General features: G+C 41.0%; 3 protein-coding genes and 1 long non-coding RNA gene across 5 annotated transcripts; 1 reads left to right on the top strand and 3 right to left on the bottom strand.

Moving 5' to 3' along the window:
- Nucleotides 1-16,483: 16,483 nt before the first annotated feature.
- On the bottom strand, nucleotides 16,484-17,366 carry LOC132400383 (uncharacterized). The gene is made up of 2 exons (XR_009514237.1): nucleotides 17,136-17,366; nucleotides 16,484-16,813 (listed from the first exon to the last, which is right to left on the bottom strand). It is a non-coding gene; the product is annotated as an uncharacterized LOC132400383 (long non-coding RNA).
- Nucleotides 17,367-17,773: 407 nt separating this feature from the next.
- Nucleotides 17,774-42,913, bottom strand: LOC132400382 (peptidyl-prolyl cis-trans isomerase FKBP8-like). The gene is made up of 9 exons (XM_059981328.1): nucleotides 42,830-42,913; nucleotides 42,581-42,750; nucleotides 41,334-41,422; nucleotides 37,012-37,232; nucleotides 33,373-33,545; nucleotides 30,694-30,771; nucleotides 24,032-24,130; nucleotides 20,126-20,222; nucleotides 17,774-18,041 (listed from the first exon to the last, which is right to left on the bottom strand). Exons 1-8 carry the CDS (start codon nucleotides 42,882-42,884, stop codon nucleotides 20,154-20,156), a joined length of 954 nt encoding a protein of 317 aa, XP_059837311.1. The 5' UTR covers nucleotides 42,885-42,913; the 3' UTR covers nucleotides 17,774-18,041; nucleotides 20,126-20,153.
- Nucleotides 42,914-48,004: 5,091 nt separating this feature from the next.
- Nucleotides 48,005-70,768, bottom strand: ufd1l (ubiquitin recognition factor in ER associated degradation 1). Its single transcript, XM_059983189.1, has 12 exons — nucleotides 70,586-70,768; nucleotides 68,579-68,708; nucleotides 67,433-67,465; nucleotides 66,589-66,710; nucleotides 64,228-64,358; nucleotides 62,272-62,344; nucleotides 61,622-61,690; nucleotides 55,341-55,406; nucleotides 54,401-54,451; nucleotides 52,318-52,406; nucleotides 50,260-50,341; nucleotides 48,005-48,410 (listed from the first exon to the last, which is right to left on the bottom strand). Exons 1-12 carry the CDS (start codon nucleotides 70,586-70,588, stop codon nucleotides 48,336-48,338), a joined length of 924 nt encoding a protein of 307 aa, XP_059839172.1. The 5' UTR covers nucleotides 70,589-70,768; the 3' UTR covers nucleotides 48,005-48,335.
- Nucleotides 70,769-77,418: 6,650 nt separating this feature from the next.
- Nucleotides 77,419-141,576, top strand: cdc45 (CDC45 cell division cycle 45 homolog (S. cerevisiae)). Of its 2 annotated transcripts, XM_059981326.1 has the most exons (19): nucleotides 77,419-77,565; nucleotides 85,362-85,421; nucleotides 86,119-86,211; nucleotides 100,102-100,239; nucleotides 103,389-103,535; nucleotides 104,667-104,725; nucleotides 106,708-106,756; nucleotides 113,350-113,411; nucleotides 113,545-113,595; nucleotides 116,247-116,366; nucleotides 116,901-117,032; nucleotides 118,169-118,267; nucleotides 120,832-120,990; nucleotides 122,475-122,613; nucleotides 127,527-127,610; nucleotides 133,053-133,171; nucleotides 139,492-139,568; nucleotides 140,825-140,891; nucleotides 141,360-141,576. In XM_059981326.1, the coding sequence occupies exons 1-18, from the start codon at nucleotides 77,515-77,517 to the stop codon at nucleotides 140,887-140,889; spliced, it is 1,704 nt and encodes a 567-aa protein (XP_059837309.1). In that variant the 5' UTR covers nucleotides 77,419-77,514; the 3' UTR covers nucleotides 140,890-140,891; nucleotides 141,360-141,576. The 2 variants fall into 2 exon arrangements, with proteins under 2 accessions (XP_059837309.1, XP_059837310.1); XM_059981327.1 differs by lacking the exons at nucleotides 139,492-139,568; nucleotides 140,825-140,891; nucleotides 141,360-141,576 and adding an exon at nucleotides 133,850-133,920.
- The last annotated feature ends 1,243 nt before the right edge of the window (nucleotides 141,577-142,819 follow it).

Genomic DNA, 142,819 nt, shown 5'->3' with positions numbered 1-142,819 from the left:
AGGGCCTGAACAAATGAATGTACCTCCCTCAAACCATAATCAGTACAAATTTGTACCATGGTTACACAGAAACACACTCAGTGGTCACGCTATTAGGTTAATGCAAATATACAATCAATCATGTGGCAGCAATTCAATGCAGAAACACATGCAGGCATCATCAAGCAGTTTGGTTGTTGTTCAGACCAAATATCAGAATGGGGGAAGAAATGTGATCTAAGTGACTTTGACTGTGGATTGATAGTTGGTGCCAGATGGGGTGGTTTGAGTATCTCAGAAACTGCTGATCTCCAGGGATGTTCAGACAACAGTTTACAATTTACTGGAGTTTACAAAGAATGGTGTGTAAAAACAAAAAAAACATTGATTGAATGTCAGTTTTGCAGTTGAAAACACCTGTTGAGAGATGTCAGAGGAGAATGGCCACAGGAAGGCAACGGTAATTCAAATAACCATCCATTACAACGGTGGTGTACAGCAGAGCATCTCTAAACGCACAACACGTTGAACCTTGATGTCAATGGGTTACAGCAGAAGAAGACCATGAACATACAGTCAGTGGCCCCTTTATTCATATAGGAGTGCATATTGTCAGCTGAAGCCAGGAAAAGGCCAACTGCTTGAGACCAAAGGAAGTTTAAAACAAGAATTGGGAAATTGAAGGTTGATTGTCCTTGTAGGTTGCCAGATTAAGAGAGAATATTCATGTCATTAGCCAATGAGTATATTGTACATACAACATGAATGTTATAAATATTGTGTATGAGTAATACATAATACCAGGGAATACATCAGTTAAATTTGCCTGTAGTATGGCTGCAGACATGGAACAGATTATTGTAGATTTGATAATCAAAGAACGTAAACAATGTATATAGCAAATTCACAATATGGACAAATAATGGAAGCACTTCATACGTTCATAGAGTGATCACCACTATTTTAATGAGAGGAGATAGTGATCAAGCATGCTATATTGAACAGTAGTAACAACTCATTTATGTCATTGGTTATTTTCAACAATTGATATATGTTTATACTTATTTCAGTATTTGTTATGTTTATACCTTGATTTTACTATTAACTGCCTTCTTAAAAATATTGTCTTAGCCTCAATTACCTTCTGTGTGAGAGATTTCTAAATATTCACTACCCTTTGGCTTAGAACAACTCATTATATCAGTCTTGTTTCTTGACGGTGTGAACACTGATTCGAGACTCATCCACCCCCAAACCAAGGTGATCAATTCCCCCCTCCCCCCTCACATTCGGCCTGTTGAACCCTGTCAGAATTTTGTACCTTTCAGTTAGATCAGATCTAAACCTTCTACACTCTAGTGTGTACCCTACTTGATCAAACTTTCTCTGATAAATGGTCTTGCAATCCCAGGAATTAGTTTGGTGACAGCTTGTTGCACTGGCTCTATAGTAAGTATCTCCTTTCTGGACATAATAACCCATGTGGTTTTATAAGCCTATATAACCACAGTAAGATATCTAATGTATCATTATCCTTCCTGACTGGTGGCCTCACCTTGTGTTTTTGTTTTCAGTGACTGGTGTACCACCAGTTTCAACATTCTGCAATCTAACACTGATGCAACTTATTCACTGCCTTTCTGTTTTCCCTATCAGCTCATAACTTTTCACTTATCTAAATGATACTTCATCTTCCACATCTTTCCCCACTCATTCCACTTGCCTAAGCTGCCTCAAAGTCTCTCCTTGCAACTCCTTGCATCGTCCTGACAAGGCAGGGTCCCAGCCAACTTTGTGCTATTGGCTGGTTTAGAAATATATTCAGTTCCTTCATCCAGATCAGTGATACACATTGTAAATAGTTGCCCTCCCCCCAAGCTGTCCCTCAGTTGTTGCTATTTCCCAACCTGTGAAGCTTCTTTTATTTGTTCATTTATTTGTTTTGCATTTTCAGTCCAAGCTAGTATTCCCAAAAGGGAAGCCAGACCAGCTTTTGAATACTCTGCCCTCCGTCCGGCACCACCTCGAGCTGGACATTAATTTGTCCTCCTTTTTTGGGTCTGATTAAAAAACATGTATAAATTACCTCAGGTATACTTAAAACAGTGGGAACTGAAAGCTATAACAATGTATTTTTATCATGTGTAGTTGGTGTTGTCAACACTGCTGATAACACAGGGTAATAGTCATGTTAGCATGTCCGGAGGGTCAGTCTGCCCAAGGCCGCTGCAGCAGTGGAGAGTGGTTGACTTTTTTGTTCTTGTTTCAAGCCCCTAAAGAGTGCTGAAAAGAAAGACTATATTTAACCATGAATGGGCCAAAGAATTTGGATTTATTGCTAAAAGCAGAGAAGATAACTTTCATGTTTTTTGTACACTATGCCTTGTGATGTGGAGATTAAGGGAACGACACGCTACCACAGATAAACATAAAGTTAACACCCGTACTGCTGGTACGTCATCACTGTTATCATTTTTCTCCCCAGCTTGATCAACTCCAGATGACAAAACCTTGCTGCAGAACTGTGTAAAGTGTATGGTGCTGTGAAGCATCATCTGTCATACAGAAGTGTTGATTGTGGAATAAAAGTTGACAAAGAAATATACAGTGACTCATTGATAGTGAAAGGTGTACATGTGGGAAAACTAAAGCAAAAGCTTTGTGTGAAACTATTCTAGTACTGTACTCTGTACAAAAGTATGTGGAGTATATCAAAGAACATGGCTTGTCCTTTTCAGCAGCAATTAATGCTTCAAACAAATGTGCAAGAAAGTGTTTCCCATAACTTCTGAGATACTTTCATTTTGAGAAGGGAGTGCAACATGTGTTACTTGACTTTTACAGTGATAACAATGAATCATCAGAGGACAAATCAGCTACTGGTTAAACTAGAGATGTCAGGTCTAGATCTGAATAAGTCTGCATACACTGCTGACAATGCAAGTGTAAACTATGGAAAACACAACAGTGTTTATCAAAAACTGAAAATGGCTCGAAAGAACATTATTGCAGGAAATTGTCTGGCCCATATTTTGTGCAATGCAACAAGATTTGCTACAGGAAAACTGGAAACTGGTGATTGAAAATATTGTGCTCAAAGTGTACAGCCATTTCAGCATCTCAACTAAAAGAACAACACTGTTAAGGGAATCCTGTAAATTTGTGGATGTTGATAATTGTAATCTGTTACAGCATGTTGTGACTAGATGGCTCTCTCTTTTGCCATCTAATGACAGAATACAAGTGCTGGGAAGTCCTAAAGAGTCTAGGTGAGGAGGAGGGCACCAAGGTACTGTGGAAGTGCTTTGGAGATGAATGAAATGCCTATGAATCATCAGAGATCTATTTCTTCTTCCTCAGTCACACTCTTAAATTGTTCTCAGACACTATTGAAGCACTGGAAGCCAAGTCATTCAGCATAATTTCAGTATTTAAGCTAATGGCTGAACTGAAAAGCAAACTTGGGAGAAGGGTAAGGGACTTTTTTTTGGCTTTGCAGTGAATATCAAGCTTAGCCAGCCTACCCCTGATGTGTCTAAGAAATGTGGAGCAGCCTTCATTGTTTTCTATAAAAGAGTCATAAAGTACTTAAGTGACAGGTATGACTTCTCTGAAAACAGCTTTCATAACAAAGTGTCAAAATTGCCATACCTTTTGGAGAATTCTGTGATGCAGTCAAGGCCTGTAACCTTCAGATATTGATATGGATGAATTATATTAAGAGTATGGGATAGTGGAGGCAATTATCAATGCTCCTGAGGTGGTAGATAGCCATAGTGAAGAACGTTATCTCAAGCTGTTCGGTAAATCTGAGGTCTCTTTTACAAACCTGGTGAGTGCTTGTATCTTCTCTATTCCATGCAGCAATGCTCACACAGAGCGGGTTTTTTCAATGGTGACTTCAGCTTGGAGAAACTAGAAGCCGTCTGCAAGTGGACTCAGTCTAAGCAGAGCTCCAAGTATGTAACAACTTCTCAGAAGAGTGCCCAGCCATGTACAAAAAAACTCCTGGAGATGGCCAAGTAAAGGGCAGAAATACAAAAAATAGACATCCATACCTGGCAGTCCATGGTAGGCGGAAGTAGGCTACTTCCTTTAGTTAGTGAAGTAAGTTAACTTGGTTAGCATATCTGCTTCAGCAGGAATTAAAATGAATATTCATTTCTTTCAGTTCTTTATTTATACTGTATGAATGCATGTATGTAATATGCAGAATGATGAATCATTGAATAGGAAAATGGGCTGTGGCAGGAAAACCACTGATTAATGATGAAATAGCGGGATTTATATAGGCCAAAAAAGTATCATGTTAGAATTGTTATTTAATAACTGAAGTGACCATCTGTCTGCATGTTATTTTTACAAAACGGTTTAAATTTTATAGGAAAAAATAATTTGTTTTGAAACGCACTATATATGACCACGTATGCAATGTCCTCCCTTTTGGAAATTTGAAAATGGCCACCCTAATTCCCAATCTCGTGTGCTATCTTATTGTACAGTAAGCTCCCGTGGAACTTTATCAAATTAATTCACCACACCCACCGGATTTTCCCTGATCTATTTTGAAATTACATCTTTTTTCTTAAATCAACACAGTCTCCTTTTCGTAAGTGCACGGTGACTTTTTCCAATACCGTGGATATTTTCTACGTCTGCTTTACAGACTCTATTTCCCCTATGAACTCTGCGCCGCAAGGTGAACCCTATCCCGACCCGCCGCCCCTGCAGCCGGTCCGGTACGCGAATGCGAGCCGCTCTGGATAACCACGTCTCGGCGTCTCCGTTTCCGCAGCAACGTCGGGTGACGTCACAGAGCCTTTCCCGCTCAGCAGCGCACGCATAATGACGCCGTGCGGAGCGCGCCTCAGGTGGGAAGAGGCGGAAGTGCGCCTGCGTGGCGCTTCCTCCGCATAGGTAAACTGCTTAAAACGAAATGGAGTGGTTCTGGGTCGCGAGTGGTGAAAAGTTGGGAGTTACACTTACGGAGAGAATGCTTGTTAAGAATTGTACTTATATAAAGGTGTAAAATGAATGAGATGCAGAAAGTAAACTAAACGATGTTTTGTGGCTTTATTTAATAGATTTTTTGAAATTTAAAGTTTGAAGCCACGGTGAGCCTCTTTAATGGGAATAAGAGGCTGACAGCCACATGCATCAAATGCGTAGAATTTATGAGCAAGACACGTAAAGTATTTGAATACAATGTTGAATAACTCGATTTTTTCCCCCACAGACAGACCCTAAAGAAGTGTTTCTGGGTAGGATGCTCAAAAGTTAATTAAGCTCTATTGTGAAACTCGGAGAAACCGGCATCCTCGTGTTGTTGATAGAACCAGATTTGCTATTTTCAAGGTCGTTGGATGTTACTCGATTAATGTCCAAGCACGATGTTATTTCATTTTTCTTCACACTTTACTCTGTTGTGTAAATGTTCCCTTGAACTCGGTACATTTAATGGTACGAGCACTCCCCTCCCTAGCTCTGGTTACAAACCTATCGACTCTCTTCCCTGACTCTAGCCTCACTCCCCACTACAGTACAGTATTCAGGATTGCGGGGCTGCCTCCGGTCACGCATCGTACTCGTAGTCAAAGCTGATTGATGAATTATCCATCAGAATTTCCAAACAATTGCTTTTAATTTTTTTTATGTAAAAGGTTCTTTAAAAATAGTTTTTACTGTAAATAGTAGCACCATTGAGGTACAAACAGATCAAGATATGAAATTAACAGATCATACTTTTTGATACTTTTGGATTCTTCAGTCGCTTAAGAGCGCATGCAAGAAAATTAGATCGGGAGTAAGCCTTTTGACCACAAACTTGGCCCCTCATTCAATATAATCATAGCTGATTTACCCTGGCTTCAGCATCTGTTTTATGTCAGTTTGCCACAACTCCCCAATCTTCGATTAAAAATCTATCTCCCATTTATCTATGTCCAGTCACCTATCCTTAACAGCCTTCTGGGATAGGAATTTCCTCTGGAGTAATCCCTACCCACCTCATTTTTAAGTGAGTGTCCTTTGTAACTTGTCCCTTGCTATAAAGGCCAATATGCCAAGTGCCTTCCTCACCCCTTGCTACACCTGCCAACTAACCAGAAGGAACTGCATACACCAAAACACATTGGGTCCTCTGTATTTCTCATATTTGGTTTTCATTCCTCTTGCTGAAGTGGGTGACCTCGCGCTTTCCAGTTCCATTTCCACGCACTCAGGCCCTCTGTATTCCATTGCAGAATCCAGATTGCACTATTCCTTCCTGCTAATTTTCAAGCCATCTGCAAAACTGCACACCTTACGCTTCATTCCCTCTTCACATCAGTAATATAAACTGTAGTAATTGAGGGTCGAGAATTGATTCTTGGGCACAAAAGTAGTTAATTTCCCTGAAAAAGACTCACATATTCCAAATCTCTCTTCATGGGAATACTGGTCTTCAGTCCATGACAACTCATTTACCCAAATACTGTGGGCTCTGTGCCCTGCTTTCTACGTGGCCCCTTGTAAATCTAAATATGCCTTATCTACAGGTTTTGCTTAATTGACTCTGCTTGTTACATCTTTAAAGAACCTTAGCAAATCTGTCTAACATAATTTACCTTTTATAAAACCATATTGCCTCGGCTTAATTACGCTGGTTTTTAATACGACTGGCTATTTCTTCCTTGAGTATAGTCTCCAAATCTTGAGCTAACTTGCCTGTAGTTTATGGTGTTGTGTCTCCTTTAATGTGCTTTACAAATAAATTAACTAAATTCCAGGAATTCTGTCCTGAAACTAACCACAATTTCCTACGAGTTTCTTACATTTTTTTTTGTCTATTGACAGATTTCTGTTATTTGAATTGAGGTAGAATGAGGTTTCTGTACAATTTTATGTTAGTTGAACGTATTACAACGTTATGCAGGAAGAAACAAACTGACTCCATGTTAAGTTCAGTTTATTGACATTCAACTGTATGCATGTGTACCATCAAACGCAACACAGTCCTTTGATCCCAGGGCAGGCCGTCTTTGGCCTTCCTTACCTAGCTTATAGATTTTGATCGCACTCAGTGTAGAGAAGGTGTTGAAACATATAATCAAGAAATAACCGTGCAAATTTATCATTACAGAGAATGTGGCGCTATCAGTTAAAAAATGCAAGCATTGACAAGTGGTGTTTACTCGCTGTCATGGTGCAGCTGATGGTTGCAAAGCCTGATTCAGTGATACCATTCTCAGTGGTGTTCCTCTGATGATGTTTGATAAGGTATTGCAAGATTTACACTCCATATAGTGAAGGAATTTCCTATAGATATAAATTAAATACACTTACCAAAAATCTCCCAATCTCTGACCTGGCCTCCACAGCTGCCAGTGGCAATGAACTCCACAGTTTCACCACCCTCTGGCTAAAGAAATTCCTCCTCAACTCTGTTTTGAAGGGACATCCTTCTATTCTGAGGTTTGGTCCGAGACTCCCCCACTACAGGAAACATCCTCTCCACCTCCACTCTATCTGTGTCCTCTGGTCCGAGACTCCTCCACTACAGGAAACATCCTCTCCACATCCACTCTATCTGTGTCCTCTGGTCCGAGACGCCTCTACTACAGGAAACATCCTCTCCTCGTCCACTCTATCTGTGTCTCTGGTCCGAGATTCCACCACTACAGGAAACATTCTCTCCACATCCACTCTATCTGTGTCCTCTGGTCCAAGACTCCCCCACTACAGGAAACATTCTCTCCACATCCACTCTAGGCCTTTCAACATTCGATAAGATTCAATGAGACCCCTCCTCATCCTTCTAAATTCCAGCAAGTTCAGACCCAGAGCCGTCAGACACTCCTCATATGACAAGCCTTTCATTCCTGGAACCATTTTCATGAACCTCCTTTGAACCCTCTCCAATGTCAGCACATCCTTTCTTAGATAAGGGGTCCAAGCTGCTCCCAATACTCCAAGTGAGGCCTCACCAGTGCCTTATGAAGCCTCCGCATCACATCCTTGCTTTTATATTCCAGTCCTTTTGAAATGAATACTAACATTGCATTTGCCTTTCTCACCCCAACTTAATCTGCAAAGTTAAACTCAAGGGAATCCTGCAGGAAGACTTCCAAGTCCCTTTGCACCTCAGAATTTGGAATTTTCTCCCATTAGAAAATAGTCCACACTTTTACTCCTGCCAAATTGCATAACCATACTCTTCCTGATATTGCCAGTTCTTTGCCCTTTCTCCTAATCTGTCTAAGTCCTTCTGCAGCCTCCCTGCTTCCTCAAGACGACTTGGCCCTCCACCTATCTCCATATCGTCCGCAAACATGGCTACAAAGCCATCAATTCAATTATCCAAATCGTCGACATACACTGTAAAAAGAAGCAGTCCCAGAACCGACCCTTTCAGAGCAACATTAGTCACCAGCAGCCAGTCAGAAAATGCTCCCTTTATTCCCACTCTTCGCCTCCTGCCAATCAACCAATGCACTGCTACACACGCACACAATGCTGGAGGAACTCAGCAGGCCGGGCAATATCCAGGGAAAAGAGTACAGTCGACAGTTTGGGCTAAGACCCTTCATCAGCCAATGCTCTATCTACACTAGTATATTTCCTGTAATTCCATGGACTTGTATCTTGCTAAACAGTCTCGTGATACAACATAACACAACATCCACAAATTCTTCTTTGACTATCCTGCTTGTTAGATTCTTAAAGCATTCTTACATATTTGTCAGGCAACATTGGCCCTTAAGGAAACCATACTGACCATGGCTCGTCTTATCATAAAAACACAAAATGCTGGCAGAAATCAGCAGGCCAGATAGACCCCTTCGTCTCCTAATGAAGGGTTTCGGCCCGAAATGTTGTCACTACCTCCTCCCATAGATGCTGTCTGGCCTGCTGAGTTCTGCCAGCATTTTGTATTTTCATTTATTTCCAGCATCTTCAGATTCCATCGTGTTGCAAGTCTTATTTATTTATTTGTTTTATATTTGCATGATGTTTTTTGCATATTAGTTTTCCATTTATAATTATTTATAGTTTTTTCATACACTCCATTGTTTTTCTTTACCTCTTGTAAATGCCTGCAGGGAAATGAACCTCAAGATACTATATGGTGTTCTATATGTACTTTGAACAGTGCTGGGGGGTAAAATTGAGGAAGCGTGTTGAGATGCTGTGGCAGAAGGCTAACATGCTATTTCTGTTCAAAGACTTACGTAAGTATGTATGTATGTTGAGATTGTTTTTAAATCCAGACCCAGACATTGAGATTAGCATTTGGAGAACAATTTCAAATGTTATGCTATTGTGGTGTATTCAATCAGTTGCTCAGTTGTACAGGCATATTGTTTATAGAAAGGCACTGCATCATTGTAATATAAAATACTAACTGATAACGATCAAAGAAGCATTCAATGAATCTAATTCATATTTAAATTAAATCATGGGTTTAGTAGGAATTCCATTTAGAAATGGAATTCCGATCAAAGCAAACATATTTCCTAAAAACAATAATGTTGGCTGGATCTAATGAAAAACAGAGAAGCGATTACTGTTTTTAAACAGCAGCCCAATCTCTATTAAAAGACTTTCTGTTTGAATGCCACACAGTGAATATTGGATGCTTTGCTCAGTCAACTGGATAAATTTCAAGGAGTTTAAGGTGATGATTGAATTAATGGGACCTTGTTTCACAGAAAAAAAGAGTAAACATCAAGTAGTTACATTAGGAATGTCTACAGGGGCACAATTGAGAGCATCCTGACTGGCTGCATCACTGCCTGGCATGGGAACAGTACTTTCACCAATCGCAGGACTCTGCAGAGTCCCAGCACATCTGTAGATGTGATCTTCCCACTATTGAGGATACTTGCAGTGACAGGTGTGCAAAAGGGGTCTGAAGGATCATTGGAGACCCGAATCACCCCAACCACAAACTGTTCCAGCTGCTGCCATCTGGGAGACTGAACCGCAGCATAAAAACCAGGACCAACAGGCTCCGGGACAGCTTCTTCCACCAGGCCATCAGACTGATTAATTCATGCTGACACAACTGTATTTCTATGTTATAGTGACTATCCTGTTGTACATAATATTTATTATAAATTACTATAATTGCACATTTCGACGGAGATGTAGCGTAAAGATTTTTACTCATGCATATGAAGGATGTAAGTAATAAAGTCAATTCAATTGAATTCAAATTGGGAAGGGGAGGGCGTATTACATTGTAAGTGCTGCAGTGTTGAACTAGTCACAGGCTGCAGTTAACTTCTAAACTAGGAATTAACACTTTGTTAAATTGATCTTCTCTTTAGTACAAATATGAACTTTTATTCTGGCCATAGAGCCACTCACTCTCTCTCCCTATTCATGATATTCAGTGATAATCCTCTTAGCAGATTATCGACTGATGGGATGTTGGCGTGTCGGAAAGACAGGCATGATAGTGTGTTATCAGACAGACTGGAAATGGTATTCCTTTCTCCATTGTTTTAATCTGGATGTGAACCCATTTATCTCACACAGGTTAAAATTGAATTTAAAAAGTGGCCCAGAAGTAGAGCACACACATTTCATAGGCATTTATCTATTAATTGTATCAATAGTAATGGATGTTTTCTGAAACAGTCTGGATTGAATAATGCCTTTAAGGGAGAACAGCTCTATCTCCTAATTGGTGCATCTGTGACACATTTTGTATTTTACTTTATTTAGAGAGAGCACACGGTAATAGGTCCTTTGGGCCTAATGAGCCCACACCACACAATTACACCCAGGTGACCAATTAAGCCTAATCCATACACATTTAAAATATGTGAGAAAACTGGAGCACCTGATGGAATTGCACACGTCATGGAGTGGACGTACAGACTCTTTACATACATTCTGACAATCTAGGGGAACTAGATGATGTTAATAAGAAAAAGAAAGGTGAAATCCACAAATATATGCATTTTGTTCCCTGCAGATTGCTTTTGGGCATTATGTTTGTGGCAGAGAATAAGCTTCAATGACTAGCAGAGAAATTTGGTTCACCGATGGCAAATGCTTGTGAGGCTCTCTGTACTCACAAATGCAGTCTAATTTGTCATGAATCAGCAATGTAGAGAACAAGAAAGAGAACAGCAACTCTCATTCACATACACAGACATGTAGAGATGGTGATCAAATGACAACTTTCAGTCCCATTTTGTTTTTCCCAGTTTATTAACTTTTACAGACATAAGCTAAAATATTTCACCTGACCGACATTTCCTGTGTTAAAATGGTGTCAGCAATCCCATTATAAGCTATTTTAATGGTATATTTTTGTTTTGTGGCTGTCTGTGGGAAGACAAATCTCAGGGTTGTGTACTACTTACATACTTTGATAATAAATGTACTTTGAATCTTTAAAAATAATCATGTGTTGTTGCCAAAACAGCGTGAGGAGGTTCTCTCATGTAGTGCAACTCTCTATCAGGAGCTCTTGAAGATAGGAGATAGGATCTGACCTCAAGAAATGGACATTACAAGGTCACACCACAATGCAACTGGCTACTGGAGAGAGTTTGTGTGGAAGGCTACCACAGGAGTTGCATGGAGGAAGCAGACTGAGGAATGGCAGATTTTCCCAGGTACTTGGAAGAAGGCTTCTAAAGAGCTGTGTTTTACAGGAGGTAGCTCCTGATGTAAAGACCACTAATAGAGGGAAATTGCCCAGAACAACAGAGGGAATCTCTGTGAGTACCTCGGTATTTGGGAACGCTGCACTCTTTTTTTTTTGCTGTCAGTGTAGAAGTTATGCTCACCCAGAGTGCAACATTCTCCATGTGGCCAATACAGTTATTGAATTTTACAACGTTTCAGCTCATAGCAAAATGTTAAAGATCTGGGGCAAGGTTGCTGAGAGCTGTGATCACCTCTGAAGCAGTGGAGACACTTGTGTTTTTATTTACTGTTTAGGCAGGGTTGTTGGACAGCTCTTTGTCAAAGGCTGGGTTACTTTAACAATCAGAAGCCTCACCTATAGGCAGCATCTATTGAAAAGAAATATACATAGGTGCTTTGCTGTTCACTGCTGTATTGCAGAAGTCAAGTCTGGCTCTGCCAACAAAGTGGAAATCTATTTTTGATATAAAGGTAACAGCTGTATTCACAGCTGGAGGGGATAGTTGGTTCCTAAAAACATTCATAGGGGCACCTCTCTTTGCCATGAGTGCCAAATTTTCTGCTGTTTCAAACATGGCAACTTCAATTCACTTCATTTTTAAACCTGCGTTGGTCTGCTGTAGGCGAGCCCCTGCCTCACCAGTAACACAATTTATTCAGCCAAGCTTGTTTCTGTTCAGACATTGCAATTTTGTCATGCTCACTTTCATTCCTGACTGAAACTCGATTGCATTTCTGGCTGCTGTTTCTATTGATACAGCAATTTCAACTGCTCTTTTAAATATGACTTCAGTTAGCTGTTTTTGAATGTTTTCTTGTAAGATTCCACAAGCTAAACCATCTCAGTATATCATTAAGCCCATCACTGAACTGACAATACTCAGACAATTTTTTCAATTCAGCCATGCAAGTTGAAATGAACTCCCCTTCCTTTTGATTCCTCCTATGCAACCTGAAGTGTTCTGCAATAAACAATTATTTTGGTTCTAAATGTTCCTGCATTACTTTCACAACATCAGCAAAGCTGATTTCGACTGGTTTGGTTGGAGCAGTCAAGCTCCTAAGCAAACTGTATGCCATTAAACCCAATGCACTCAGCAAAGCTGGCACTTGCTTTTCATTGGCAATTTTATTCACTTTAAAATATTGCTCAATTAATTCAGTATACACCACTCTGTTATCTGGTGTGTAACCAAATAAGTCTATCTTTCTGATGTAGCCAGCCATTTCTGCCTTTTTAAGAAATGTATTATTATTACCGGGTACTCACTTTTTATGAACCCATGAATTTCATCCATTTTCTGCTTTCTTTTTAAACTCAACCGTCTCTCTCTCTCTCTCCCCCTTCTGAAGAGACACGCGCTGCATTTAAAAAAAAATAATGTTTCTTTTGCCTTTCCAGAGGGGGGAAAAATGGTCTGCACTTCAACAGGTAGGTAATTTTCTCAAGTTCATTTTAAAACTACCTTGTTGCCATGGTTTATGTTTTATTACCCCAGAAATTAATTGAAAGAAAAACACAGGAGCCCGGGGATAAAATGTCTACTTCATTTTACTTCACTGAGATGATGTGTGCCATTCACATACTTTTACATATAACCTGTAATTAATCATGTAAACAACAAAGAACATTTAAGCAATATGTTTACAATATTACACAAATATTACTGGAATACTAAATACACAACAACGGGGATTCCAGGCTTGGTCGTTGTGGTTGAGGGCAGTCAGGAAGTGAATTGTGCTGTGACTGCAGGCAGATGGATCAGGCTCGTGAAGTTAAACTGTTATAGAATACAGAACAGTACAAACAGGAACCGCCCCTTAATCCAGTAACTTCTGCCCCAGACATGAGGCAGAATTAAACTAATTCACTTCTACCTATACATGACCCCTATCCCTCCATTCTCCTCAGACCCATGTTGGTCTGACTGTATCTGTATTCTACCACCACTCCCACCAGCTGCCCATTCCAGGCACCTTTCTTGGTGGCAGTGGTAGTGGGGTGGGGGAGGGGGAAACGTGCCCTGCACAACTCTTTTAAACTTTCCCCTTCACACCTTGACTGTATGCCCTCTACTAACCAGAGAAAATGATCCTGTCTATCCCTCTCAATCTTATAAACTTCTATTTGGTCTCCCCTCAGCCTCTGGAACTCCACAGAAAACACCCCAGGTACATCCAACCTGTCCTTGTATTCACACCTTCTAATCCAGTCAGCGTCCTGTAAACGTCTTCTGTATTCTTTCCAAAACCTCCACATCCTTCCTGTAATGGGGCAACTATAATTTCTCATGGTAATCCAAGTGCTGCCTATTCAGAGTTCCTATGTTCTACGTTATCAAAAACCTGGTCTTCAATTCAAGAGAACCATTTGTAACTTGGACAAATGTGCTGAAAATTCAACTGGAAATTAATCTTGTGTGTCACACAACTATTGGACACATATGGGCAAGCACGATGCTGCAGTACGTGAGCTACTCTGATCAAAACAATCAATCTTTATTGACCATTATTAACTCAAATGAAGCATACAAAATTTGTCATTGGCATTCTAAAGTATTTTTGGCAGGTCAGCACCAGTATTTGGAGGTAACACAGACACATTTCCATGACTTTCTGTGAAAACATAAATTTCCAAAGTAGCTTATTTGTGTCCACCATTTCTGATCTGTCTGAAAATCCCATAATTACTACCAAATATGAAGTGAGATATTATAGATCTGGGAACAGTATTTGAGATGCTGATTATATTCCTCAGAGTGTTCTGTAGTTTATGGCAAAAATTAATTACACTTGTAAATAACCTGAATATGATTGATGCTCTAGTAATTCACCTCCGGTTATCAATATATTTAAATTGTTAGTTTTCTTAGAATAGCAATGTTACTGAGACTTCTATAAAATCATCAAGTTTATTAACAATACATGGCCTTTCATTCTTCCAGTATAAGACTGGGAGCAGTATCCTCTTCGAAACAGTCTGGAGATTCTCTCATTTCAGAGGCACTGATGGAATTGAAGAAACACTCATTATTTGCTCATTTAATCCTTGAACGATATTTCTTAATATTAGCTTTCTCGATGCATTTTGACAACTTAGACTGGTCATATTGCTCAAGGCTGAACATCCGCACAAGGCTCACAAGGCCTCTCACAATATGACTTGGTAACAACCTAGTCTTGTCAGTCGGCTTTTGCCACCCGATTATTGAAAATTACCTGGAGTCTCCCTTTCCCTTGCATATCTTCGGGAAGTCCAGAAGTTGAGGCCCAGATGCCTGAGTCTGTGAATCTTTGCGAGCCAGGTCCCAGTGTGTCCGCTGGAGGCTGAAGATGGCCTGTACAAGGGTTAGAAGACTGTATGTGCCTTGCTGGGAATGGGACTTGTTTCACTGTTGTTGCTTTGTATGTTCTGTTTTGTTCTTCTGGCAGGCACTGTGGGCATTCTATGTTTGTGCTGGAATGTGTGGCAACGCTTGTGGGCTGCCCCCAGCACATCCTAGGATATGCAGTTTGTTAACCCAAATGACACATTTCACTGTGTGTTTCAATGTAGATATGATAAATAAATCTGAATCTGCACAGGAATTGTTACTCTTCAAATGAAAACTACTTGCTTATTTTATTGCTTACCTCGTATCTGTTCTTCTGCTTTGTCAATTCTGTAGCCTCAGAAGTGGCTTTCTTGCGTTACATTTCACTCTCCTTATCACATTCTGAAATACGTACTGTTTGTACTACTCCCATCAGGGAGGAGGCCATGTAGCATCTAACCAGGAAGACCAGACTCCAAAACAGTGACTTTCCCCTAGCAGCAAGGCTGATCAATCCCTCCACCCACTAACCCATCCCTCCACCTACTAACCCATCCCTCCACCTACTAACCCATCCCTCCACCTACTAACCCATCCCTCCACCCACTAACCCATCCCTCCACCCACTAACCCATCCCTCCTACTAACCCATCCCTCCACCTACTAACCCATCCCTCCACCTACTAACCCATCCCTCCACCTACTAACCCATCCCTCCACCTACTAACCCATCCCTCCACCCACTAACCCATCCCTCCACCCACTAACCCATCCCTCCACCTACTAACCCATCCCTCCACCTACTAACCCATCCCTCCACCTACTAACCCTCCCTCCACCTACTAACCCTCCCTCCACCTACTAACCCATCCCTCCACCTACTAACCCATCCCTCCACCACTGCTTTATCAGTTCCTGTCAGCCACCTTAAGTACAGACACTCCTGTGCCTAGATTCACTTATGGACAAAATTAATCTATTTATATAAGAAACCTCATGTATTTATATTTATTGTGTTTTTATTTTTGTGTCATCTTAATTTTGTTTTTTGTGCTGCATCAAATGTGGAACAACAATTATTTCGTTCTCCTTTACACTTGTGTACAGGAAATAATGGTAAACAATCTTCAATCTTGAATATTCACTATTAGATGACTTAGTACAAGTCTTCTGTTTGTGTCCCTCTACTTTATTGAACTTGTCATTAACTGCTCCATTATGGACGTATTTGGAACACCACCATTTTTTACTGCTGGAGCTTGATGGACAATATATTCCTGATTATTTTCTGCATTAGGATTTTATAATAATGCAAGTTCTGTATCAGCAACAGAACTTATTTTAAAGAATAACATTATTCGCAATATACTTGGAATTATTCTATTCATTTTGTTGCAAATCTATTGTGGTTTAGCAATTACTGTGTAGACCAAAGTTACAATCACATCGGACAATAAACAGAACCAGATGGATCTAATGTATATTTATATTCAGTCTCTACTGGGCAAGTTAGAAATACTCAGCAAATCACATAGTATCTGTGGAATAAGAAGCACATTTAATGTTTTAGGTCATCAGATTGCTTTCATGATCATCTTTCACTACAAGAAAATACATCTAATTATCCCTTTTATCCTAAACCGTATCCCTGTCCTCCACAGGTGCTGCTTGACGCGCTGAGTTCCTCCAGCAGTTTGTTTTTAGCTCCAGATTCCAGCATCTGCTGTCCCTTATGTCTCCCTTTGATCTCAGTAAAATCTGATGGAAGGTCTTTAAGAAGAGCCAACTTGGTCACTTCTGCCGCACATGCTGCCTGACCTACTGAGTAGATCCAGCACGTTGTGTTTTTATTTCAGATTTCCAGCAACATCCTGGGACAGATATAAAACAAGTTTAACAATGACAACTTGTGTTGGGATGAAGTTTAGCTTCAAATTACAGCTGAGCCAACAAGCTACACAGTAGTCTTCCCCATCTGCCACACCTGTCTGGAATTTGTTGCTCAACTTTAACAGGCAGAGAATTATGAAGGTACAGAAAAAGAAAGCTCCTGTCAGTGGGCCAAAACTGAGAGAGTGTTACCTCTAGCAGGAAAAGGTCATTGCCCAATAAAGCAGTCTGTTATCTATTAATAGTTTTAACATTGGGATACTGAATGATCAAGAGAGATTTACTAAACAGAGTGGTACTTACAGTTTGAAAGTGGTAGAACAATAATGGAAGAAGTGAGTCATAGCTTTGGGAGTTTCCTCAAGAACAAGAGACCATAGGAACAGAATTCGGCCATTTGGCCCGTTGAGTCTGCTCCACTGTTCCATCATGGTATGGCATGTTGGGTACCTTCGGGGATGATGCACCATCAATAACTCTCGGAAATGGGAGGCGAACGATAGGCTTTTATTAGCGGCAAGAGATCCCCACACAACATCCTGGAGACTGAGGGAGGAGCAGTGCCTCCAATCGCCTTTATACAGGGGTCTGTGGGAGGAGCCACAGGAGCCGTTAGCAGAGGGGAGTGTCCAGACAGATATATGTAGTTCACCACAGGGGAGCTCTGCCTTAAAGCAATCCAAGGCACAGTGAGTATGAAAAGTGTCCCGGAAGAAGAGGAGTGTCACAGTGGTGCAGGAACAGGAGTGTTACAGTGGTGCAGCTAATAGAGCTGCTGCCTCACACTCTAGCTTTAAGATTAGCTTTAACTTATAACTGATCAAACACACTGTAACTCCATTACTTCCCCTTCCCCATTACAAAAAACACACCACTTATGCTTTTCATTGGAAACTTTATTCCTTTAATCCAGGTAAGGTGAAATTTAAAACGTCGTTAGATTCAAAGTATTGTAACGATTAATCAGTCTTCTATGATCCTTTTCATCATATTAAATGAAATATATTCTGCAGTTGAACATGAATTGCAATATCTGCAAGAAAGTTGGAGTGTATCCAACAAATTATGTTAAGAATTTTAACATCATTTTCCTTTTTTGTATACTAGAAGCAAAAGATACTAATTGGAACCCATAATGTGAATAAGAATTAGAATTCTGATGAGCAGCGGATGATGGACATGATAAGAGGTATTCTTCAGTGGTTGAACCTAGGTGAAAAAGAGAGAACATTTATTGTGTGTCAGTACATTCCAAACTACTTCTGACCGTGACAGGCAAATCAAGCCACATTGGAGGAAGAGGAAATTCATCTGCACTGGAACAAATTCAACTTGAACCCGAAGCCAAGACACTGTCAATTTATTTTTAAATGCATTGATGTTTGATATCAGTTGTGGTACATTAAGTCTGCAAAGATTACATATTCATTGTGTTCGGCTGTGATAAGCTTCGGTTGCAAGCTTTGTCAGTGTTAAATGGCAATACTGTTGAAATTGTTAATTATACTTTTAATCATGGTGCCAACATATATGAAGTTAGGAAGAAGATTGTAGTTCTGAAAAAGATTACTTGATTGGGGGAGCAATGCCTAATAGGAGGACAGCTTGGAGAAGGGTGCTGAGGTGCTGTAAACCCATCTCTGCCCATTCTGGGGCAAGGGGGAAGGTGGGATGATGAAATTACCGTTGGAGAGCAACTTAGTTTGCCAATCAACTTTTGCCACGGTGATTTTCTTCCAGTGCTTCATTTTATGGAGGCTACTGGCAGAATGCCTTTTCTATTAATATCATTCAGATTCAAATTTATTTATTACATTGAAACATGGAGCGACATTAACAACCATTAACATTTACACTGTGTTTGACAAGAAGGATGCACTGTGGGCAACTTGCAAGTGTTGCCACACATTCCAATGCCAACATAGCATGCCTAACACAGTCAGCAGAACATACAATATCAGGTTAGGTTGAAATAGAATCTCTCCGATCAGCCAAATATGGCACCATATGAAACTTCGGACATGCCAAAGAGTTGTATTTCCCTCATTGGTGCGCTGGATTCAGTGCTTGGTCAAGTCTTCAAACAACGTCCCCACAGAGAACCAGGTTGAAGAATATGTGTTAACCATTCCTGCAAAACTTATTCTATTGTTTTGTTGTCACTTTGTCTTTGTGACATTGAGTCATAGAAAAGGTCAGCACAGAAACAGGCCCAGCAGCTCATTTAGTCCTTGCCGAACCATTTAAACTGCCTAGTCCTACTGACCTGCACCCAGATCACAGCCCTCCTTACCCCTGCCATCCACGTACCTATCCTGATGTGTCTTAAACACTGAGATTAAGCACACATGCACCATTTGCACTGACAGCTCATTCCACACTCTCATGATCCTCTTTATCTTGTTATTTCATGTTCTCATTATTTATTGCTATTTATTTATATTTACATTTGCAGTTTGTTGTTTACAATTACTGTTTTATAGATTTGCTAAGTATGCGGTGACATGATGGTACTCTGATAATAAATTTTACTTTGAGCTTTTTTGAACTTTATCCAGTCAGCGTTTTGGGATGAGACCCTTCTTCAGGACTGACCTGAAGAGGGGTCTCAGCCCTAAACATCGACTGTTTATTCTTTTCCACAGATGCTGCCTGGCCTGCTGAATCCCTCCAGCATTTTGTGTGTGTTGCACACACTCCCAGAACTCACTTTGTAGAGCCTCGTCCTTCTTCCTACCTATGTGATTGCCACCTAAATGGACCGTGACCTCAGGCTGCTCCCCCTCCCACTGAAGAATGCTGTGGAGTCGATCTGAGGTTCCCTGATCCTGGCACCCAGGAGACAACATGCCATCCTGGAATCTTGTTCTTGAACCTCCTTTCTAACAATTCCCTGCCACCACACCTCACCTCTTCTCTACCCCTCCCACCCCCCCACCTTCTGAGTCATGGAGTCAGACTTGGTGGCCTGGACCTGACCGCTGTGATTTTCCTCTGCTAGGGCATATCCCAACCCCATATCCAAAGTGGTGTGCCTGTTTTTGAGAGGCTGGCCAAAAGGGTACTCTGCACTGGCTGTTTAACCCTTTTCCCTTTTCTGACTGTCACACAGTCTCCTGCGTCCTGCACCTTGGGTCTCGGGTGTAACTACCTCTCTATATGTCCTATCTATCACCCCCTCAGCCTCCTGAATGGTCCAGAGTTCATCCAGTTCCAGCACCAACTCCTTAACATGGAATGTTAGATCATCTCTGAGCACACCAACAGTTGAGATAGCAGTATAACAAACATACCTAACTCAGCCTCAGAGGTCAGCGTCTCTTAAGTCCTTTGGCATTCTTCTGGCATTTCTGAATGATTCTCTGCTGGTTTAACCTTGCTTTCATCAGCCTGTAGCAATAACCATAGTTACTACTTGCATCAGGACACTTAACCAAAATCACCATCAAAGGGGTAGGCTTTAAGGAGCATCTTAAAGATTAGCTTTACAGGGTGAAATGTGTTGTTTGTGATAAATCAGATCAGCAAGGATTGTGCTGAGCTGTGCACAAATGTTGTCACACTTCCAACGCCAATGTAGCACGCCCACAACTCAAAAACCTCACCGTACATCTCTGGGATATGCGAGAAACCCGGAGTAGCTGGAGGAATCCCACATGGTCGTGGGGAGAATGTACAAGTTCATGCAGAAAGCAGTGGGAATTGTATATATTTCACTAATGGCTCTGCAGTGAGAGGTAAAGAAGCACCAAGAAATAAACATCATGGAGCAGTTGTACCCTTTGTCCAGGGCATGTTGGTCTTTGCTTTTTAAAATGTGCATACGTAGTTAACAGCCTCAAACACTGATCCTATCATTTCATGAACAAACAGTAACAGAACACATCCACCATCAGTGAATGACACCAGGGAAGAGCACAGAAAAAATGTACTGAATCGAAAATCGGAAATATGTTGTGTTAACTGCAATAATATAGTGATTTTATTTCCACCAATGAGAAGAGAAAACAGACTTGCGTTACTTTAGAACTTTTTAATGCAGAAAAAAAATGTTGAGCAAACCAGAAGTAAGTGTTCCTTTTTGGGAAAAGAACTGTGTTAATTAGAGAATGATTGAGAAGGAAGAAACTGGAAAAAATTGTTTTCATTTTGTCCTGTTCCTTGTCCTTAACCCTAAAGTACTTTCTTTCTCCAACCTCATTTAGTTCCCGTTGAATACCCTTTAATCATTCTATCAGGCTGGGCTTTCCAGATGGAGACAGTGAACTACATTTTAACAAATCTCTTCTACCCTCTCATCACTCCAACCACCATCTTAAATCTGTCAAAGGCAAGAAAATCTGCAGGTACTGGAAATCACACACAAAATGCCGGAGGACAGGCAGCATCTATGGAAAAGAGTAAACAGTCCACGTTTTGGGCTGACACTCTTCATCAGGAAAGAGGCAGCAGCCAGAATAAGAAGGTGGCGGGAGGGGAATGAGTAGAAGCCAGCGTATTATTGGTGAGGCTCAGTAAGGGAGAAGGTAGGTGGGGAATGGGTGGATGTTGGAGGATATTGGTAAAAATGGATAAAGGGCTGAAGAAGAAGGAATCTAATAAGAAAGGACAGTTGACCATGGAAGAAAGGGAAGAAGGAAGGGAACCAGGAAACAGTGATGGGCAGGTGAGGAGAAGAGAAAGGGTGAGAGGGTAACCAGTATGAACAATGGAAAAAGAGAGAAGGAAGAGGGGGAGAAATTACCAGAAGTTAGATAGATTGCTGTTGATGCCATCAGGTTGGAGGGTAACCAGAGAGAATATAAGATGTTGCTCTTCCAACTTGAGTTTGGCTTCATCATGACAGTAGAGGAGGCCATGGACTGACATTTCAGAATGGGAATGGGATGTCTAAATAAAATGGATAGCTAAGAGATCCTACCTTTTGTGGCAGGCAGAGTGAAAGTGCTGGTCAAAGCAATCCCTCATTCTGCATGGATCTCACCAATGTAGAGCAGGCTGCACTGGGAACACTAGATACAAGAGACAACCCTTACAGATTTGCAAATGATGTATCTCCTCAACTGGAAGAACCTTTCCAGGGCCCTGAATGATGCTGAGGGAGGAGGTGTATGGGTAGGTGTCATGCTTATGGGATAAGTGGCAGGAGGGAGATTAGTGGGGAGAGGGGGGGATTGGACAAGGGAGTCACATACATATGGGAAGTGAAGAGGGTGGCGGGGAAGGGAAATATGTTCATTTTTATTGGTAGTTTCCTCTTTTAGATAGTGGAAACTACGAAGAATGATGTGCTGGCTACAGAGGCTCATGGTGTAATAGATACAGATTAGGACAACCCTACCTTGTTAAGATGGTGAGATGTTGGGGGTAGGGCAGATGTGGAGAGTGGTGGTGGTAGAAGGGAACTGGTTAAAAGGAGTGCGTGATGAGGAGTAGAGGGAAGCCTGAGAGGCCAAGGGTAGGTGAGGGATAGTGGTGGAAGAAGAGGATACAGACAGCCAACTCTTACTAAGATTAAATTTGTTACATGATACTCATTCCTCTTGAAATTTAATGTCAACATTGCCACCACAGGGCTCAACAATGCCGTGATAAACAATGTAATTGTTACAAATTCATGGGGTCCAAAAGAGGATAGTGAATCTTTCAAATTGTCTTCCCAAAACTCTGTGCAAGCAGAGACTATGCTTATTAAAGAAGAGTTGGACAAATACTAAATAAACAAGGCATTACTCAAGTAGGTGCAAATACACGAGGTTGCAATCAAATTATCCCAGTGTAACTACCTTAAGAAACTGGGTGGCACATCAATGCATCTAATTTGAAACATTTCTATAGTTACACAGAACAACACACACAAAATGCTGGTGGAACACAGCAGGCCAGGCAGCATCTATAAGGAGAAGCGCTGTCGACGTTTCGGGCCGAGACCCTTCGTCAGTATAGTTACATAGATCAGGATATGGAAGAGCCAACAGGCTTCGAGCAGATTTAGAATTACAATTGTGAAATGTTAATCAATCATATGTTTAAGAGACCTTTAGTGAAGAGAGATGATAAGTAATAATGGAATATCATATATATCAAAGATGATTTTTAGTTTCATCCAAAACCTTGAATTTAAACAAAGAAAATGTCAAATGTCTAAGACACGAGTTTAGTTAGATTTGATTGAGACAGAACATTACAGCTCAGTAAAGGCCCTTTGGCCCACAATGTTGTGCTGACCTTAACCTACACTGAGATCAATCTAACGCTTCTCTAACGGAGTTTGGTTAGAATTGATAGGGGGGATGTTCTTCACACTCAGAGAGTGTAAACTCAGTACACTCAGGGTGTGGAACACCCTGCCAGGGTTGGTGGAAGAGACAGATACATTAGGAGCACTTAACAAAAGTGGAGGGTTAGATTGATCTCAAGTTAAAAGGTCAGCACAAATAACATGGGCCCAACCTGATGGCATGAACATCCATATCTCTAACTGCTGGGAATTTATCCCCCCCTCTTTCTCCGTTCCTTGTACTGGTTACCCTCTCACCCTTGCTCTTCTCCTCTCCTGCCCATCACCTCTTTCTGATTCCCTTCCTTCCCTTTTTTCCATGGTCAACTGTCCTTTCCTATTAATCTCCTTCTTCAGCCCTTCGTCTATTTCACTAATACCCTCTCAGCGTCTTACTTCATCTCCCCTTCCCCACCCACCCACTCACCTTTACCCTCACCTAGTCCCACTTAGAATCTGCTGCCACCACCACCTTATTCTGTCTGCTGCCTCCTTTCATTCAGGTCCTGATGAAGAGTGTCAGTCCAAAACGTTGACTGTTTACTCTTTTCCATAGATGCTGCCTGGCCTGCTGAGTTCCTCCAGCATTTTATGTGTGTTACTTGGATCTTAAATTGGTCCGATATTTAGTTACGACTGTAAATACTGCTATTAAATACAAGGAAGTTGGATACTTTGCTATTTCAGACCAGCTGTTTGACCAGCCACATTATCTGACCAGTTATGTCGAGCTGCAATGTAACACTGTACCAGTTAACCCTATTTAAGTTGTCGTAGTTTATTGCAGGGTTTGGTTATTATGTGCTGTCGGTCCTAAACAGAATATCTAAAGTCAATTGAAAGTGTACTGTCTATGGATAACTTATTTCATTCATAAAATAGCAAAGAAAATTCCATCCGTGAGAGATCTCGGACCTACCAAGAACAGTGAACATTCATTCACCATTTTAGCGTTGCTGGTACCTTCAGATTTCGCTGCCCACTTGTCAAATACAAGTTTCATTGCCCTCTCAATTTCCTGCAGATGCAAACATTAATTGAAAAGGTTAGATTGCTTTGGTAATATGCAACCAGTGATGCTTTTTAGTTTCTAGTTTTCCATCTGAACGCTCCTGATCTGGAAACTCGTTCACTGGTGACTCATGCATTGTGATGTGTGGAACTAACTCAATCACTGATTCAATGGGCTCCTGAGGTTCTGATATATAATGGTGGTGGGCATGGCCGCCAGGCTATGGGTCCCCTGCACCATTACTTAATGAACCACTTATCCTAATTAAACTACAGTTTGGATACTAAGTACAGTTTATGGTCTCCACTTTACAGGAAAGATTTGATTCCACCAGAGTGAGCAGAGTGAGAATGATGCCAGGTCTCCCAAAATTTTAGCTTTTGGTGAAAATTGCATATGCTGGGTATGTTTTCTTAGGATCAAAGTAAGCTAAGGTAAGATTTAATTGAGCTGTGAAAGACAAAAAAATATCTGAGGGACCAAAATATCATGAACACTAGGGACATATTTTCCTTTCCTAGATGGGTCAAAAACCAAGTGACATCTATTTAAAGAATTTTATCAGGGTAGCTGGGAGTGAAATAAAGCTTTTCCAAATGTGAATAATAGGGGTCTGCAAACCATTGCCCGAAATCGTGATCGAGGCATGAACCCTATGATTATTAAACCTTACTTGGATAAGTACGAAGAACAAGTAGACAAGGTGAGGCTTTTATAGTCTATTTCTAAGATTATAAGAGTGTGCTTATTCAGAGGGGATAAGTTAGCAGGCTTGGACAAATTTTTACAGAGGTAAGGCTATCCCAGCACAATGATTATCATTTACTTACCAATAAGTATGAATATAGAGGTGGATTTTATATTTATTTCCCAGGTGCAAAACTGGAATTGTGAATCAACCCCCATTATAGAGATAAGGCTAATCCAGAAGATTATGATGCATGGGCTCCGAAGCGAACTGGCAGTTTGAATTCAGAACTGGCTTGCACATAAAAGATAGTGGTTAAAAGAATTTATTCAAGCTGGAGATCTGTTATTAGTGGTGTTCCACAGTGATCTGTGCTGGGACCTCTGCAGTTTGTAATGTATATAAGTAACCTGGATGAAAATGTAGATGGGTGGGTTAGTAAGTTTGTGGATGATATAAAATCAGTGGAGTTGTGGATAGTGTAGAAGACTGGCAAAGAATACAGCTCAATGTAGATCAGTTGCAGGTATGGGCCGAGAAATGGCAGATGGTGTTTAACCAAGATAAATGTGAGGTGTTGAATCTCGGTAGGGCAAATACAAGGAGAGAGTGCACTGTTAAGGGCAAGATCCTTAGCAGTGTTGCTGAGCAGAGAGATCTTGAGATCCAAGCTCACAGCTTTTTGAAAGTGGCTACACAGTTCGATACAGTGGTAAAGAAGGCTTGTGGAATGTTTGTTTTTATTAGATGAAGCACTGAGTTCAAAAATCAGGTGGTTATGTTGCAACCTTATAAAACTCTGGTTAAGCTACATCTGTTGTACAGTCTGGTCACCCCACTATAGGAAGGATGTTGAGGCTTTTGAGAGGGTGCAGAAGAAGTTTACCAGGATGCTGCTTGGTTTGGAGGGCATGTGCTATCACGGGAGGCTGGATAAACTTGGGTTGTTTTCTCTAGAGCACCTGAGGCTGAGGGGAGATCTGATAGAGGTTTACAAGATTATGAGAGGCACAGATAAAATGGACAGAGAGTATCTGTTTCGCAGAGTTGGAATGTCTATTACCAGAGGACAAGCATTGAAGGTGAGAGTGGGTAGAGTCAAGGGGATGTGAGGGATAAGTTTTTACTCAAGAGAGTGTTGGATGCCTGAAATGCGCTGCCTGGTGTGGTGGTAACAGCAGATACATTAGAGGCTTTTAAGAGATGTTGAGATAGGCACATGAATGCAAAGAAGATGGAGGGATATGGACATGGTGTCGACAGAAGGGATTAGTGTTAGGGTGTTTTTGATTTGTCTTTTAGCTGGTTCAGCACGACATTCATGGGCTGAAGGGCCTGTTCCTGTGCTGTACCATTCTATGCTCTGTGTTCTATAGAAACTTGACTTCACTGCCATAGTAATATCATAACACCAACCTTAGAACTGGTGCACAAATACATAGCATTTTAATTGTGAAGGGGAGGGTAATGTTAGTCCTGCTCTCTCTCTGATTCTGCTCTGCACGTAACTGTGATTCCAACCACAGCAACTGAGTTTACCACCTCTGGCTCCAGTGGAGTGTTGTGACCCTAATTCTGCCATGCTGAGGGCATCTGCTCTGCTGTGCTCTGCAGTTTGCTGTTCAATAACCAGAGTGTTACTGCCAGCATCTCCTGTGAACGCTGACACTGGCTCTGGCAGATATGCATGCTTTAGGGTCTATGGTCCTAATAGTAGCCCAGAATTCTGCTGGAACTGTTTACTGTGTAGAACTGAGAGACAAACCCCTACCTTCTAAGTAAGTTTAAACCTAATTTGATTTAACTTGCAAGTATGAGAAATGCCCATTCTAAGTGGTTGAAATTGATTTATTCGGTGCAAATAAGATAGCAAGTTATGCTTTTTGCTGCAGTACATGAATCTTTAAAAACCCAAACTATTGAAGGACTAGTTTACACTGGACCTGGATTTCTTTCTGATTTCTGTATCGCATACAGACATACTGTATGGGCATAGGCCCTTCAGCCCACTGCTCCATGCCCATCCAAAAGTCTCATTCAAAGTTACTTTATTATCAAAGTATATATACATCACCATCCACTATCTTCAGATTCATTTTCTTACAGGGATTTACAGGGAAACAAAAAAAAATACAACAGAAGCAATGAAAAACTATACATAAACAAAGACTGACACATAACCAATGAACAAAAGTCAAACTGTACAAATAAATATAGATACTACTGAAAACATGAGGTGTAGAGGCCCTGAAAATGAGTCCACAGTTGTGGAATCTGTTCAGAGTTGAGGTGAGTTAAGTTATCCATGTTGATTCAGAAGTCTGATGGTTGTAGGGTAATAGTCGTTCCCGAACCTAGTGGTGTGGAACCTAAGGCTCCTGCACCTCCTTCCCGATGGTTTAACAAGAAGGAGCATGGCCTGGATGGTGGGGGATGATGATGGATAATGGATGGATTTCAAAGTTTGGATGGGAGATACCCATCCATCTAGTCTCATTTGCCCATGTTTGCCCCATATCTTTATAAACCTTCTCTATACGCATGCTACTTGACTTTTAAAGCCCTCCTACAGGTTTTCAACTAAAGATTTACTTGCAATATTTCTGGGGAAAAAAAATCGCAGTTGAAAATGAACCTAATGGTGAGCAGAGGATAAAACTCTTTCAGAAGGTGTTAACTATAGCACAAAGCCCAAAATCCTTATTTCACCTCACTCCGCTGAATAATGACAAAACATAAAACAGCTAGCTTGTACTTACCCTATTCCCCTGAAACTGTGATTAACACATACAATGCTGGAGGAACTCAACAGGCCAGGCAGCATCACTGGGAAGGAATAAACAGTTGACGTTTTGGACAGAGGTTCTTCATTAGGAATGCAAAGCAAGAGGGATAAAGCTGGAGTAAGCGTGTGGGGCGAGGGGAAGGGGTCCAAGCTAGACGGTGTTAGCTGAAGCCAGGTGGATGGAAGAAGGGGATAATGTGATAAGTTGGGAGGAGAGAGGTGGAAAAGGGCTGAGGAAGAAGGAACCCGATAGAGGAGAGTGGACCATGGGAGAAAAGGGTAGGAGGTGGGGCACCAGGGGGAAGTGATTGGCAAGTGAGGAGAAAAGAAGAGGTAAAGCAGGGAGCCAGAATGAGGAATGGAAGAAGAGAGGAGGGGGAGGAGAAAATTACCAAAAGATAGAGAAATAGATGTTAATGCCACCAGGTTGGAGGCTACCCAAATGGAATTTGAGGAGTTATTCCTCCAACCTGAGAATGGCCTTGTCATGGCAGTAGAGGAGGTCATAAACCAACATATCAGAATGGGAGTGGAGAATTGGAATTAAAGAGTTGGCCACCAAGCATCATCTCTGGCACTCACTTACCCTTCTCCTCACCTGTGTATCACCTCCCTCCAGTGCCCCTTCTCTTTCTCCCATGGTCCACTGTCCTCTCCTCTCAGACTCCCTCTTCTTCAGCCTTTTCCACTTATTACCTCCCAGCTTATCACTCCATCCCCCATTCACCTGGCTTCAGCTATCATCTTCTAGCTTGTACTCCTTCTCTCCCCATCCCCCCCGCCACCTCCTTATTCTGGCTTCTTCCCCCTTCTTTTTCAGTCCTGTTGAAGGGTCTTTGCTAAAAACGTCAACTGTTTATTCTTCTCCGTAGATACTACCTGACCTGCTGAGCTCCTCCAGCATTTTGTGTGTGTTTGTGTGTTACTCTGGATTTCCAGCATCTGCACAATCTCCTGTGTTTATGATCCACTAAAACTGCCTTTTGAAGGGCCTACACTCAAAGTTTTTTGTCCTCACTGAGATCTGTAACTATCTGTAGGTTCTAATGCACATTTATTTGACAAAGGTCTCTGTTTCCTTGCCTCAAGATCATTTTAGGGTGTTGGGCACTGAACCCAGGCACAACTCACTGTTCCTCTGCATTAAAAATATCACTAAAACCCCTCCTTCATTAATTTTGCTTCAGCCAACAGGAGAATGCACTGCAAGTATAAGAACTTTCCTGCATTCCTGTCCTCCCCAGAACAGCACAAACTGCACCTCTGTAACATCACTGCTTACAAGGACTTCCTTGGAGAAGTTCTTGTAAGCAATCATTTCCTGTCAAGAATTCCTGGCCAAACCCTTGAAGGTTTCTGTGATCCCATTGCACAAAGAACCCACCTATTGCAGTTCTTCAAGCTGGTTTGGTCCCTCTGTATTCATCCTCTCCCATCATTACAGTATTCAGTCATTAATCAGTGATGTCCCTCAAAAGTCGAGCCTGTGTTCTGACATGCACCTATTAGACCTGAATGCTGAGATAGCAGCTGTAAGACCAAAGAAACGAGAGCCACTGTGATTACTCATAATAGATCAACAGAGCAACACATCCTGAAAGTCACATAGCATAGAACAACATGAATAAACCCAGTAACTGTGAACAGGGATAGACACAAAGCATTCTGCAGATGCTGTAAATCCAGAGCAAAACACATAAACTACTGGAGGAACTCAGCAGATTAGACATGATCTCGGGAGAGGAATAAATAAGTCAATTTTTTGGCCCAAAATTTTGACTCTCCATAGATGCTGCCTGGCCTGCTGAGTTCCTCCAGCATTTTGTGTGTGTTTATATGCAGTCTGTGATGCTTTTGGAAATGGTGTTACAGAAACAGATGTTTTCATATTAAAATAAACTAAAGCAGATTCAGGGTCACTGTCTATAGCTTCTTCCAGTCTCCCAGGACCAGTGATCATACTGGCAGTAGGTCTATTTCTCAAAGTTGCCCCAGGAATTAGTGAACAGCACCAGTGCCCTCTGGCAGAGCCAGATGCGTTATGGTCAGTTCTCCACACCTCACTGCAGTTCCCTCAGTCATTCGGTAATATCATGTGTTACAGTGAACTCCACTAGAGAATGTAATGAATGTCACAGATCACTTGTACTTTAATGGGATAAACCATGTGTAACACAATCTCCTTTTTCAAGCACTTTGAAGACAGCTTGTGTTTTCATGTTTTAAAAATTAGCCATAGCTGAGCTCTTGGCTGTTCTGACCATATCATCAAAATAAGTCAGCTGTAGGATTCTCTTGGCTGACAAGTGGATTGCTTTGTAGTATTGTTTGAATTTTTGAAAACTGGTCCCCGTTAATATCGGTTCTGTTTCTGCCTCTGGGAATAGAGAATTATACTTAAAGGTGAAAAGTCTGAGAGCCAAATGAATGGCAATGGGTCAGGATTTGAACTACAACAGAACCAGAATAACAGAGGCTTTAGAGAGTACATACACTTGGGTCATAAATACAGTAACCTGGAGGCACAAAATCAAAACACATGGTCTGAAATGCTTGGGACTTTAGTGGTGTTGGTCTGATAGATTTTCCAGACAATTTGAAATCATACCTAGTAAAACCCTACACACTTCTAATTCACTTTCTTTAGATGTTCTACAGTATTATAACACAGTTTCAATGAACCTGGTAAGTTAAAGGGATTGCAGGAAACATGGCACCAGTGTGTATAAAGGAAGAAGAACTAGGGTTGCATTGGGAGTACAAAATTTGAAGCCCCAGTAAATATAAAGGGAGCAGGACAACCAGAGCCCCAATCAGTTTCTCTAAAGTGAATGTGTATGTATTTTAGATAAGGAAACCAAACACACCTGCAGTAGTTTAGGTTCAGTCTCACTAATGACCAAAATAACTACAAGAAATTTGTATATTGAGGAGCAGAATGGAGAACAGACAGCAGTGACAAAGAACAGAGCAAAAGACATGTTGACCAGAGATAGCTTAATCAGGAGCAGCAAACTCACAGACAATTCAGCTACCACATGAGAAGTGTGCAGTGGCTGACTCACTCAATTTACGCATCACTGAGGTAAAAATTACCTGGTTTGCAGGCTCCACCTGCAAAGCTTTTCTGAGAAATTTGATTGAGAGAAAATACTGCTCTTGTAGCTCAAGTACCTGAAGTAGAATAGGATATTGAAATGCTGAATGTGCTAGTGCAAATACATCAACGTCAAAGTAAATTTATTATCAAAATATGTATATGTCACTGTGTACCACCTTGAGTCTTTTTCTTGCAGAAACAAAGAAATATAATGTAATTTATGAAGAACTATATGTATGTAAATAAAGACTGACAAACAACAAATGTGCAAAGGAAAACAAATCGTGTATACCTGTATGTCTGTATGTTACATTCAGTGCCAATAATACAAATTTACCCCCTGGGAAGTGTTCATGTTTTATTGTTTTACAACATTGAACCACAATGGATTTAATTTGATTTTTTTGATCAACAGAAAAAGACTCTTTTGTATCAAAGTGAAAACAGATCTCTACACAGTGATCTAAATTACAAAATTACAACACAAAATAATTGATTACTTAAGTATTCACCCCCTTTAATATGACACACCAGATCATCACTGGTGCAGCCAATTGCTTTCACGAGTGACATGATTAGTTAAATGGAGATCACCTGTGTGCAGTCAGGGCTGATTGGAGTAAAAATACACCTGTGTCTGGAAGCTCCAGCTGCTGGTGAGTCAGTATCCTGGCAAAAACTCCACCATGGACACAAACAAAACACTCTGAGCAACTTCACGAAAGGTTATTGAAAAGTATGTCAGAAGATGGATACAAGAACATTTCCAAGTCACTGAATATCCTTTGGAGTACAGTTGAGTGAATCATCAAGAAATGGAAATATGGCACAGCTGTAAATCTGCCTCGAGCAGGCTGCCCTCTAAAACTGAGTGATTGTGCAAGAAGGGTCCAGTGAGGGAGGTCACCAAGAGACCTGTGACAGCGCTGGAGGAGTTACAAGCTTCAGTGGCTGAGATGGGAGAGACTACACATACAACTATTGTTGCCCGGGTGCTTCACTAGTCATGGCTTTATGGGAGAGTGGCAAAGAGAAAGCCACTGTTGAAAAAAACACATAAAATCTCAGCTAGAGTTTGCCAAAAGGCATGTGGGATACTTTGAAGTCAGCTGGAAGAAGATTCTATGGTTTGATGAAACCAAAATTGATCTTTTAGGCCATCAGACTGAACGTTATGCTTGGCGTAAGCCAAACCGCACATCATCACAAACACACCATCCCTGCCGTGAAGCAAGGTGGTGGCTGCATCATGCTGTGGGGATGCTTCACTGCAGCAGGCCCTGGAAGGCTTGTGAAGGTAGAGGGTAAAATGAATGCAGCAAAATACAGGGAAATCCTGGAGGAAAACCTCATGCAGTCTGCAAGAGAATTGTGATTTGGGAAAAGATTTGTTTTCCTGCAAGACAATGACCCCAAGTCTAAAGTCAAAGCTACATAGGAATGGCTTAAAAACAACAGAGTTAATATCCTGGAGTGGCCAAGTCAGAGTCCAGACCTCAATCCAATTAGAGAATTTGTGGCTGGATTTGAAAAGGGCTGTTCAATCACAATCCCCACACAGTCTGACAGAGCTTGAGCAATTTTGTAAAGAAGAACAGCAAAAATTGCAGTGTCCAGATGTACAAAGCTGACAGAGACCTACCCACACAGACTCAAAGCTGTAATTGCTGATTACTAAATACTGATTTGAAGGGGGTGAATATTTACGCAATCAATTATTTTGTGTTTTATATTTGTAATTAATTTAGATCACTTTGTAGAGATCTGTTTTCACTTTGATACAAAAGAGTCTTTTTCTGTTGATCAGTGTCAATAAAGCCAAATTAAATCCACTGTGATTTAATGTTGTAAAACATGAAAACTTCCACTGGGAAAGGATGAATACTTTTTATAAAACATGAGTGGCAGGGTCCCTGAAACTGAGTGTGTAGGTTATGGAATCAGTTTAGAGTTGAGGTCAGTGAATTTATCCACACTGGTTCAGAAGCTTGATGGTTGTAGGATGATGAATGTCCCAGCACCTGGAGATACAGGACTTAATGCTCCGTACCTCTACCCCATGGCAGAAGCAAGAACGGTGTGGCCTGGGTGGTGTGGATCCTTGATAATGGATGCTGCTTTCTTGTGGCAGCCCTCCTTGTAAATGCATGTAAAGGCGGGCGGGCTTTGCCAGTAATGGAGTGGGCTGTATCCACCACTGTCTGTAGATGCAAAACAACATCTACAAAGAAAATGCTCATTAATAGAGGTGGGATCAGAAGTTATTGAACATTGAAACCCTTTCAAATGAACACCCCGAAATGCATGAGAAATTATTGCCAGCATCCCATGCCTGGACTTTACTGAGTCCCTAGCCTAGGACTACAGCATACCAGGTCACTGTGACTCAAATTTTTGGGAGATCAATGTATTTCCTGGACATAATGTGCAGAAGCTGCTTGACCCATTTCCAATGGTTTTCCAAGGGCCTTAAAGTTGCTTATAGAAGACCCCCATATACAGTACTATGTAGATAAATCCCTCTCCTACTCCACCCTCCACCCCCCCTCCCCCCCAACTCCATCAAAGGAATAACAAAACAAATACATGACTGCTCCTCTGACACTTGTCTGTGGTTGTAATTTGGCTCAAGAAAAACTAGCTGCCTGGCAATTTCACATTATGTCCTTGCATACCTTGCCCTTCCTGAACAAGGCTTTGCAATGCTGAGGCTGGTGCTGCAAGACGATATCACAGCAGGTAAAAGCCTCCTCCAGCTGTCCTGTGTTCAGGTGGCAGGCTGCAAGATTACTGTAGCATTTCACCTTTTCATCAAGAAGACTTTTCTTGTCTTCATGGTTGAGGATATCTGGAACACCAAGGTAGCATTAAATGTCTTATCCAGCACAGCAGTATGCAGCTGTCAGACTGCCCTGAAATCAACCACATGACATTAACCCAATCTCCACAATGCCAGCCAGTTTCAACGGGTAATGAAAAATAGTTACAAAGGTCCAGGCAGTTGCTGCAAGTTGCACAGCTTCAATGCTCTGTGCTCGATGTTGACCTCAGAGTTTGCATACTTTTCATGTGACTGTGTGGATTCTTCTGGGTGCTCTGGTTTTGCCCCACAACCCAAATATGAATTGGCAGGTTAACATTACCATCAAGTAAGTGAGCAGCAAAGAATAAAATGTGATTTCAAGGGCATGTAAGGGGAAACAAATAATTGAGAGAGGGAGTGGGGCTGACAGGATTGCTCTGATGGGCACTAGCATAGATCAGAAGAGGCAACTGTCCTCTTTTAAAATGAAACAAGCAAGTTAAATTCACTAAGATTTCTTGTGACTCATTGTGTCACTTTCAGAGGATTTGATGGACTGGGAACCAATTAGAACAAAGGCTTACAGTTATGAAGCACATTTAACATGAAGCTGTGCTGACAGGCATCATGAAAACTAATACCAGTAGAAGAAGAAGGAGAATAGGAAGGTTATAACCAAATTGGGTTGAAGAGTGGGAGGCACCCAAGTCAATGAGGTTCAAAGCAGTAACACAGAGAAAACAGAAGTTTATGCCATAACTTGCACTCAACGTTGAATTGATTGTGGACTTCAAGAGGTGGAATTCAAGGGATCACACACCAGTCTTTATGTAAGGAGTCAGTGGTGGAAAGGGTGAGCAGCTTAAAGTTCTCTAAAGATCTATCCTAGGCCCAATGTTTTGATGCAAGTACAAAGAAGACATGCCAACAGCTATATTTCATGAGGAGTTTGAGGTAATTAGGTATGTCACCAAAGATACTAGCAAATGTGCATAGATATTTTACTGCAGAGAGCATTCTAACAGGTCACATCACCTCTGGTATGGAAGGGCCACTGCACAGGATCGGAAAAAGCTGCAGAGGGTTGTAAACTCAGCCAGCTCCATCACGGGCACTTGCCTCCACAGCATCGAGGGCATCTTCAAAAGGTGATGCCTCAAAAAGGAGGCATTCACCATGAAGGACCTCCACCACCCAGTGTATGGCCTCTTCTCCTTACTGCCATCAGAGAGGAATACAGGAGTCTAAAGACACACACTTAATATTTTAGGAACAACTTCTTCCACTCCATCAGATTTCTGAATGGACAATGAACCTATGAACACTCCCTCCCTATTTATGCTCTGTTTGTGTTGCTTATATATCTCATTGTAATTTGTAGTATATTTTATGCGTTACGCTGTCCTGCTGCAGCTAAACGACATATTTCATGACACACCGTATTTCAGTGATAATAAACCTGATTCCGATTCTGAAGCTGAAGAATGGAAAGAGGCTGGGAAGACACTGGCACAACCAGGAGATATGGATGGAGGTGACTATAGAGATGAGGGGGAGGGATAAAAACTTTGGAGCTTCATTTGATAGCCAAGAGAGACCAGGGAGAATGGTGAGAGATGCCCAATTGGGCAGGAAAGAAGTGACTCACTAGGCTTTGAAGAAGTTAGAATTTGCTGAGGCAGAGGATGTGAGTTCAGGAGGGAGTGCAGTGGAGCAATTGATTTAGAAGGTGACACAGACAAACATTAACCTGACAGCAACAGAGGGGTGGCATTGCCAGTGTTACAGACAAAAATAAGGGACTGAGGATTATTTATTTATTTTAGTTAGAAATCCAGCCAATTACCCTGCTGATTGGTATGCCTTTGGCATGGCAGAGAAAACTGGAGCACCTGGAGGAAACCCGTGCGCACACAGGAAGAACATGCCAACTTTCTTAGACAGAACGCCAGAATTGAACTCCAAACTACAACACCCCAAGCTGTAGTAGTGTTATGTTGAATGTGACACTACCATGGCATTTTAATCAGTATCCACTTGTCCCTCAACCACCTCAAGAAATTTGTGCACTTGTACGGGCAGAGGCTCTAGGTAGGGCTGTGCGTTAGTGATTACTGTTGAAATGTATTCGCAATCTCATTATAAACATGGTATTGCCACTTATTGCTGTCATTATTGCAGTATAGAAATTTGTGCCAGTCGATTTTGTACACTGCAGGATCCCACAAATAGTGAGGTGTTATTGTGAGATAAAAAGAAAAAACATATAAAACAGATTTGACATCATATAGAAAGCACTGGGATTTCTTACATCAGTAGATCAGCACCTTGGACAGTGGAGACTGCTTCAGTCTACATGTTTCTGTTCGGTGACCTGCACCACAAAACATCTGACATTACAGCCATCAGACCAAAACTGCAAGGTGGATATATAAAAATGTCAAAGTCAATATAACTTTATTCTCACCATATAACACCATTAACTACCTTGAGAGTCATATTTTGCAGGCATTTACCAGAAAATTGGAAGAAGGGGAGATTTATATGATGGAAAATAAGTTCTTTCTTCCTTTATTGAGATATAATGTAGAATGGGACCTTCTGGCCCTTTGAGCCTAATCACATGACACTGAGAAGCTGTAGCACCTGGAGCTAAGGCGCATTGACACAGGATGCACAGTCATCCTTTAAGGACTGAAATATTTCTTGAGATGAGAGGGCTGCCCTATTACAAGTGACAAAAGAAATCGGCTTTGCATACATTATTTTGTTTGGTTGAAATGTCAAGGTCCTGGAAGGGTAGGGTATGAAAGGGCAGGTCTGAAATTATTACACTAGTGGTGGAATATAGAACGAGGGGACATATATAAAATAACAGGATGGTCATTTAAAACTGAGGTGCATAGGAACTACTTCTTATAGAAATAGTGAATCCCTGGCTATGGAGGCTCCTTCATTGGAGCATTTAAAGTGGAAATAGGTAAGTTTTTGAAATATCAGGGAATTGAATTCTGTGGGAACGAGCACAGAAGAGGAGATGAGGTGGGGACAGACAGCCCTGATCATAATGAATGGCATACAACTTGAAAGATTGGCCACCTCCTCCTGCTGTTTTCTTGTGTTCTGATGCACTTCATTTAGAGCGTGGTGACTCCATGTAACTCTCTGTCCAAGTGAGCCGTGAACGCTCAGTCGCTGGGTGTGTTCAGTATCAGGATCGATAAAGAAAGGAATCAAGATGTGAGATGATAAGGAGAAAATGTAGACTCAAAGACCAGGATTCGCTATGACTTTATAGAATAATAGAGCTGCCGTGACAGGCTTTGTCTATTCTTGCTTCTACTTCTGTGTCTTCTAATGAAGGTGATGCTTAGTTTGTATAAATTCCCAGGCTCAGGATGGCAATACTATTTCACTTAACATTAACAGCTGAAATATTTCCTTATAAACATTGAAGATAATGAATATTTCCAATCAAAAGTATCATTGTTCCAGGAAAATTATTCAATACCTTTGGTGTTTGTATCTATGATTGCCAAAGCACTGGTGTAGCAGAGGATTGCCATCTTATAGTTCTTCCTTTGGAAGTACTGGTTGCCTTCCTGCCGCTTCTCCCCAATCATTTGTAACTGCTCCGCTTTCGGTGTAACCTCCAGACAAGTTCTACTGACTGACAAGAGTTCGACCTCGAGGAGGACTCTGCTCCCTGGTTTCACTTCTGACGCTTCACTGCTGAACCATTAAACAAATGATTGGAAATTGTCATGGTCATTGAGTGAGTCATGCAGACCCATTGGACCGCAGAGCCAGTGCCAATCATTAGCCACTGACTCTGACTGATCCTATACATATCCCATATTTATTCTCCCCATAGAGTCTATTACTCACCTACACACTAGGAGCAACTAACTTACCAACCTGCACGTCTTTGGGATGTGGGACAGAGCTCACTGTTCTGTCACAGGGAGAACTTCGACAACTTCCAAAATCAGGACTGAATCCAGTTCTCTGGTGTTGCTCAGCAGTAGCTCTGCTAGCTACTGTGCCACCCTTTATCCCTGTAGAGGGACATAACTAACTGGTTCATCTAACCAAATCTTGCTTTATCCATGGATATGGTGCCCATAAATAGGTCGATATCACCAGCAAGCACTCATAAAGGGTCAGGATCACAAGAGAGTTGTGTAGTGAATATAGCCACTGTTCCCTCTCAGTGGAACAGGTGCATGGCCGTGCAATAACTGGAATCCTCCCATGCACATAGCTGGAATTTTGCTGCACAGCTGGAATTTTCTTAACATTTAAAGCGTCGCATGGTTTTCAAGCCATTTAAAAATTTCCTGCTCACAGCAATGGTTGCCCCATGCAGAATACAAAAAAAGAGGGAACATTGAATATAACATACAGAAGACGCTGAAGGAATTCAGTAGGTCAAGCAACATCTATGGAGAGGAATAAACAGTCAACATTTCAGGCCAAAAACCTTGATCAGATCTTGGCCCAAAATATCATCTGTTTATTCCTCTCCATTGATGCTGCCTGACCTGTTGAATCCCTCCAGCATTTTCTGTGTGTTGCTCTGGATTTCCAGCATCTGCAGAATCTCTTATGTTTTTTGTGGTGAATGTTTCTAGATCCTATGTACTGTGGCACGCAGCAAATTCATGGATAAGCATTCTTTGAAAGCAGCAGAATACAGACTTCCCAATGGGTGCCAATTGCATGGAGTGCAATTTAATAGCCTTTCTAAATTCTTCAGTGTTTGACTTCTAAAAGCAAAACAGATACAAAGTAATCAGTACACAGAGAATTCATCTTTAAAGACAAACACATCTGCCTCAGGTCAATAAAATTTAGTGAGGACATTATGAATACTCTCCAGTTTGGAGTTATCAGCTGGAGTCTGCAAACAGGAAGGGAAATGTTTTCACAAAGTACATACAGTTACTCTTTTTGAGGCGTGAATTATAACATCCCTGAAAAGTCAACAGAGAAGCATAAAAACTGTAAAATTGATTTTTGCTTCCAACTATTAACAGCAAAAAGTTGGCACAACCAGGAAAATAGATAAATTGTTTAAATAGTACACCTTTGAAACATACTTCCAGATCTATTTCCTTAATGGATGCAAACAGTTCTTTATATTTAAAAAAAGTCTAAGAATTTGAGCATCACTAGTAAGGTCATTATTTTTCTTATCGTTAGCACATGGAGTAAAATCAAAACAGCAGGATGCTCCCAACTGCCAGTTGTACATCGGTAACCAAGAAACTGAACAAAAGACCAGCTTTAATTACCTTGGTAGCTTTATATCACAAGATGCTAGAAGTAATTTAGAAATAAAAAGAAGAATTGCCACTGCCAAAACCAACTTACAAAAAATGAAACCCACTTTTATCAACAGACACATTTCTATGACAACAAGGCTTAGGCTATTAAAATGTTACATCTGGTCAATCTTGTATGCTTCTGAAACATGGACTATAACACCGGAACTCCAAAGAAACTGAGAAGCAACAGAAATATGGTTTCTTAGAAGAATGCTGAAAATATCATATAGAGGTAGGGTAACTAATGAGACAGTACTCCAATGTGCCCATACAAAAAGATCTTTAATGAGAACATTAAATGAGAGGAAACTTAAATTCCTGGGACATGTCATCAGAAAGGGAGAAATAGAATGCCTTACAAGGCCGTATGCCTGCGAAATGCAGAAGAGGAAGGCAAAGAAGAAAATATCTGGACACTGTGAAAGAACTAACAGATCTAAGTGTGTGAGGTATCATTGACGCTGCGAGGGATTGTTCGATGTGGAGAGCCATGACTGCCCAAGCGTGTAAGGCACAAGGCACATGAAGAAGAAGTACATGGAGAATATGGCGGTGAGCTGCCTTTTTGACTCACTGGCAACAGTTTGATAAAGGCAGGAGGGAAAACCATGCATAGATCAGACCATGTAAATACAGCAAATCTCATCCACTATTAACTATTGTGAACTTTTTGGATTTTTTCATAAGTCTAATAATTTTGCTTTAATTGAGGGAACATTTCAGTTTGATATTTTGTCAGCTTTAATTCATGGAGTGCTATAGTGAAATGGGAACATATGCTGTCTTAATTATCAATTTATTAGCATAACCACATTTCCACCATACTCAGCCAGAAATAATAGGAAGAAAGAGCAGATGTGAAGAGAATAAAACCACCAGAGGAAGCCAAAAGCAATCTAGAGGTATTAGAATTACAAATATTATGTCCAGGTTGATTAGATAAGTCCAGTAATTCACTTAATCAAAATTCTAAGCAATTTCTTTTTCACCTATGACATTTTTTGTGTGGTGAACTTTTGTACTATTACCCAAATGCTATTTGTAACAAATTCTTCATCTCATTCTGATCCCTGCCTTTGGCCTCTTATGTGGTTTCAACAAAGATCAGCATAAACAAATTGAGCATATCACTGCCTTCAGCACTCAATACTTCCAGATAATTAGCATTCATGCTATTTGCATTTCATATTCCAACAGTCACAGTCCTTTCCTTCAGGTAATTTTAGAAAATAGTTCTACTTCTTGTCTTTAACCCACATCATTAATTCATACTCCATTCTTTTTCACCTTCCACTATCATTATCCTTTAGCCACTTAATCACACCATGAGCCCCTCTCCATCCAATCACTGTTCTCTATTTCTGTTCCCTCCTCCCCATTCACCACTTCTTAAAATTAGTTTTCTTTTTAACCTTTCAGAACACTAATGAATGGTCATTGACCTGAAACATTAACTCTGCTTCTCTCTCCACAGATGTCACCTGTCCTCTTGCCTTCCACCTTCCTGAGGTTCAGCAAGCTTGGTTTTTGCTTAGATCTTATCCTTTCAAATGTTTACAAATGTGTACATATGTTTTCTGGAGTGAACTCTATGACTCTATCATATACTTTTAACAATACAAAAGGGACATTCAGCACATCGAGTTCATGCAGCTCCCATTAGTCCTGTCCCCTTTCATTGTTAGAATCAGATTTATTACACTGACTTAAGTGATGTGAAATTTATTGTGTTCCTGTAACCTATCACATTATTCACCATCATCAACTCTCCTTTTGTTATTATCGACAGCAAACAAAATAGGAGGAGAATACACCCAAGCAACAGCCCGCCTACTAAACCCACTGCCCCATTTAATCATGGCAAATTCTTCTACCGAACAACATTAAGACTAAGATTTTGCATCAAGAGGACACTTCAGAGGAATAAGAGAAAGTAGGAAGGCCTAAGTTGGACAAAGCACCTAAAACTAGGTAAAATGTGCTTTGAACGAACACAAGTAAGCAACAGCACATGTACGCTTAGGATCAAATTGAATATCTTCTTTGGCTAAGACATGAAATAGATCCTGTGCCTCTTCCAGTCAACCTCACCAGACAGGGCTTTCTAAATCAAAAACCAGAACAATCTGAAACCTGTATCTTACAAAGAGTTAAAAATGTCCTCTAATTCTGGGATTACAGATGTGCACCATCCTTAAACCCCCCCCCCCCCCAGAAAATGCAGCCTAAAGTGATGTGTATCTCCATCATTTTGTGTTTAATTGCAGATTTCCAGAGAGGAAATCTCTGGGTTAGAGCTTCAAAATCTCAACAGTGATCTACAGGAGATCTACTAATATTCAAACAAACTGTGGTCATAATTACATCGAAATCAATCCCAGATTTCAGGCCACATTGATATCTAATTTGGTGACTCCTTCTGAACCTATAACTTCATATTGATTCCCAGTTGCTGGTAGTTCTGTAAAAGCTGCACTTGATTAATTGGTAAAGGAAACATTACCTGGAGGCTCTTCCAGAACAGAAGGTGGAGTCAGTGAGAATCAGAGCTGTTTCGTGTATGCACATCAGGGGCACGCAGATCTCCAGGGCCTTAGACAGCAAAGAAGATTCTGAAAGTTACTGTGTCAGAGAAATCGTATAGTCCATGTGATAATAAAGAAGCTGGATGCAACAAAGGTTATGGGACAAGTAAAATCTCAGCTATAGTATAGTTCCAATATTAGCCATGCCTCTAACCATGCCAAAACAGCAAACTAATTATAATAAACAGTAATCATTTAGATCCTAATTTAAGACCTTGATGGGAGTTTATGCCTTTATCGAATTGTTGAATTATCCTCACAAATTTGCTGCACAAATTCAATGAGAGTAATTGAAAACATACACAATCTATTCACTGTTCACACCAGTGAATTGTTTATATAGAAAATACAATGCAATTCTGTCTAATTTGGTGCATATTTTTGCAGAGGAGAACTCCAAACATATTTTGCAGACAATTGTGGGTTGAAGTATTTGCAGTTCAATTTTTTCACAAATGGAAATCCTTCACAATTTGATAAGGAGCACGTTTAATTTATGGACATGGGAATTACAGACATGCATCTACATTTAAATAAATTATAGCTCTGCGTATGATTGCACAGAGGGGATACCATACCATGACAGTAGAAATGTCCATGAGATTTGTCACTGAATTGAAAACAGATGGGTATGAGTTGAAGAGAGCACAATTTGTACTGTGCTGCACATTCCAGCTGTGATCACAGGGATGAATAATAGTTGTGAGGTCTATATATTTGTTGGCTTGTTAATTCCACATTGGTTGAAATTACAGATTGGAATTTTAGCTTTAAATGCTTACGTTGCAACCTGCATATATGTACTCTATTGAGCTTTTGCTCAGATGCCTGACCCACTGTTTGCTTGTGTGTGGTATTGGTGTTGGTTCATCCAGACTGATCATGTCCTACATAAGTGCACAAGGGAAAACAGTGCAAAATTTAGTGTTGCAAATACCGGGAAAGTGCACCGCAGGCAGAGATGGAGAGGGAGATCAACACACTCGCCACTGTGATTTCCAACGGGGTGGCGTTGAAAGGGTAAACAAATCAGCCATGATCGAACGGTGGTGCAGATCCGACCGCCAAATCGCCCAATTCTGCTTGTCTTATGGTCTACGGTATCTGCAGTTGCTTAGGTCAAGTGGCGATTTGCTGTGTGTCAGCAGCGCATCTGCTCACCCACCTTAATGACATCCCTGCTGTTTATAGTGAATGACATCTTCTGTCGGCCCAGTATGACCTCTCCATTTTCCTGCATTATCTTCACCCAGATCTTCACATCCTCGCCAATTCCCGGCCTGTCGAGCTGCGCGTCGCCACATTTTAGAATCTTCTTTATTAGCAACCCATTCCCTGCAATGGTGAATTAATCACATTAGTTCTGATCGAACTTCTACCGGTTGTTAATGATTGCCTCGCACATTGCGCGCACCTAACACGTCAATCCACTCTTGTGAACTGTCTACTCCATCAGGCGGAGAATCCATGCCCAGCCAAGCTCTGGCGGCAACAGGGATTCGACCTCAGACGTTCTCACACTGTTGGCAATCGAAATTATTTGACCAGAAGATGTTGCCATTAAAAGGCCATCTGAGTCTGACCGGTCCGTTGCAACCGGTTACCTTTCCGTCCACTGCTTTGGCCTCGTCAACATCTGCACACTTGGATGACCACGTGCTGTTAGAACCCTTGCTGAACGCAGACTGTTGCATCACAGAATGTTTTCCTGTTACTGCGGATACATGCTTGATGCGAGGCTGTCCGTTGGAAGCCGCTGGGAATTAAATTTAGTTAAAGGGAAGGAATCTTCACAGGACCGATTGCCCTGGACTCTCGAACTGCACGGAGCACAAGAGTTGGACCAAGACGAAACTGCTCCTGATCTGGGCACGCCGCCGAGTAGTCTAACCACTGGGCTCACGGGACAGTTTGGACAAGCCCTTGTAAGGTGCTTCCCCTCCAGCTTATGGGAGAAGATAACCTCCCACTCTGAATGCACGTCGCAACCTTGGCTCAGCTGAAAGTCCAGCTGGACAGAGAACACTATAGCAGAGTACAGGCCCCTCGGCCCACGATGCTTTTAACCTGCGCCAGGATCAATCTAGCCCTACACGGCCTTCCTCGCTTCTGTCATCTATGTGCTTATCTGAAAGGTTCTAATACATTCTGCATGCACCACCACCCCAGCAGTGCGTTCCGCGCACCCACCGCTCTGTAAACACGATATTTGTCATCACCCCTCCGCCCCACATTTTCCTCCAATCACCTGAGCCATCTCCCCCCGGGAAGAAATATCTGGTTATCCACTCGATTTGTCTATTTTAACATCTTGTACACCTTTATCGTCACCTCTCATCCTCCTTCGCTCCAAAGAGAAAAGCTCCAGCTCGATCAACCTACCCTTATAAGACATCCGCTGTAAGACCCAAGTGTTCTCGTCCTGCTGAAACATGAAAAGAGCCCTCTTCTACTCGAGGTGTGGCATCTGGTGGGCAGAGGGGGTGTGTGTGTGGGGGGGGGGGGGGGGGGAAGAATGGCTGCTTCCTGGTTTAACCAACAACTTACGCCTAAAGTTCAACGATTTGCAAAACTCGTTTCGACTTTCTTGCGTCTGGACACACGTCCGTGGGCAGGAATTAAAATTTAACAAAACCATATACTTAAAACGTCGAATCAAAATACTGAAAACAATTCACTTTCTACTGTTAGCCGCAGCTGACCTGATGTACCGGCAAACTGTTGGATAGCTCACGTCGTGCCTTCACAAGAAAGGGAGCAGGGAGGAGCGAGGCTTTGATCGAGGGAAAGGATTCTCAGTTAGAACTTATTTGCATTTGGAAAGGCAGTGGTTGGTTAGGGGTAGCCAACAAGCTTAGCACGAGAGAAATAAAGTCTTATAAATGTGTTTTTTTTTTGGGGAGGTAAACAAGAGGATTAACCAGGGCAGAACATTGACGTTGTCTGCCTAGACTTGGAACAAGGCATTTAACAAGGTTCCACATGTAAACTGTCCAGAAGGTTAGAACACAGACTCCGGGGCGAGCTAGCCAAATGGACACAAAATTGACTTCAGAGGGTGGAAGTGCAAGATTGTTTTTCAGAGTGGAGGCCTATGACCTGTGGTGTGCAGCAGGGACTGTTGCTGGATCTACTGTTCTTTGTCATAGGTATTAATGATTTGGATGTGAATGTAGGTGACATAATTAATAAACCTGCAGGTGATACCAAGTTGGTGGTACAGTGGACCCTGAACGAAGTTTGTCAAATATTTCAAGAAGGTATACATCAACTGGGAAAGTAGCAAAGGGAATGGCCGATGGAATTTGGGAAATTAAACCACGGTAGGATATACAGAGTGAATGGCAGGACCCTGGGTAGTGCTGTTGAACAGTGAGACTTCGAGATACAATTGCATTGTTCCATTGAGATGGGAACAGTATAGACAGGATTGCGAGGGCAGAGTATAGCACTCTCGCCTTTATTGGCCAAGGCATAGAGTACAAGGGCCAGGACATTGTGTTTTACAAAATGTTGGCTGGGGTTCAGGAAAGATGCGATTAAGCTAATGAGGGTACAGAAAAGATTTCCAATGATGTTGCCTGGATCAGAGAGTTCGAGCTGGAAGGAGAGACTGGATAGATTGTGATCGTTTTCACTGGAGCAAATGGAGATGGGGATACAGTATTCAAAATCAGTTTCCTGTGGTTCATGTGTCGTGGCTTTCCCATGGTAGGAATGCTTATAGCGAGAGGACATAGGCTTAAAGGGAGTTTGGGCGGGGGGGGGGGAGGGGTGCGGTTGGTTGATCTCCAGAAAGAGCAGTTAGAAGGGGTGGTGAAGAGAGAGGGAGTAATAACAGAGGCAGGTGATGAGGTATTTAAATAAGTAAGGAACAGAGGGATGTGGAATTAATGCAGGCAACGTAATTAGTATGGGTGGACATCATGGTTGTAGTGGGCTGAAGGGCTAGCTTCTATACTATGAACTATGTATTCCTTTCATCCTAAGCTGCTCCAGTTCTTGGTTTGTTTGAGACGTACTCACAAAATTATTGGAAGAAAATGGAGTTAGGGTATTTATCAACTAGATACTCATAAGCTGACTTGCTGAGGTCTCTAATTTAACAGTTTTCTCCTCAAGGTTTCCTTGAAAGTACCTTTCTGAAATAATTCTTATTTATACAAAGCCATCAATCAGGAGCCTGATGGATTACTTTATAGAGTTACGAGCAGCAGAGATAGGATAGATGGTCTTTTTCTCAGTGCAGGGAAGAATGGAACTAGAACAGAGATTTATAGAGGGGAAAAAAATTTGAAAGGATTCAGAAGGGCAAGTTTTTCCACATGGAGGGTGTGGTTATCTGGAACGAGCTGCCGCAGAATATGGTAGTGGCAGTTACAATATTTCAAAGGTATTTGGATAGGAAAGGAGTAGAAGCATAGAGACCTCAGACAGGTAAAATGTGGACAAGATAGTCCAAAAGGGCCACTTCTCTGCTGTACAAATCTATGATTCATGTGCACTCAAATCCCTCTGGCCCCATTTTGCATGTCTGTCCAGGGAGATTAATTGAACCATCTACTGGAGTGTCTTTAACACTGAAGTATGCAATGATATTTCAGTAATCCCTCTGGAGAAACATTTGATGGTTGCATGTGTTTGGGGAGAGGACCTTTAGTGTCCAGTCAAAACAACTGAATGAAATAAACGATCTTCAGCTATTGTAAATTTGTGTTCGCCTGTCAATTGGCAAAACTACAGCTGGAAATTTTAAATCCATTTGAATGAGGTCAGTCTTTATGTATAGTTTTCATAAATTCTATTGCTCCTTTATTTTCCTATAAACCCTTGCAAGAAAATGATTCACAAGGTAGTATATGGTGACTTGTATGCATTTCAATAATAAATTTACTTTGACTTTGATAACATCAGCTTCTCCAATCTTTCCATAATACTTTCATCCATCTTCTCTGGTACCAATCTAAAAAATATTTTCCAGGCCTCAATGTTCAGTGCATCACAGCAAGTTCAAGTATTGCAGTGTCAGCTGATATTTGCGCACAATTTCTAAACACACTCGACTTAATGAAACACACCGCACCGTGATCTTATACATCAATTGTTTAAGCAACAGAAGATGGAGCAAATCCTGATGTGCATAGTGATTTGAAGTTGTTATACTTTTGGTTGCTTTGGTGCTATTTCCCTGTCCCATCCTCAACATTGCATCATGTTGAATCACAGGATTTAGTTGTGCTGGATTGAATGCAGTGCCCATCAATAACAATGGGTAGGGTAGGGTAGGGTAGGGTAGGGTAGGGAGTAACAAATCAAGGTCAGATTTAGCTCTGAGTATTGCCTCTACAGTTTGAAGCAATGTCCACACAAATATAGCAAAAGGAACCGGAGATGATGCAAGGTTTCAAAGAACTTCAGAAAGCCAAATCACTGTAAAGCTGATGCCCAGGCACTGTCCTTTGGCATTTTTAACAGAAATTCCAGAGAAATTAGTGAAGAGATAACAATCTTTATCCTCCCAATAACTCATACAGGCCAGCTGGTTTTCTTCTCCCTTGATTCATGTTTCCCATCCCCCTTACCATCCTCCCCCCAACAATCTGCGTATCATCCATCCCCTCCCTCATCTATCTTGTTCTAAAGAACCACCGTCCTACCCCATTTTGTGTTAGAACAGATCGGCAAACTTAACTTTGTCTCAGTCCTGATGGTGGATCCTGACCCAACCTCTTGCCTTGAATTCTTCCAGCATATTTTTTTGTTCCAAATTCCAGTGTCTTTAGTTTCCTTTCATTTTTTAAAAATCCATTAAATATTTATTCCCTAGAGCATCAATTGAATGAAGGTCAATAAGGCTCTGTGAAAACTCGAGTGAATTTTTTTTTTAAAAACAAATCAGATTAGGTGATAGAACAATGGGGAGAAGAGATGGGAAATTTGATGCTAATGCTACAGGTAAACTCTTTTTACCCAAATGGAAGGAATTAGTGCAAATTGAATGGACATTAAATTCAGAGAGGAAAAGGCATATGTACAAGAATGATCAGAATACAGCCCAAATGAAGCAGATTCTTAGGGTTGAGCATATTGAATTCCAAAATTTTTGCATTCATATGCACATTGAATGAGTACTCAAAAAATAAACATTTTAAATTCAACAAGAAAGCAAATAGCTCCTGGACATTTCATTTCTTGGAAGTATCCTCTTCCTCATGATAGCCCCATGGTATGATAAATGGAAATAGGAAATATGAACTGCACAGCCTCAATTCAGTAACACAAGTGTTAATTCTTCCATTACATCAGCTTAATAAAAGTGATCTTCCTAAGCTGTAATGTCTTTAATAATCAGAATTGAAAATTTCACCATCCTCGAAGCAACAACTTTACTTGGAGAACGTTACTGCCCTTCTGCACAAGATTTTGGCGTTAGTTTTGCATACTTGGCTTTTCCCCGAGATTGTTCTTATATTTTATCTTGATTAATGCTCAACTGGAGAGTTATAAACTGAGACTTCAGTAAATTAAGTGACTGCTAGCTAAATAGGACAACTTATTGCATGGAATCAGAAAACTAGCAATCCTGAAATGTCAGAAAACAGGTTTACTAAAGGAAGATTATATACATACAGAGCAAGGTGACATTTGTAAACACACCTAAAGATAATTCAGCAATGGCCTGCCGTGTAGAATTCCATTCTTAAACCAGTCACTTCAGTCAAAATCAACTGTCCATTAAAGCTAGACACACAAGAGTGAAAGCCAGTCTGTAAGAGAGATAGTGCAAAGGATTCCATTAGAGAACCATGAATGATTTTGTTAAAAATACGTAGTGAATCAGTCCTTTCCAGTTCCTGTGCATTCTTGCCACTTCCTCAAATGGAAAAGGCCATTCTCCTGCCGTTACAGTGCTCAGCAGCTTAAGGCTTCCTTCCTTTCTTGCGCAGAGACTGTCCTTCTCCAGAGAACGCAATGAACCTGCTAGTTCCAGAGTCCTGCACAAATACAAATGATTGTGAAAATTTAACACAATTCAGCCTTGCTTCACAGTCAAAGCTAAGCACTTCCCCAAAGAGAAATAGCGCACAAGATTGCCATGCTGGAGTGTGGCCCATGACTGCTTTAAAGTAATCCAAGTAATTACAGGAAGAATTAGCAATCAACAAGTCAACTGCTGTGATGAGTGAAGATATTGAGCAATGTTTTTGTTTAATAAACTCAGATAAAACTGTACAAGTTCTCAGACAACAGGATCTACAGAAAGCAGTGAACTCACACGTGTTAATTCTTCCATCAACTTAATAAAAGTGATCACTTTGTAAAGCTTTAATCTTCAAGTCTGAATTGAAAAATTTCATATATTCATGTACAATTTGCACAATTTTCATATGGATGAAATGGCAAAACAGTGCAGATTACAAACACATTGATATTACTGCAAATGCTGGAAATCTTAAACAAAATACAGCAAATGCTTTAAATATTGAAAAAGATCAGACAGTATCTGTGAAGATTGGAAAAGTAAACAGAGCTCGATTTCCAGTCTCTCTTACTCTCCACTAGAACTGCCCGGTCTTTTTAGAATTTCTTGTTTCATCGCATGAGGTTAATGCTGCTCGGTGAAAACCTAATCATATTTGTGTGTGAATCAAAGTGGTTGGCCTCAATCTGCAGATAACAAGCAGTAATCTGAATCCACAAGGATGGGTGGAAAGTTGAAATAAACATCAGACAGCTCATTATTATAATGGTCAACCTTGTCGCAACTTGTACACTTGGTGTGAAAGTAGGTGAGAAGTTTTACTCCTCAGGCCATGGGCCAGGTTGCCGTCCACCTCCATCTGCACCTACACTGGGTTTTTACGATCTCAAAAAATCCAGCAACTGAAGGGGGAGTTGAAAGGCCAGAGCCAAAAGTTAAATACCTTCACAGGACTGCTTGTGGAAGAAGGAATTTTGGCCACCAGAGCTACATTGAATATGTCCAATCCTTTTGCAATCAATCTTCCTATAACAAGATCCAATCCACATCACCTCCTACTCTGACTCAACCAACTCTCTCCCCCAATTAACTCTCCCTATGTGGAAAACCTGCCCTGCCCTCCATCTACCTGGCTGCACCAATGATCAGGGAATTAAAATGATCTTGCATTTAAGTTGGATCGGATTTAGGTTTCCTTGCCTGGCAAACATCTCAAAAATCAAACAACACACACAAAATGCTGGCGGAATGCAGCAGGCCAGGCAGCGTCTATAGGGAGAAGCGCTGTCGACCAAGTGTCCTGATGAAGGGTCTCGGCCCGAAACCCTGGCTCAGCCATATCTCGAGTTTCAAGGTTTTTACCCTCCCATTCCACTCCCCTAGTATCCAGCACATGGACTTCATAATATTGAACAACTAACTGAACTTTTAGATGTAGAATTCAGAACTACAGCCTTGTTAATGCATTTATTTTACACAAGGTCAGGGATGCCAAAGAACATAAAAGAACCACCTAATTCTGCAGCTAATAGAGGTACTCCATTTGCAGAATGAGTATCTGAGTTCACATTTCACAGCAGCACCATTCCTCTTCTTGATTTCAAATTTCACAGCGCATACAAGTGAAGCTGTTTGGCCAAGGTGAGCTAGCAAACCCAGTCCCACTGACACCTTGTGGCTCAGTTCAGTAGAAAGAATTCCAATAGAATACATGATCAATATCCTTTTAAAATTCGCATCAGATTTCCAGCAGGAGCACAAAGTGCACCTTCTATTAGCAAGAGCAGCTCCATTGTTAAACATTTAGATACAGAACCATTACAAACCAACACAACGATCATTTACATACAACATTCACTCACCTCTTCTACTTGTTTTGGCTGTGGCCGTGAATTCCGGATGAAAGTAATTTTTCCTATTTTGAACTCATAGTTTGGAATTCCTCTGTTTGATCAATGGCAAAAATAAAAGTTAGTCTGCAGTTACAGCTGACACAGTCCTGCAATTATGAATACAAAATCTTCAGCTTTTTAAAAAATATATTTGTACTGTAAATACTTGGACACAAAGTATAATTAGGCACTGTTATCTGTCAGAAAGTTGTCGACACCAACAAAGTGCAAGAACTGATCACCTGCCAAAAGATCATTAAACTGCGCTGTTAATCATTTCTCATTCACCTCCCAGTTGACTATATCCAACATTGTGCATTTTCATTTACACTAAAACAGGTAAATAAATTCAATGGGCAAATGGACTAATTCTGCTCCTATGTCTTGTAGCATTATGGTTAATTGAATTAACTATTACTTACATCCTTCATATACATGAGTAAAAATCTTTACATTACGTCTCTGTCTAAATGTGCAAGTTATAGTAATTTGCAATAATAAATAGTATGTACAACAGAACAGTCAATATAACAGAAATACAGTTGTATCAGCGTGAATTAAACAGTCTGATGGCCTGGTGAAAGAAGCTGTCCCGGAGCTGGTTGGTCCTGGCTTTTACGCTGTAGTACTGTTTCCTGAATGGTAGCAGCTGGAGCAGTTTGTGGTTGGGGTGACTCGGGTCCCCAATGATCCTTCGGGCCCTTTTTACACACCTGTCCTGAACAATGGGAAGTTCACATCTACAGATGCGCTGGGCTGTCCTGAGTCCTGCGATTGAGGGAAGTACAATTCCCATAAGAGGCAGTGATGCAGCCAGTCAGGATGCTTTTAGTCTTGCCTCTATAAAGTTCTTGGATTGGGAGGCCCATACCAAACGATGTCATGTCTTTTTCACCACACAGCCGGTATGTACACCCCACATGAGATCCTCGGTGATGTGTACACCGAGGAACTTAAAACTGTTCACCCTCTCAACCCCAGATCCATTGATGTCAATAGGAGTTAGCCTGTCTTCATTCCTCCTGTAGTAACCAGCGCCTTTGTTTTTGCAACATTGGCAACCTATCTATCATGCAGTCATTCCCTACATTGTATTAGTATAAATACGCTACAAAAATTTCATCAGCTTTCAGTGCAGTCATGAAAATATCACTTGGAATGCAAGTTCTGATATATAGTATATGTGCATTATCTTTTAGAATTTCAAAATTTCAATCACAACCCATGCACAGAGAAAAATCAACACACAGCAAAATGTAAAAGACAGAAAATCTTTGGCTCAAATTTCTCGATCTTAGTTATCCAAAAGTCAATGGCTGCATCAGTAATGGTTTGATAATAGGTTATCCACCCATCTCAAACACACTGGGTACACAAAGCAACAAGAACAGGAAGATCAGCATAATTGCCTTTATGTTGAAATGAGCCTTACTTTTTCTTCATTAATGAGGAAATATTTTTAATCTTTCTCCTCTTATCTGAGCCCCTCCAATTTTCATGGTCTTATGACGATAAATATCTAACAATTATACATAGTTTCAAAAAAAAAGATTGGTGATGCAATGTGAAAATAATTAAGTTTAGCATCCAATCAAAGCCGTGAATAAGCATCAGTACTACAATCACCATGCCATTTTTCCCCCCCAACAAATCAACTGGTAAAATTATATCTGACTTCTGGAGAAACTTCTGCCAAGCCCAATGTCTTATACAATGAATGAAATATCTATGGGCCATCTTTCCTTGTAAGATGCTTTGTCCCCTCTTAACCCCTTGATCATATCACTATCTCTGATCACTATTAGAAGTCCTAACAAAACATGCTTGCAGTGATAAAATAAATGGACACCAAAAAAAAAGATAGTTGAAAACTCAAGTTAGTGGAGTGGATCCTGTTAAACCAGAAGGACTCAAAAGATGGAGAATGACTACTTTGATACACTCATGAAAATACCAAGGACAGCCATCCATGACACAGACATCCAACAGTTGATCATGTCCAACCCCAGTTTGTTTTCAGACGTTCACCTTTTAATATCTTCAGGGTTGATTTGTGCTGGACTGGGATCAACTCCTTTCTTTTTTCCATCTAGTCGGTTGCCAGCACCAGTGAATGGCTGAGAAGACAAAACCAGGGCAATGTGTGACTGTATGAGCCTGCTAATTCTCATCAAATCTGTTGTCTGGTTTTAAAACTGGATCGAAGTGACATCAGACATGACCAGCAAGTTCAGGAGAAACAAGGGACGCTTTACCAGTTCAGCAATAAATGAACATTCTGCTATTCATTCTGAGGATTTTGATAATTTTATTTTAAGATTCAAGATTATTTCTTGTCATTCTTAAGTACATGAATGTAAAGGAGAACAAAATGATTGCTAATCCAGATCTGATGCAGCTTTAAAAAGTAAGCATAAAAACATAATAAATATAAAAGCAATCCGACTGCTGAGTGTGGCCGTATATTCACAGAGTGACGAGATGCAGGAGTATCCGTATACAAGGTGACTGACAGGAAATGATAGTGACAAGTGACTCTGGTCAAGAAGAACTGTTCTAGGCAGCAGCAGGGCAGATGAAAACAGTGGACAGCAACTGTGTCAGTGTAGGTATGAAATGTGAAGTGTAAGCTTAAAGTGGCAGTGCATGGGGGTGGGGGGGGGGGAATGAAGGGTGCTGAGAGGCCAATGTGGTTGTAATGCTAGGGGTAGGCAGGGGTTAATGGATGGAGGTATTAATCAGCCTGACAGCATGGGGGAGGTAACTGTTTTTGGGCCTAGCAGTCTTGGTATGGATACACATAGCTTCTTCATTGATGGGAGTGCAGTAAATGAATTTATCAGTCAGGTGAAGTTTATACAGTTGTAATCAAATCAGGAAACAACAACTGGGAGTTTTGGGATATGTACTGAGGAAAGAGAAGCTCGAACATCTTGCAGTGACATGAAAATGTGATGGAAGAAAAAGTCGCAGTCAACGTCACATTACATTCATGAGTTAGATCAACGGATGGCAGGCAGAAGTTTAAGAGCTTATGAGAACTTCTCAAATTAAAGAAAGATGGAAGACCACGAATGCCTACATCAAATGACATGGCACATAATGATGATATTCCAAAATTTGTTAGCCTTCCTACTCTCAGGATTGGGTACGGGGTCAGGAGAGGGGGCAAGAATTTGCACATTAATATAATTTGTCAAAAGTGTATCCATTTCTATGAAATTATTACTGGTAGAACTCAGCAGTCAAGCAGCATCAGTTTGGGGCAAGAGATGCTTCAGCAATTTGGGTTGAGTCTCTGCATCATGCATCAGTACGGGGGGGGGGGGGGGGTAGTGAGTGTAAAGGAAAGTTGGTACTGGGACAGTCAGGACAGGAGCTAGTGCATGTTAGGTGGATCCAGGTAAGGGGGTGGTGATGGGAAAGGTGAACATATACAGAAACGCTGGCTGGACTGATGGGAATGGGAAAGCAACAAGTGTGGACTGGGTTCTGTGAAACTGGAATTTCAGTGTTCACTCCATTGGGCTGCAGGCCACCCAAATGGAATACAAGATGCATTGAGTTTACACTTGGCCTATGACCATCGATCATCTCTTTTATACAATTTTTATAAAAAAAATCACTATTCCAACATTAATCCCACTTTGTTTTGTTCTCCCAACATTCTTGTCAACTCCGCTTCACCCAAAAGATTATATTGCTGATCTACACCAGGGAAATTAACCTACCAATCTGCAGGTCTTTGGGATGTGGGAGGAAACCAAAGCACCTGGAGGAGACCCTCACAGACAGCACCCAGTTCTCTGGCATTGTGAGGTAGTGGTTCTACTAGCTCTGTCACCCAAAGAAAGTTACACCCCATGCGACCTGCAGATCAAGCATCTCATGCTCCACCTGCTCTGCCAGCCAGAATGGTCTGTTCCTGCTCCAAATTCATATGTATGTAATGGCAAGAATAGAACAAGATCTGCATTTGATGCTCAAAACATATTGTATAGGCACTGCAAATAGAAAAGCACCAAGCTTAGCAGAGTTCTCTACAACAAAACTAGAATTCCCAGCTAATCCATTGCAGAACACAAAGTGTTTCATTTTCTACTGTACTTACCCGGAACCCCAAGTCAATTGGCACAAAGGCAGTGTGATCAGCTTCAAGATCCTAGAAACAGGATTATCCATATATTATCAGACAATGGAAATACAGTCAAAAACAAAACAGGCATGTTAAAGTTATGGTGCTATTTAATGATTATAATACAGGAGATGAATCAAAATCCAAATGTCTATTTTTTTTAAATCACATGACTTCCATCGCAGTAAGTAATCAAAAACCTAAGTGATCGATAAGGTTTGTTTATCTTTTTTTAAAAGGAATCTTGTTTCAGTTTTGAATTCCAGTTAGCTGGTTTTGAAAGATCACTTAACAAAATGAAAACAAGATAAAAACCAAACGAAAGCCTGGAGAATGGAGGCTGGAAGCCCGTCTGTGTGTGTGGGGAGGGAGGGAGGAAAGGGGATTGTTTTGTTGTTGTTGTTTTGTTGCTTGTTGTGTTCCACATTGTTCTGCTGAACATTGTTGGTACCGAATTGTGTGGCTACAATTGTGGGTTGCGCAAAGCACACAACCTAGGTTGCATTGGTTCTCCGTGCAACCAACACACTGCACCACATGTTCCGATGTACATGTGACAAGTAAGTCTAAATGCAAAAATCAGGTTGTAAAGGAAAAGATAACTTTATGTGGAGCTACACAATATGACACTCTGCTCTGCACTTTTTTTTTGAAAAAGTGCCATATTTTTTTTAAAAAAACATCAAGAAAACTGATGGGTCCCGAGACGTAATTATCTATCCACGAAGTAACACCTCCGACAAACAGAGAGAGATCAGCCTAGAGTTTTGTACTCAATTATTCACGTTTCTGACAGGAATAATATGGGTAAAAGTTACTTCAAAACCCTTTTCATATCTGACAGATATACAATTCTATATTGTCCGTAACATACTGCCTAAGAATTACAAACGTTTGTAGTTAATATATTCCCTACCGAGGTGTCTTCAGGCTGGTAATGCCTTTCAGGCTCTTTGTAACCCAATGGGGCATCAAAATCCACCTACACAAAGAGAAAATATAAACCATGAACTTAGACAATGTCGGACAAAGAGAACTATCAGATAAGCAGATGATCCAGATTCATGTTTAAAGTACACAACTGGAAATCTCTGACACTATTTGCTCATCACCCATAGCCGGAAGGACCTACAATTGTATAGTACATTTCCAGCCCATTGGCACTCTTTATGCCAGCATGGAACAGTTAAAGAGACCGGGTTGCCAGTTAGTACACAGTTTGCACACCTCAGGCATGGAGATAATTGACATTGTATGTCCTACAAAGGATTTTGAAGAGGCTAAAAAAAGTCAAGTATGATATCCACAGAAATCACATGTACAGTCATGATGCGAGAGCAGTCAGTCTTAATCATGTTTGGTCGCTTGTCACTCAGACTCACTACCAGGATTCATACAGGAATAATGGAGACTTGCATCTAAAGTCAATGCCTTTAAGAAACAAGTGGAAGATTATCATCTTCTGGAGCTTCTAATTCCTGAATGGTCAGAGTTCCAAATATCAGAAGTGTTTTCCTTAAGCCCTGTACCTAATAATGTGATCACCTAGTGTATGTTCATGGTCTTCTGCTGTGGTAGGCCATCCACTTCAAAGTTCAATGTGTTGGGCGTTCAGAGATGCTCTTTTGTTGTAATGCATGGTTATTTGAGTTAGACATCTTTCTGTCAGCTTGAACCAGTCCGGCCATTCTCATCTGATCTCTCTCATTAACAAAACATTCTTACCCACATCACTGCAGCTAATGCTTTTTTGTTGTGTTTCACAATTGTCTGCTGTTACCAATGTTCCACAACTCTGAGGGGCCAAAGGGTACAAAGTAGCCCCCTCCTTTTTGAGAATCGCAAGATCACTATTAATTCGGGTCTGGGACCCAGGAAATGAGAGAGAATCCTCAAGGTTTTGGAATGTGTCCTGGCCTCAGCAAGACAAAGCCACGGATAATGGCCATTGTCTCTTGGAGACGGAATTGTGTATTGAGTACTATCCTATTCATTGAAGCCCTCAGGGGATGACCAGAGTGGGCTGGTTGAGGGATTGCATCATCCCAACCTGATTGACATCTGAGACCCTGTGAGTAAGGATAAAAGCGGGTCTGGGGAACAACCCCTTTAGACACACCAGGAGAAATGTATGAGACCGGTGGGGACTTGTGTGTGTGTCCATCCTTGCCTGGATGACAAGTCCTCCACAGAACGGCCTCGCTAAAGGACGAATACGGATCAAGATCGGATCAAGGAAAGCCGGCAAGTTTCTTTTCTCAGAATCTCTCTCTCTCTCTCTTCCCAACAATTGCAAACCCAGCGGTCCCCAAAGGCTGAAGCCTGTGTGAACTGAAATGAACTTTATATTTCCATCGGACAATTCATTATCCCCTAGACAACGATAGAGCTTATTTCTTATTGATTATTATTATACCCGCACTTTTAGATTTAGTATTGACGACGTATATTATCTGTATGTTTGCATTGATATTATTTTTGTGTATTTTTACTAATAAATACTGTTAAAAATAGTACCATCAGACTTCAACGGATCTCTCTATCTTTGCTGGTAAGTGACCCAGTTACGGGGTTCGTAACATTGCAAACTATAGAGACTGCTGTGAACGAAAACCCCTGGAAATCTGAGATACTCAAACCACCCTGGATGTTACCAACAATCAAAGCTACATTTCTTCCCCATTCTGATGTTTGGTCTGAACAACAATAGTCCCTTGACCATATCCACGAGCTTCTATGCATTGAGTTGCTGCCACATGACTGGCTGGTTAGATATTTGCATTAATGAGATCTTGACTACAGGTGTACCTAATAAAGAGGCCACTGACTGTACTGTGAAGCTGGCCCTTGGCCCTTTGAATTTTGACTCCCTCCTCACTCGCTCTGAGCAAGTGAGAACGGCTGAAATATGAGAGAGATAAGTAACATATTTTGGTGGTGTCTATTATGACATCTCCACGTCTTTCAAAGGCAACAAAATTTTCAAAAATTACATCGAAAAAAGCTGCTAATTCACTTGCACATAAAAGCTAGCAGTGATGTGAAAAGTTCACGATAGTGCAAGGATAACGACAAGCTACAAAAAATAACTCCCTTCGGTTTCTTCAAATAGTGCCATTGATATCTTAAGTCTACTGTGAGAATGAACAGAATCTTGATTTACTAAGCTGGTAACGCAGCATTGAAAAAACTAAGAACAATTACATGCTCTATGGCTTACACACACACAAACTGTTGGAGGAACTCAGCAGGCTGGGCAGCATCTATAGAAAAAAGTACAGTCAACGTTTCAGGCTTATGTGCTTGTCGTTCTATCCTACAATTTAAAGTAGTACATAGAGCTCATAAATCTAAAGACAAGCTCTCTTGCTATATTGCAGATATATCTCCTTACTGTGACAGATGCAATATTGGAGGGGCTCCGTTAATCCATATGTTTAGGTTATGTTTGAGCCTTGAAAATATTGGAAAGATGTATTCCAAACTTTTTCTGTACTTTTTAAAGTTAGTTTTAAGCCCAATCCTTTAACTGCCTTTTTGGTATTGTTGAGGGAAGAACTATAATTTTGGAGCCTTCTCAATCAGTCTCAATCTATTTCTCTTATGGCTAGGAGGACGATCTTGCTTAAATGGAAGGAGACTGCCCCCCCACATGCTCAATGGTTATGTGATGTTATGTCATGTATAAATCTAGAGAAGATTCTTTGTTCGATTTCCAATTCTAACTAAGATTTTCATACATTGTGGGGACCCTTTCTGAGCTATTTAAAAAATCTTTTAACTGTTATTATAATATAGACCTGGCCTATTATTATAAAATACTACAGGTGTCCCGTTTTTCGAATGTTCACTTTACGTCAACTCGCTGTTACAACAGACCCACATTGGTTACCTGTTTTCACTAACAGAAGGTGTTTCCACTGTTATGAAAACAGTCAGCGCACCCTGAGCAGCCAAGCTCATCCCTCAGAACTGCATTCCAGCCAGCATTGCTTAAACACATGCCTGTGAGTATCTGTGCTTTATGTCAATTTACTTTGTGCATCCGTTAGCAAGATGAGTTCTAAGGTATCGGAAAAGCCTAAAAGAGCGCGCAAGGGTGTTACACTTAGCGTAAAACTAGACATAATAAAGCGTTTCGATCGTGGTGAACAAAGTAAGGATATAGTGAGTTTAGCTAAGGGTTTGTGGAAGTTGACGAAGATGATGTTGAAGAGGTTTTAGCATCCCATGACCAAGAACTGACAGATGAAGAGCTGATGAAGAGGAAAGGATAGCAATTGAAGCCAAACGCAGTAGCAAAAGTGAAGATGTCCAAGAACTCAACGGGAAGCGATTGCGTGAGATTTTCGCTGTGATTGACAACACTGCAATGATTGCAGAAAAGTATGACTTTAATTTTGAACAGGTACGTAGGTTTAGGGCAGATTTGCAGGATGGTTTGAGTGCTTACAAAGAACTGTATGATAGAACAATGGGCGAGGCTAAGCAGTCAAGCATACTGTCATTTTTCAAGCCTTGCACATCAGCCACAGCAGACGACGAAACTTGACCTGCAACATTGAGGTAGGCAGACATAGAAGAAGGTGACCTGCCTGCCCTGATGAAAACAGACGACGATGAGATGACACCCCAGTGTCCCACCATCCCAACCTCCGACAACTCAGCCTAACACGCCATCAACAGTGTCCTCACTGTCTTCCCAATTTGGTAAGTGAAACTACACTGGGCGTACATTATTTCTACTTTATATAGGCTGTCTATTTTTATCTGTTATTTGGTAGCTTCATAGCTTAAAGGTTACTGGAAAAAGTGCTTCTGCCAGGAGCGCTTGCACTGTGTGTTTTAGCCACGACTGCTGCCGAGAGTGCTTGCGTGAGATTTTCACTACAGTGGACAATGCTGCAATAATTGTGGAAAAGTATTCCTACATTAAATAGGCTGTGTATTTATCATATCATTTACTATACTATACACTATACTGCATTTACTTTTACTATATGTTACTGTTATTTTAGGGTTAATGTGTTATTTGCATGATTTGGTAGGTTATTTTTTTTGGGTCTGCGAACGCTCACAAATTTTTCCCATATAAATAAATGGTAATTGCTTCTTCACCTTACGACATTCCAGCTTACGAACCGTTTCACAGAAACACTCTACCTTCAAATAGCGGGGGAAACCTGTATATGGTAAAGTATTCTTTTCTTTTTTTTCCTGAGAGGGAACCATGTTGTCCACGGGAATGGTACCAGAGGATTGGAGGGAGGCAAATGTTGTCCCCTTGTTCAAAAAAGGTAGTAGGGATAGTCCAGGTAATTATAGACCAGTGAGCCTTACGTCTGTGGTGGGAAAGCTGTTGGAAAAGATTCTTAGAGATAGGATCTATGGGCATTTAGAGAATCATGGTCTGATCAGGGACAGTCAGCATGGCTTTGTGAAGGGCAGATCATGCCTAACAAGCCTGATAGAGTTCCTTGAGGAGGTGACCAGGCATATAGATGAGGGTAGTGCAATGGATGTGATCTACATGGATTTTAGTAAGTCATTTGACAAGGTTCCACACGGTAGGCTTATTCAGAAAGTCAGAAGGCATGGGATCCAGGGAAGTTTGGCCAGGTGGATTCAGAATTGGCTTGCCTGCAGAAGGCAGAAGGTTGTGGTGGAGGGAGTACATTCAGATTAGAGGGTTATGACTAGTGGTGTCCCACTGGGATCTGTTCTGGGACCTCTACTTCTTGTGATTTTTATTAACGACCCGGATGTGGGGGTAGAAGGGTGGGTTGGCAAGTTGCAGATGACACAAAGGTTGGTGGTGGTGTTGTAGATAGTGTAGAGGATTGTCAAAGGTGGCAGAGAGAGATTGACAGGATGCAGAAGTGGGCTGAGAAGTGGCAGATGGAGTTCAACCCGGAGAGGTGTGAGGTGGTACACTTTGGATGGACAAACTCCAAGGCAGAGTACAAAGTAATAGGCAGGATACTTGGTAGTGTGGAGGAGCAGAGAGATCTGGGAGTACATGTCCACAGATCCCTGAAAGTTGCCTCACAGATAGATAGGGTAGTTAAAAAAGCTTATGGGGTGTTAGCTTTCATAAGTCGAGGGATAGAGTTTAAGAGACGTGATGTAATGATGCAGCTCTATAAAACTCTGGTTAGGCCATACTTGGAGTACTGTGTCCAGTTCTGGTCACCTCACTATAGGAAGGATGTGGAAGCATTGGAAAGGGTACAGAGGAGATTTACCAGGATGCTGCCTGGTTTAGAGAGTATGGATTATGATCAGAGATTAAGGGCGCTAGGGCTTTGCTGTTTGGAGAGGAGACATGATAGAGGTGTAACACGATATTAAGAGGAATAGACAGAGTGGACAGCCAGCGCCTCTTCCCCAGGGCACCACTGCTCAGTACAAGAGGACATGGCTTTAAGGTAAGGGGAGGGAAGTTCAAAGGGGATATTAGAGGAAGGTTTTTCACTGAGAGAGTGGTTGGTGCGTGGAATGCATTGCCTGAGTCAGTGGTGGAGGCAGATACACTAGTGAAGTTTAAGAGACTACTAGACAAGTATATGGAGGAATTTAAGGTGGAGGGTTATATGGGAGGCAGGGTTTGAGGGTCGGCACAACATTGTGGGCCAAAGGGCCTGTAATGTGCTGTACTATTCTTTCTCCAACCAACTTTGTCTTGGTAGGGGTATAGTTTTTTTTAAATAATTATCCATACTAATGTATTTCATCATTATTTTATTTGATAGATCATCAATATGGGATACTGTGATCGTATCACTATGATTTATATATAGTGCATTTTGTGCTATCTTATTTTGATTTATAATAAGCATCCTTATGAATTCTGTATTTGTGCATATGAAATTCAATAAAAACATTGGGAAAAAAAACAAACTTTTCAGGCCGAAACCCTTTGGCAGGACTGCTGAGTTCCTCCAGCATTTTGTGTGTGTTACTCAGATTTCCCAGATCTGCAGATTTTCTCTTGTTTGCTCTATAGTTTATCTGGGATTTGAATTCTTGACCATCTAATGCAAGTTAACAATGCCATTGCACTAAGATTGCCACCTTGAATACTTCTGCAGGGCACCTGGTGAGACAACAGCATATTGATAGAACAGGCAAACACAGTCTCCTTACTGTGTGCTATTAAAATATATTCACAAAACTTCAAGACAGAATGAAACTTACGTTCATGTCGCACTCGATGATGGAAACAGCTTTGTCTGGTTTAGTTTCCATGACCCGGAGCTCATAGATCTGAAACACAGAAAATCTTCGAAAGAAACTTTTCCTTTGTGTACGGGCTGGCCAAAGCACAGCATCTCAGTTTCATGCAGTCTGATATAATACACTGAGTTTGTTTAATGGATGTATCTGAGTGACTTAATACATTACACACAGTGAGACACGTTGTTCAGGCCTATGGGGAAAAGACATTTTGAACTGGAACATCAACTTTCACTCTACAGTCAGTCGTCTTCCTAACTGTTCTGGATGAACGTTAGCGATATTACATATGTACACCAAAACCAAGGTATGATTGTGGCAGGAAATGTTCTCATAAGGTAACTCTAAAGTTTCCTCCAATATGCCCCAATCTATATGACTGTGTTAGAGTTCAAAGTAAAATTTAAATCTTTAAATGCCATCTATTTCTGCAGTCCAATTTTAAAAACTTTCAGATCAACTTGATCATCAGAAGTCCTTTCTCTGCATCCTCTATCAACAGTGCAGAGCCATGAACGAGGAGTAACTCTAACTTGAAGCTGTGTATCTGTCAGACAGCAGAAGTAACGGAGTTAATGAAAATCCCTGCCCATGGACCACGGACCACTCACCTTCTCATTGTAGTTGATGGCAATGACGTCACCAGTGGTCAAGCAGGCGAAGTTCCTCAGGGCATTTTCTAATCTGAGTTGAACATTAAGGAGGACACCAACTGCAGGAGCACAAAGCTGAACATTTATCACAAATACTTCCAGCACTGAACTCATGGACAGATTTGAGATAATGTAATGAAAATAGGTAATCTCAGGGTTAGCTCCAAGGAAGGATCTTCGACACAAAACATTAATTCCTGACCATTCAAACTAATTTTATTTAATCAGCAGCTTTGCCATCTTCAGAAGTTTTCTGATGACCCTGCCATAGTTGGATGCATCAGCAAGGGAGATGAGGCTGAGTACAGGGCTACGGTGGGAAACTTTGTCACATGGTGCGAGCAGAATCATCTGCAGCTTAATGTGAAAAAGACTAAGGAGCTGGTGGTGGACCTGAGGAGAGCTAAGGCACTGGTGACCCCTGTTTCCATCCAAGGGGTCAGTGTGGACATGGTGGAGGATTACAAATACCTGGGGATATGAATGGACAATAAACTGGCCTGGTCAAAGAACATCGAGGCTGTCTACAAGAAGGGTCAGAGCCGCCTCTATTTCCTGAGGAGACTGAGGTCATTTAACATATGCCAGACAATGGCAAAGATGTTCTACGAGGCTGTGGTGGCCAGTGCTATCATGTTTGCTGTTGTATGCTGGAGCAGCAGGCTGAGGGTAGCAGACACCAACAGAATCAACAAACTTATTCGTCAGGCCAGTGATGTTGTGGGGGTGGAACTGGACTCTCTGACGGTGGTGTCTGAAAAGAGGATGCCGTCCAAGTTGCATGTCATCTTGGACAATGTCTCCCATCCACTTCATTAAGTACTGGTTAGGCACAGGAGTACATTCAGCCAGAGACTCATTCCACCGAGATGTAACACTGAGCGTCATAGGAAGTCATTCCTGCCTGTGGCCATCAAACTTTACAACTCCTCCCTTGGAGTGTCAGACACCCTGAGCCAATAGGCTGGTCCTGGACTTATTTCCACTTGGCATGATTAACTTATTATTTAATTATTTGTGGTTTTATATTGCTATATTTCTACAGTATTCTTGGTTGGTGAGGCTGTAATGAAACCCAATTTCCCTCGGGATCAATAAAGTATGTCTGTCTGTCTGTCATGCCTTGGTAATCTGAGCTTTTCTCTAGATATGAGTCATGACCCCCAACACTCCCTCAGCAGTGCATTCTAAGTTCCAGCCACTCTTTTTCCTTGGATCCTCTCTAAACTATTGGTCCCTTACCATTTAAGCCCTTAGTTTTAATCATTTCTATTGAGTGGGGGGGTTGGACGAAGGAAGAGGATTCTCATTGTATACCTTAAATGCAGCTTGCAAATTTCAGGCCCCCCTTCAGCCTCCTCTGCGCAACAGAAAACTGTGTCGAGTCATACACCTCATAACAAAAATGCTCCACTTCTAGACAACATCCCATTGCATCTCCTTTTTCCCCCCTCTCCAGTACAAACACATCCTTCCTATAGAATGATGACCAGATAAGTATATCGTACTCTGGCTTATAACATTTCATAACGTTCATAGAAAGGAACTGGTTCTGTGCTGTACCTTCGGCCCATCTAGTCCATGCCGAACCATTTAAACTTCCTGCTCCCATCGACCTACACCCTGACCACAGCCCTACCATCCAAGTAACCCTTCAAATTTCTCAAATATTCACATGGAGTTTGCAGTGCTACAAACCAACAAAATATAATAATAAAACTGATTCTGATTCATCAAAGTCAACTTACGACATCAAGTCATACACTCCTTATTTATAAGTCACCTAATCTCCATGAAGTAGTAAAATTTTACTTAAAAATAACAATTCAGGCAAAATTCAGTTCTGGAAGATGCACCTTCAGTAATCAAATCACAATCATTGAGTAGAAACAGTTCTGGACTGCAGAAGGATACACAGCTTTGGGATTGGTGATATCCAGGAAATCTGGAGCCTGCGGTTGAAATTTGGAATAAGTGGCAACCATGAGGTTCACACTCTCTACCTGGACCAGGCCCCCTTCCTCCAGAAGCAGGTTCTGCATCATCTAGAGAGGGGGAAAATATGGGTTCAATCACCAGAACACACTGAACTCTTAGTGCAATATCTACCAACCCAACCAGTTAGACAGAGGCTTTACATACTTAGCATAACCAGTCAAGTTAACACAAATACTTGCTGCACCCAGAGTGTTAGAGAGATTTACGCAATGGTTTGGTCAACTTAAGATAGCAGTGGATATGCATAACAGTTCCATTTGAATTGGCTGTTTTTTCAATCTACCCATTTTCAACTCTATATCCTTGTCTTCATTCACATTCTAACCATATAATTAAACCAATTAACCTCAGTTTTTAAACATTTGGTTCACTTAACTTTGTCTTTTTAGTACAAGTTTGCACAAATTTTTCTGCAAAATATTCATTCCTGATTTAAATCCCAAATGATTCTACTCTGATTTTTAAACCTCACATTTCCTTTCATTTCTTTGAGTACTTCCCTAATTCACGATCTACCACCCACAAAGACAAAGGCAACAGGCACTCAATGCCACCATCATTTGCACAATTCCCAGAAAGTCACTTGGAATCTCAGTTTAAAAATACATCTTCCATCCTTTATTCTGGAATTTCCCAACAACGGACAAATCACCAGGACTTCAATAATTCAAGACTGCAGCTCCCGTTCAACAGCATTTAATCCAGCTTTTTCGGTGCCCACAAGAGCTTCTCAGTATTTTCCCAATTGTATTTTAAGTCAAGTCATTCTCGGTTTCCCATTCTCTAGCTCAGGGTTCGCAATCTTTTTTATGCCATGCACCCAGTAGTAATAAGCAAGCTGTCCATGGACCCCAGGTTGGAAACTCCTGCTCCAAGGAACGCAAGTCAATTTAACACCACTCAAGCTCTGGTTTAGCAAGAGTCACTTCATAATTGGTACACCACCCAACAATTCCCTTAGTGTTTTTTTAAAGATTAACTTTCTTTGTCACATGTACATGAAACACAGTTAAATGCACCATTTGCATCAACGAGCAACACTCAGGATTGAGTCTGCAAATATCTCCACTCTAATTCACTAATCCTAAGTGTACATCGTTGGCATGTGGGAGGAAACCAGATCACCCACAGGAAACCTACACGCTCATGGGGAGAAAATACAGACAGTGGCAGGAATTGAACCCCCATCAATGATTGCTGGCACTACTCTAACCACTACGCAACATGCTCCCCTTTTTAAACCATCCCCAGGCCAGAAAACCTCATATCTGAGACTACTCCTTCAATTCAAATGTCAGGCTTCACTATGAAGATCAGTCGAAGGTACAGAGCAGTGATTTTAAACTCTATCATTTCCAGGCATTTGCCAGAGTGGTAGGAACTAATTTTTGAAACATTACTTACCCTTTTAAAAGTAAAGTCTTCACTTTATGGAAAATATTTTATGGACCTTGCTAGTGGAAACGTTTGACAACTTTGCACAACAACAGTCACCAATAAGAAAAACAAACAGCTTATCTGGTCCAGTACCACGAGTTGAGGGAACATTGTTGACCTTACTACTAAAAGCAACTGCTTCTTGCCAGCAACACAGAATATTTAAAAGTATATGTTACTGAATTTTAATCTTTTATCCAAAGGACCAACATGGGTAGGAAAAATGAATTTTAAAATATTTTGTAAATTTATATATAAAGTTTAACAATGTACATTGCCTTAATTCAAATTATTTATTAACTCCTCTGGAGCTGCATACAATGCCCACACAGCTCACTTGAATGCTGTGGTGATACCGTGATTTGACGGTGATAAAGGGATGTCTTAGGTTGGTCGATATTCATACAAGTAAGAGGCATACAGGTCAGTTGTTACACTGAGAGTTTGATCCTGGAATTCGTTGTCCCACCGTCAGTTAGACCAGGGTCAACGCAGAGAATCGAGGTCCAGAAGTCATTGCCCGATGGCTGAAGCCTGTAGACTGGAGGCCCAGAAGCCTGCCCTGGAGATGGACTGCCCGTATGCATGGGTGAGAGGGCAGGTGGGAGAAAGGAAAGGAGCATGTGTTTTGTTGTATTTATTGTGTTCTGTGTTGTTCTGCCAAACGTGCTGTACTGGCACCAAATTGTGCAGAGACACTTGCAGGCTGCCCTAGCACATCCTCATGTGTGATGGCCGTTAATGTAAATGACGCACTTCACTGCGTGTTTCAATGTACACATTATAAATAAATCTGATTAATTCTCCCTGCAGTCATATTCCACAACAACACACACTCACCCAGTGAGGCAGGTAACAGATTCCTTCCTCAGCCACAAATTCCAAAACACCACAATGCGTAATTCGGTCAGTTTTCCTGTTGGTAAGTTTAAAGAGCATTGGGTATGTGATGTTCAGTCGACCTGCCATTAAAAATAAAATATTATTTCAGTCCAGCCATAAAAGGGAAAACAAGAGGAAGGTATATTTCAGGAATAGGGACGTGACCATAAAACCTATTGAGCACTGCTAATAAACCACAGGAACTGAAAATTATGAAGTCAAAGACAGGACTTCATACTTTGCTTGAAAAGCCTACAATGCTATAAAGGTTAGCATGAATTTTGCAGTTTCATGGACACTACATCCTTTGTGTTTCTTTCCCACTGCCACCAGGCCATCGAGGTTCTCTCCTGTCATTCATATTACCCCAAAACCCCTCACTATCCGGACTCAACACCCTCACCCCACTTTGTTCCATCTACCTGGGTTTCTGTTCCTTTTGTTCACTTTTCCTATCCCCTCCATCTCCTGGTTCCATCTGCCCATCATTCCTCCCTTATCTGGCTCCATCCATCAACTGCCAGCACCTGTCTCACTCCCCCTTGTGGCCAATCTCCTGTCTACACGTTGTTCTGATGCAGGGTCTCGACCGGAAATCTCGACCATCCCTTAATCTCCACAATTGATGCTTGATCTACTGAGTTCTCCCAACAGTTTTTTTGTTTCAAAAATACCACTTTATACTTTTAAATATGCAATATTAAGCATGCGGAAAGATGACATGTCACTAGCACTAAATGCTGGACAGAAAACTGTTTTGTTTAACAGTCGTACAAGGATGCACAGAGATTCAGGTACTTACTCAGTTGATCCAAGGCAGACGGCGGCATTATTACTGTACAAGTAGAAACAGCAAATACAATGTAAATTAGTATAATACAAAATATTGTGTGTCTTCACACTAAAATAGAGAAACTCAAACACTTTACCCATGTAAAAGTTTTGAAGTAGACACTTCTTACACAGCATGTGAGAGCACTGCAATCTGCAAAATAGGTCAGGAAACCCTTCAACTGTGCCAAGAAGTTGGCACTTTCCCATTCTGTTAATGTCCAACAGCTGTTGGCTGGTCCACTGACATCAGGAATGGAATATTCCACGGGCAGAGAAAACAAATTATTGTACCTGGCACCCAACAGCAGCGTATTTACCTTTCAATGTAAAGTATAATTCGCAGTGATGAGAAGAGTTTTATTATTAACAAGTTCATAAAGTTCTCATCATTCCCAATATCTATTTTGTTCTGGGATACCTCTACAGTACCTCTTCAGCTCTGAAATACTGTCCAATGGAATAAAGATTGTGGGAATTCAAAGACAAAGTGAAAGAACCATTGTCAACCCCGAGTCCCTTCTTCGTGAGCTGGAATGCAACATAAAGCAATCCAGAGCTTACAAAAATCTACCAATCACAATTTTAGCAGAAGCAGAGATGGATTTCCATATGACCAGGAGGCCATTCAGCCCATCGAGTCTACGACAGCTTGCAAAGCAATTCCTTTTCTCAACAATTTTTCCTGTAATTCTGAGCAAATCCCCCACCAAGATTCTATTACTGATGTACACAATACAGGCAATTTACATCAAGCAATTAACCTACATAACCTCTTATCATTCAGGCTGCCACAGGAAAACTTACAAACTGCAAAAGACAGCACTGGAGGTTAGGATTAAACACAAGAAGCAGTTTTACAAGCTGTGGGATTGTAATAGCCTCACACAGATGCTAAATGACAGTTTGGATGATGGCTGTGGAGCAGTTCAGCTGATTAATAGTTAAGATAGAACTTTCCAATATAGAAATACAAAACTTCGGAGAAAGTAATTCAATAAATTTAAAAAATCCAGATTGCCAAAATCAAAACTTTCTGAAAAAGTAGAATTTGCTTGCCTACCTGTTAACAAAACAACTAGACAATGGGAAAGTGGGTAAAATTCCAACCACTTACTTTTTCCTCCCTTCTCTACATCCGATCGATCACTGCCTGCAAACATCGAGACAGAGTAGCAGCGGTACTGCGTTGAGAACCGATTCCGAAATGCTTGCGGAATTGCTTGGTCGAACATATTAAAGGCAAACTACATTGAAAAGAAATGAGAATTACGAAGAATGTCTCAGAAAGGGTATAACTGCATCAGACTGAGAAAACAAAATCTTTAATGGGTTTGATTAAAAGTTGGAATAAGATACATCATACTTCCAAGATGTATTTTATCAGAGGGCTCTATTAGCATTCATATCATTCTTTTTTTCGAGTTACATTGAATGAACTCCAGGAAGGGAGCCTTCAGAACCCATTCCACTTCCTAAATCAGGAAATTCTAAGCTTCCTCGACATTACCAGGTGGCCTCATAAACTGACAGCAAGTCATACATTCAAGCTTTATCATTTCATTCTGTGTGCTCATTTGTAACTAACTTTCAGGGTGAAAATAGGGAGTCATTAGTACATTTCCTCAGGTGAGGGCAAAGTAAAATCTTAGCATGAGGTCAAAGAGTAAGGAGGCTTATCTATCCACACAGGGAAAAAGAAATACCAATTTCTCTTTCACAAAATCCTATATACACAGGGTCACCTAATAATGTTTAGTATCAGAGACTGACATATTCAAACAATTTCTAATCTTACATACTGCAGTATTCAAGAAGAAATGGCAATAGCAAAATACCATTGCCCAAACAAACATGGAGGGATGAGGAGCATTTTTTAATTATAATCATTGTTAGCACAGGCATAATAATTCCAGTTGTTACCATATTAAGTGATACAAACTTGTAGTATGTCAACAATTTGTGAACAAACTTAGTGACATTTCAGTTCACAATACCAGCATTCACCATATAAAGTAATATGATAAAGCATCCACAAAATTACATTCCTCCAACACACTACTCTTTACTCACACTTCACACACCAATTAAGATATGACACTTAGATCAATGTTTTTCTCCAAACTTTTCCAAATGATGCCCCTTAGCAAAATGGCCCCCATCATTAAACAAGAGCATTAGTAAAAGTTTACACCAGGTAACATAAGGTTAATCAGCCTTGAGTGAAATTCAAAAACTGAATGGCCATCCAGCCCCCTGTAATTGAGACACTAAATTAATCATTTTAAAAGTTACATATAACCAGATAAGCTGAAAGTACACTCCGATTCACAGAACCAACCTGTCACAGCATTTGTGGATTCTGAACCCAAAAGATTATAGGCCTAAAATTAAAATATAGGAGGGCAATAGAAGTGGCTTGTCAGTGCTAGAGATTTTAGAATGAGTCCACTGAAAAATACAATGCTATGCACCTGTTACGTTGCCGCCACAAGTGAATTTTTCATTGCACCTGTACATACATGGAGCTGTACGCAAGACAATAAACTCAACTTTGACGTTGATTACAGGTTAAAAACCTGAGATTCAGAAGACCAGACAGTAATGGAATGGGCTAAATATTCTTCCTAATGACCACGACAACCATATTAAGACCCATCTCACAATACCACTTGGAACACTGCTCAGTTGATAGATTTACTCATTTAACTCTACTTCCCTACCTACCTACTAGCCAGTGAACAGAGGCTTGGCAGCTCAGATACTATATTCACACTCACCACCATTAGAAGTGGCTCCGACACAAAATTACATCAATTGTAATAGAAATCAGCTAACTTCAAATAAAAACATCTTGGCAATCAGCTGGTCGTTTGAGGACACGAACTCTTCCCTCGACTAGCAATGGAGGTAGCTTGTAATTCTTTAACACAAAATCCCTGTCAGTTCCCGCACGCATTCCCAAATCCCAGACATTATAAGGAGGTTCAGTGGGGAATGTCTAAATGCCGTAGGGGGTCTCTCACGTTCAACAATGACTGTGCAATCTCTTCACATAACACCCCAACCTTCCCCTCCCCCATACAACACCGGGTCCCCACCGTGCTCACCCCGGCCACCTTACCATCCTTCCTTCTATGCAGCCTCTGACGAGACAATGTGTGGCTGACTTGGTTCCTCTGGTGATCTCCTGACCGACACCGATTCCTCCGCCGCGCTCCTACACAGGTAAGCACTGCCCGTACGCCGCCGCTGTCCACCGGAACCAGCGCTACAGCCGGGCATGCAGGGAGCCGGCTTCTATTCGCCGAGACCGACGCCGGGCCTGTCATTGGGTTCTTTGACACGACCAATCATCTGACAGATTCTAGAATACTCACTGTTCATTGCTCCACTGGAAGCCCTATTGACCAATCAATGCCACACAGTCAGTGTGTCGCTGCTTTTCATTGGGTAGTTCTGGTTAGCTTCGACCATTCACACTCGCGCTTACTTACGGAAGGGGAATGTTTAGCGAGCCGGGCTTCGGCATTTGGGAGCCGAAAGAGTGGAGAGGGTGAGGGAAAATGAGCATGAGCGAAGGCTGCTGGGGTTACCGCAATATCTTGCTCTTGCCGCATCCCAGAGCAATCCAATCCCGCCTTTCAGATTCAAAATTAAGATTTATTTATCACATGCACACCAAAACATACAGTGAAACGTGTCTTATGCGTTAACAACCGACAAACCTAGGGATGTGCTGGAGGCAGCCCTCAGAAACACATACCCATCAATTCCCCTTTCCTGCCAATCACCAATTGTGGGGCTAGTTTACAGAGGCACAAGAGGCTGCAGATACTGAAATCAGTAGCGAAAACCAAACTGCTCGAAGAACTCGGAGAGTTGAGCAGCATCTGTGGGGTGGAAGGAATGGTCGACATTCGGGTCGGTATTTAATTCTACCTGCCAAGAGTCTGCTCAACCTTTCATCTGATCTATATTCTATTGTAGCCTTAGATAGCTTAACTTGCTCTCCACAAAACCACCAACTCTCATGCCACTCTCAAATTTACTAATGCTACCTCCTGCATTGACAGACATGTAAGCAGCAAAGTTCCCAGCACCAGTCCCTATGGTACATCACGGGTCAAAACTTCCCAAACTAGAAAAACATCCTTCTCTGGCTGGTGGTGTTGGGGCATCTGCACCGGACTTTGAGGCAAGTGGGTGGCCCTGGGCCGGCCTGCTCCTTGCATGCTTTCCATTTGTGCTGGGCTGAGTATCGAGTTAGCAACTTGTGAAAAATAGACAAAATGCCAAAGAGATGGCAGGGTTGCTGCCAGATGTACCACAGGGAGCGGAAAGGAACAACAGCAACCACTACCATCTAGGTCGTATCACCAAGCCAGTTTTGGACCGGTTGGTCCTGCTTGGAGTGTATGGTTGCTGCTGTGCCGTGCCTTCCAATGGACTTCTTCAGCAACCATAGTTTCGATTAATGTGCAGGTCCACCCTTTGGGATAATCCCCAGCACATGGTGACTTACAGATACGGCCAAGTTTGCTGTTGTTTAACAGGGATGAAAGAGGTGTATTAGGAGGAGTCAGAAAGGGTGGCATACTGTATGTCCAGATAGCAGAGGGGAAGACTGTTTTAGGAACAGTTTCTTACCCTCTGCCATCAGAATCTTGAACAGTCAATGTTCAAGACATTAAGCTGTCTTGCTTTTCCTCTTTTGCATTATTTATTCAGTTTTATTTTCACGAACAGTAATTTGTTTTGCCTGAGCTGTACTGCTGCCACCAAACAACAAATTTCGTAACCTACGTCAGTGACGATAAACCTGATTCCGATTCTAATTCTCAGTCAAGAACAACGTTTCCCAGCAGAGGACTTTGACACCAAGGCATGGAGGATTGTTTATGGAGAGACGGGAGAAATGCCAGGAGTCAAATGGTGTGAGAACAGTAACCTGTGTCTCAAGGTGGACAAGACAAAAGAGATGATTGTGGACCCCAGGAAGGCACAGGTCGACCACTCTCCATTGCACATCAATGGCTCTGTCATCGAGAGAGCACAAAGTTCCTTGGTGTGCACATAATGGATGATCTAATCTGAACCCATAATGCTTCCTCGTCAGTCAGGAAGGCAGAGCAGCATCTACACTCTGAGGAGACTGAGGTGTGCAATCTTTCCTAATAACTTTCTACAGGAGCACCACTGGCTGTCTTGTCTGGCTGTATCATTGTGTGATACAGAAACTGCACGGCATTGAACTGCAAACCCTACAGAGGACAGTAAAAACTGCCGAGAGGACCACTGGGGTCTCTCACCCCCCCCCCCCAACTATTTGTGACGTTTACCATGAGCATGGCAGACAAAGGGCCAAGGCATTGTTGAGGATCCCTACCACTCATCCCACAACCTTTTTGACCCACTACCATCAGCATCCATGTGGATGATCATCCATGATCACACTGAATGGTGGTGCTGGCTCAAAGGGCCAAATGGCCTACCCCTCACCTATTGTCTATTGAAAGAGCTACAGGAACATCAGGACTAGGACTGCCTGACTATGTAACAGCTTCTTCACTCAGGCTCTGAGACTAATGAATAACCTGCCACCTCCAAGGCTTCATCACTAGGACAGCGAGTGGTTTACTGTTTACCTATGCCACACACTACAAGCATTTTGAGCTATATTTTATTAACTTATTTATGATAATATTTTGGTTTATGTGCTGTGTGTGATATATGCTTTCTGGGAGCTCTGTGGTACAGAGGAATGTTGTTCATTTGGTGTATATATGCATAGTCAGATGACAATAAAGTGCATTAATATTGAAAATGACTAGTTAATAAATGGTAAATAAACAAACTTGATTTACAATCCTCAACTTCAACTATACATGCAAAAATCTTTCCCTGAAGTAGGCAGTTAGTTTACAGCTGTTAGCTGAACATTTTTGTACTAGTATCTAACATGTATATTTATATTTGTCTGTAAATAGTTAATTGTGCAATTTGACAACATATGTAGTAATTATTATCAAAATGATGGTGTTACTTTTTTAGCAGTAGCAGTGTACTTGTTATGTATATATACCTTTAAGAACCATGTGTACCATGAATATTTGGATTTCCCCTTGTTCTTGGCTTATTTACTATTTATGAAGCTAATGAAATATGCTTCCAAATAAAGTACTAACTTAATCATATCCATGGAATATAATAAATTGATGCAGGTCTCATCTGCAGTACACCCAAAATCTGTTATTCAAACAACAATTTAATTACTTTAAAATAATTCTTTGCCTCAATTTCATGAGGCTCTGTTGCTGAGAATTCCATATTGTGGCCAGGCATCATGAAAGGATGTCTTCAATCCATTCATTGCCTGCTTAATTCTTCTTGTGTTCTCCTGTTACTATTTCATAAAGCAGTAAAATCTGTGTAGAGATACTCACCTGATAAAGAATCTTCACAATAATGAAAAACCTTTGAATTAGGTCATCAGTTAAGGCTTGGGTCAGTTGGGTAATACACTGAATCCCTTTGTGATCTCATCATGCTGAGCACTGCTGTTGTACATAGACACAATGAATTTATATGAGTCATCAAGATTAAAGTAAAATCATTGCACAAAGTTAAATCAAACTTAAACTATTGAACTTTTTTTTTGAAGAGGGATATTAATTCCATTGGTTTGTGAGTAAGTGCTTCCTTCTAAGGGATTGACACCACATAAGAATGTGTGCTTAGTCCACTGTTCTACTCTGTCTACACCCATAACTGTGTGGATAGGCACTGCTCAAATACCATCTATAAATTTGCTGATGACACACTGTTATTGGCAGAATTTCAAATGGTGACGAGGAGACATACAGGGACAAGATGGATCAGCTGGTTGAGTGGTGTTGCAGCAACAATTTTCATTAGTAAGACCTCAAAATTGATTGTGAACTTAAGGAAGGGAAAGTTGAGGGAAGACACTGTCACCAGTCCTCATTGAGGGATCAGAAGTGGAAAGGGTGACTTGTTTCAAGTTCCTGGGTGTCAGCTTCTCTGAGGGTATATCGTGGAGCTAACGTATTGATGTAATTACTAAGAAGGCACAAAAGTGACCATATTTCATTCAGAATTGAAGAGAATGTGTATATCACCAAAGACACTTGCGGATTTCTACATATGTACCATTCTCTCTGGTTGCGTCTCCAGCTGGTATGGAGGGGCCACTGCACAGGATCGGAAGAAGCTGCAGAAAGTTGTAAACTTAGCTAGATCCGTCATAGGCACTTGTCTCCCCAGCATCCCGGATACCTTCAAAAGATGATGCCTCATTAAGGCGGCATCCATCATTAAGGTCACTCATTGCACAGCACATAGTCTCTTCTCATAGTTACCATCAAGGAGGAGGTACAGGAGCCTGAGGACACACTTCAATTTCAAGAACAGCTTCTTCCCCCCCACCAACAGATTTCTGAATGGACACTTACTCAGTATTTTTCCCTCCTTTTTTCACTACATATTTAATTTGTTTTTTATATATTCTTACAGTAATTTACAGTTTTTATTCCTATATATTGCAATATATTGCTGATAGAAAAGAACAAATTTCATGACATATGCCAGCGATATTAAACCTGAGTCTGATTCACTAAAACTTACTGGAGGAGTTAAACCAAACAAGATAATTGCTAACAAAACAATGAATTGCAGCAAAAAATCGGGAGAAATCAAAACAGCTTTACTTTGGTGCAAAATGTTTAATACAGGGGCTCACACAGTACTTCCTATCCATGCTCTTGTCATCTGTGCTCTTGTAAGTAAAATACTCTCATTACAGCTATGGTCTGTAAGTGGCCAAGAGTTGAATTTTATTCTATTCCCATCACTCTGCCTGTTCTCCATCTCCCTCTGGTGCTCCCCCCCCCCTTTCTCCCGAGGCCTCCCATCCCGTGATCCTTTCCCTTCTCTGTATCACTCTCGCCAATCACCTTTCCAGCTCACCCCCTCCGGTCTTCTCCTATCATTTTGCATTTCCACCTCCCCCCACTACTTGCAAATCTCTTAGTACCTCTCCTTTCAGTTAGTCCTGACGAAGGAACTCAGCCCGAAACGTCGACAGTGCTTCTACCTATAGATGCTGCCTGGCCTGCTGCGTTCCACCGGCATTTTGTGTGTGTTATTTGAATTTTATTCATGTTTTTGATGATAGGACAACATTTCATTGAGTGTTTCATTAAACCACCTAAGTAAAAAATTTCCATAACCAGAGAGAAGGTTCTGAAGGTAGTTAAGTCACCTGGATCAGATAGTGTGCTGACCAGAGTTCTGAAAGAAATGACTGAAGATATCATGGAGGTATTAGTAATGTTGTTTCAAGGATTTCTAGATTCTGGAATGGTTCTGGAAGACTGGAAAATAGCAAGTGTCACTCCACTCTTCAAAAAGGGAGAGAGGCAGAAAAAAGGAAACTATAGGCCAGTTAGTCTGACCTCAGTGGCTGGGAAGATGTTGAAGTTGATTATTAAGGATGAAGTTTCAGGGTACTTGGAGGCACATGATAAAACAGGCCATGGTCAACATGGTTTCCTCAAGGGAAAATCTTGCCTGACAAATCTATTGGAATTTTTTGAAGAAATAACAAGCAGGATAGACAAGGGAGAATCATTTGATGTTGTGTGTCTGGATTTTCAGCAGGCTTTTGACAAGCTATTAGCTGATGGTATTACAGGAAAGATTCTAACAGTGTCTGATTAGCAGGAGACAAAGAGTGGGAATAAAGAGAGCCTTTTCTGACTGACTGAAAAGTCTGTGTTAGGACTGATTCTTTTTACACTGTATGTTAATGATTTGGATGTTGGCATTTTTGGCTTTGTTAAAAAGTTTGCAGACAATATGAAGAGAGGTGGAGGGATAGCTGGTTTTGAGGAAGTAGAGAGGCTACAGAAGGACAGGTAGATTAGGAGAATGGGCAAAGAAATAGCGAATGGAATACAGTGTCGGGAAAGTTATGATCATGCACTTTGGCAGAAGAAATGAAAAGGTTGTCTATTTTCTAAATGGACAGAAAGTACGAAAACCTGGGGTGTAAAGAGAATTGGGAGTTCTTGTGTAGGATTCCCTAAAGCTCCACCCCCCACCCCCCCAACCTTCCTGTCAGTCCATTTAACTGTCTATTGCCAGTCACGCACAGCTATCATAGGACATGGTGTTATCTGCCCCCTCACCTATCACCTTCTCAATTGTACTTCTTCCCTTCCCCTCACGTTTCTTAACCTGGCTCCTACCCCCTTCCTTTCCAGTCCTGATTAAGAGTCTCAGCCTGAACTGTTGACTGTTTGTTCTGGATTTCCAGCACCTGTAGAATTTCCTGTCTTTGTGATACTGTTCACAGTACCAAGTGGACCTAAAAATTAAGTGTTAATACGCTGAAGTAGCAATACAGGACTGTATTTATGCGACACAGAAAAAAGCTGAGCAATCCTCGGCTGAAACACAGTGCTCTTCCAATGCAAGGAAGTGCCAGGTGGGATGTGCCAGTTTGCAGCATGCAACGGGGAGTTGAGGGGCTCACTGAAGCTTGGTGCAGCCACTGCAAATGTCTTGTGAGGAAAAAAATACTGCGCACTATTTATATTTTATGAATAACGTATAATTTTGGAGGGCAAAATCCTAAAACGTACAGGCCAGGTTAAAACTACGGTTTAAGTCTGATCGATTTCTCTACAAATTGCTTGTAGGGCGTTAATTTAATTCCACCGCACTTAATATTTAAACTTCATTTGAGAGATGGCAAATCACATCTAAACAAATCGTTGGTTTCTGAGCATTTCATCCAATAAGAGATTGCCCAATCAGAAGCTAGAGTGTGTATTCTATGTCCAATCAGCTTGTGGACTTCCCGTCCAAATAACCAATCAATTCAGCAGGTTGCTCTCCACAGAGTCTGCGCTTACATCCAATCAGCTCCGTGTTAGTCTGTTCTTTTGGCGCCAACTTTGAGTCTAAGACTTCTCGGAGGGCTGTTATTGTGTTGAATACGCGGTTGGAAGTTATCAGTAGCGAACTATGTTCGTGTCGGATATTCGGAAAGAGTTCTATGATGTGCTGTTAAACCAGGTAAGGAACCAGGAATTGGGCTGCACGGCAGAGTGGCTCAAGTGCAGGCCCGGCATTTGTTGAGGCCGGCTCAGTCACTGTTTGCAGCCTGGAACAGCTGAGGCTTCATCATCGGTTCTGTGCAGCTTCCTAATGACTGGGACGTGGTGGAGTTTGCTGAGTATTTCTAGCGACGAGATATCGCCCTTGGGAATGAGCTGTAAATAATAAGCATCAGTTAAATACTGGGAAAATATGTGAGGAACTTTATCATTGACGGTCTTTTTATATATTTTTTTAGAAAATCAACAGATAAAACTTTGTCTTATCTTTGTGACTGCGAAAAACCGTTTTGTTTTAAATCTGTGCCTGGGATGTGGATATCCCTGATGGGATGTTAATGAGTGATAATGACGTTGAATGTATAGGGAAGTCACGAAGGTTTTTTTCGTTGGATGCGATTATTGCCAAAACCGTGAGGTGTCGAGATTACATGTCACTTTTTGGATTAATTGTGGTTGTTAATTTGGTAATCAAAGGGAATTTCTGGGCGTCTTATTTACCACAGTGTTGGGTGAAGCAGCCGGCTGGCTAGTTGTGTGTTTTGGTTGGACGGGTGTATTTGATTATCTCACCCTTCGCGTTGATCTAGTTGAAGTAAACGGTATTGATGAAGAGGGCCTCAAGCAGTCCGGTTTAAGGCTGTTGACCACAGAGTATAGTTCATTGACTGCAGGCTTCATGTTTCTCTGGGATGGGATGTAGACTGCTGTTAGGATATCGTGTGGTGAGGCTTGGCCATTAGACATTCTAAACTGGGTGAGCACAATCTCGCCAGGACCTCCAGAGAGTTGTCGGTGGTATCAAGAGACAGTACCAGCCCGAAATTAAGTTCAGGACCTGCCTTCAGTTGTTGTTGGGCTAACATCCTAGAACAGACTACAAAACGAAGTCGAACACCGTCCCTTCCTGATGAGCTCATTGTATGGTTTGCACCAGAAGACATGGGTACAGAGCCAGGCCATTCAGCCCGTTGAGTCTGCCCCACCATTTCATGGTGGCTTTGAGCAGTAGGGGATAGATATGTACTGTACCACCTACCCTGATAGTCTCCAATGCATCTCAATCCAATTGCAGGTTTAAGATCAATCTTCCAGAATGGAAAACATCGTGTGCAGATAAGCTGGCAGAGGTATTTGCAGGTACTTTTAACCTCTTCCTGCTCCAATCTGAAGTTCCTACCTGCTCCTACTCTCACCTTAGGAAGAAAGGTAATGTGCCAGAATGACTGCCACTCAGCCACTCTGATGTGTGCCACTATCAAGTCCTTTGAGGGGCTGTTCGTAGCACACATTAACTCCAACCACCCATACAACGTCGCCCACGGCAATGTCTTACCACCAAAACAAATCTACAGGGATGACATCTCACTGCTCCTACTCTCATCCGTGGAGCATCTTTACAGTAAAGGCACCTCCAGTTGACTATTATTTATTGACTACAGCTCTGCCTGTAATTCCATGCAAACTCGTCACCAAATTCTGATACCTGGGATTCAACAGCTTCCTTTGCAACTGGACCCTTGACTTCCTGACCACCAGACTGCATTCAGAAAGGAAAGGCAATAGCTCCTCCTTGATTATTCTCAATTTTCGTGCTCCACAAGCTGTGTCCTCAGTTCCCTGTACACTCATGACAGTGTGGCCAGATTCTGCTCCAATTTCTTTGACAAGATTGTAGATGATAATGTTGTAATGAGCCGTATCTCGAATAACCATGAGTAGGTTACAGGAAGGATATAATTTAGTAATGTGGAGTGAGGACACATCCCTTCCCTCAATATTGGAAACAAATAAAACTCATCAATGGCTTCAGGAAGAACACATGTTCCTGTCTACCTCAATGGTGCAGCGGCTGAGAGCTTCAAGTTCCTAGGAGCGAACATCAATAATAACCTGGGCTAGTGCAATGATGTAGATGTCATGGCCAAGAAAGCTCACCAACACTTCTACTTCCTCAATGCTGAAGATATTTTGCATGTCCCAATTGACCCTTAGCTATTTTTATCATTGCAGCTTGACATAGCAACTGCTCTACATGTGAACACAAGAAACTGCAGAATCACGGACACAGCTCATCACTTTATGGAAACCAGCTTCCCCTCTATAGACTGTCCATACTTCTGTCTGCCTCAGTAAAGTAGCTGGCATAATTAAAGACCCCACACATCCTGTACATTCTCTCTCCTCCCTTCTCCTATTGCACAGAAGATACAAAAGCCTGAAAGCATGTACCAGCAGATTGGAAGATGACCTGTACCCTGCAGTTAGACTATTGACTGGCTCTGTCAGACAATAAAATGGACTTTTGACCTGACCATCTAACTGCACTGCACTTTGTTCTCATATTGTTTTACTTGGTGCTGCATCAATGCTATGTAATAAATGGATCTGTATGACCACTATTCAAGACAAACCTTTCACTGTACATGTATATGTGACCATAATATTCCAGTTCCAAAAAGTTCAATGACATGGACAAGTTGAATGCAGCGGTAAACTTGAACAAAACAAGTTGGCTGGCTGGTTTGTTCTGCATGTGGAACGAGTGGGAATGTTGCTGAGCAATATCGGTGAGCTCTTGAGTGAGAACACAAGAAAGAAATGGGGTGGTATAAGGACCATAAGATAAAGCAGAATTAGACCATTGAGTGCTCAATCCATCACGGCTGATTTATTATCCCTCCCAACCCCATTCTCTTGCTTTCTCCCCATAACCTTTGATGACCTTACTAATAAAAAAACCTATCAACCTTCACTTTAAATATACCCGATGAATATGTCAGAAGGAGGCAACAATATTGTTGCTTTTGATTGCACTGGAGACATGCGGGACATGAATGAGTTTGCTGGTGCATGACTACAGCTTGGTTTATACATTTCCATCAGAGTAGTTGATTTGTGTAAGTTTATTATTTTTTTTTAAAGGGGAAGCAATGTAGAGTGTACGAGCAGTAAAGTTATTACTTTGATATTGCAGGCACTGCTCTTTAGTTGAGAGCTTTTGCCTTTAATAAAACCATGAAAGAGCTCCCACAGCTGCCTTTGGAAAGGGAGTTCTGTGATTTAGAACTAATAGTGAACTATCCATGCCAGTATCTTTCCTGTAATGCCATAGGATTTTGTCTTATTAAGCAGCCTCGTGTGTGGCGCCCTAACAAATGCCTTCTGAAAATCCAAGTAAATGACATCCACTGCCTTTCCTTTGTCCACCCTGCTTGTTACTTCCTCAAAGAACTCCAACAGAATAGTCAGGCAAGATTTCCCTTTACAGAAACTGTGCTGACTTTGACGTCCCCAAATATCCCAAAACCTCATTCTTAATAATGGACTCCAATACTTTCCCACTCAGAGGTTAGGCTAACTAGTCTATAATTTCCTTCCCTTTGCTTTCCTCCCTTTTTAAAGAGTTGAGTGACACTTGCAATCTATAAGTTTTCTGGGCCAATGCCAGAATCAAGTGATTCTTGACCTCAGGACTGTGGGATGTAGGCCATCTGGTGCAGGTGACTTGCCCACCTTAAGATCTTTGAGTTTGCCTTACACTTTTTCCTTTGTAATTGCAATGGTACTCACTCTTGCTCCCTGACACTCATAGACCTCTGGCATACAGCTAGTGTTTTCCACAGTGAAGTCTGAAGCAAAGTACCCATTAAGTCCATCAGCTATTTCTTTGTCTCCCATTACTACCTCAGCAGCACCTTTTACAGTGGTCCAATATCAATTCTCACTTCCCTTTTTCTCTTTATATAAATGAAAAAATGTATAGTATCTTGCTATATATTATTGGCTAGTTTGCCTTCTTATTTTCATCTTTTCCCTTAGAGTTTTTTTAGTTGCCTTTTGTTGGATTTTAAAAGCTTTCCAATCATCTAACTTCCCATTCACTTTTGCTACCTTATATGTCCTTTCCTTGGCTGTTAAGCAGTGCTTAATTTCCCTCGTCAGTCACAGTTTCCTTATCCATGCAGTTTGAGAACTTAGTCTGTGGAACATGTCTATCCTGCAAAGTGAACTATTGCCCAAAGCTTCAGCCATCTCTGCTCTGTCGTCATCCCCACTGGCATCTTCCTCTCATCCACCTGGGCAAGCTCCTCTCTGGTGCCTTTGTAATTACCTTTGTTCCATTGAGATACCCTGTGAGATAGTGAGATAAACACCGCAGATTCAGACTGTGCTGCCGGGTCCTAAAGACCACTGCACTGAAACAGGTTAAATAAGGGACTGGAGCATCCGCGTTTTTTGGTGTCCACAGGGGGGGTCCCGGAACCAATCCCCCGAGGATTAGGAGGACTGACTGTACTTGTAAACCTGCTGGCTCATCGTCAGCTCTATCATACTTGTTTCCATCCCCCTGCCATATAAGTTTAAACCACTCCCAGCTGTCTGAGCCACTGGGTAGCAATTGTTTTGGTACTTTATCTTGTTTTACTTGGGTACTTGGATGATAGTAGTGGTCTTATTAAAGCAGGTGGTAACCACAGATTAAAGCAGGGACAGGTTAAAAATGTCTGCAAATACTCCTGTCATTTGATCTGTGCTATCTGATTGTCTAGCACAGTATGCCAGGCGAGCTTTTCTCTGTATCTCAGTACATGTGACAATAATAAACCGATTTTAATTCAAGTCAAGTTTTCTCTGTTGGTTCAGTTTATTGTCATTGAGCCCTATGCATGTATACTGCCAGACGAACCCACATCCCTCTGGACCAAGGTGTGCTGCATCGTACATTAACCTGTATTCTACTACCCGATCGACATAGATGATAAAGTTGTGGAGTTCGGTGGAGGTTGCAAAAGCGATTTGATGTGAAGCTTGTGGTGTGACTGAGAGTGAAGAGTTGCAGGTGGTCAGACGTATAGTCATTGGCTTGCCTCATTCTGATTGGTGTTGAGCTTTGAATGTTGACAGAGAAACACTCATCCAGGCCATGCTGATTTGCAGGTTTATGTTGTCCAAGTGACTGATGCTCTTGTATGGAAAAAGCTGAGACACGAACTGACGGACCATATTGATGTTTGAGAATGGAAGCTAGTGGCTGAGAGCTAAGTTAGAAGCAATGAGAAATGAAATTTAGGTTTCTGCAAATGACACCAAGAAAATTGAGGATATAGAATTTGATGGTGTGGTTGGCATATTCATACCAACAAAACCAGCTTTGTGGAATAGTCCACAAGTGCAAATTGACCTCCCCGTTGCCCGCCGTTTCAATTCTTCATCCTCTTGCATTCTGACCTATTGGACAACTGCCTCTAGTACTACTCGAATGAGGCACAGTACAACCTTGAGAACCAGCACCTCATCTTTCACCTGGGTTTGTTGTGTCTTTCTGGATTTAATATTGGTTTATACAACTTCAGTTAACTTGATTTCTGTCTATCGATCAATCAGCTATTTGTGATATTGGCTCAGCTTGTTTGCTTTTTTACTTTCTCTCTGGGAGTGGAGGATATGCTTAGCTTGACCTGGGCACGTCTATTGCTCTGAATTTCACAACCAACTTCCTCTTATCTATATTTTGTCTATGTTCTTGCTCTCTAACTTGTCCCATTCACTCATCAACCAGATAATCTTGTTTATGGCTATTCCCCATGGTCACCCTTGTTTTACCTTATCAAAGACATCCTCCATTCCCCATCCGACTTGCAACTTTGCAAGTTTCTATTATCATCTTCCCAATTCTGAGTAGTCTTCAACTTGGAGCATTGGCCCTGTTTCTCTTCCTGAAGATGTGGTCTGACCTGCTGAGTATTTTTCTGTTGTTAATTTAGATATCCAGCATCTGCAGTTTTTATTTAAGGCCGTTGCTATTCGAGGGAGGAAATTTCCCACCCTAACCTGGGGTCTGGGCTATGGGTCTGTCTCTGAATGAACGGAAAGGCTAGTGTTTGTTAATTCCTCATGGTTGTTTTTCAAAAGGTAGTGGAGGATTACAGGTAATGCTGAATTGTTGCCTGTAGTGCAGTGATTCTCCTTTAATTCTGTCAGTACTAAATATGGAACTCTTAAGATTCTAACTTGGGGTCTAAGTTGGAGCTGCACATGCTAAAAATTCTGAAATAAAAACCATTCGGGAATGTAGTTGTTTGGGCAGCATTTGTGGAAAGAGAAACAAAAGTTAACATTTCAGGTCAAAAACGTCCTGTCATTCCAAATTCTGAGGGTCGTGGGCCTCCCATATGCTTCCAGCAGTTTCTATTTTATTTCCAAAAATATTTGAGCAGCTTGTCTTTTTGGAAGAAACGTTTAAATAATGTGACACAAAATTTTAATCTGTTCTACCTAAAATAATCAGGATGTATAATTGTTGATGGTCAAAACCAAATTACTTTTGTGAACCAAATTACTTTTTATCAGGTTTGGTACATGTATTGATGAACTCGGGTTTAAAGCTTTCAGTTAACTAAACCTATCAACTACCTATGAACTGCATGGGGTTCCTGTTGAATGCATGAGAGAGGAAAAGCTGGTAGCACATCTGTATTGAATTTTGGCCTTTTGTTTGAGGGAACTGGGTCACTTTCAACCTAGATGAAAGTCCTAGACAGTCCTGCATGAATCCACATGGTTTTCATACTGTTTCTGATGGACAGGGATTGTTGCTGCTAATTTATCATTAAACTGCATTCTCACTGCAGCATAACTGTTGCAGGAGATTTTTTTAAAATGCCTTCAGCATCAACAACAATGTCTTAGTGTGTGTGGTCTTTTATTCTGTAGCCAGTCAGCCTTCATTTTAAAGAGATCAAAAAAAATTCCTTATAAAATCCACAAGGTGGAGTAGGAACATCAAACCATGAAAGGAACTGTAGGAAAAAAACATCCAGGCTATTCGGACATCCATTGAAATTCTGGTTTGCTTGTATTCTAATTTCAATGGAGTGTTTTGGCTTCCAATTCCTTAATGATTTCAGTAGCAAAAATGTATCCATTTCTGAGCCTGTTGTGTGAGCTCTAATTCTACCACCTTTTGAGTAAAGTTATATTCACTAAATTCACACTGGAGTATCGCAAACTTTGAGCTTACGCCCTCCTCTCAAAGACTCTCCTGCCAGTGGGGCATCTATCCATTCTCTTCAAAACCAAAAATAGCCTGATCAAACCTGCATTCCATCAAATGCAAACTCAGTCTTGTAGGACTTTGACTACAAGATTTTTTTATAGCTGGACTAATACAAAGAGACAATGTAGTTTTCTGTACAAAATCTGGTCTCCAAATTATAAAATTAGAGCCCGTGTCATGGCTTTGAGCCTCAGTCAGTTATGTGCATGGATTTAGGAGTACTTTTGCTAAGTGTCATCGTGAGCTGCTGTTGTACATGTTCAGCAGTGCAATGCATTAGTGGGAAATTCCAAGCTGCAATAAAGACGTTCAAACTGCAAGTCATTGGTACTGATCTGGGTGCCATTTAAATAAATCTGGAATAGCACATTCCAGATTTATTTAAATCTATTATTTTTTAATCTATTAATCTATTATTTATTTAAAGAGTGGTTCTGTATGTGAGAACAGCACAGCACCACTCTTTCCCTCTGCCATCTGATTCCTCAATAGACATTGAACCATCAACACCACCTCACTTCTATTATTTCTGTTTTTGGCTATTTTTTCCTTTCTATATTACCACATATTGCACTGTACAGCTGCTGCTAAGTTAACAGGTTTCACAACACACGCTGGTGATATTAAACCTGATTCTGATTAATTTAATAAGCTGTACGATTCTGAGGTTTGCTGAAACTTACTTTGTTTTTCAGAGGGTGCTATTGCTTGTTGCCTTGGATGTCGATGCACTTTGTGCCTGCAAAATCCTTCAGGTGAGTGGTATGGAATGTCACATTCATTGATTCCTGGTGGAAACTAGAAGCATTCACTCCACCAGATGCTAAGCGAGAGGGATTTGTTTTGTCATTCTGAGAGGAGAAATCAAAGATTTTGTCTGTCTGCTTGTCCTGTTCTGCAAATTTGCTGTCGTGTCCAGGACCAATCCTTTCCAGCTACTCTGTGGGTGCCATTTGCTTTACATTGAGTCTCTGACTTCAGTTTCAGATTTTGATTTGTCACTGAACCATGCAGTTGAAATGTATCAGTTGCATTCATAGCCAACACACCCAAGGATGTGCTGGGGGCAGCCCTCAAGTGTTGCCATGCAACCTCACGTGCCCACCATTCTTGTCAGACCAACACCGAATACTACAAAACAGAGCATAGCAAGGAAGAAAGCAACAACAGCAAAACAAGTCTCGGTCCTCCCTCCTACCCATTCGCACATATACACTTTCTTCACAATAAATCATGATGTGGGAGTAGATCTGTTGGACATTCAGTTTCATAGAATGTTTTAAAATGGTACAAAAAATGAAACGTTAAAATGCTGTTTTTTTTTAAAATTGCTGTTTTAAAAAAAATCGTAGAAAAGCAAAGCCAGGAGTGGAGCTTCATAACCACCATTTTGCAAGAAGGTCTGGTATCTAGAACGTAACAACTGACAATGTTTATCTGTCTCCATTTCAGTCCCTGTTCCAGTGTGACCACATACAATATACGTTGGTTCCTGTGGCAGGATGGCAGGATCTGGAGACTGCATTCCTTGAGCACAAAGAGCAAGTATGTGAAGTGTCCACCCAACATCTCTAGGAGACTGTTAAGAGCTGGTGTAGAATTACCTCTGTTCAAACCCACAGTTATTTATTTCTGTGTACAAAATAAAGCTACAGTTCATGATTACATTCCCAGTAAATGCAGGGGATATCCCCAATATGAATATCATTAGTCAAAGCCTGTATTTTACAAAGCAGCAACTCTTCTATGTAGAGAAACAGGGATTTTGGGGTCTATGTCCAGAAATCCTTCAAAGTTGCTGTGCAATTTGATAGGGTTGTTAAGAAGGCATGTCATGTGTTGGCCTTCGTAAGTCTGAGGATTGGGTTCAAGAGCTGCAAGGTTATGTTGCAGCTGTATAAAGCTGGTTAGACCACACTTGGGCAGACTAACTTATTGGAATACAACAATTGTATTCATTAAGGATGTGGAAGCTTTAGACGGTGCAGAGGAGATTTTCCAGGATGCTGCCTCGATTAGAGAACATGCTTTATGAGAAAAGGTAGAGAGAGCTAGGGATTCCTCTTTAAAGGAGGATGAGGGGGACTTCTGGTAAGATGGCGATTGCTTAGCTGCTCCGAACTTTTGTTCCGTTATTTTCGCTATCTTTGCACTAAATGTCTCCATTTTTTTAAACCTTAATTAGGAACTTTATTTGGTTTCTTTTACTTGCCTGTGAACACATCTACCTTACAATGTCTAGCAAGAGTTCTAAAACTGGGAGAAAGGAAGTTCCGGCTCTGCCTTTTGAGACCCTCGCTGCGCTGGAACAACACCGAGACGATATTTTAAAGGAATTTAGAACCGCTTTCAAACAGCTGGAAGCCAAACCGGATCGGATCAATGATAGAGTGGACGAACATGCGGAACGCTTATCTCGCATTGATTCGACTTATGAAAATTTTGAAAGTCGTGTTCGATACTTGGAGACTCTCTGTTCCAGCCGAGAAGAAAAAAATAATAAACTCATTTCCAAAATGGTCGATCTCGAAAATCGGAGCAAATGTTGTAACCTTCAAATTCTTGGGTTGCCAGAGGCCACCGAACAGGCATCAACCGTGAAGTTTTTGGTCGAGTTTCTCTGTGAGATATTCGGGAAAGATTTGCTTCCGAACCTGCCTGAGCTTGAAAGGGCACACCGGGTCTACGTTCCCCCCGGAATTCTGGGCTCCCGCCCGTGACCGGTAATTTTGTGCTTCCATCAATACCAGGTAAAACACCGTCTGATTATGGAGGCACGTCGCAGAGGTACTTTTACTTTCCAAAATACAATCATTCGCTTTGTGGAAAATTTTGCACCCCAGACCTTAAAGATGTGCGCTAATGAAAGTGCTTTTTGATCGTGGTTTTAAACCCCCTCTTCGCACTCCTGCCGATTTACGAATCACGCTTAATACTGGAAAATATAAGTTGTTTAAGTCAGTGACGGAGGCTGAGGCATTTGTTTCAAGTCTTTCGGCTATCCAGCTATCTTTGGAACCCGATCGGACCTCCTAAAATGGTGGATAAGTACTTCTGATAGTAAAATTACTTTTCCCGGACTCAGACTTTACTTGAATCACTCAGACACTATTTATTGAAACTCTAAGGGCTGTTGACAATCTCTCCCTGGATTTGGTGTGTCTTTTTTAAATAGACATTCTGTGCTTAATGTTTCCCTATGGACATTTAAATAGTACTTGTGTAATCTATTTTATTCTTGTATAACTTTATCTATAGAGTTCTACAATTGACTCTAACTTGTTTTGGAGGTTTGAAGTCTTTATTGAAGGCCTCCCTGTTTGTTGGTTCACAGTTTAACTGCTGATTTTTTTTTTATTTTTTTCACCTTTTCTTTTAACCTTTGATTTTTTTCCTCTCTGTAAATGGTTGATAAGTACTCTTCTTGAATCTATAATTTTCCCCTCCCTTTTTTTTCCCCTTTCTCTTACTTTATTCTTCCATAATTTTTCACGGGTAGGTTCGTTTTGGTTTTCTTCCGATTTTCTCTGTATTAAGTTTTATATTTCTGCAGAAGATGTTCTAATTTGTAGCTATGTTTTCTAGTGCATAAACTAGTTACTATTTGCTATAGTATTTATACGGAACTGCTGTTAATGACACAGATCTGGAAGTTATATTTGGGTTAATTTTTTTGGTAGAGCTCGCTGCTTTTTTTGGTAGCCGTCTAGTTTTGGGTTGTGTGGGTGAGGTGGGTTTTCCAGTTCCAACATCACTAACTGTATTTATTGTTTGTCTTTATTGGTCAGGACATGTTTATGTTTTGATTTTACGAATCTATGTTTACATTTCTGCTCCCAGACTGCTATTGTATTGCTTGACTTTTTATATGCCTGCTGCCTTTTATGCATTAGTAATTGATAATGGCTAGTGCACTTAAATTTGTGAGCTGGAATGTAAAGGGATTGAATCACCCTGTTAAAAGGAGGAAGGTATTCTCACATATTAAACAACTCAAAGCTGACATTGCTTTCCTTCAAGAAACTCATATTCGTTGTTTTGATAACTCCAGGCTTCTGTCAAAGTGGGCAGGTCAGCATTTTCATTCATCCTTTGCCGCTAAAGCTAGGGGAGTCTCCATTCTTATTAACTCAAATATTCCTTTTGAACTCCATAATAAAATATCTGATACAAATGGCCGTTTTTTTTTATTGTTTCTGGTAAACTATACAACACTAAAGTTGTACTAGCAAACCTGTATGCCCCCAACTTTAATGTTAACTTTTTTGAACGTTTTTTTCCCTCACTACCAGATTTAAACTCATACTCTCTTATACTGGGTGGTGACTTCAACTGTTGGTTAGATCCTAATCTGGATCGATCGTCCTCTGTTACCAGATCACCTACTAAATCTGCCTTAGCTATCCAATTGTTTCTCTCTAATTTTGGTATCTCTGATATATGGCGTTTCCTTCATCCAACTGAGAGATTATTCTTTTTTTTTCACATGTCCACCATACCTTCACTAGAATTGACTATTTCTTACTCGATAACCAACTTATTCCATTGGCCTACTCTTGTGACTATCAGAGTATACTGATTTCTGACCATGCCCCAATTACTCTCTCGCTGAACTTTCCTGGTCTCCCTCAGAAGAATAAACTCTGGCGGTTTGATTCAACTTTATTATCGGATGATGATTTTTAAAAATTTATTAAGGATCAGATAACCTTTTATTTTAACACTAATACATCACCTGAAGTGTCATCCCAGATTGTCTGGGATGCCATGAAAGCATATCTGAGGGGTCAAATAATCTCTTACACAGCAAATCTCAACAGAAGATCCTGTGCAGATCGATTAGACCTCACTAACCAGATTAAAGAACTGGATCAAATATATGCCAAAACTAAGAACCCTGAACTATACAAGAAGTGTGTTGAACTGCAAACTAAATTTAATCTTCTGTCTACTCAAACTGTCGAACGCCAACTTCTCGAAAGCAAGAGTCGCTTTTACATTCATGGGGATAAGTCTGGTAAATTCCTAGCCAATCAGTTGAGGCGTTCCAAGGCCAAACAACATATTACAAAGATCTGGAAAGAGAACGGAGACTTTACATCGGATCATTTAGAAATTAATGACGCATTTAAAAATTTTTATTCTCGGCTTTATTCCTCTGAATCGTCGAATGACAATATCTCTGCTGATCAATTTTTAAAGAATCTGAATATTCCTTAACTTTCATCTGATTCTAAAGCCAAACTTAATGCACCTAGATCATCAGAAGAAATATCTTTTGCAATTTCTGCACTGTCCTCAGGGAAATCTCCTGGACCTGATGGGTACCCTGTAGAATTTTATAAATGATTCTCTTCACTTCTTTCTCCTCAGTTACCTTCAGTATTATCTGATTCATTTAATTACGGCAAATTGCCACCCTCTTTCAATGAGGCATCTATTATTCTTCAATTAAAAAAAGGGCAAAGACCCAACAGAGTGTTCCTTGTATAGGCCGATTTCTTTGCTCAATGTTGATGTAAAGATCTTGGCTAAAGTTTTGGCTCATAGATTAGAAACCATTATTCCCTCCATTACCTCTGATGACCAATCAGGTTTTATTAAAAACCGTCTCCCTTTTTTTAATATTCGGCGTTTATTTAATATCTTATACTCACCTCCAACTGGGATTCCTGAATGTGTTATTTCCCTCGATGCGGAGAAAGCATTTGATCATATAGAGTGGAACTACCTTTTTGCAGTCTTAGAAAAATTTGACCTCGGTCAAAGTTTCATCTCTTGGATCAAATTGCTTCTGTTTTAACTAATTTTCAGAAATCCCAGGTATTTAATCTCAAACGAGGCACCCGTCAGGGATGCCCCTTAAGTCCCTTTCTCTTTGATTTGGCTATAGAACCTTTGGTGATAGCATTTCGAAATTGTCCTGAATTGACCGGGATTTGGAGAGGGGGTGTTGAGCATAAAGTTTCTCTTTATGCCAATAACTTATTACTCTTTCTCTCAAATCCGTCTACATCCTTACCTCCAATGTTTTCACTTCTTGACCAGTTTAGCCAGATCTCTGGCTATAAACTTAATTTACATAAGAGTGAACTTTTCCCAATTAATTAAGAAGCACAAGAATTAACATTTCGTGATCTCCCTTTTAAAGTAGTCCATAATCAATTTACTTACCTTGGAATTACAGTCACAAGGAAGTTTAAAGATCTCTTTTGTGAAAACGTTGCCTATCTTTCATATACTATAAAACAGAGTCTGGTACAATGGTCACCTCTATCTATGTCTTTGGTAGGTCGTATTAATGTTGTTAAAATGTATGTTCTCCCCAAATTTTTATACTTATTTCAATCTATCCCAATTTTTATTCCTAAATCTTTTTTTGATTCCTTAGACTCTATTATTTTGTCATATCTGTGGAAGAATAAGCGCTCTAGAATTAATAAAATCCATCTCCAAAAATCTAAAAAAGAGGGTGGCATGGCTTTACCTAACTTTCGTTTATATTATTGGGCAGCCAATATACGTTGTGCTACCTTTTGGTCTTTCTTCCATGGCCAACCCGAGTGCCCTAATTGGGTGGCAATGGAGAATTATCTATCTCTGCACTTCTTGGCTCTGCACTCCCGAGCAGTCTGTCCAGATTAATAGCTAATCCTCTTGTTAGACACACTTTGCGTATATGGGCTCAGTTTAGGAAATGCTATGGTTTCCATGGTTTTTCCGTTTCCAGCCCTGTCGTACATAATCACCTTTTTTTACCTACCATGTACGATTCAGCATTCCAGGTTTGGTATAGGAAGGGCATTAGACGTTTTGAAGATCTCTTCATTGATAATCGCTTCGCTTCTTTTCAGCTCTCTGTTAAGTTCAATCTGCCCAATGCTCATTTTTTTAGATATCTCCAAATTAGACACTTTATTGCTCCTGTAATTCCTAACTTTCCTGAAATGCCTGTGAAAAATGCTATGGACTGACTTCTTTCCATTAATCCACTAGGTAAAGGTTTACTATCAATTATCCAAGATAAATTAGCAGCCTTACGACGGGCCCCTGCGGATAAAATTAAAATGGCATGGGAGCATGATTTAAATACCTCCTTATCTGATGAGAGCTGGGACTTGATTCTCAAATCGGTTAACTCAACCTCTCTTTGTGCTCGCCATTGCCTTTTACAGTTTAAGATTGTTCATAGAGCCCATATGTCTAAATCTAAACTATCTAGATTCTACCCTGACATTAGTCCGCTCTGTGATAAATGCAAGAGGGGCGAGGCCTCTCTCATTCATATGTACTGGTTCTGTCCTAGCTTGGAGAAATTTTGGAAAGATGTCTTCACTACGTTAACGTATATTCTGAATCGGCACCTAGAACCAAACCCCTTAATTGCTTTGTTCGGTTTCTGGGGCAAGACAGATTTACGTCTGAGTCCGACCAAATGCCGAATATTATCCTTTGCCTCTCTCCTGGCTAGACGCTTGATCCTCCTTAGATGGAGAGATGTTTCCCCACCCACTCATGCTCAATGGCTTAACGACATTATGGCCTGCTTGGACCTCAAAAATTCATTATTCAGTTTTTAATTTGGGCCTAAAGTTCCATAAGGTCTGGGGACCTTTTATCGAGTACTTTCATAACCTTCCTCTTGACTAGGGTTTTTTTTTCTTTTCGGTCCCTTGCTTTCAGCTCTTTTTTTTCTGGTGGTAGGCATTACTATCCTCTGTTGCTAAGTGTATTCACAGTCTGGGAGTTTGATTGTCCTGATTTATATTCTCCATATTGTGTTGTGGTTGGTCTGGAGTTTTTTTTTGTGTTGTGGGGCTTGGGGAGGACACAAAGTTTACTTGTCTTCAATTTAGGTGCTTTTTTTAAATTCTCTTTCTCTGTATCATATTGTCATTGTATGCTTAATTTTGCACTGTATTAATGTTCCTCATTGTGATTTGGGGTTTTTTAATCTGTAAAATATATTTAAAAAAAAACTAATAAAAGAAAAAAAGGAGGATGAGGGCCAACTTGATGGAGGTATTATAGGAATATGAGAGCCATCAACAGTGGGCAGCCAATGCCTTTTTTCCCCTGGGTCGCAATGGCCAAGACCAGAGGACATCAGTTGAAAGTGAGTGGAGGAAAGTTTATGGGAGCTATCAGGCAAGTTCTAACACAGAGTGCTCTGTACGTACAGCACACTGCCAGAAGCACTGAAGGAGGCCAATAAATATGGATGTTTAATAGACAATAAACAGTAAGTGCAGAAGTAGATCATTCGGCCCTTCAATCCTGCACCGCCATTTTGAGATCATGGCTGATCATCTACTATCAATACCCAGTTCCTGCCTTGTCCCCATATCCCTTGATTCCCCTATCCATAAGATACCTATCCAGCTCCTTGAAAGCATCCAGAGAATTGGCCTTCATTACCTTCCGAGGCAGTGCATTCCAGACCCCCACAACTCTCTGGGAGAAGAAGTTTTTCCTTAACTCTGTCCTAAATGACCTACCCCTTATTCTCAAACCATGCCCTCTGGTACTGGACTCTCCCAGCATCTGGAACATATTTCCTGCCTCTATCTTGTCCAATCCCTTAATAATCTTAAATGTTTCAATCAGATCCCCTCTCAATCCCCTTAATTCCAGCGTGTACAAGCCCAGTCTCTCTAACCTCTCTGCGTAAGACAGTCCAGACATCCCAGGAAATAACCTCGTGAATCTACGCTGCACTTCCTCTACAGCCAGGATGTCCTTCCTTAACCCTGGAGACCAAAACTGTACACAATACTCCAGGTGTGGTCTCACCAGGGCTCTGTACAAATGCAAGAGGATTTCCTTGCTCTTGTACTCAATTCCCTTTGTAATAAAGGCCAACATTAGCCTTCTTCACTGCCTGCTGCACTTGCTCATTCACCTTCAGTGACTGATGAACAAGGACTCCTAGATCTCTTTGTATTTCTCCCTTACCTAACTCTACACCATTCAGATAATAATCTGCCTTCCTGTTCTTACTCCCAAAGTGGATAACCTCACACTTATTCACATTAAACGTCATCTGCCAAGTATCTGCCCACTCACCCAGCCTATCCAAGTCACCCTGAATTCTCCTAACATCCTTATCACATGTCACACTGCCACCCAGCTTAGTATCATCAGCAAATTTGCTGATGTTATTCTCAATGCCTTCATCTAAATCGTTGACGTAAATCGTAAACAGCTGTGGTCCCAATACCGAGCCCTGTGGCACCCCACTAGTCACCACCTGCCATTCCGAGAAACACCCATTCACTGCTACTGTTTGCTTTCTATCTGCCAACCAGTTTTCTATCCATGTCAATGTCTTCCTCCCCAATGCCCTGAGCTTTGAGTTTACCCACCAATCTCCTATGTGGGACCTTATCAAATGCCTTCTGAAAATCAAGGTACACTACATCCACTGGATCTCCCCGTCTAACTTCCTGGTTACATCCTCGAAAAACTCCAACAGATTAGTCAAGCATGATTTACCCTTGATAAATCCATGCTGGCTTGGCCCAATCCTATCACTGCTATCTAGATATGCCACGAGTTCATCCTTAATAATGGACTCTAGCATCTTCCCCACCACCGATGTCAGGCTGACAAGTCGATAGTTCTCCGTTTTCTCCCTCCCTCCTTTCTTTAAAAAGTGGGATAACATTAGCCATTCTCCAATCCTCAGGAACTGATCCTGAATCTAAGGAACATTGGAAAATGATTACCAATGCATCTGCAATTTCCAGGGCCACCTCCTTTCGTATCCTCGGATGCAGACCATCTGGACCTGGGGATTTGTCAGCCTTCAGTCCCATCAGTCTACTCATCACCGTTTCCTTCCTAATGTCAATCTGTTTCATTTCCTCTGTTACCCTGTGTCCTTGGCCCATCCATACATCTGGGAGATTGCTTGTGTCTTCCTTAGTGAAGACAGATCTAAAGTACTTATTAAATTCTTCTGCCATTTCTCTGTTTCCCATAACAATTTCACCCAATTCATTCTTCAAGGGCCCAACATTGTTCTTAACTATCTTCTTTCTCTTCACATACCAAAAAAAAAAGCTTTTGCTATCCTCCTTTATATTCCTGGCTAGCTTGCGTTCGTACGTCATTTTTTCTCCCCGTATTGCCTTTTTAGTTGAGTTCTGTTGTTCCTTAAAAACTTCCCAATCATCTGTCCTCCCACTCACCTTAGCTCTGTCATACTTCCTTTTTTTTTAATGCTATGCAATCTCTGACTTCCTTTGTCAACCACTGTGGCCCCTTTTCCGGGGGATGAACTGATTTTGCACCTTGTGCATTATTCCCAAGAATACCTGCCATTGCTGTTCCACTGTCTTTTCTGATAGGCTATCCGTCCAGTCAACTTTGACCAGCTCCTCCCTCATGGCTCCATAGTTTCCCCTGTTCAACTGCAACACTGACACCTCCGAGCTGCCCTTATCCTTCTCAAATTTCAGATAAAAACTTATCATATTATGATCACTACCTCCTAATGGCTCCTTTACTTCAAGATCGCTTATCAAATCCTGTTCATTACATAACACTAAATCCAGAATAGCCTTGTCCCTGGTCGGCTCTCGTACAAGCTGTTCCAAGAATGCATCTCGTAGGCACTCTATAAACTCCCTATCCTGGGGTCCAGCACCAACCTGATTCTTCCAGTTCACCTGCATGTTGAAATCCCCCATAACTACTACGACATTACCTTTGCCACATGCCAATGTTAACTCCGTATTCAACTTGCACCCAATATCCATGCTACTGTTTGGTGGCCTGTAGACAATACCCATTAGGGTCCTTTTGCCCTTACTGTTTCTCAGTTCTATCCACACAGAGTCTACTTCTCCTGATCCTATGTCCCCACCCTTGCAAAGGACTGAATCTCATTCCTCACCAACAGGGCCACCCCACCCCCTCTGCCCACATTTCTGTCCCTACGATAGCATGTATACCCTTGTACATTCATTTCCCAGGTCTGATCTCCCTGCAGCCATGTCTCCGTTATCCCAACAACATCATAGTTACCCGTTCGCACCTGAGCTTCAAGCTGATCCGCCTTATTTCTGACACTTCGTGCATTCAGATTTCGAATTTTTAGCCCATTTCTCCTCTCTCTGTTTGAATCGCTGCCTATTGTGCTTAACTCAGCTCCCCAAACTCCCATCGGGCTATACGCCCCTAAAATTTTGTTGTCCTTCCTAAATTTACTTATTCTTTCTGCACATTTAACTCCATGTTCCTTCAGACCATCCCTCTGTACATGTGTCCTCCTTATCACTTGTTCCGCTTCACCTTTCTGTACTACACACTTAATATTCCAGAACCGTGTAGTCCCCACCTGTCCTTTATTCTTCCTCTCGCTATCCTCTCTCACATTCTGGATCCCTGCCCCCTGCAAATATAGTTTAACCCCTCCCCCCCCCACCCCCATCCCCAGAAGCACTAGCAAACTTTCCTGCAAGAATGTTAGTACCGCTCCAGTTCAGGTGTAAACCGTCCCTTCGGAACAGATCCCACCTTCCCTGGAGCCCTCCCTCCTGCACCATCCTCTCAGCCATGTATTAATCTGTATAATCTTTCTTTTCCTTGCCTCACTCACTTGTGGCACAGGTAGCAATCCTGAGATTGTTACCCTCGAGGTCCTGCTATTTAGCTTCGCACCTAACTCCCTGAACTCCCTATGCAGGACCTCCTCACTCATCCTACCCACATCATTGGTCCCTACATGGACCACAACATCTGGATTCTTGCCCTCCCTCTCGAGAATAACCTGCACCCGATCTGAGATGTCTCGGACCCTGGCACCAGGGAAGCAACATACCATCCGAGACTCCCGATCTTCCACACAAAATCTCCTATCCGCCCCCTGACGATAGAATCCCCTATCACTACTGCTCTTTTCTCTTCCCTCCTCCCCTTCCTAGTCGAGGGTCCAACCTCAGTGCCAGAGACAGGACCACTGCAACTTCTTCCTGGTAGGTCATCCCCACCAACAGTATCCAAAACGGTATACTTATTTTTGATGGGAACGGCCACAGGGGTGCTCTGCTCTCTCTGTCTGCTCCCCCTGCCTCTCTTGACTGTCACCCATTTGCCCACCTGCTGTCTTTTCGGTGTGACTACCTCCTGATAACTCTTATCTATCTCTGCCTCTGCCTCCCGAATGATCTGTAGTTCATCCAGCTCCTGCTCCAATTCCCTAACTTGGCCTGATAGGAGTTGCAGCTGGATGCACCTATTGCAGGTGTGGTCATCAGGGACAACTGTGTTGACCCTGACCTCCCACATACTGCATACGGAGCACACCACTGCTCTAACTGTCTCCCCCATTACCTGATCCCAGATTAGTCAGAATAAATGAAAAAAGTACCTACCGACCTTACCTTTTTACATCAGCAAGCACGTACCAGGCTCACTGATTTTCTCTCACCGAAATTCCCTTGCACCGAAGCCCACTGAGCCAAAACCCAGCACACTGCTCCCACACACTTTGCTGTCCGCTTCTGAAAGTGGGCCTCTTTTTAAAGCCCACGCTCGCTGCTAACGTCACCTGCGCCTGCGCAGTTTTACCTTCCTCCTCAGGTACCCTCCAGGTAGGTCCAAGGGTCTCGGCCTACCTACAACGGCTGATCCTCTGATCCAACAATCTCCAGTCGTCTGTCTCGAGTAGGCACATGAACGTAGGGAAAATGGAGTGTTATGAGCTGTGTGGGAAGGAAGGGTTAGATTGATCTTGGAATAGGTTTGTACAGGTTGGTACAATGTTGGGGGCTGAAGGAACCGTACTGTTTTATGTAAATTAAAATCTCACAGATGAATGCTGCTAGACAGTAGCACAACACTTTACCAGCAACTTGAATTCAATTCCCGCCACTGTCTGTGAGGAGTCAGTACGTTCTCCCAATGACTGCATAGGTTTGTCTGATATTCGGATGGAGAGTTAAGCTAGATTGGAAAGGTCAGCCTGAATGCTTGAAGCCACAGTGAGTAAAGCAGTTCTGCGTTGTCTTGCTCCTTATTTCTGGCCAACTATCAGTGTCAAAAATCACTGCTTTTTAAATGCAAAGCGAGTGACTGATTAAAAATTGTTTAAAAATTGTTCACTCTAAGCATGGCGTAGTGTCCAACAGTCACAGAAGTGCGTGTGATGGATATTGATTTTAAAAACTGTTTGGCAACAGTCTTCTGTCCCCATTAATCAGCATCGTGTCCCAAATAAATGAAGGGAATTCCGGCTTATTTTCTCGGTTAGTTTTTGTTCTTTAAAGGTTGTCCCAAATAAATGGCTGTCCCAATTAACCAATGGTTCAGTTAACTGGAGTCCACTATGCTTTTCAACCTCTCACCGCTATAGGCAGAAGTTCCCACTTGCTTCAAAAAGGCAACAATTATACCAGTGCCTAAAAAAAAAAAAAAATAATAATAATAATAATAACATGAGCTGCCTTGATGACTATCCCCCGGTAGCACTCACATCACAGTGATGAAACAGTTTGAGAGGTTGGTCATGACTAGACTGAACTCCTGCTTCAGCAAGGACCTGGACCCATTGCAATTTGCCTGTTGCTGCAATAGGTCAACGGCAGATGCAATCTCAATGGCTCTCCATGTGGCTTTAGACCACCGAGACAACACAAACACCTACGTCAGGATGCTGTTCGACTAAAGCTCAGCATTTAATTCCATTGTTTCCTCAGTCCTGATTGAGAAGTTGGAGAACCTGAGCCTCTACCCCTCTCTGCAATTGGATTCTAACTTCCTAACTGGAAAACCACAATCTGTGTGGATCAGCGATAACATATCCTCCTCACTGACGATCAACACTAGCGCACCTCAGGTGTGTGTGCTTAGCTCACTACTCTCTATATACACAAGACTGTGTGGCTAGGCATAGGTCAAATACCATCTATAAATTTGCTGCTGATACAGCCATTGTTGGTAAAATCTCAGGTCTGATGAGAGGGTGTACAGGAGTGAGGTAAGCCAACTAGTGGAGTGGTGTCGCAGCAACAACCTGGCACTCAAAGTCAGTAAGATGAAAGAGCTGCTTGTGGACTTCAGGAAAGGTAAGATGAAGGAATACATACCAATCCTCATAGAGGGATCAGAAATGGAGGGAGTGAGCTGCTTCAAGTTCCCCGGTGTCAAGATATCTGAGGATCGAACCTGGTCCCAGCATACTGTATTGATGAAGTCATAATGAAGGCAAGAAAGATTTATCAGAAGTTTGAAGAGATTTGGAGTGTCAACAAATACACTCAAAAACTTCTATAGTTGTACCGTGGAGAGCATTCTGACAGGGTGCATCACTGTCTGGTATGGCGGGGGTACTGCACAGGACCAAAAGAAGCTGTACATGGTTGTAAATCTAGTCAGCTCCATCTTGGGCTCTCGCCTGCAAAGTACCCAGGACATCATCAGTGAGTGGTGTCTCAGAAAGGCAGCGTCCATTATTGGGGACCTCCAGCACACGGGACATGCCCTTTCCTCTCTGTTACATCAGGTAGGAGGTATAGAAGCCTTCAGGAACAGCTTCTTCCCCTCTGCCATCTGATTCCTAAATAGACATTGAATCTTTGGACACTACCTCACTTTTTTTAATATACAGTATTTCGGTTTTTGCATTTGTTTTAATCTATTCAATATATGTAATTGATTTACTTTATTTATATTTATTTTATTACTATTTTTTCCTCTGCGAGGTTATCTGTTGCATTGAACTGCTGCTGCTAAGTTAACAAATTTCCCGTCACACGCCGGTGATAATGAACCTGATTCTGATGCATTCCACAGGGTTTAATAAAGTTATGACTGATGTAGAATTAAAGGAGTTCCCAGGGTGCGTACCTAAATGCTTACTCAGTGAGATGGGTTCAGGGGTCATTTTAAAGGAGACAAGGGTGGCAGAAATATTTAATAGAAGACCATTCATGAGACCAAGAAGGCTGAAAGTATAGACTTATTTTGGAATGAAGGATGTAAGGGTTATAATTGAATTGGGAGAATGTAAGAGATCTCAGAACAACTTGGACTTTTTTTCTAGGGTGAAAATGGCTAATACAAGGGGACATAATTTTACTGTAATTAGAGGTATGGGGTGGGGTTTGTCACTTTTTTAAACAGTATGATAGATGTGTGGAACACCCTAAGGATGGTGGTAGAGGTAGGTGTTATGGGGACTTGGATGATAGTAAAATGGGCGATGTCAGAGGGAAGAGTTAGATAGATCTTAGTGCAGGTGAAGTGGTCAGCACAACATTGTGGGCCGAAGGGCCTATACTGAGTTGTCATGTTCTATACTCTAATTGATAGGTTTATTAATTATTCTTTGGTATAATAAGTGTTTGCTCTGTACAGGTAAGTGGAAGTTGGTAAAGTGAGTAATCTGTGCAGTACTTGCCATTGAATCTTTCTCTTTCCCAATTGCAGTTCAAGTATCACGTGCTAATCAACTGTGGTGCTAACCTGGATCTACTGGAGGTGCTGCAGCCCGATGAGGACACTGTTTTCTTTATCTGTGATACCCACAGGCCTATTGATGTCATTAATATTTATAATGATACACAGGTATGTTTGTCAGACATCGACGGCAGCTTCGTATGAATTGATCTTTCTATGTACCAAATATTGAGCTTTGTTTTACTTTTATTTCCTCGCTATTCATCTGTAACTTCCTTGGTCACTGAGTGTACCTTTTGAAAGCAAAACAAAACTTGCTATTTTGGGAAGCAGAGTATTTTCCCATGGTTCACACTTGCCATGTTAGTTTCCAGTGAGGAATTTTTTGAACCAGACATGGAGCTTTTCTCTGCTTTGCATAGCAGTATATTTCAAATCCAGTCACGGAAGGAACACCACAACCATGTTGATGTAAAGTGAAGTACACACTGACCTCCGTCAGCAAGGCTACCAATACTTTGTTTTTCCCCATGTAAGCAGTGTAGGACTTTTACTTCTGACCTGTTCTGAGAAAGCATCTGGTGCATTTAAAATGTTGGAAAATATTAATGCTGCATGTGCTAATACCAGTAATCTGTTATTTTGTTTATGGCAAGCAAGTGAAGAAGTAAAAAATATAGAGGTAATTACTCATCATTAGCTTTGATTGCTTGGATCACACATAGATGGCCACATTGAGGGGCCTATTCTCTTCATAGCTGCCTTTTTATTTTTAATATATCCGTAGAATGTAGAACATTGAACAATACAGCACAAGAACAGGCCTTTCGAAGTAATCAAGTGACAAACTGATCTAATCCTTTTTGCCTACGTGATGTCCATATCCTTCCATCTGCTGCCATTCATGTGCCTATCTAAGGGCCTCTTGAATACCTTTTGTATTTGTCTCCAGCACCATCCCAGACACTCACAGCTCTCTGTAGTTTAAAAAAAAATTACCCCATACAGTGACTTTGAATTTAACCCCTCTCACCTCTGGTATTGGACATTTCAACCCCGGGGAAAAAGAGAGCTGTTCTGTCTGTTCCTCCTTGTAATCTTGTAAAGGTGTATCAGATCTCCCCTCAGTCTCCTGCTCCAGAGAAAACAAGCCATAGTTGTTCAAACTCCCCTTTCAGTGCATACTCTCTAATCCAGGTAGAATTCTGGTAAACCTCTTCTGTGTTCTCTCCAAAGTTTCTACATCCTTCCTTTGGTCAACCAGAAATGAATGTGTTGTTCCAGCTATGCCTTAACTAGAATTTTCTGAAGCTGCAGCATAACCTCCCAGCTCTTGAACTCATTTCCTTGACTAATAAAAGCAAGGATGTTCATGCTGCTCTTACCACCCTATCGACATGTGCAGCCAGTCTCCTTAACCCTACCAGCTAGATCCATCTCGTACCCTCTTGCCCTCCTGATATCCCTCATTTGTGTCCCTTCAGTTCTAAACTTTGAGGGATTCACTTGTTCTTGATTATCTAAGCCCAATGTATGCTTCCTTTTTCCTTTTCAGAGCCTCAGTACTTTTCATCAACTAATTTTAAGAAATTGTCAGCCTTGCTCTTCATCTTAGCAAGAGCATGCTACACCCTGCCAGCTGCTCCTTTATCAGGATAAGTCTCACACTATTCAGTCTCTGCAAAATCCTGCCTAAAGTTGGTTCTGCCCCCATTTCAAAGTATATCAAGTCAAATCACGTTGCTTTTTATTGTCGTTTCAACCATAACTGCTGGTACAGTACACAGTAAAAACGAGACAACATTTTTCAGGACCATGTTGCTACATGAAACAATACAAAAACTACACTGAGCGACATAAACCAACACAAAAACTACACTAGACTGCAGACCTACCCAGGACTGCATAAAGTACACAATAGTGCAAGCATTACAATAAATAATAAACAAGACAATAGACACAGCAGATGTTGGTAGGTTGGTAGTCCGATGGCTTGGGGGAAAGCTATTACATAAATAATCAGCTGAATGGCAGCGTCCGGGATTCTGCTCGTTTCTGTACTCCCATCGAGTATTTCGTTGCCACAGATGTAGTCAATTTAATGTCCATTTGAGCGCAGAGTGGACGGGAGGGCTGGCTGGCTAGGGCTTGCTTTTTTCCTGGCACGGACTCCTGCCCGCTCGCCTGCATGAAACGTACAACCCTGAGATTCGTTTTCTTACACATGCGCAGTAAATCCAAGGAACTCAGTAGAATCAGTGAAAGACTGCACCCAATAGGACGGCTGGACAACCAAAGTGCAAAAGGCAACAAGCTATGCAAATACAAAAATGAAAAACATATTAATAAATAAGCAATAAATATCAAAGCCATGAAATGAAGTGTCCTTGAAAGTGAGTCCATTAGGATCACAAACTGAGGACTGTCCTATCTTTCTCCATAACCATTTTAAAGCTAATAGAATTGTGGTCATTCAACCCAAAGTATAGTCTGACTGGCCTTTCAGTTGTTTACCCTCTCCCGTTCCCTTAGAGGTAGTCTGGTGTTGTGCCCTCTTCTCATAGAGTCCTCTACATATTGATTGAAGAAACCACCTTGAGCACATTTAATAAATGCTGCCCAGCCCATGCCCTTTGCACTATATCCACAGTCAATATCAGGGAAGCTAAAACCTCCCACTTATACTGCCCTTTTATCTTTGCAACTACCTGAAATTCTCTCTACACATCTGTTCTAATTCTTGCTGACTGTTGGCTTGACCCAATATGGTCCAGCCATCAAAGTGGCCACACCTTTCTTGTTTCTAAGTTCTACCGTAGGACTTCATTGGATGATTTTCCTCCAAGAACTATTCTTTTAAATATTGTTATTTTCTCCTACATCAAGAAGACACCTTCCCCCTTCTCTCGTACCTGTATCATGTCTGTATCCTGCAACATTGAGCTGACAGTCATGCCCCTCTCTCAACCAAGTTTCTGTTAAGGCAATAATATCCCAGTCACGCAGAGTATTGAACTGACTCTTTAAAAGCATGCAAGGGGAATGCAAAAAACAAAATTAAATTTGTCAGTATCTTTCCTCTCTGATCTCCAGCAGTGGATTTCTGTGAATGTTCATTCTGATTCAATATTAGAGATTCCATCCCATTCCTTGATAATAAAGCAGTAGAAAGTCCTGCAAGTTCTGCCAAGTTTTCCTGAAGATAGCCTAGATATCAGTCCCAAGCAACTACAAGATTTTTCAGAATGTCGCTAAGACATGTTAATTTGCCTGACTTTTAAAGTAGTTAACGTGGTTAATAATGTCCTGTCTTTTAGATAAAGCTACTGATTAAGCAGGATGACGACCTTGGTGTTCCTGCGTATGATGATATTTTCAGGGATGAAGAAGATGAGGATTCAGAGGACTCTGGAAATGAAAGTGAAGGCTCAGAGCCTTCAGGAAAACGCAAGCGTTTGGATGAGGTGAGCAGCTGCCGAGAATTGCAATATTCTGTATATATCAGGCAGCGGTGGTGCAATGTTGGGGTGAGAGGCGAAGGGTGTAGCGTAAGGCCAGGTTGTTGCCTCGCAAAGGGCTTAAGTTTGGCTCTGCACTGAATCCGTGATGGCTATACCCTCAACAAAGTGATTAACATATCTCAACAATCCTTTCTGAGTGGCATTGTATCAGGACTGACTTAATTTTATCTGTCCCTGCTCAGTCAATTGCCAAGATTGAATGATGTCTAGAAATGCCTAGTTAAATTTCCAGAGTGACATGAAATAACCAGAAATTGGGCTTACTTCAGAAACTAGTAGGTCTCTGCTCCTGACCAGTGGTATTATTTATTTTGAAATATGATCTTATCACTTTCCTCATAGCTTTGTTTAGAGAAGTATTCCACAGTCTGGTACCGGATCATGTCGACGCATGGAATTCCAGACTTAATCTATGCCAATTAATCAATCCAATGGATAAGTTTATTCTGGAGCAGTCTTAAAGCTTAGTGAATGAAAAAGTAAATTAGCAAGTGTGTTGGATGCTTCTTAATCACCATTGATAGAACTCGTATGCCTATGACTATTAGTGACAATCATTTTGTTTTTTCCTTGATGCCACTAACAGTTCTGTAACCTTTGACCTTTGATATTGAGTCTGACCTATAAGGAAAGATAATGAGTCAGTTTTTGAAAACACTCAGTGCCTAACCGATATTATTGCACCAAGTTAGTACTTTGAGTAAAGAACATTGGAAAAAATAAACAGTTGAATTTGAAACTTTGTTTCACTTATATTCATTTATGAAGATATTGTTTAGGAAAAAGTCCTACTTAACAATTTTCTTATGTTCTGCACACAGAAGCATGAAGAACATTGTTTTTGTTCTACTTTAATCTATATTTGATAAACTTGAATCAAAGGGAGTTGAACTTTTCTGACTGACTTCATCTTATTTTTATTGCATTTATGCTTAGTGGAGAAAGTTACTATTGAGAGCAGTCCCAATTCTCAGCAGTATGGGTAATTATGTATCATGTTCTCCAGATTGAGTGGATATCTTGCTGGGTTTGTTATTGCAGTTTTTAAAAAAAAAAAAAAAAATACTGTTCCAGGCATCCATGGAGAGGAGAATTGATCGAAGACGTCATCGACGTGAATGGGAGGACCGCAGGTACAGGCTGTCGGAGTTGACTTCTATCAATGTTATAATTTCTGTTCTGTTCTTTATAAGTAGTATGCAAATTAAGCACAGGACACTTTGTCCTTTTCTCTTTTGTGGGGGGGCGGGGGGGGAAGACTGATCAGCAGTGACAGAACAAAAACTGTCCTTTTGGTTCACTGCATCCATACCAACTGCTACATACCGGATGGGGAAAGTTTCCTACTCTCTGTGCCCATTGTAATTTGGCATTCACCTTGCAGCATGCCCACAGTCACCTTAGCTCCTAGAAAACAAGCCTGGCCTATCCAAGTGTCTCCTTGTAAATGGAGTATTCCAGGCAATGTCCTCCTCAGTGTACCTTTTTATTGTGTATTCCTAACTAGAGTAACAGTGCTTTCTTTTGTCTTTTGCCCTTTGTTTTTATATTTGACTCATTTTCATGCTGGTTGCTTGCTGCTGCACAGAGATGCAGTCCTTCACATATCAATGAGCAGAGGGTACCTATAAATTTCATCTCTTTAACAGCATTTTATGAAATATTTCCCTCTTCTCATCAAATATTTCAAGTTCTCTCCCCTTTTGTGGATTGTACACATTTTTAAAAAGAAAATCTCCATTTGTTTTCCAGGATTGTAATTTTACTTTACAGCAATTCCCTCAACATCTATTCAACAAAGTTACTCCTTACCTTAGTAACACAGCAGATGTTTATAATAGTATCTTCAATGTAAAACGTCCCAAACTACTTAACAGCGCAGACTGTCAGTGTGTGTGTGTGTGTTATATAGTCTAAATCCACATTGCCCAATGCACCTTAACTGATCTGAGCCCTCATTAGCTACTGCTGAAATCCTCATCCATGCCTTTGCTAAAGATAGATTGGCAATTCCAATATGCTCCTAAAAGATCTACAAATTTTCAACTTCACGTAATTGTGCTAATCTAAATCTGTAGTTAAAGATAGAGATTGTAAGTGGCATCTTAAGGTGAAACTATGACGATCAGTGTTGCAACAGAGTTCAGCACTGGAGGATCACAGACATCTAAGTGGCTTTCTGGGCGAGAAGATTTTCAGTGCAGGAATGGAGAAGACTGAGGATTTGCATAAAGATTTTAATGTGGCTTACTTGACTGAGTTCAGTGAGCTAGGGTGTGATGGGTAAGTGAGACTTGGAATAATTAAAAGCTAAGGCAGCTGAATTGTACAAGAATGTTTTTTGTAAATTTGAAAACCAAAGCTGATCAGAGAGCATTGGTTTAGATGTGGTAAAAGCATGAATAATGATTTCAGCAACTGAGTTGGTTGGGATGAGTGCAGGGTGATGCCATGTTACGCAGAAGGAAGTGGACATTCTTGGTAATGGAGTAATTGTGGTCAGAAGCTCACGGGTCAATTCAGCAGCAAAGGGTGTGAACCTGCAGGTGCTTGCTAAGAATGGAAGAAAAAGCTAGCAAAGCAAGCTTGTTACAGGAAGCAAACCTAAAAACCTCGGACCTCTGGATACTGGAAGAGATCATGTTTGTAGACATGAGTGATTGCCTACCTTCAGACATTACATGTATTTTACAAACTAAATGGCAAGTAAAGTTTTATTAGGGCAAGGAAGGAAATTGTCCAACAGGTGACCACGTGGGCTTACTCTGGGTGCTCCGGTTTCCTTCCACAGCCCAAAGATGTACAGGTTGGTGGGTTAATTGCCCATGGTAAATTGTCCTGTGATTGTGCAAGGGTCAAATAGGTGGGATGCTGGTTGGTGTGGCACCAGGTGCCTGTTCCATGCTGAATCTTTAAAGAAATTTTCAAATTAATTTTGTTGTGCAGTATTTATTAATTTTTTCATTATTCTTTTCTGTATGAAATAAATGTGAGATTGTAGCACAGCAGTTCCCAACCTTAAGTTGACAGACTTAATGCTATTGCTCCAAGTCATAGAAAAGGCTGGGAACCCCTGTTGTGTCAGAATACTAACAATCCATCTGTTCTTTTGCAGGCGAGAGATCTTATTTGAATATGAACAATATGAATACCATGGGACTTCAGTACGTATTAAAAATCATTATGTGAATGTAAAGGTGCTGTTTAACTATATTTTTTTTTAAATTAAGTTTGGTGAAAATTTATGCCATTCATTGTCATTCCAGGTTATTCTGTGCCTCCTAAGGGTGATGCAAACAGCATCAATCAATGACCTCAGGGGAATTGGATATACACTCGATAGACTAACATACTATGGGGAAAGAGCGGGAAAATGGGTTTGATGAATTCCCCTTCCTAGAAGCCAAAGTAGACGATGGTGGTTAGCATAACACAATTATAGCTTGGAGATTCGGCGTTCAGAGTTAAATGCTGATGTCCTCTGAAAGGAGTTTGTACTTCCTACCTGTGGAATGCTTGGGTTTCCTCCAGGTGCTGCGGTGTTCTCCCATTGTCCAACGATGTACGGTTAGTAGGTTAATTGGGTGATTGTAAATTGCCTTGTGAATAGACTAGGGTTAAATTGGGGGTTGCTGCTGGTGTGGCACACAAGGCCTATTCTTCACTTTGTCAATTTTATTTATTCAGAGATATAGTAACTCCCAAAGCAGCCAGTTTCATGATAATTTTCTCTAAGAGAAAAAAGAGATAGTTTTCTCTAAGAGTAAACCTAGCAATTATAGGCCTGTCAGGTTGAAGTCAGTGGTGGGTAAATTAATGGAAAGTATTCTTAGAGATGGTATATATAATTATCTGGATAGACAGGGTCTGATTAGGAACAGTCAGCATGGATTTGTGTGTGGAAGGTCATGTTTGACAAATCTTATTAAATTTTTTGAAGAGGTTACGAGGAAAGTTGACGAGGGTAAAGCAGTGGATGTTGTCTATATGGACCAGTAAGGCCTTTGACAAGGTTCTGCACGGAAGGTTAGTTAGGAAGGTTCAATCGTTACGTATTAATATTGAAGTAGTAAAATGGATTCAACAGTGGCTAGATGGGAGATGCCAGAGAGTAGTGGTGGATAACTGTTTGTCAGGTTGGAGGCTGGTGACTAGTGGTGTGCCTCAGGGATTTGTATTGGGTCCAATGTTGTTTGTCATGTACATTAACGATCTGGATGGTGGGGTGGTAAATTGGATTTGGAAGTATGCAGATGATACTAAGGTAGGTGGCGTTGTGGATAATGAAGTAGGTTTTCAAAGTTTGCAGAGAGATTTAAGCCAGTTAGAAGAGTGGGCTGAATGATGGCAGATGGAGTTTAATGCTGATAAAGGTGAGGTGCTACATTTTGGTAGGAATAATCCAAATAGGATATACATGGTAAATGGTAGGGCATTGAAGAGTGCTGTAGAACAGAGTGATCGAGGAATAATGGTGCATAGTTCCCTGAAGGTGGAATCTCATGTGGATAGGGTGATAAAGAAAGCTTTTGGTATGCTGGCCTTTATAAATCAGAGCATTGAGTATAGGAGTTGGGATGTAATGTTAAAATTGTACAAGGCATTGGTGAGGCCAAATTTGGAGTATTGTGTACAGTTCTGGTCACCGAATTATAGGAAGGATGGCGACAAAATAGAGAGAGTACCGAGAAGGTTTACTAGAATGTTACTTGGGTTTCAGCACCTAAGTTACAGGGAAAGGTTGACCAAGTTAGGTCTTTATTCTTTGGAGCATAGAAGGTTGATGGGGGGGACTTGATAGAGGTATTTAAAATTATGAGGGGGATAGGTAGAGTTGACATTGATAGGCTTTTTCCATTGAGAGTAGGGGAGATTCAAACGAGGACATGGGTTGAGAGTTAGGGGGCAAAACACGGAGAATTTCTTTACTCAGAGTGGTAGCTGTGTGGAACGAGCTTCCAGTAGAAGTGGTAGAGGCAGGTTCGGTATTGTCATTTAAAGTAAAATTGGATAGGTATATGGACAAGAAAGGAATGGAGGATTATGGGCTGAGTGCGGGCTAATGGGACTAGGTGAGAGTAAGCGTTCGGCACGGACTAGAAGGGCCGAGATGGCCTGTTTACGTGTTGTAATTGTCATATGGTTATATATGGTTTTGATAGTGAACATTCCTTTTCAGAGAAAGGAATCCTTGTGTCTGTCTTTCACAGGGGGAAATTTGGCAATTTATGTGGGTCATATCTCATTGTGATGTTACTCAACTGTCATGAATATGTATTGTACTTGCTTAATCTGGTTTGTATGTGGCTGCAGACCCATAATGTGGCATGTTGAAACTTGAAACTTTCCTGTGGCAGTCATTAAAATATCTACGCGGTGTAATTCCACCAGTCTTACAGTAACAGATATACTGACAGTTAATTTAACCAAAACACTTGCATCACACTACCTTCCCTTTTTAAAAGAAGGGGGAAAAACAATCTTATGAATGTATTCATGCCAAGATTTTGTACACATTATAATCATGAGATTAAGTCAATGAAGTTTTCATAATCTTCTGAGAACTCATTGCCTGTGTCTCAACTTCCTCTCGTTCTACAGAGATTAGTCCTTCAACTTTCATTTCTGATCATTGTCAAGTTCATATCCATTGCCAAATACCCTTATTCCTTTTGGACATTGTGGTGGAATGTGTACTGAATGCGTTCCATATCCTCTGTCAGGAAGCTAATGCTCCTCTTTATTGTGTATTCCTGGAACCTCATTATAATTTTTTAACCTCTGCTTTCCTTTCCAATACCTCTCCTTTTGATTTCACTTTTCATCAAAGCACCTCAAAATCTGTTCTACTATACCTAAGCTATTGTAAACAGCAGACGGCTCCAGTTACTATATCAAATTCTGTTTATATGAAGTGTTGTACCCGTTCATGTACACCTAATAGAGCTACGCAATCTTCTTCCAACTTGTTCAATCTCATTTTCAAGTTTCAAGATCAGCAACATTTCAGAGGAAGCCAGACATTTGGATAGAAATTCTGTATGTTTTGATGCAATGCTTTTAGTCATGAATGGTGCTGATACTGCTTTAAAAGTTCTGTATGAACAGAGTAGGATTGATTGTGTACTTTGAGCAACTCTAAGTATTCTCAGCTTCTATAAACATATTCCTCCTGCATGCATCAGCTACAGAATTTACTGCTGCATTTTGTCAGAGTAACTTTAGCACTAGCCAGACCTACATTTCGAAACAACTGGAAACTCCAAAACAGGAGACATAACCATTTGCGGGTTCTTCGCTGTACTATCCAGAGTGTGGAAATTCCTTTTTTAGTATATTTAGATTCTACAATTTCTTCCCTTACAACACCAAGATATTTTTGTATGTGCTCCATAAATTTTTGCTTGCTAGCAATGTTTTGATCCTTTAAATACAGGGAAACATGCTGCATTTTTTGTACTTTTTTTAATAAAAGATATCTTTCACTTTTCAGCGGGTTATGGCAAAGTTCTATTCTGTATTATCAGGATTTCGGCAACAATCTTGTTTGTCTAGAGGAACTGAATTTTTCTTTTGCTCTTCAGTGTGAGCAGAAGGATGTGCAGTCCACATCGTGCTACTTGTTCTTTGTGAGGTGTACAGCTTTGAGGCTGAACATCTACTCATGCATATTCTTTGAAGCAGGAGCCATCTTTCATGGAGAGAATGATGATGTGTGTGTTGTAATCCAGCCCTTTCCACTTGAAGATGATATATTTGGGATGATTCATAAAAACACTTAGCCTAGATAAATGGACGGATCCATTCAAAGGATTTTTGTGGTTTTTGGAAAGTTCGTCTCTTCTTTCAAAAACACTTTGAGAAAGTAGTGGTTGTACTGTATGTGGTGTAGGCAAAGCACGATGCATTAATCCTTTATCCTCTGAATGACGTCTTTTGAATTCTTGACCTGTTCTACAAACTTTAAATTATTATGTTTTGAGAATGCCAAAGGTAGCAGGACAAGCATATTTGTATTTTTTTTTGTATCCATTTTCCTTTCATTCCTTGGTTCTAGTCGCAATCTGTTCAGTCACCATGAGGATTCTTAGCATGATACAGTCTGATAACCAAACACAGGACTAAATTGTTCCTTTATCCTTTTATTGACCTCCAGCACAGTCCATAAATGAGAAAGTAAATTCTTCACAGCCTGACTGTTTCTGGAGAGGTGATCATTTTCAAATGTTTGATGGGCATGGCTAACCATCCTTGCCCTTGCTCTTCACTGTTCACGGCTACTAAATTCTCAACATTTACTCAAAGCATCTGGGGAAAAAAACATTAATTGAGCTACTTCATTGTATTTCTTGGGAGATAAAGAGCTGTTTTGAAACTGTGTAATATGTGTAACAAAGAAATAAAATTATTTTAAATTACAAAATAGTGCAGAAAAAGAATAAGGGCAGCATTCATGGGCCATTCAGTAATCTGAAGAGAGGGGAAATGAGAGGTTGAAGATGTCCTGGAACACTCGAGCCAGTTGATCCGTACAGGTTTTCAGTACCCAGTGGACTGTTGGAACCTGATGGCATGCAAATTAATTTTGAAAATCAGCGGGAAAAAAAAACCTATGAGCTAATGAGAACTGCTTGCTCACTTCATAATCTTTGCCTTCAAGAAACTGTGATCCTTTTAATGAATTTTTAAAAAGTTGTATGGAAAGTTTCCCTGAATCAAGTTTGCGTATGGGCATGATTTCCTGCTATCTTAGATTCCAGTCCGTGACAGACAGGAAACATTTCCTGTAAGTGTAATGCTATATCTCTTCAGTCTAGCACACTCAAATGGATTGTTTGCCTCTAGCTTTTCTCATTCTTTGGAATCTCTTTTCACTGAGGTATACATTTCCAATTCTCTGAAACAAACTATTTAAACTTTTTCACTGTACTTTATCTTCCCCTTGTCAATGTAGTGGACCCTGAATAGTCAGCCTCATTTGCCTGCACCAATGTTTTCCAGTATCAGCTGGTATTCCAAGTCTGGCATCAGAATTCTGGGACTCTCCATTGACATTTTAGCACAGAGCTTTTGTATTCTTGTATCACCCCAAACTGCTTTCAAAGTCTGTGAATAGCCTCTGAAGTGCAGTCATTGCTACAAAAGTGATGGACAATTTTGCACACAGCAAGGTCACAAAGCACAGTTGGATTGTGGCTGACCAGCTGAGCACTGGAAGCTTCCTATTCTTTTAACATGACTTAATGTCTTATCTGAAACATGATAGCTCTGGCAATATGGCTGTCCTGCATATTGGGGAAAATGTTGCCCTGAAGTAAGAACTCTGATTCTGGAATAAGGATTGCAACCACATACTGAGTTTACACAGCTGTATAAATATTCAGCCAGGCTAATGTTCCAGAGCCTACTTGATTGTTGGAAATAGCAACTTTTGAAAGAGACGTTACACCAAGGTCTTGTCTCAGTTCAGTTGAGTACAAAAATATGCCAATAATCTATTTATAAATTAAACACTGCTCTCAATGCCAATTTATGGCAGTATGTTGACATAATTGTTACTAATGCATACTGGGGCAGTATGTAGGGTTGTTAGTGTAATGCCTTGCACTAGCAATCAGAAGATCAGCATTCATTTCTTGCCCGTCTAAGGAATTTGCACGGGTTTCCTCTGAGTGTTCGGGTTTCCTCCCACAGTTTCTAAGAAGGCATAAGGATTAGGGTTAGTCAATTGTGCGCATGCTATGAACATGGCAAAACTTGTGGGACGCTCCCAGCATATTTGCTGTTGCTAAAATAGCATATTTTACTGAATGTTTCAATGTTCATGTGACAAAGACAATCTTATTTTAAACCTTAATCCTGCTCTGCATTCATAAAATCCTGCAGTTAATTTATGATGCTTCAGGTACCAGTTGCTGAATAAATACAAGATTGACGCTTGTTATAATAGCATTGGGGCCTGTGTCTGATTTTTATAGTTGTAGTCTTTTGGGTTTGATTGGTGACATTATCAAACATAATGAGCATCCAAAGGAAGTACTATTATCAATATGTCTATGTTAATGGTCTTTACATGTCTCTGAATGTTGGAGACATTATACATTTTAAAAACAATTGAGCTCCAAAGACCCGATCTGTTCCCAGGTCTGTTGTGTTAAAGCACATTTGCACTTCAGGCAGGGCATGTATATGTTATCCTGGCTGAGTTGCCATTTGGGATCTCACCTCTGGACTACAGCAAGCTCAGCCCTCATACCCAGCCAACACATGGGTGCTGGTACCTTTCAGTGGGCATGCTCTCACATGCTCTAGAGCAATATATCAAACTATACTGTTCGCTCCTTAACTGAAAATGTTAACCTTGTATTTCGCAGCAAAAATGGTATAATTAAAATGTAAAAATGTTTTGAAGTTCATGTCAGATTCCTGTTGGCCTATATGAAGAATGCCAGTACATCTTGTGCAGGATTAGGGTATTAGTGACTTGTGTTTCTGCATTTAACTGCACGTGTTGCTATCAATTTTACAGAAAAATGTCAACAAACCTGACTTGCATTGTTAATACAACTACAATTTACAGACCAATGAGTTTATAAATTCCAAAGACAGCTGGAAACTGATAACATGTGATTTGATTGAAAAGCATCTGAAGCATCTATATTTGGAAAAAGTTTAAAATACTGAACAGTGGTGGAAGTCCTTGATTAATATAAATGACCAGAGCTGATCAATTAATAATCCTGTTATTTACCTGCAGTCTGCCATGGTAATATTTGAACTGGCTTGGATCATGTCAAAGGACTCGAATGACATGTTGTGGTAAGCAATTCCTTCATCATTATAGAAAATTATCTGTCATTAATGCTTGTTTTCTTGATCATACGTTGTTACAGTTTTTGCAGTTTACAGTATTTTACTGCTTGAAGTAATGTTTTGCTTATCTCCTTTCCAGGTGGGCTATTGTTGGTTTGACCGACCAATGGGTTCATGACAAAATCACACAGTAAGTGTTCAGAAATGCTAATGCAGTGTTTTACTGTCCAGTGTTAATGTGAAGGACTCCCAGATGAAGCTTGTTGTTAATTAGATGCAAGGTATCATGCACTAGCATGAGGAATTTCTTCAGCCAGAGGGTTTTGTACCTGGAATTCATTGTCGCTGACAGCTGTGGAGGCTAAGACATCGAGTATATTTAAAGTGGAGGTAGATAGATTCTTGATTATTAAGGGCTTCAAAGGTTATGGGCAGAATGCAGGAGAATGGGGTTGAGGGGGGGGAATAAAATTAGTGTGGTCTTGGGAAGCTTTTTTTTAAAAAAAAAACAACAACAGAAGGCAACTTAAAGTCATGAAGAAGGAAAAGATGGAATATGGAGGTAAGCTAACTGGTAATATTAAAGAGGATACCAAAAGTTTCTTCAGATATGTAAAGTTTAAGAGGTGAGAGTAGGTATCAGGCCACTGGAAAATAATGCTGGAGAGGTAGCAATGGGGGACAAAAAAAATGGACAAATTGAATAAGTATTTTCCATCAGTCTTCACAGTAGAAGACACTAGCAGTATGCCGGAAGTTCGAGAATGTCAAGGGGCAGAATCAGATTCAGTTTATTGTCATTTAGAAACCACAAATGCAATGCAGTTAAAAAATGAGATAACGTTCCTCCAGAATGATATCACAAAAGCATATGACAAAACAGACTACACCAGAAAATCCACGTAACGTTTGGCAATCCCCAATCCAGAGTCCGGAGAGGCTGCTGCATATTAATATCGTGCTACCGTCTAGGGCATTCCCTGGAATGGAGCTCCAAATCCACTAGACAAAAACAAGACCAAAAACTAAAGCTACAAGACCTGCACAAAACCACATAATTACAACATATAGTTACAACAGTGCAAACAATAGCATAATTGATAAAAAAAAACAGACTATGGGCACAGTAAAAATAGTCCAAGATGTTAAAGGACTGTAAGTTCAAAAGAAATCAACACAGTTTCCACAAGTCCCCAGGGTCCCAACAGACTCGCCATCCCACGCTGGCGGCAGAAGGGAGTACCCCTGCTATGGACTTCCAAGGCGCTGCCCAACTCAGCCTCGCAGACACAGCACACAATGGAAGCTCTGTCAAAACCAGCCTCGCAGACGCAGCACACACCGATAGCGACCCGAGTCCGTCAAACCTCTGAGCTGATGACCATCCCCTCCGGCACAGCTTCTCCGAGCTCCATCCTCTGCCAAGCGTATTAAAACAGCCCTGCCAATGGCCATCAGCAATGCGACCCCGAGGACTGGGGGCCTGTTCTTCCCAGCAGAGTCCCAGCAAGATGTGAGTGAAGTTGCTATTACTAGGGAGAAAGTACTTCAGAAACTGAAAGATCTGAAGGTAGATAAGTCACTTGGACCTGATGTTCCTCACCTCAGGGATCAAAAGGAGGTGGTTGAAGAGTTTGTGGGGGCATTAGTAATCATCTCCCAAGAATCAATTGATTCTGGCATGGCTCCGGAGAACTGAAAAATTATAAATGTCGCTCCGCTCTTCTGGAAAGGAGAGAGGCAGAAGAAAGGAAATTATAGCCAGTTAGCTTGGGGAGATGTTAGAGTCGATTGTTAAGGATGTGTTTTTGGTGTACTTGGAGGCATGTGTTAAAATAGGCCAAAGTCACCGTAGTTTCCTAAAGGGGGAATTTAAAGAACAATTAACTTCAAGAGCTTCAATGATTTATCCTTCATTTTAATACATTTTAAATACTGTAGGCATTTCTAGGAATATCAAAGCCAGTTTACGTTTACCCCTTAAAAAAAACCTCAAGAGCTCTGCCATCAGCTTCTCTCCTGTCAGTGATATTGGGCCAATTCAGAATGGGAGCTTAGTAGTCAGCAACCAGACACATTGGTTGCTGCTCCCTGTCCGGACCGATGGGTACACAAGTCAGCTCCATTGTCCCTCTGCACCTAGGGCTGAGTAATGCAGGCAGACTGGTACCACCATGATTGGACCTAAAGAGGAAGCTAATATTTGTACTCTTAACCATTCAAATCCTCTGTTAATTCATCACTCCCTAATTACTAGTTCTTTCCAGCTTTAAAAGATTTTAAGAATTCCACATTCTTTTGATTAAGGATTCTTGCTCACGCCTTTACTGAAATTTGTTGCTTTCAAAATTCGTTTGACAGCTCTGGGTTTGCACTTGCTGGAATTGTGAAAAATGAGGGGGATCTCACTGAAACCTATCAAATATTGAAAGGCCGAGATAAAGTTGACACTGACAGATGTTTCCAATAGTAGGGGGGGGGTCCTAAGACCAGAGGACACAGCTTTAATAGAAGGATGACCCTTTAAAAAGAAAAGAGGAATTTCTTTAGCTTGAGGGTGGTGAATCTATGTAATTTATTGCCACAAACAGTTGTGGAGGCCAAATCATTGCATGTATTTAAAGTAGAAGTTTATAGGTTCTTGTTTAGTAAGAGCGCCGAGCATTAAGAAGAGAAGGCAGAAAAATGGGCTAGAGAGGGATAATATATCAACCTTGGTCGGATGGTGAAGTGGATTAAAGGCTGGATGGCCTTACTCTGCTTCAGTGTGCCGTGTGGTCTGTTTATAGTTCTTGGTGATCACCGGATGATACTTAATTACAACTATGATTTGTTCTGCAGCATGAAGTATGTGACAGATGTTGGCATTGTGCAGCGTCATGTCTCGAGGCACAATCATCGTAATGAAGATGAGGAGAACACTCTCTCCATTGATTGCATGAGAATTTCTTTTGACTTTGAGTATCCTTTAATCAGAGAATACAGTAAAGCAAACTTACTTCTGCTCTGCATAACCAAAGTTGGATATTCATATCTGGAATCAACTTGTCTTCAGTGTATTTGGAAAAAATAAATGATATTGCATGTAATGACTCAGCATTTCTGGCCTAGTGGAAAGCTCAAATCATGGCTGCAAAGCTGGCTTTTTTTTAAAAGCAAGTAGTAAGAAACTTTATTATCTCTGTGCAGATTAGACTCTGTATTGACATAGAGATTTTGATAAGTTTTCTTCATCAGGAGGGGCCAACTTGTAGGTTACCTTTTGCTGATCCAGGAGGTGCCGCAGAATATACGTAAGGGGAATAAAGTGACCAAATAAGCCCAGAAACAGTAGCTACTTCATTATTGTTCACTGATATGGAAGAGATTTATTTTGTATAGCTTCTTAGGTGTTACTAGTCATGTTAAAATTAACTAAAAGTTAGGAATATTGTTTTTCTTTTTCTTTTTTAAATATGAATGCTTTTTGTTTCTTTAACCTCAACCCTTGTTTAGTCTACGCCTTGCTCTGTACCACCACTGGTCATTGTATGAGAGCATGTGTAACTCTAGCTACACCTATGCCAATCTCAAGCTGTGGTCCATACAGGGTTTGAAGAAACTTCAGGAATTCCTAGCAGAAATGGGGTATGTGAACTCTTTCATGTTCCACCTTGTAATACAAAGCATAATTTTTAAATGAGCTGCTGCTTCAGTTCAAATTACAATAAAACTCTGATAATTGATAACTCTGCTGGTATCATTCTTGATAATCCACAAATGTTCCAGTTTCTTTTGTCTTCTTGCATTACACGGTAACTTAAAGGGCAACAATACAATGACTCTGGACCATAATTCCAGCTGCAGACTCGGCGTGTTCCTGACCTTCAGTGTTCTGGATGTGACCATATGTCCCCTTGTACTTAACCCTTGCTGCACACACTGAACAATGCTGAACTGTCATAATTTCCGAGCAATCGGAGGCTGGATGATCTAATTTTTGCTCTGCAGAGCTCCCTGGGACCTGACTTATAGAAATCGGACTTTATGCAATAATATAATTAATGGGTGCTTCTGACTTTAAAAAATATTCAGCTTATGGACGCCTTTGGTAATCTGGGAACTGCCTGTACTTGGGCACAGATGTATTCAGCTGAGAGATATCCTACCTTACAAGTTGTAATAAAATATGTCCAGGATAATTTTTTAAAATTATTTTAATTTTAAGCATTTCTCTTTGATACATATGATATTTCATTCCTAAGAAGGTAAAGGCTTTCTGGATTGTATCAGTTTTCACAATGCTTTGTCTTATCGATCTTTCGAGAATTCCACTTTGTTCTCCCTTTTCCACCTCTTTAGGTTAGCCAGCTTTACTTGTAATATGGTTTTAAATCCTCTTGAGTTGCATCCAATTTGACTTCAACATTAGGACATCATCCTTTCTGTGTCGCTGGTATTATGAAGGATCATTGATGTGGTAACTCCATTTCACCATCTTTGCAGATTCTGCCTTGACTGCAGAGTATTTCCAGCACTTTATGTTTTTAACTTGCAATACGGAGGTTGCAATCAGGAATCCGGCTTCTGTTACCCCTCTGCTAATCTAGATGATAGAAAGCCTAGTTTGTATGAATCAAGTACTGCCTAGTTGATGTTACTGTATAGGAGTAAACAATGTGTTACTTACGCCACGTAACCTTTGAATCTTGTGCCCCTTGTGTAATTAATGATGTTGGATTATTCTGTAAAATCTGACTATCTGTTTCCCACTTACATTGCAGACTCCCACTGAACCAGGTTAGACAGAAGTTTAACTCGATGGACATCGCACTGAAGGATAATTTACGAGAAATGATTGAGGAGTCTGCTAATAAGTTTGGGTGAGCAACAAAATCTCAAAATTGCAGTTGTATAGAAGTTACAGTAACCCAAATTTGACTAAATAGTGTGGGAATTGTTGCATGTGTATGAGAGGGCAACTAACTACACAATGCAGATCCTCCAAAGAACATTGGAATCACATTCAGAATGAGATGGTGACACGTAGAGTTGCAAATAATAGTGACAGCATTGAGGAGAAAGAGGGGTTTGTGAAGTATCACCGAACTGCATACATGATCAGAAGCAGAGGTCCATCATAGTTCCAGCCGATGGTCATTGACCCATTTTTTCATGGCTCTTATTGTCAAATTTGTTTGATTGCACAATACAGATAGCATCTTTCAAACTCTATTCCTGTGGGTATGTGTATCATAAGAAAATCTGGTACCTGTTCCTCTGAGGACACCACTGTTGCCCAGGAAAAGGTGGGAGAGAAGATCCTGCCTGAATCCCTGCACTTCATTTATCGCACAGTTTGTCTTTTGCACACTGGTTGAACGCCCAAATTGGTACAGACTTTCACTGATTCCATAATGCTTACTAATCGTTGAGTATGCCTGGAAGAAAATAATCTCAGGGTTGTATGCAATGACATGTATGTACTTTAATAATAAATTTACTTTGAAGGTATTCCAGCAAAGCAGGTGATTTCCAGGATTTAGAGCCAGCAACAAAGTAACAGTAGTAATTTTCCAAGCCCAGGATGTTGGGGGGGAACAGGCAGGCAGAGACTTCCCTGTTGGTCTGCTGCTCTTATTCCCCTTGGTGGTTTTTGTTTTGAAGCTACTGTTGAAGTAGCCTTGGTATGACACTACAGTCCTGTTTCTTGCAACCAAACACTACCCGTTTGTTGCAAGCTTAAGATTTTGTTGGAGGACGGTTAAGAGGACTACTTTGTTCTGAAAGGAGGTTCTTGTGGTTGCAAATGTTCGTTGAGAGAAAGATAAATACTCCCAATGTCTTGTAGATGGAGTAAAGATTGAGGAATCAGGAGGAGTTGCTTGCTCACTTGCCGTTTTATTTATTATACTGGTCTGGTTGAGTTTCAGTTGAAATTTGTGCTGTCCTTTACTCTCACCATCCCAGGAAGATGGTAATAGCGTCTAATAATAAGGGTAGGCGTTAGGCTATCTATTATCTGGGAGGTAATCACTCAGTGCTTCCGATGCAAGTGCAATATGCCTGAATGGTCTTGTATGCATATGTGTGTGCTGCTTTGTTTTGGAGTTTCTAATGGAATTGAACATTGCGCAGAGGCTAGCATAAGGAAGGTCATTGACAAGGCAGCTGAAGATACTATTACAGTCCTGGTGCTAAAATTTGCTACCATCTTTCCGTTGGCTAGTATTACTCTGGGCAGTAAGGATTTTTCTGAATTTTTTTTTTTCCCCATCCATTTACATCAACTTTATTGGGCTTGTTGGTACTGTGCTTTGCCAACCTCCAGGGAGAACTGGAGGATGTGATTTTAGATTAATTGATAGTACTTGACTCCTTTTAAAAAAAAAAATAATAATAATAATATTCTTCATTGAATGACTTGAGCAAATGGTCTAAACTGAGAGTTTTCCATCCTGCCCTTGCTGAAATGTTAAATTAGAGATCTGTTTGGATAGCATATGTATATGATTTTTTAAAATTCTTTAGCAAATTTTACAGAGGGGGGAGAAAAAGCAAAACTTTTGGTATTTTGCCCAACATTTCTCCTTAAATCACCTCCAGAAAGACGATAGATTATGTAGCTAGCTGCCTCAGTGCCATAGACCTGGCTTCATTCAGAACCCCAGGTGATGCATGTTTTCTTTGTGATGGGTTTCTGGGTGCTCCAGGTTCGTTCACATCCCAAAGATGTACAGGTCAGTAAGTTGATTGCCCCATGTAAATTCTCCCTTGTATATGTGTGTGGTAGAATGGGGGGCACAATTGGGAGAGTGGTATAAAGATAAAAAAACTAAAGTGGGACAAGTGTAAATGTATGGTTAATGTTGGCGCAGACATGGTGAGCTGCAGGCTTGTTTCTGTGCTGTATGACTCAATTTGTTTACTGTGACATATGCAAATTAACTATATTTAGTTAATATTTAAATTAACTAAATATTTAAAATAATATTTAGTATTATTGTCAAAAAGAATAATCAAAGGATAACAAAATGTCCTAAGAATGAATTCTAATTCCATAGATGCAAATTACTTTACTATGGATTATATATCTGTATTTCATCACAAGATTGAAGTGACCTCAATTATAGAAAACATAATGCTGGATTAAAAACTGGTAATACTGTTGATCCTTTCCTCATATAACTGATGCCTCACTTCGACAAAAACCTGTAGACAATCTTCCCACAACAATCAATTCTGCTAATTTCCCTTTTTAAATTTTCATTTATCTCTCTGCCGTGTATCCACCCTTCCAACATTGACTTCAACAGGGAGCATTAAATAATTGTTAGCAAAATGAGAATACAACACCTTTTTAGTTGTAGTGTTTAGTCTGGTAGCAGTTAATTTGATTTCTGCCGTTGGTAATTGTTGCTCTAAGATTTATTCTGTTTACTTTCAGGATGAAGGATATTCGAGTACAGACCTTCAGTGTGCACTTTGGGTTTAAAAACAAGTTTCTCGCCAGTGATATTGTTTATTCAGCAACCTCTCTGCTTGAGAACATTGAGATAGATGATGGGAACAAAAATTTTATTGAAGCTTTGGACAGTCTTTCCAGGTATGGCTTGCTTTTAACCTCTGCTTTGGGGATCTAAGCTGTACTGTTGGTTTTCGGTTTGCTATAGGCTGCTTTAACTAAAAAATTTTGAAACAATGCAAAAATACACAAAACTTCTCTGCTTGCTGTCCATTTGATATAATTGGTTGTTAGCAACATACAAAGTTGGTTGCTGTGTTCCTGTACCAACTTAACAGTTGGTAAAGATCAAATGTCAGTAAGAATGCCCACCGTGTTTTCCACTGCGCTCCAATTATTGCTGGAAAGTGAAGTAGGTCTGTGTTCTTCTCCTAGTCTGTTTTATTCTTGATCTGCACATTTAAATTGCTTATTTTATTTTTATTTTTTCCTCTGATTTGAATTACCTTACTCAGAATAGGCAGAAGTCTGATATTATACTTTCAGAAAAGTATTTTAAGTACTTTAAGCCCATTAGTGAGAGATCTGTACTTAACAAACAAAAATCCTTGCTGTCTAATTATTTATGTAGGCGGTGACATCAAATAATATGTACTTGAATTCTGTTGTACGTTGATTTCTAATTTTTGTTGGAAGAGCTGAATGTGTTCATAGTACTGTACACAGTTGACAGCCCAGTCCATCCAGCAGCCAACACTCCTTCCCTTTGACCTTGCCCACTAACATTCTGCGAGCTGTTCAGGTGTTGCATATTCATGCCAGTGAGTAATGAATAGCGCTTTGCTCAAGCGGCAGAAGTATTGTTTTCACTGTTTCTACGACGGATCCTTTTGTTGACATTGAAATTATGTATTAAATCAACTAATGTTATGTCAGCTCTTGTTATTAAAGGCCATTTAAAGGTTAGCTTTATTTATTACATGTACATCAAAATGTAGTGAAATACGGTCCAAGGATATGTTGAGGCAGCCCACAAATGTGGCCATGCTTCTGGCATCAACATAGCTTGCCCATGGTTTACTAATCCACAAGTCTTTGGAATGTGGGAGGAAATTGGAGCACCGGGAGTAAACCCACACGATCGTGCGTGGAGGGAATGTGTGTACTCCTTACCGACACTGGTGGGAATTGAACCCCAAATGCTGGCGCAAAAAAGCACTGCTAACCACAACGTGATTGCTCCCCTTGAATCCTCTTCACATGGGCAGTCTTGCCATTTCTTTAATGGGTGTTATGATTTGTTTGGCTCAGCATCTCCAGTAAAGTGGAAAATGTAGCAGTGAGTTCACTTTTTGTCTTGTAGTGCCATATTTTATCCACTAGATGCTGTCCGTATACCTGTTCTTCCTAAAAGCTGATGCAACAGACGTGATCAGCGGGGTAATGTGTGCTTCAAATGAAGTTAATAATTGGTTTAAGTTCAGGATCTGAATTATCGCCCAACTATCTTGGGGCGGTTCTTGTTATCAGAATGCACAGAATACGTGCATTTATGTTAGTAATGAAGGTGATGACTCTGTGGTCTCTCTTCCTTTGCTGACTGTGTTCTCTCTGCCTTTCTGCAGAAGTAATCTGGATAAACTACATCGAGGTCTGGAACTAGCCAAGCAGCAGCTCCGAGCTATTCATCAGACAGTCGCCAGCTGCATTTGTACCAGTCTTATCATCTCACATGGGCCCTTTCTTTATTGTTATTTGCAAGAGGTGAGGATCCACCTGCAAATAAGAATAATAAAACTGGGGAGGTTGAATGAATTCAAAAGTGAATTTATTGTCGATGCATTTTAATGTAAGTGAAGAATCAAAGTCCACATCCTCAATGATTGAGTCATCCAGTACATGAACACAAAAGGCCCAAATGAAGTATTGCAAATTGCCTTCAGCTGACAGTGCTGATTATTCAATTGTACCATCTCCCAGCAATCTCAGCATCCGATACGTGCGTCTGCCAGTTTACAATTGTGTAACTGAATACAGAGAACAAAACAAATGCTGAGGTCCTGACGTAACCCCAGCTGCAGTACCAAGGACTATCCCATCTCGAACAAAGCCATTCCAGAGCAGTTTCCATCCTATAATGCAGTAAAAAGAAAATGGTGTAAATGCTGAGTATGTCAGGCCTCGCTGGTCAGACGCAAATGGTGTCAATGGTTTAGATTGAAGAGACTTTGTCAGTGTTGATCCTTCTAAAACTATAAGGAGGATGGGAGTGAGAGGCTGAGGGAGGGGGTGTGGATAATTCTGACTGTAAAACAACGAACAGCTGTAAACAAGCTAGTTGCTCAGTGAGTTGATGGGAGAGAACACAGATAAAAGAATGTAGTGTTTTTGAGATGCAGAATGAGAGAACAAATCAGGCCAGGAAAATCCTCCACACTCATATAACCATATAACAATTACAGCATGGAAACAGGCCATCTCGGCCCTTCTAGTCCGTGCCGAATGCTTACTCTCACCTAATCCCACTGACCCGCATTCAGCCCATAACCCTCCATTCCTTACCTGTCCATATACCTATCCAATTTTACTTTAAATGACAATACCGAACCTGCTTCTACCACTTCTACTGGAAGCTCGTTCCACACAGCTACCACTCTCTGAGTAAAGAAATTCCCCCTCGTGTTACCCTTAAACTTTTGCCCCCTAACTCTCAACTCATGTCCTCTTGTTTGAATCTCCCCTACTCGCAATGGAAAAAGCCTATCCACATCAACTCTATCTATTCCCCTCATAATTTTAAATACCTCTATCAAGTCCCCCCTTAACCTTCTATGCTCCAAAGAATAAAGACCTAACTTGTTCAAACTTTCCCTGTAACTTCGGTGCTGAAACCCAAGTAACATTCTAGTAAATCTTCTCTGTAAATCTTTTTACTCGAGTAAAAAGGGAGAGAGTGGGGTAAAATCACTGCACTAATATCCAGGGTAAAGTCAGTCCAGGCAAAGCAGCCATTCCCATATACTTTCAATCTAGTGTATTTGCAATATGGTCTCCCCGACACAGGAGAAACCAAGTGCTGGTTGCCTGATCACTTTGCAGAACATCTGTGTTCAATCTACTATGGTAAGTGTAAGCTTCCAGTTGCCTGCCACTTTAATTCCTCATCGCACTCCCACTCCCTCCTGTTGCTCCAAGCCCTGTACTGTTACAGTGAGGCCCAACATAAACCTGAGGACATGCTCCTCATTTTCCGTCTGGGCTAATTGCAGCATTCTGGGCTCAGTATTGAATCCTACAACTTCATGTGACTTGATTTCTTGCTCTGTATCAATTGTCTATCTGTAATATTTTCTTAATTTGCTTGTTTTTACTTTTTTGGGGAGTAGAAGTCATGCCAGCCTGGTGTGCTGGGCTTGCCTTCCTGCCTTGCATTTTACAATGGCATTTATGTTCTTGTCCTCCAGATGCTCCCACGCACTCACTGACCTGATAATCTTGTTTACAGCCTCTTCCCATTGTCAGCCTGTTTTCTCTATCAGAGAAAATTGCACTTCCACCCCCACCCGCCCCCCCCATTCCCACTTCTGCAGCTTTACAAGTTCTTTTGTCTACTTCACACTTCTGACAAAGGGTCTGCACCCTAGCCTAAGTACTTGCATTTTCTGTTTTTAACATAGAGCAGTACAGCACAGGAACAATAACAACATTCAGCCCTCAGTGTTGTGCCAAACTAGCTAAAAAGTAAATAAACTCCAAAACATGAATCCCTCCTTTGTACACAATGTCCTTTTCCCTCAATATTCCTCGCATTTATGTGCCGATCTAAATATATCTTCAAGGCCTCTAGTCTATTTGGCTCTACCACCACACCAGACAGAGCAATCCAGGCATCCACCACTGAGTAAATAAATTACCCCTCACATTCCCTTTTAAAGCTGCCCTCTCACCTTCAATGCATTCCCTCTGGAATTAGGCATGTCTGCCTTTTGAAGGGGGGAAAATCTTCTGGTCTACTCTATCTATGCCTCTCATAATTTTCTAAACCTCTATCAGGTCTTGCCTCAGCTGCTCAGAAGAAAACAATCCAGGTTTATCCAGGCCTTGGGACAGCACATTCCCCCTAAACCAGGTAGCATCCTGGTAAGCCTTTTCTGCACCCTCTGCAAAGCCTCAACAGTGGGATGACCAGAACTGTATGCAGTACTCCAGAAGTGGCCTAACCATAGTTTCATAAACTTGCAATATAGAACCATAGAACATTACAGCACAGAAACAGGCCTTTTGGCCCTTCTTGGCTGTGCCGAACCATTTTCCTGCCTAGTCCCACTGACCTGCACCTGGCCCATATCCCTCCATATACCTCTCATCCATGTACCTGTCCAAGTTTTTCTTAAATGTCAAAAGTGAGCCCATATTCACCACTTCATCTGGCAGCTCATTCCACACTCCGACCTCTCTCTGTGTGAAGAAGCCCCCCACCCCAATGTTCCCTTTAAACTTTTCCCCCTTCACCCTTAACCCATGATTTCTGGGTTTTTTTCTCCCCTGGCCTCAATGGAAAAAGCCTGCTTGCATTCACTCTATCTATACCCATCATAATTTTATACACATCTATCAAATCAGCCCTCATTCTCCTACACTCCAGTGAATAAAGGCCTAACCTATTCAACCTTTCTCTAACTCGGTTTCTCAAGTCCCGGCAACATCCTTGTAAACCTTCTCTGCACTCTTTCAACCTTATTAATATCCTTCCTGTAATTAGGTGACCAAAACTGCACACAATACTCCAAATTCGGTCTTACCAATATCTTATACAACCTCACCATTATATTTCCAACTCTTATACTCAATACTTTGATTTATAAAGGCCAATGTACCAAAAGCTCTCTACAACCCTATCTACTTGTGACACAACTTTTCAGGGAAAAATGTATCTGTACTCCCAGATCCCTCTGTTCTACTGCACTCCTCAGTGTCCTACCATTTACCTTGTATGCTCTACCTTGGTTTGACCTTCCGAAGTGCAATACCTCACACTTGTCCGCATTAAACTCCATCTGCCATTTTTCTGCCCATTCCTCCAACGGGTCCAAATCCCTCTACAAGCTTTGAAAACCACCTTCACTTGCCACTACACCTCCAGTCTTTGTATCATCAGCAAATTTGCTGATCCAATTTACCATTTATCATCCAGATCACTGATATAGATGACAAATAACAATGAACCCAGCACTGATCCCTGTGACACACCACTAGTCACAGGCCTCCACTCAGAGTAGCAATCCTCCACTACCACTCTCTGGCTTCTTCCATCAAGCCAATGTCTAATCCAATTTATTACCTCTCCATGTATACCTAGCGACTGAATGTTCCTTACTAACCTCCCATGTGGGACCTTGTCAAAGGTCCATGTATATGTATATAATATAATCTCTTGACTTCTGAACTGTTGTTTTGGATTTACAGCCTCTGCATTTTTTTTAAACTGGTCTTCACTATGATGTGGCACATTATCCAAGTGGTCTTGGGTGTAAATGAATAGACCAAGTCTGCATTTAAAAGCAGAACTAGATATGGGTATAACTTTCAGCCTTGCATCTGTTGCAACTTTTAGTTGGCACTAGTTTAAAAGTGCAAGTCATAAAGTAGTTATCAGCCTCATCTGCGCTAGTAAAGATAAAATGCAAGCTCAACAGGATAAATTAAAAGCACTCAACTAATGGATACCAAATAAACTTTTTTAAAGTGCTCCTCATTCAGATTCTTCAGGAACTAACCTCTTAAACTTGCTACTTGCTTTAAATTCCAGCTGTGCCCAGCAATGATAACCTAGGTGTTGGTTTCTATAATATACTATATATAATCCAGAACTTAAAACATAGAACTGTACAGCACAGGAATGAGCACTTCAGCCTCTGTCACACCTGTTAAAACAACCCAAATTTGTCCTACCTCCAGCTGTAGCACTTGCGCTCTAATCCAGGCAGCATCCTTAGAAATCTCTTGCGCACGCTCCCCAAAGTTTCGACATCCTCCCTATCATGGGGCATCCACAACCGTATGCATTACTCCAGATGCGGTCTAACTAGAGTTTTTTTTTCGCAGCACCAAATCCTCCTGACCTTTGAACTCAGTGCCTCTACTGAGAAAGGCAAGCATGCCGTATCGACCTGTGTAACCACTTTCAGGGAGCTGTGAACCTGGACCCCAAGATCCATCTGCCCATCACCACTGTTGAGAATCTTGGCTTTAATGCTATATTCTCTCTTTACATTTGACCTACCAAGGTACAACACTTCACATTTGGCCAGATTAAACACCATCTGTCCATATCTGCAACTGATCTATATCCTGCTGTATTCTTTGCCAGTCTTCTACATTATCCCCAGCACCACTAATTCTTGTATCATCTACAAACTTCCCAAACCACCACATTTACATCCAGGTCATTTATATACATGACAAGCAGCAGAACTCCCAGTACAGATTCCTACAGAGCAGTATTAATTGCAGACTTCCAGCTAAAATAAGTCCCTTTGACCACTACCTCTCTCTTCTGTAAATCAATACACTCTGCACTGATCTCCTTATCCACCATGTCCTTCTCCTTGGTTAATATTAAGTATTCTACTTGTGTGGCTCTTTTGAGTAATTTGTTTCTATAACTTTGTCTCTAGGGGACCCCAGATGTGAAGATCTATTCAAAACCAATTTGTATGAAACTTCTGTGCAAATATCTGCTCAAGTGTTTTGTACGCTCGGTATGTATGCTTCCAATGGATTGTGAGTGTTCACTTGATGTCGAATGTATAAACTAGCATGCTGTTTCTCTTACTTAGTCTTATTTGTAATTGTTGCTTTAATCCAACTTATTTCCTTGAGTATGTATTTCAACAATGCATCCCCACACTGTGGGAACACACAAAATTGTGGAGGAACTCAGCAGGCTAGACAGCATCTATGGAAAAGAGTGAACAGTCGACGTTTCGGGCCAAGACCCGTCAACAGGACAGGTCAATATTGTGGGAACTGCCATTGTTGGAGTGGGACAGGATTAGAGTGGAAAACTGAGATTTTGCCGAAAAGAGGCAGTGGCCAGCGTCCCAGAGGCCACTTATGATCGGGCATTGTGTGAGTGGGCCAGTGCAGAAGTCTAGGGTCTGAGGTGGTGAAAGCAGAAGTTTTTTTTAGACTTAACAGAATACCAAATTGTAACTCATTAAATATAGTAGGCATGTAGGGTGAAGTGATGTATTATAGTTGCAGGATGTGAGAACTGGTGGACCCCATTGTGGTTCATGATGACAACATCTGCAGCAAATGTTGGTTGTTTGAAGACTTTGGGGTCAAAGTTGATGACCTAGAATCTGAGCTTCAAACGCTAATACATCATGAAGGGAAAGTTACCTCAGTGCTGTGTTTCAGGAGTCTGTCACACCCGTTGGATAGTGGGCATGCTGTGTTGTTGCTGGAAGTGTGACGACACTTGTAGGCTGCCCAGCACAATCCTGGCGGATTTGATTTAAATCAAAACATTTTTCGCTGTATGTGACATAAAGCTAATCTTTTTAAAAACTAATTCCCATTCAATCTGTGGCCAGGGGCAAGAGGGTGTGACTGTGAGTGAGGCAGGTAGGGGGTTCCCAGAGGTGGTGCTGGCCAAGGGTGTTTCCCAGGGTGTTTCCTGTGAGGGTGAGTCAGGGCTTTAGGAAGGATGAGCAACTGAACTGTGGCACCATTGTTCAGAAAGCCCTTCAAGAGGGAGAGAGAAGGAAAAATGTAGCTGTAATTGGGGATGGTGTTGTCAGGGAAATGGTCACAATTCTCTAGCAATGATCGAGAGTCCCAAATGTACCCAATGTAGATTGGGGGACTGCCTCGCAGAGCACCTATGCTCTGTCCTTCATAAAAAGTGACACCTCCCAGTGGCCACCCATTTTCATTCCACTTTCCATTCCTATTCTGATATGTCTATCCATGGCGTGTCGTGATGTGATGAGGCCACACTTGGGTTGCAGGAACAACATCTTGTATTCCATTTGGGTAGAGTCCAACTTGATGGCATGACAATGGATCTCTCAAACTTCCAGTAATGCTCCCTACCCACCCCCCCCCCACCCCTTCACTATTTCCAATCCCCTTTCCCCTATCTCACCTTATTTCTTTGCCCGCCCATCACCTCCCTCTGGTGCTCCTCCCCTCTTCCATAGCCTTCTGTCTGTTTCACCAATTTAATTCCCAGCTCTTTACTTCATCCCTCCTCCAGGTTTCACCTTGTGTTTCTCTGTCCCCTCCTTCCCCCCCCCCCACCTTTTAAATCTACTCATCATCTTTTCTCTAGTCCTACCAAAGGGTTTTGACCCGAAACGTCGACTGTACTCTTTTCTATAGATGCTGTCTGGCCTGCTGAGTTCCTCTATCATTCTGATTGTGTTGCTGAGAGTCCCAAAGGCTACATTGGCTGCTTGGAGCCAGGGTTTGGAACATCTCGTATGACCTGCAGAGGAAATCAGAATGGGAGGAGACCGATTCAGTTGCCATGGCCATCAATGCAACAAAAACAAAGAAAGAGGTTCTGGTGAGGGGATTTGAGCAGTTTATGGATTAAATTAAAATGCCCAACCAAAAATGTAAAATGTAATCTCTGGATTGATAGCTGAGCCATGTGCAAATTGGCTGCAGTAAAGAATGGAGTGAGAGAAGTAGGTGTGGGACACCTGTGTGGGATATCTGTAGGACATAGACTCCAATACTGAGGAATGGGAGAGTTGTCCACCTCCACCTGAACCATACTGGGACCAGGGTCCTGGCGAATTAAGGCTCTGGATAGGGAGTGAGTTCAGCAGCTTGGTAAAGTATGGATAAAGTAAAAGGGAAGGAGAATGCTAAGTGGCTTACTGAAGTCTCCAAAACATAGATCAAGGCTATAAGTTTAGAGAGGCATATGAATTTAACTTCATACAACATGGAGACAAAATTGAAAAGAAGGGTGGTGAATACAGGACAGGAGGTGTTGTATTTTAATGAATGAGTTATACGAAATAAGGTAGATGATCCTGTAATGTCGTTAGAAATAAGCACATTCTGGGCATCACAGTCATGATTAAAGATTCCGGCTGGGAGCTTAACATCCAAGGATACACTTTGTGTCAAAAGGACAGACAGGTGGGCAGAGTGGGTGGGGGAACTTTGGTTAAAAAATGAAATAGACTCCTTCGAAAGAAGTGAGATAGGATTAGAAATGTAGAGTGGGTAGAGTGAGGAAACTGCAAGGGTCAGAAGACCATAATGGAAGTTATATACAGGCCTCTGAAAGTGCGGTACAAATTACAACAGGTGATAGAAAAGGCATGTAAAAAGAGCAATGTTATGGTGGTCATTGGGGATTTCAATATGCAGGTAGTTTGCGAAAATAAAATTGGATCCCAAGGGAGATGGGTTTTATGGCAGCTTGTGGTTGGGTCCACATGGGAAAAGATGGGATTGGGTAATGAACTAGATTTGATCAGGGAGCTCAAGGTAAATAAACCCTTGGAAGGAAGTGATAGAATTCACCCTGCAGTTTGAGAGGGAGAAGCTAAAATCAGATGTGTCTGTATTACAGCGGAGTAAAGGGGATTTCAGAGGCACGAGAGAGGAGCTGGTCAAAGTTGGTTGGAAGGAGACACTAGCAGGTTGGCAATACAGCAATGTCGAGAGTTTCTGGAAGTAACTCAGAAGGTGCATCCCAAAGAAGCATTCTGAAATGAAGTGAGACAAGCATGGTTAACAAAGGAAATCAAAGATAAATAAAAGCAAAAGAGAGGACATTTAGTATAGCAAAAATTAGTGGGAAGCTAGGGGACTGGGAAGCTTTTCAAAAGCCAATGGAAGGCAACTTACAAAAAAACAGTGAGGAGAGAAAAGATAAAATATGAAGGTAAGCCAGCCAGTATTTCAAATGTGATACCAAAAGCATTTTTAACAAGTATGAAGAGTGAAATAAAGGCAAGGGTGGACATGGGACTGCTGGAAATGATACTGAGGAGGTAGTAATGGGGGGGGGGAATGGATGAGCTAGAAAGGTCTTTTGAGTTGGTCTTCACTGTGAAAGACACTAGGAGCATGCCAGAAATCAAGAGTGTCAGGAGGCAGAAGAGAATGGAGTTGATACTACAAAGGAGAAGGAGCTTCGGAAGCTGAAAGGTGTGAAGCTAGATGAGTTAAACCTGGACTAGGTGGAAAGCGGTAGCTAAAGAGATTACAGAGGCATTAGTAATGATGCTTCAAGATGAGTATGTCTGGAACAGTCCTGGAGAACTGGAATATTGCAAATGTTACTCCACTCTTCAAAAAGGGAGGGAGGTAAACAAAGAGCAAATGTAGCCTGACATCAGTGGTTGGGAGATGTTCAAGTCCATTATTGAGGATGAGGTTTCAGGGTACTTCGTAAACCTTGGCAAACATCTATAGATGTGTGGTGGACAGTGCTGAATTAGGATGGGGACCATCATGCCTTTGAGTGGATAATCCTACAAAGGGTAGTGGTTTCTGCCCAGTACTCCCAACCATTGAGTACGTCTACATGAAACGTTGCTGTAGAAAAGCAGCATCCATCATCAAAGATTCTCACCAACCAGACCATGCTCTTTTCTTGCTGCTGCCATCAGGTAGCAGCTACAAGTGCCTCAGGACTCGCACCACAGTTACCATCCCTCAACCATCAGAACAAAGGGGGATAACTTACTCATTCTATTTCTGCTGTTCTCTCAACTGATGGTCTCACTTTACGGAATCTTTATTTTGTTATTTCATACTCTTGTATTTATTGCTATTTATTTATATTTGCACAGTTTGTTGTCCATTGATCCTGTTTTCAGTTAATGTTTTATAGATTTGCTAAGTGCACCCACAGATAAAGAATCTCGGATGTACCGTTTGTATATGGGATGAAAGTCAGGATGGGGTCACTAAGAGGAACAGAGATTAGGAGGAATTTCTTTAGCCAGATGGTGGTGAATCTGAAATTCATTGCCACAGATGGCTTTGGGGTCTAAGTCATTCAGTGTATTTTAAATGGAGGCTGATAGGTTCTTGATTAGTAAGGGCATCAAAGATTACAGGGAGAAGGCAAAAGAATGGGGATAGAGGGGAAAATAATTTGGCCATGATTGAATTAATTGATCACTTTGTCCACTAGGTTGGGAGAGAAATGTCAGTTGGAGCTGATGATTCTTAATGCTGTCAAGAAAAGCATACTTAAAGTTGTTATGTGGCTAGTTTGGGTTGAATTTAATTGTGGTGTGCAACATTGACTGTTCAGATTCTTACATCGTCTAACAACTATTGGGATACCATTTTTGGTACACAGATCTGGGCACATTTGTTCAGAGTATTACCTGTGATAGTTCATCTTGAGATGTATATTAATACACTCCTTAAATATCTGTGGAACAAATATATTTCACAGCTGTATTTGTCTGCAAGTATATAGGGATGCAGCCCAATTTTGTTTGTATCGTAAAATTAGCCAAGTGTGTTATATGTCAGATGTTTGTCATTCCACAACTCCTTGATGTTTAGCTTTTAGTTTGTTTCCATTTCAGATTTCCAACATGTGCACTATTTCTGATGTTCATAAAATTAGTTTTGAAATTACTTTGCCATTGGATCCCTTTTTTCTTCTTTCCCCACTTTTTCTATTTTTCCCCCTGTTTATCTTAAACTCATTTACCCTGGAAACAGCACTTGGCATTCGGTCACTGTGCTGTACTCTACGGCTAATTGGCTCGGGCTTAGAAGTGTGTAGGTGTGAAGAAATTGTTAGCACAAGAAATTTTAGTTATTGCGACACCAAGCTGTGGTCAGCTAACTCATCCAAGATGAGCAAGACCATAAAACATAGGAGCAGAATTAGGCCATTCAGCCCATAAAGTCTATTCTGCAAAGTTTGAACTTTTTATGTCTGTACAATTTTATGACTTATTTAAAGAATACTGAGATGTGCTTTAAAATCAAACCCATTCAACCGTGCCACATTAAAAAAAAAATTGACAAAAATCTTACACCTTAATTAATGATTCAGAGATTATGCAAAATAAAAATGTCTGATCAAAGATTCGCCAGACATTACTTGAACTCGGTATGTAAGTTAGGTATCAGGATAGAATATTTAATGAGACATGTGCTTTCTACCTTAAATGTGCATTTGTTCTTCCTTTTAGACCAGAAACAAACGGTGCAAGATACTACCATTGGTCATGGCAGCACCAATGGATCCAGAGAAGGGAACTGTGATAGTGACTGGAATCCCACCAGAAACAGAAAGCTCAGACAAAAAGAAGTATGTAACCATGCTCCATTTCATGATTTCTTGAAAGAAAAGATGATAATGCCCCCCCCCCACCACTAATATAGCAGTGATTAGTGCATATATTACATCACACTTGCCAAGTAAGAGTAATTGCTTGCTGTACTGTATTTGCCAACTTCTGGCCTAACATATAAGGTGCATATAAGATTTTCATACATTCAGTTTCAAACATGTTAAAGCAGGAAACAAAAATCATTTTCTCTGTTCTGATATTTATCAGGATTTGTCTTTTGCATTTGCTAGAATTGACTAACTGTAAGAGCACATGGGTTTTCTTCCAGGTACTCCAGTGTCGTCACATATCCTAAAGTTGTGTAGGCTGCTAGGTTAATTTGCCAAGGTTGTTTTGAGTGGGAATAAGGTGCTCATTCTCAGGTTGTAACTTGAGGTTCAGTGCTGGGCCCCGGCATTCCACAGTCAAGCATGCAGGTATGGCAGTATTAAGCAGGTGATGAAAGTACTTTGCCATGTCTGGAAGAGAGGGAGGAGAGGTGAACTTCAAGTCAGCCTGACACACAGAGGAATGAGAACCCCTCTCCCCATCATTTTGTTAGCAAATAAACAGTCATCAGAGAACAAAATTGAGGAACTAAAGGCAAGATTGCAGTTTTGCAGGGAAATGAGGAATTACTGCATTCTGTGTTTCAGAAATATGACTCGCTGGATGCATCACTAAGACCTGAAGGTTTCTTGATACACAGGATGGACCAAACTCGCTGATATGGAGAAGGCAAAAAGTGGGGGGGGGGGGGGGGGGGGGAGGGGGTCTGTATTTCATGATAAACTCTGTGGTGCTTGAATGCTTGCCTTTTTTGTTGTGCTGTCATTACCCTGACCTGGAAATTCTAACAATTCAGTGCCAAACATCTACTTGCCAAGATCCTCCATGATCTTGACCACAGTTTACACCAAAAACCAAAGGTAATCAGGCACTCGAGATATTGAATGCTGCCATCAACAAACAAGAAACTGTCCAACTCAACACATTTCAAATCGTACTCGGGGACTTAACCAAGCTTTTTTTTTAAGAAATCTCTGCCCAATTGCCATCAGCATGTAACCTGCCCCACCAGGGGTTGCAACACACTAGGCCACTGCAATATTATGATAATGAATGCCTACCATTCCATTCCCTAACCACATTTTGGGAAATCTGATCACTTGGCTGATCTTCTCCTAACTGCACATAGGCATGGCTCCAGCAAACAGTGGTTGTCACAGGAGGCAGAGGAGCTGCTGTGGGGTTGCCTCGAGTCAGTGGGCTAGGCCATGTTCAAAACTCATCAGAGGATCTGAATGAGTTGTCATGGACTACAGTCATAGACAAATGTGTCCCCACAAAATCACTTGGTCTTTCCTAACTAGAAGCCCTAGATGAACCTTGAGATGAGGGCTTTCGGATCTGGTGACCAAGTAAGCCGCAAGAAATCCTGGTATGATCTCCAGAAAGCCATCTCATGGGAAAAGTGGTACTTCTGGACTAAACTTGAGTTACTGAAGGATGCCCGACAGCTTTGTCAGGGCTTGACTAGGATTACTTACAAACTGAAGCCAAGCAACATGGGTGACAACAACGCTTTTGTGCGCTTTGTCCGTCAACATGGAGGAACCTTCAAGAACTCCCACAGCCTGATGACCCCTGTGATTTCAGTCTCTGAGGCCAACGTGAGAGCATCCAACCTCAATGGAAAAAGCCTGCTTCAGTTACCCCTCAATCAAATCTCCACTCAGTCTCTGCACATTGGGTGTTGGATGATCTTTTTTAACAGGGTCTATTGAATTTCTTTGTTTTGTGGCTGCCAACAAGGTGAAACTCAAGGTTGTATATCGTATGTACTTCGACCTTTGAAAATTAATTTCAGGTAGTATATGGTGACATATTTTGGATTTTGACTTGCCCCTCTTTTTGCTTTGTCAAAGTCTGCCTTCCAATGCTATGTGATCAATGGGGCAAGTATTAAAACAGCAAAGTTGTTCAAAACTTACAACATCCTTCACCTCAAACGTAAAACTCAGCAAAGAGAAAAAAAATCTGCAGATGTTGCGATTCCAAGCAGCACACACAAAAGTGCTGGAGGAATTGAGCAGGCCAGGCAGCATCTATGGAAAAGAGTGAACAGTCGAAGTTTCAGGCTGACTCCCTTCATCAGGACTAGGGAAAAAAGATGAAGTTAAAGTAAGAATCTGGGGGAGGGGAGGTAGAGGAAGAAGTACGAAGTGAAACTGGAAGAGGGGGGAAGTGTGAAATAAAGAGGTGGAAAGCTGATAGGTGAAAGAGATAAAGGGCTGAAGAAGGGGGAATCTGGTGGAGGGTAGAAGAGCATGGAAGAAGGGGAAGTGGGGGAGCACCAGAGGGAGGTGATAGGCAGGTAAGGCAATGAGGTGAGAGAGGGAAATGGGAATGGTGGGGGCAATTACTGGAAGTTCAAGAAATTGTTCAGCTCAGCATTCCTGGCATTGCCGAAGTTCTTGCACAATGAAGTACAAAAAGCTCTATTTTAATTCCTACGGAAGGTTTTTTTTAAAAAAAATTAGGTCTGCAGGTCTAATTTTCATTTATTTTCCATAATATGGTCCGGGGTTTAGATGTTTCAAAAGGGGTAAGAGAGTTGGAGGAGTTGCATTGCTAATCGGTTGCTTTCATGTTGTCCAGGGTGATTTCCCAACACTGGCTGGCCCCTCCTTAGTGCAAAAGGTTAATGGGGGCGGAATTTGTTAGATGTGTTTAGGAATGATTCCTAACGCAGTATGTAGATAGGCTGACTAGAGGAGTGGCCATACTGGATTTTGGTGTGAAGCAATGAGCCAGGTTAAGTGTCAGATATCTCTGTGGGTAAGCTTTTTAGAGAATGTTACCACAACTCCTCTGACCTTTACCACAGCCTTGGAGAGGGATGGAAGCAGACAGTATGGGAAAGCATGTAATTGGGGGAGAGGAATTATGATGGTAATAGGCAGGAATTTGAAAGTGTATATTGGAAATGCACAACAGAAATATGGAGGTTGTTAAGGGAGCACTGGCATGTGGCTCTGCAAGGGTTTGTCCCATTGAGACAGGGAAAAGGTGATGGGGTGAGGGAGCCCTGGTTGACCAGAGATGTGGAAGAAATAAGGTTACTTGAGGTTTAGGAATCAAGGATCACGCAGGGCTCTAGTGAATTACAAGGTAACCAGGAAGTAGCTTATGAATGGATTTGGGTGTGCTAGAAGGGGGCATGAGAAGATCTTGCCGGGTAGGATCAAGGCATTCTGCACGTATGTGAAGAACAGGAGGTGACTGGGATCAGGGTAGGACTGTACAGAAATAGAAGAGGAAATGTTCCTTGGGTCGGAGGAGGAAGAGGAGATCCTTTGCTTCAGTATTCACTAGTGAGAGGGTCCATGGCATTTGTGAGGACAATGTCAAACAGGCTGATATGCCAGAAAATATCAGCGTTAAGAAAGAGGATGTGATGCAACTTGTGAAAAACATTAGGATAGATAAGTCCATGGTGCTGGAGGGGACATACCCCAGGTTACTTTAGGAAATGAGAGATGCCTTTGGCAATGATCTTTGCATCCCCACTGGTCACAGGAGTAGTACCAGATGATTGGAGGATGACAAATGTTTTTTTTTGTTGTTCAAGAAAGGAAATAATCCTGAGAAATTATAGCCCAGTGAATATACTTCAGTGGTGGTCAAAGTATTGGGTATGATCCTTAGAGACAGGATTAACAAGCATTTGGAGAAGTAATGTGGGATAGTTTTTTTGCAGGGATCTGTTTTGGGACCCCTGTTCTGATTTTTATAAATGACCTGCATGAGGAAGTGAAAGACTGAGTAATTTTGCAAATGACATGAAGGTCGGAGGATAGTGTAGGAGGCTATTGTAAGTCACTGAGACTTGACAGGAATCAGAGCTGGGCTGAGAAATGTCACAGGAGCTTGAGGTGGAAAAATGAAATGATTCACTTTGGAAGGCCAAATTTGAAGGTAAAATGCAATGTTAATGACAGGATTCTTAGCAATGCGGAGAGATCTTGGGGTTCGTGTTCCATAGATCCCTTAAAGTTGCTGCACAAAGTCGTAAAGAAGGTGTTTGAGTTAATCCTCATTAGTCAAGGGTCTGAGTTCAAGAGCCACAAGGTAATGTTGCAACTCCATAAAACCCTGGTTGGACAATACTTGCAATATTGTGTTCAGTTCTGTCACCATTTATAGGAAAGATGTGGAAGGTTCAGAGATGGTGCAGGGGGATTCACTGGGATGCTGCCTGGATTGTTGAGAATGTCTTGGGTAGAATGAGGTAGGGTTTCTCTGGAGTGAAAGAGGATGAAAGGTGACTTGATACAGACGTACAAGGTGATCAGAGGCATAGATTGAATAAGTAGCCAGCGACTTCCCCAGAGTGGAAATGGCTAATGTTAGGGGACATTAAGCTTAAGGTGTGGGGGAGATGTCAGAGGTAGGGCTTTTTGCTCAAACCGAGTGATGAGTGTATAAAGCACCCTGCTGGGGTGGTGTTAGAGGCAGATACATTAAGACATTTAAGAAACTCTTAGTTTCTCTTGGCACATGGATGATAGAAAATTGGAGGGCTACATTGGAGTAAGGTTCAGATCAGGGGTGGGCAAACTTTTTGACTTGTGGGTCACAAAGGGTTCTAAAATTTGACAGGGGGGCCGGACCAGGAGCAGATGGACGGAGTGTTTTGGTAATACACCTCATAAGAGAAAATAAAATATCATGAGATATGTAGAAAACATGTGCTTTAATTTCAATTGAAAATGAACAAATGCATTACAACAAAATATCTGTCTTTGAAGTCCCATGGTATTTAGCTATTTATTGAAATGACTTTTAAAACACTGAAAATTAAATGAATAAAATACAGCTTTTTTTAATAGTAACAGTTATTATTTTAAAGCACTGAAAATTCTGTTATCCTTCAAGATATTATCATCATCACTCTCCTCCTGACTGTCTTTATTTCAAAAACAGTAGGAGTTGCAGGTCTACTTGTCCTGCTCCTTCTTATTCAATTGTCCCCTGTGCCAAAACTCAACAATGACCAGAACAGGACAGAACGCCAGTATGCGGAGCGCGTTATTTGATCTGGGGTGCATTTTTTATTTTGAGAATGTACGTGCACCTGCGCACTACTCATGTCCATCACTTAACAGAAATGACATGTAACATGTAAGGCTAATTGAAAAAAATATTTTCAAATGCATTTTTTACATAACACAACGAAGAAACTCATTTTTATTTTCAGTGGGAACAGTGTTGTTGGTCTCCCTTTTTAGCCAGCGCATCAAAGTCTGGATTTAGTTTTGTTGTGGCGATTCTCAGGATGGATCTGAGGTGTTTGTCAGTTTACTTGGATCTGTGGCTGCCTTTGTTGATGTTCATGACGCTGAACGCCTGTTCACACAAATAGGTCGAGCCGAACAAAGAGTAAAGCGGAAATGTGGAGTAATACGCTGCACCTCAACAAAGGTCAATGTATATAGAGTGCGTCATCTATTGGGAAAACGCCAGAATTGCGGGGAAAAAACGTTAACAAGGTTTATTAATATAATTTCATCAAGTTCTGCGGGCTGGATTAAAAAGCTTAACGGGCCGCATATGGCCCCCGGGCTGTAGTTTGCCCATGCCTGGTTTAGATTGATCTTGGAGTAGGTTAAAATGTCAGCATAACATTGTGGACTGAAGGGACTGCACAGTGCTGTTTGATAATGTGTTATGTGCATAAATGTGAACCAGTGCAGAAGGGGAGGGAAGGAGCTTTATAAAGATTGACATACCGTTGCATATCCTGTATAATTCAAGCGTGTGTGATTTGTTTTGCCAAGTTCTTTATACCATGATATAATGTAATTGCAATTTGTGATCAAAATTACACCCACATGGGGGCCCACAATACGGGAATAGCATTGCACAATCAATTCTTGAGCCTGTGATCTCTGGTGTAATTTGGGCTTGCAGTCCTAAGATTGGGGTGTTGTTGAATGAGCTTTGTGGCATTTAATCACTGTATTTGGATTTTTTTTTGAGTAGTGAATGCTGATGAAAGGAGAAAACGTAAAAAGTAGTCAGTTGTACTGTAACAACTTTCACCCTGCGCAGCAAAACATTTGCACAACAAAACAAATTTAATGAGGATTAGAGATGCAGCTACTGTGTAACCTTGTTTGTTTGTTAGGTTTCCACTTGTCAATTGTAACAACTCTAAGCTAGTGCAATGCTTTAGATTCTGAAGCAGAGTGTAAAATGGTTAGAGATTAAAATAAATAATTGTCTTTTTCAGTTTCTTTGGCAAAGCGTTTGAAAAGGCAGCAGAAAGTACCAGCTCAAGGACTCTGCACGATCATTTTGACAGCTCTAGTAAGTATACCCTAGATCACTGTGCTACCATGCAATCACATTTCTTTTTAATGGTATCAGTTACTTCGACACTTTGAGGAAGTATCTTTCTTCATTCCCTTGCATAATAGTAATTGATAGCAGGGAGTATCCTTTTCTCAAGTGTTTGGGGAATATGTGTCAAAGATTTTGTGCCTGACTTCAAACAGAATTGTTTTAAGACTTCCTTTTAACAGAGCAGAGGGAAATCATTCTGTGCTTGAACATTACAAAATGGCACTTGTATGCTAACAAGAGAAAACAATGCCAAAGACATTTTAGAAAGCCAAGATTTGATCTTGGCAAACTCTGGTGTGTGTGAAATATGGAATTCATTCTCATTGCATTACAGGCTGAAAAAAAAACATGAAGTCTGATGCAGTATATTTGAAAACATGAGCAGCACAGTTTTCAAGTGTGAAATCTGTTCCACAGCTCATGTGAAGAAGGCATTTGGCATCCTGGCAAATGCCCTTTTCATGTGTCAGGGCACTGAGTATAGGAGTGGAGATGTTGTGTTGCAGTCGTACAAGATATTGGTGGGACCATTATAGGAAAAGTGTCATTAGACTGGCTAGAGTGCAGAAATAAAGTTACAAATGCTTCCAGGACTTGAGGACCTGAGTTGTAGGAAGAGGTCGTGCAGCTTGGACTTTACTCTTTGTCATATAGAAGATTGAGGGGTGACCATAGAGGCTTATATAATCATGAGGGGTAGTAATAGAGTGAATACACATTGTTTCTCCCAGAGTGGTTCTGGTATGAAATGAGCTGCCAAGGAAAGTGGTTCAGATGGGTACAATAACAACATTGAAAAGGCATTTGAATAAGTATGAAAATAGGGGTTTAGAGGGATACGGGACAAACCCTTGTAAATTGCATTATCCTCGTTGGTATCATGATGCACATGAATGAGATGGATGGAAGACTTTCCTGACTCTACAATTTGTTCAATATATTGCACCAAAAATTATGCATTTTCGCACTTTAAAACTAGTATTTTTTTTCAAATATTCACACAGTCTATGTTCCATTCCAGTTAGATTGAATTACTTTTGTGTGCAGGGCTTTCTGTCAGTTGGTACTGGTCCGACCAGCCCAATGAAATGCTAGTAATGTCAATGTAGCGTAATGGTAGCTTGGGCTGTTACTAGCATTGGATGGAGGCCTGGTGCTGACTGCTTCTACTTTCTTGTTTTGTCTGTTCTTTCCCACTAATCAGTAGTCCTTCCTTTCAGTAATAGAACTGAAAACAGAGGATCGCAGCAAATTTCTAGATGCACTTATCTCTCTGCTGTCATAAAGGTGAGTGCAACTTTATTGGAGTGCTTGAAGTTTCTGGTTCAACAAGACTTTGTATTTAGAAAAGCTTTACTGTAATCTGTCTTGGGTATTGATATTGATATAAAAAATAAACTTTAGACGAGTACACATTTCTTGTCACTTGGCTTTATTGTGCTGTTTGTCCTATTACATCTGCATAATTATCCATAGTTATTTTCTCTAATCTATTTCAATTGCTGCATTTTGATTGAACAACAAAGATGTTGTTCAAAATATTGTCAAGGACAAATTCTACTTTCTGTTGCTTAGAAGTAGATTATTTTAAAGCAAGAATTAAGACTAAGATTATTTATCTTGAAGCTCAGTGTTTTACTTCAGCCTTTAACATTCTATTTCTTGCTACTTGACCAGATATTATAAACTTGAATGTACTTTGACTTCCTATACCTGGTGAGGTTCAACTGATATTTCCTGTTTCTTGTCCCTTAGGATCATGCCTGGTGATTTTTTTTTTTGACTGAGGATTGGAGATTCTCTTGTATTTAGTCTTGTGATATGAAAAGAATATAAATTGTCTGACATCCCTGGTGTTGTACTTTATATACATATTAGATTGTAAATTGTGTAATATTGTAGGTGTGCTGTTTTCCAGATTTTACTTTTGTAAATTTTAAAATAAAATCAGTACCAATTTTATGTATTTGAATGGTTTTACAACTTTGTCTTTTTTTTTCTTATTATTTTTGGGTATATTTGCACAGTAGTATTAGTGTAGATGTATTTGTAGATGTGCATGAAGAATTCTCTGTTTTGGCTGCAATTGAGACTGCGACACATTTTTTCCCCTGTTGTTTTTCCCTAATTGGCAAAACTAGCATTAGATTAAAACAATTCTCCAACAAATGTGGGAGTTGAGAACATCTTGTAGTTTCATGTATACATGCTGATCATCTTCCCTTTTCTGTTCCATCCCACCAGTTTAACTGATGATTATTTTTCACCGTGGTTCCAAGAATACACTAACATGACCTTGTGACCGTGTGATAAAAGCTCACAAAATTTCTGGTTTAAAGAGTCAGAACAAAGCTGTAATTCCTCTTGCATCAGCAGTAGTGAATGCAACAAGAATTTTGAAACAGATTTCGCTACTGCCTGAAAGGCCTACTCCTGTTCCTATGACAGCAAAAAAAAACCAAATCCTTCCCGCAGTAGGAGGCATTGCAAGACGGGCATCATCAACTGTATTTGGTTCCCCTGCACCTGTTGCTGCCCATATGGGCAAATCTGAACTCTTTAACAGAAAGGCTTTTATTTGAAAAAGAACTGGCACTGGCGTTGTCTGAGCACCACTTGATTCTTCTGCCCAGACTTTGTGTCTGTGTTTCTAGTGAGTGTGTAAGAAATCACTGCTTGCCAAGTGCAGAAGCAGAAACTCCCAGGACTTAGCTTTCTGTCTTTTGTATTTTTTTCATCTTTCACATCTTTCTAGTGCTCTTTTATGCACTTAGCCAATGAAATTATTTTCCTTTTTATTTGCACAGGCACTAAATTCTGCTTTTCTACAACTTGCTACCAAAAATTATCAGTGAGAGACTGATGACTACTTTGGACCACTAGCTTCCTTTCAAGAAGGAACTTCCTCACAGTACTTTTTTAAAATTGAACATCACACTCAAAATTTTCTGATAGGTACATTGGCACTGAGGATGCAGTGAGGTTAATGCAACCAGAAACTAGAATTGCTTAACAAGTTCTTTGCATAAAGCTCTCCTCAATGCCTTGGCTTGGCTTTATAATAGAATGGTCCTCTAAGCTCCCATTTCCTTTGAAGTATGCCAGAAATAATTAATATCTATTGAGTGAAAGGCGAAGGCTGGTTCTAAAAATATATTTTGTGAAATCAGCATTTGTTTTCCTTTCTCCCAGCTCTCTTCCTAAGATCTAATCCA

This window comes from Hypanus sabinus, chromosome 10 (genome assembly GCF_030144855.1).
Source record: "Hypanus sabinus isolate sHypSab1 chromosome 10, sHypSab1.hap1, whole genome shotgun sequence".
NCBI classification, from domain to species: Eukaryota; Metazoa; Chordata; class Chondrichthyes; order Myliobatiformes; family Dasyatidae; genus Hypanus; species Hypanus sabinus.
Note: the sequence above shows the minus strand (reverse complement) of the source record. Positions and strands in the feature narration are given on the sequence as shown.

What these genes read in the sequence shown, in the direction of transcription:
- LOC132400382 (XM_059981328.1), bottom strand. Translation starts at nt 42,884, where the DNA reads ATGGATTCTCCGCCTGATGGAGTAGACAGTTCACAAGAGTGGATTGAC. An exon ending in AGAGTGGATTGACGTGTTAG is followed by an intron (nt 42,751 to 42,829) that starts GTGCGCGCAATG and finishes TCACCATTGCAG; the next exon opens with GGAATGGGTTGCTAATAAAG. An exon ending in TGTTCTGGAAGAGCCTCCAG is followed by an intron (nt 37,233 to 41,333) that starts GTAATGTTTCCT and finishes TTAATGGTTCAG; the next exon opens with CAGTGAAGCGTCAGAAGTGA.
- ufd1l (XM_059983189.1), bottom strand. An exon ending in CCATCAACTACAATGAGAAG is followed by an intron (nt 61,691 to 62,271) that starts GTGAGTGGTCCG and finishes TCTGTGTTTCAG; the next exon opens with ATCTATGAGCTCCGGGTCAT. An exon ending in CAATTGACTTGGGGTTCCGG is followed by an intron (nt 52,407 to 54,400) that starts GTAAGTACAGTA and finishes TTGTCTTCTCAG; the next exon opens with CCATTCACTGGTGCTGGCAA.
- cdc45 (XM_059981326.1), top strand. Translation starts at nt 77,515, where the DNA reads ATGTTCGTGTCGGATATTCGGAAAGAGTTCTATGATGTGCTGTTAAAC. An exon ending in AACGCAAGCGTTTGGATGAG is followed by an intron (nt 103,536 to 104,666) that starts GTGAGCAGCTGC and finishes ATACTGTTCCAG; the next exon opens with GCATCCATGGAGAGGAGAAT. An exon ending in GTTCATGACAAAATCACACA is followed by an intron (nt 113,596 to 116,246) that starts GTAAGTGTTCAG and finishes TTTGTTCTGCAG; the next exon opens with CATGAAGTATGTGACAGATG.